Source organism: Gossypium raimondii, chromosome 5, assembly GCF_025698545.1.
Source record: "Gossypium raimondii isolate GPD5lz chromosome 5, ASM2569854v1, whole genome shotgun sequence".
Classification (NCBI taxonomy): domain Eukaryota; kingdom Viridiplantae; phylum Streptophyta; class Magnoliopsida; order Malvales; family Malvaceae; genus Gossypium; species Gossypium raimondii.
The window spans coordinates 21,530,091-21,670,830 of record NC_068569.1 but is presented as its reverse complement, the minus strand read 5'-3'; the positions used below and the strand labels follow the sequence as shown (position 1 = coordinate 21,670,830).

The 140,740-nt window shown below is 31.7% G+C and overlaps 17 protein-coding genes, 1 long non-coding RNA gene and 2 pseudogenes across 34 annotated transcripts in view; 10 read left to right on the top strand and 10 right to left on the bottom strand.

The window, feature by feature from the left end:
- The window catches only part of LOC105769902 (laccase-14), a 2,091-nt gene extending 625 nt beyond the window's left edge, over nt 1-1,466 (bottom strand). The window contains exons 1-4 of the mRNA XM_012590859.2: nt 1,223-1,466; nt 976-1,127; nt 665-885; nt 473-583 (exon numbers count right to left, since the gene is read on the bottom strand). Coding sequence (XP_012446313.2) covers nt 473-583; nt 665-885; nt 976-1,127; nt 1,223-1,456 — 718 coding nt within the window. The 5' untranslated portion in view covers nt 1,457-1,466. The remainder of the gene's footprint in view (nt 1-472; nt 584-664; nt 886-975; nt 1,128-1,222) is intronic.
- Nucleotides 1,467-6,660: 5,194 nt separating this feature from the next.
- LOC105769901 (putative laccase-9) lies at nt 6,661-9,294 on the top strand. The gene is made up of 7 exons (XM_012590858.2): nt 6,661-6,824; nt 7,052-7,203; nt 7,286-7,530; nt 7,613-7,738; nt 7,845-8,430; nt 8,507-8,856; nt 8,960-9,294. The coding sequence occupies exons 1-7, from the start codon at nt 6,726-6,728 to the stop codon at nt 9,097-9,099; spliced, it is 1,698 nt and encodes a 565-aa protein (XP_012446312.2). The 5' UTR covers nt 6,661-6,725; the 3' UTR covers nt 9,100-9,294.
- Nucleotides 9,295-11,260: 1,966 nt separating this feature from the next.
- Nucleotides 11,261-16,090, top strand: LOC128041271 (uncharacterized). The gene is made up of 2 exons (XR_008196010.1): nt 11,261-11,391; nt 15,530-16,090. It is a non-coding gene; the product is annotated as an uncharacterized LOC128041271 (long non-coding RNA).
- Nucleotides 16,091-17,150: 1,060 nt separating this feature from the next.
- On the top strand, nt 17,151-19,917 carry LOC105769894 (laccase-15). The gene is made up of 5 exons (XM_052630263.1): nt 17,151-17,207; nt 17,855-18,006; nt 18,115-18,488; nt 18,574-19,530; nt 19,624-19,917. Exons 1-5 carry the CDS (start codon nt 17,151-17,153, stop codon nt 19,752-19,754), a joined length of 1,671 nt encoding a protein of 556 aa, XP_052486223.1. The 3' UTR covers nt 19,755-19,917.
- A 7,146-nt stretch (nt 19,918-27,063) lies between these two features.
- On the bottom strand, nt 27,064-28,623 carry LOC105770821 (uncharacterized oxidoreductase At4g09670). The gene is made up of 2 exons (XM_012592175.2): nt 28,044-28,623; nt 27,064-27,879 (listed from the first exon to the last, which is right to left on the bottom strand). The coding sequence occupies exons 1-2, from the start codon at nt 28,503-28,505 to the stop codon at nt 27,259-27,261; spliced, it is 1,083 nt and encodes a 360-aa protein (XP_012447629.1). The 5' UTR covers nt 28,506-28,623; the 3' UTR covers nt 27,064-27,258.
- A 122-nt stretch (nt 28,624-28,745) lies between these two features.
- LOC128041214 (probable dolichyl-diphosphooligosaccharide--protein glycosyltransferase subunit 3B) lies at nt 28,746-38,360 on the top strand (annotated as a pseudogene).
- A 5,506-nt stretch (nt 38,361-43,866) lies between these two features.
- On the top strand, nt 43,867-45,135 carry LOC105769889 (peroxidase 15-like; annotated as a pseudogene).
- Nucleotides 45,136-46,178: 1,043 nt separating this feature from the next.
- On the bottom strand, nt 46,179-52,787 carry LOC105769886 (cleavage stimulating factor 64). Of its 2 annotated transcripts, none has more exons than XM_052631285.1 (10): nt 52,409-52,787; nt 52,142-52,220; nt 51,750-51,924; nt 50,705-50,738; nt 50,389-50,621; nt 50,229-50,306; nt 49,651-49,686; nt 49,064-49,552; nt 48,333-48,476; nt 46,179-46,767 (listed from the first exon to the last, which is right to left on the bottom strand). In XM_052631285.1, exons 1-10 carry the CDS (start codon nt 52,437-52,439, stop codon nt 46,615-46,617), a joined length of 1,452 nt encoding a protein of 483 aa, XP_052487245.1. In that variant the 5' UTR covers nt 52,440-52,787; the 3' UTR covers nt 46,179-46,614. The 2 variants fall into 2 exon arrangements, with proteins under 2 accessions (XP_052487245.1, XP_012446289.1); XM_012590835.2 differs by having other exon boundaries at nt 48,228-48,476; nt 52,409-52,784.
- Nucleotides 52,788-53,812: 1,025 nt separating this feature from the next.
- On the bottom strand, nt 53,813-56,309 carry LOC105769887 (GDSL esterase/lipase At3g27950). Of its 2 annotated transcripts, XM_012590839.2 has the most exons (5): nt 55,438-56,309; nt 55,057-55,260; nt 54,691-54,866; nt 54,312-54,582; nt 53,813-54,222 (listed from the first exon to the last, which is right to left on the bottom strand). In XM_012590839.2, exons 1-5 carry the CDS (start codon nt 55,628-55,630, stop codon nt 53,975-53,977), a joined length of 1,092 nt encoding a protein of 363 aa, XP_012446293.1. In that variant the 5' UTR covers nt 55,631-56,309; the 3' UTR covers nt 53,813-53,974. The 2 variants fall into 2 exon arrangements, with proteins under 2 accessions (XP_012446293.1, XP_012446291.1); XM_012590837.2 differs by having other exon boundaries at nt 54,312-54,866.
- Nucleotides 56,310-56,454: 145 nt separating this feature from the next.
- LOC105769884 (NAC domain-containing protein 16) lies at nt 56,455-60,201 on the bottom strand. 4 transcript variants are annotated; one of them, XM_052631283.1, is made up of 6 exons: nt 59,747-60,201; nt 58,866-59,143; nt 57,641-58,772; nt 56,932-57,287; nt 56,795-56,826; nt 56,455-56,695 (listed from the first exon to the last, which is right to left on the bottom strand). In XM_052631283.1, the coding sequence occupies exons 1-4, from the start codon at nt 59,943-59,945 to the stop codon at nt 56,941-56,943; spliced, it is 1,956 nt and encodes a 651-aa protein (XP_052487243.1). In that variant the 5' UTR covers nt 59,946-60,201; the 3' UTR covers nt 56,455-56,695; nt 56,795-56,826; nt 56,932-56,940. The 4 variants fall into 4 exon arrangements, with proteins under 4 accessions (XP_052487243.1, XP_052487242.1, XP_012446287.1 ...); XM_052631282.1 differs by lacking the exon at nt 56,455-56,695 and having other exon boundaries at nt 56,716-56,826; XM_012590833.2 differs by lacking the exon at nt 56,455-56,695 and having other exon boundaries at nt 56,716-57,287; nt 57,641-57,983; nt 58,086-58,772.
- A 5,668-nt stretch (nt 60,202-65,869) lies between these two features.
- Nucleotides 65,870-68,348, top strand: LOC105769882 (co-chaperone protein p23-1). The gene is made up of 6 exons (XM_012590828.2): nt 65,870-66,038; nt 67,197-67,383; nt 67,477-67,642; nt 67,751-67,788; nt 67,880-67,931; nt 68,047-68,348. The coding sequence occupies exons 1-6, from the start codon at nt 66,034-66,036 to the stop codon at nt 68,145-68,147; spliced, it is 549 nt and encodes a 182-aa protein (XP_012446282.1). The 5' UTR covers nt 65,870-66,033; the 3' UTR covers nt 68,148-68,348.
- A 94-nt stretch (nt 68,349-68,442) lies between these two features.
- On the bottom strand, nt 68,443-73,595 carry LOC105769881 (probable F-actin-capping protein subunit beta). The gene is made up of 8 exons (XM_012590827.2): nt 73,260-73,595; nt 71,604-71,674; nt 70,694-70,807; nt 70,398-70,480; nt 70,244-70,317; nt 69,940-70,056; nt 68,834-68,929; nt 68,443-68,739 (listed from the first exon to the last, which is right to left on the bottom strand). Exons 1-8 carry the CDS (start codon nt 73,386-73,388, stop codon nt 68,656-68,658), a joined length of 768 nt encoding a protein of 255 aa, XP_012446281.1. The 5' UTR covers nt 73,389-73,595; the 3' UTR covers nt 68,443-68,655.
- A 2,167-nt stretch (nt 73,596-75,762) lies between these two features.
- LOC105770285 (uncharacterized) lies at nt 75,763-78,731 on the top strand. Its single transcript, XM_012591411.2, has 2 exons — nt 75,763-76,161; nt 78,172-78,731. The coding sequence occupies exons 1-2, from the start codon at nt 75,799-75,801 to the stop codon at nt 78,382-78,384; spliced, it is 576 nt and encodes a 191-aa protein (XP_012446865.1). The 5' UTR covers nt 75,763-75,798; the 3' UTR covers nt 78,385-78,731.
- Nucleotides 78,732-86,587: 7,856 nt separating this feature from the next.
- Nucleotides 86,588-88,075, bottom strand: LOC105767744 (WRKY transcription factor 8). The gene is made up of 3 exons (XM_012587321.2): nt 87,755-88,075; nt 87,467-87,622; nt 86,588-86,877 (listed from the first exon to the last, which is right to left on the bottom strand). The coding sequence occupies exons 1-3, from the start codon at nt 87,943-87,945 to the stop codon at nt 86,709-86,711; spliced, it is 516 nt and encodes a 171-aa protein (XP_012442775.1). The 5' UTR covers nt 87,946-88,075; the 3' UTR covers nt 86,588-86,708.
- Nucleotides 88,076-97,647: 9,572 nt separating this feature from the next.
- On the top strand, nt 97,648-103,390 carry LOC105770469 (ras-related protein Rab7). The gene is made up of 7 exons (XM_012591682.2): nt 97,648-97,879; nt 97,968-97,994; nt 98,208-98,307; nt 98,422-98,568; nt 101,604-101,684; nt 101,768-101,913; nt 103,032-103,390. Exons 1-7 carry the CDS (start codon nt 97,827-97,829, stop codon nt 103,093-103,095), a joined length of 618 nt encoding a protein of 205 aa, XP_012447136.1. The 5' UTR covers nt 97,648-97,826; the 3' UTR covers nt 103,096-103,390.
- A 1,162-nt stretch (nt 103,391-104,552) lies between these two features.
- Nucleotides 104,553-107,141, bottom strand: LOC105770445 (uncharacterized). Its single transcript, XM_012591650.2, has 5 exons — nt 106,905-107,141; nt 106,170-106,241; nt 105,701-105,867; nt 105,290-105,401; nt 104,553-105,100 (listed from the first exon to the last, which is right to left on the bottom strand). The coding sequence occupies exons 1-5, from the start codon at nt 106,947-106,949 to the stop codon at nt 104,882-104,884; spliced, it is 615 nt and encodes a 204-aa protein (XP_012447104.1). The 5' UTR covers nt 106,950-107,141; the 3' UTR covers nt 104,553-104,881.
- Nucleotides 107,142-107,681: 540 nt separating this feature from the next.
- Nucleotides 107,682-114,184, bottom strand: LOC105770428 (sister chromatid cohesion 1 protein 2). Of its 7 annotated transcripts, none has more exons than XM_012591624.2 (13): nt 113,908-114,184; nt 112,895-113,159; nt 112,775-112,812; nt 112,650-112,696; nt 112,005-112,054; nt 110,710-111,875; nt 110,349-110,460; nt 109,605-109,738; nt 109,045-109,529; nt 108,669-108,705; nt 108,531-108,555; nt 108,288-108,417; nt 107,682-108,052 (listed from the first exon to the last, which is right to left on the bottom strand). In XM_012591624.2, the coding sequence occupies exons 1-13, from the start codon at nt 114,029-114,031 to the stop codon at nt 107,933-107,935; spliced, it is 2,733 nt and encodes a 910-aa protein (XP_012447078.1). In that variant the 5' UTR covers nt 114,032-114,184; the 3' UTR covers nt 107,682-107,932. The 7 variants fall into 7 exon arrangements, with proteins under 7 accessions (XP_012447078.1, XP_012447080.1, XP_012447079.1 ...); XM_012591626.2 differs by having other exon boundaries at nt 110,710-111,872; XM_012591625.2 differs by having other exon boundaries at nt 108,531-108,552; nt 113,908-114,183.
- A 3,383-nt stretch (nt 114,185-117,567) lies between these two features.
- LOC105770435 (probable choline kinase 1) lies at nt 117,568-120,720 on the bottom strand. Of its 6 annotated transcripts, none has more exons than XM_012591639.2 (8): nt 120,530-120,717; nt 119,694-120,078; nt 119,479-119,600; nt 119,191-119,386; nt 118,295-118,412; nt 118,142-118,189; nt 117,957-118,057; nt 117,568-117,867 (listed from the first exon to the last, which is right to left on the bottom strand). In XM_012591639.2, exons 1-8 carry the CDS (start codon nt 120,679-120,681, stop codon nt 117,763-117,765), a joined length of 1,227 nt encoding a protein of 408 aa, XP_012447093.1. In that variant the 5' UTR covers nt 120,682-120,717; the 3' UTR covers nt 117,568-117,762. The 6 variants fall into 6 exon arrangements, 2 of the variants coding, with proteins under 2 accessions (XP_012447093.1, XP_052487475.1); XM_052631515.1 differs by lacking the exon at nt 120,530-120,717 and adding an exon at nt 120,289-120,310; XR_008196196.1 differs by lacking the exons at nt 117,568-117,867; nt 117,957-118,057 and adding an exon at nt 118,758-118,884 and having other exon boundaries at nt 118,172-118,189; nt 120,530-120,720.
- Nucleotides 120,721-128,913: 8,193 nt separating this feature from the next.
- LOC105766877 (F-box protein At1g49360) lies at nt 128,914-130,408 on the top strand. Its single transcript, XM_012586429.1, has 2 exons — nt 128,914-128,972; nt 129,394-130,408. Exons 1-2 carry the CDS (start codon nt 128,914-128,916, stop codon nt 130,406-130,408), a joined length of 1,074 nt encoding a protein of 357 aa, XP_012441883.1.
- Nucleotides 130,409-131,568: 1,160 nt separating this feature from the next.
- On the top strand, nt 131,569-137,186 carry LOC105770635 (probable S-adenosylmethionine carrier 2, chloroplastic). Its single transcript, XM_052631673.1, has 12 exons — nt 131,569-131,752; nt 132,075-132,182; nt 133,339-133,422; nt 133,719-133,794; nt 133,914-134,004; nt 134,573-134,626; nt 134,692-134,787; nt 135,093-135,182; nt 136,003-136,054; nt 136,445-136,506; nt 136,597-136,677; nt 136,872-137,186. Exons 1-12 carry the CDS (start codon nt 131,698-131,700, stop codon nt 137,001-137,003), a joined length of 981 nt encoding a protein of 326 aa, XP_052487633.1. The 5' UTR covers nt 131,569-131,697; the 3' UTR covers nt 137,004-137,186.
- Nucleotides 137,187-140,740: the final 3,554 nt, after the last annotated feature.

The window sequence follows — 140,740 nt, the reverse complement described above, 5'->3', positions numbered from 1 at the left end:
ATGATTTTGTCTTAATAAATCGATTAGTTGTTACCTTTAAAGTGATGACATGATTCTTTTTACTGTTTTTCAGTCATTCAGTCAAAGCCAAGTGAAAATCTAGTAAATTTTGTCGACTAATAATTAATTTGCATATCAATTGAATTCTTAAAGCAATTTTAAAATTAGCCCAATGTCATCATTTTAGCAGAAATGACCCAAGGTAGTATCAATTGGGGACTTGCTAATAACATTATAAAAGCAAAAAGATTAAATTATGTTCAATTAATGTAGAAGTATTAAATTTCAAATTTTAGCATAGTAGAAGGATTAAAACAAAATAAGACAAAAATATATAAGTTAAAATCTAAATACGGAAAAAGACTTGTAATTTTTCTATAATACGTAGTTATTTCTTTAAAAAAAGTAAATATCCCTATCATTTTGTCATAAGTTGAGAATGTTGAGGATATAAAGAATAGTGCATACATACCGTTGCTGCATCCGTAAGTTTCTCCGGGATGACCATTGATAGTGTAAGCATCTGCTGAGCCAGGAGCTATGGTTTGATTAGCTTCCGTTAACTCTTCCCTGAACCATTCCCCTGAAGGAATAATAATCCAAAAGATTCATATAAGCACTTCATTTGCAAAATATATGAATCAAACATGTTAATCAGATGTACCAAGTATAATTGTTTGGTCAGAAGTAGGTGCAGGGAAAGGATAGTCTTCATTGGCTGCCGGTAAAATGACAAAGGCGCCGTGTACGGTTGCCGCAGCCCAAGCACTAGTAGCGTGCCACCAGAGAGTTCCTATTTCATCCTCTAACTCTATCTCGTAAGTGAAGTTTCTCCCTGGCTGAATCAACTCATTCGAACCATCAATTGAATCCTTAACGCCCTCCCTAAAAACCCTCAAACATATATCTATATATATGATTAATTGTTTCATCATAAACAAGGTGTGTAAGCATATACATGTATGTATATATTACCACTTGAGGGATACAGCATGGTTTCCTTGATTGTGGACGTTGACAAAAACTGTGTCCCCTCTCCGAACCCGAATCTCAGGCCCTGGAAAGCTGCCATTGACGGTCAAGATGCTCTTCGTGCTACACAGCTTAGTGAACTGGGATTCTTGCAACTAATTTAAACAGAGCAAAGAATCAAAACTCGGTACTGCTCTCTCTTAGTAACACAAACACAAACAGAGGGGGGAAAAGAAAGCAAGGAACTTACAAAAAACTCGTAATAAAGGACTTCAGCTGTGGATAAGGCAAGGATATTTAGAAACAAAAGCCCTGATAACCATATAAACCCTTGCTTTTCAGAACCCATGTTTTTCCGTTTCTTGGTTCTATGTATCTGTGTTCTTCCGGTCTCCCCTTTCGTTCTTTCTAATGTTTTTGGTTTTTGTCCATTTCTTAATAATTTATAAAAGAGGATGAAAAAGCAGCCATTGGTCCAATTCATTTGATTAGGGGCGAGTTTAAGTTTCTGAAATCACTATACCCACCCACCCTAGCGAAACTTCAAAGTCAAAGTGTGTGCTATAGAAGATTTGAAAATAGAACTTATCTAGGCACATTATCTGAAAGACAAATCATAGTCAAAGTCAGACAAAAAGATTTGACGTGATCCTCTACCCAACCTAATTTGTCATTGTAAATGGACTTTTTCATGAAGGCTAATTATGAAGGTAAGACAAGTTACATGCAAATGGACTCTTCCATTTCCCACATGGACGAAAGCTCATCGCTCACCGATGATCGCATTAAGGTTTTAAGGGGTGTAACTAAAATTTTTAAAAGTTTTGATAAGTCTAATTAAAAATTTTAGAGATTTTTTTTTTTAATTTGAAAGTTTAATAGTAATTTTTTTAAAAAAAAATTGAAGGACTTCAAAAATTGAGCTAAAATCCTTATACCCTAATGAGGATCTGCCTCATATGGTTATAATTTTTATTATTTAACCACCATAATTATTTAAAATACAATGAACAACTTGACAGCTTGAGGACATATTGTAGCCACCTTTTAATGAACAAAAAAAAATTGTACCAACCTTTTTTTCCATTTCTTGGATTCCAAGTTTATTATGTCGGTAACTATATTTAAAAGTTATTAAATTATTAATAAATTTATATTTAGTTATTTAACTTCAAAATTTTACAAAATGGTCATTGAATTATCCAAAAGTTTTCACTTAAGTCACTAAGTTATTAAAATTGTTGTTGTATGATTTTCTCTGTTCGCATCACTTAGATCAATCAAAAGTTCTCCTTCCCCCGTTCTCTTCTATAGTTCGATTTTTTCATGAAACTGTTTTGAACGTCTCAAATTTGTGAACTAAAATCTAAATAGTTTTTTTCTCTATCCCCAACACTGATCGTCAGATCAACTTGAATCTAATATATGTTCTTTTACTTGTCAATGAGTCTTGATTCATAGTTGTGATCATTGAATTGTCATTTTGATCTCACTAGTCAACTTAAAAAAATTTTAACAACCCAGCTACTTCTACTGGTGAGCCCCACCTGAGGACCACTAACCACCTTAGAAATTCGGCCCATAGATTTCTTTCCTTCCTTGACACTCCCAACATACCTATAATCATTAGCAAATAAGCTGCGACCCATACCTCCATTTGAATCTACCAAGCCCCCAACATCTTTCTTAAATCCTGAAGATTTTTTCCCTAAATTCCTCAATTTGGAATTAGAACAACCCTTCAATTTTGTAGTAATTACTTCACCCGAAACTCCCATATCCATAGACAGCCCACATTCATCCAGATTTTCAGAATCATTCAATACCATACATCTCGACCCCAAGCTTGAATTTCCTGAACCCCCTCCCTATGGTTTCACAAATCTTTTTAACCCACCAACATTTACGCTCAACCATCATCCATGGTCTGTACGTTGACCCCTCTCCACCGTTAGCTAATTCTATTTACCCCAATTCCCCATTTTCTTGAACCTTCTCACTATTCGTCGTCATCGTTGGTGATGAGCACATCTCCTTCGTGTGGCCATGTTTTCCATAGGAAAAACATATTGTAGGCAAAGCTTCATACTCCACCCGTTGCAACTCTTCGTTCACTGGCCTATCGAGATCCACAAAGACAGTCATTCTAGCAAAACCTCCCCTGGTCTTGCTATCTGTATTAAAGTCTAACTTTGCCACTTTACCCACTAAACCTCCAACTGCTTCCAAGATGCTCCTTTTGCACATAACTCTTGAGAGACCCGGAGTCTAATCCATGCGAGAACCACACTCGGGTAAGGTTTCTTTGGATTAAAATATTTAGTCCATGGTTGAACAGTAAGGTATTGACCATAAATAATTCATGGACCTTGTGAAATAATAACATTGTTGAAATCCTCACTACAATGGAACTTAGCTAGGAAATACCCATTCTTGATATCCATTAAATGAAACGGTTTTGACAGTCTCCACAAGCTACTGATTCGATTGTGAAGGGCGGCGTATCCAATGTTTTGCCCCGGTAACTTCAAGACTACCGTTGTCTTCATTTCCTTAAATAGGATCTGCTGAATATGATCAGAAAACTCTATAGTTAGGATTCCATTGCTTATCGATTTTTTGACATCTCTTTCCATAAGCTCTATCTCATCACCACTGCCACTCCCAGCACCTCTATTCGCCTCCCTCCGATCAGTATTCCCTTCCCCAATCAACATATGTTTACATCACCAACATCACCCTCACCCCCTTTGAACCAGACTTTTTTCGTATCCTGAATCATCAGGCAAACGGGACTCGAAAACCTTTTCGCCACTCAGAAAATTTGCCATCTTCAATTTTTTAATTTAATTGGCATTTTTTAAAACTATATTTTTATGTCAATAAATTTTTATCTAATACATAGTAGAAACAAAGTAAAATTGAATTACTTGTAAATCGGTTTCAACTTATGTTTTACAAGGTAAGTGAATAAATGGTAAAAAGTTGTCAAAGCCACAAAGACTGCGCGGTTCAAAGATGAGGGCTTGAAAATAAAGCTATAGTGGAGGCTTTCGAAATTGAAGATAATCTTTGGAGGAATATTTACCAATGTTTCTTGTTTGGCTATTTAATTGTGTATGACTTGAGAGTAGTAAATTGTGAGAGCCATATTTTGATATACAAAAATAAGAGTGTTTAAGGTTGTGTTAAATTATTATTTTGTGTATTGAAGTTATCCAATCTGTGTTAACAACTTTTGTGTTAGTAGTTTTTTTATTATTGTTGTGACCACTACTATTATAATAACATAACCATGACCCCAATTCAATATTTATATACCTATATGTTAACACATGCCACACACCCACTTGCTTTATATATATATATATATATAAACCAATTTTATCATTGATCTGCGAATTGATATGGACTGGTTCAATAAAGAATCGATTGAATTAATTTTTTATTTTTAAATATTTTATCTTTTTAATGATTTATTTAATCTAATTCTACGAACTAGTGGCTTGATCAATTCGACCGTTGATCTAGTTCGAAAACTTTGCTTAAGGTATATTTTAATTTTCAAATTTTTATTTTATAATTTAACACAAATAAATAATCGACTCATTTATATTAAAAAGTATACCAATAAAATAATTTAAAAAATCGAAACATGCAAAAGTCAGAGATGAAGATAAAAGTCATTGACAAAGTATATGTGGACAGGTTTATCAGCAAAATGTAGTCAGAAATGGAGGGCCGTTCTTCTCCTATACTACACGAGACGAATTTTCTTTTTATTTTGCCATTTAGAGGGAAAATATGTTTACAAAGTGTATTACATTTTTATTTTATATTTTTTATATAAAATAAGGAATATATATATATATATATGCAAATAAAAATTGAATTTAAACTTTCATTTATATTTTATGTTATTTATATCATTTTTATAAATGTATTTATTATATAATTCTATTTTCACGTTTATTGTGTGTATCATAATCTAGTATAGATAATATTGGTTATTAAATTAAAGCTACAAGTTAACCCAATATTGAATATTTTATAATACTATTTTTAATATTGAATTTTCCTTTCACCATGATGACATTTTGAAAACATGTTAAGAAGATAACATTTTGACGTACTATAATATGAGTTGAAATGCAATTGGAATGTGTTTAATATTCTTATTATGATTTATTTATTTATTTATTTATTCATTTAAATTTTTCTTTACTCACATTTTAAACTAATATTTTTCATTTTAACTTTGTACATATTAGATTACGTTTTATTATTTACAAAAACATGTAAGAAAAATATCAATAATGTTTAATATTATGATAGTGGCAGACATCTAAAACATAAAATTTGGACATGCATGTTTATATAAAACCAACAATAATAAGTAAGTAATGCATAAAAAATGTTGTCCTAAGTTAATCAAGGCGGCAATGGTGGTATAATGGCATACAAACACAAAAGGAGAAAATTGTCATAGCATGAAATAAGTGAACAAGAATAAATATATCACGTGTCCGTTATTTTCAGACATGGACGGCTAACTAAGTAAAATATTTCAAACTGTGGATCATGTCCCTGGAGTTGTAAGAAGCCAATGAAAAGTTTGCATATGGTTTATTAACGGTATCCAATATATTATGTTGATGCCCTTAAACCTCAAACTAATTATTTCAAAGTTAGCAATTGAGGAAGTCGTGAATGGCAGGCTAGCTAGTTGGATAATCTCCAAGTTATGAATTTGAAAGACGTAACCATACACGATTGAATTCAGCTTTGTTTATTTCTACGATCATTAATGAACCTACCAAATTGGATCCAGGCGACTAGTCATACAACTGCTTTTTTTTGGTTTATGGGTATCTTTGTTTGTTAATAGAGGTCAAAGTATTCTATATCAACTATAAAGATGCTTACTTAATCCTTATTCATTTTTTTAAATGTTAAAACTTATTAATATATCTCAAATGTTTAAGTCACTATTAAATTATGATCGATGTTCAATGAATTATGGATAATTATGTGATTTATTGATTGTGGAAAGTTTTATTATTTTATCATGTATCTTTTAAAAATAAATAAAGCATTCCAGTTGTACATATATTATTAGTAGAATTTTAAATTCCTTTGACAAGGTTTTCAAAGGCATTCTAATACTATGTTTAATAGTTTTACTTCTTGCTTAAGTTTCAAATATTTAATTTTATCTGTAATACTAAAATATTTTATATTTTTAAAATTGAGAAAATTCATTTTCATACAGAAAAACATGTAAACAAATAATTTTAATTTCCTTGTAAAATGATCAAAATTATATAAAACAATAACTTCATCGATATTAAATAACACGAATCATAAAAATATTGCGGATTATAAAACAACATAAAAACTTCCCATCCAAAGTAAATAAAAAAGTCAAAAATCTACAACAACTCAACTACAAGCTTATAGAAATGATTCAACAGTAGCTTAAAATATTATTAAATGAAACAAGGACAGCAATGAACAAGCTGAATGAAAAGAACGTTAACTAAATATCATAAAGAGTTGACAATTGGAACATAAAAATCCATATTATGTATAAAAAAACCCGACTTGCTTAACTAGATAACATGTCATGTTCCGTGTAATCTTTGTTCCAAGTGAATCAATAACTAGCTTCCTTTCCTATAAATGGTTGAATTTTATAGCCCAAATAGGAGAAAATTCAGGGGAGACCTAAGAACACTTTAGAGAGAAAAAAAATGGGTTTACAGCAAGATACAGTGACATGGTTCGTAGGGGTTCTATTTCTAAGCACTTTGTTCCTGTGCAGTGCTGAAGTACATCACTATGAATTCTTTGTGAGTATCCTTTTTCCTTTCCATGTCACAGTTGTTTCTTATAGATTTTTTTGAATCTTACGTTGATTAATCTTAAACCTACTTAATTTACTGACTAATCATGTCGGTTGGCTTGGTTTTTTTCCAGACAGCAAAATGATTACTATCGTTTTTTTTCTTTACTTTTCGTTGATTAATAACAGTAATGAGATATCATTTGGTTGTTTTTTTTTTATTTTTTATTGCAGGTGCGAGAGTCGAACTTTTCGAAGCTGTGCAACACGACGACATTGCTGGTCGTAAACGACAGTTATCCAGGGCCTGAGATTCGGGTTCGAAGAGGTGACACTGTCTTCGTTAATGTCCACAATCAAGGAAACTATGGCTTCACCATTCACTGGTAACTATAATTCATTCCTCCAATGATAATTTTCGTAAGAATTGAATTCATCAGTGATTAAAATAAATTAAACATGTTGCAGGCACGGCGTGAAACAACCAAGGAATCCATGGTTCGACGGTCCCGAGTTCATAACGCAGTGCCCTATCCAACCAGGAACCAACTTTACGTACGAAGTCATTTTATCGGACGAAATAGGAACCCTTTGGTGGCATGCACACAGTGACTGGACTCGCGGTTCCGTCCAGGGAGCCTTCATCATTTTACCGGCCGAGAACGAAACTTATCCGTTCCCCACGCCAGACGCGGATCAAACAATCATACTTCGTAAGCTTATGTTTAGATTTTTTGGTTGTGTTACTCATATGTCCATATGAATAATAATTTGATTTCTTGTACGTATATACAGAATCATGGTACAATGGGGACTACAAGCAAATCATCGATCAAGCACTTGCAACCGGTATCCCTCCTCGCCAACCAGATGCTTATGCTATCAATGGAAATTTAGGAGACACATATGGATGCACTAATGGTACGTTCTAGAGTTACCAAGTCCTGATCGAGTTAATCGGCTTTCGAATCATTTTTTTTTTCTTCACTGTAAACTGACCTAACATTTTGTAAATTGGGTGTTGCAGATACAATATTCCGTATGCAAGTTGATTATGAGAAGATGTACCTTCTCCGCATAATCAATGCAGCAATGAACGAACAGCAATTCTTCGCCATCACGAACCACACCCTCACAGTCGTCGCCCAAGATGCCTCCTACGTTCAAAGGTTCACAAGCGACTACATATTGATAAGCCCTGGCCAAACCATGGATGTGTTGGTCTCCGCCAACCAAAACGTGGGCCAATATTACATGGCTACCAGGCCTTTCTCTGATGCCTCTGCTATGCCTCCTGACAACATCACAACCGGCATTTTCCAATATACGAACAGCGACGGCGGATTGAATGCTTCCTTGATAACACTGCCCGCGAGAGACGATACAAATGCTACCAATAGCTTCATCAGCCGAATTAGAAACACCAACGTCACCCAGAATCCCCCATTGAATGTGCCAACGGGTATCGATAGACGAGTGTTCATTACAATCGCCACCAACACCGTGCCTTGCAACACCTCGCAATGTCTTCTACCTAATAGATTTGTTGCAAGTTTGAACAACGTCAGCTTTGTTTTCCCACGTATTGACATTCTCCAGGCATACTACAACAGGTATAGCAATTTTAACATCGCTAGGGGAAAAAATTGTTTCATTGTTGTATTCTTTTAACTTTTTCTATTATTGTAGTACCGGTGGTGTTTTCACGGAAGATTTTCCCCTTAATCCACCAGTATTCTACGATTTTACTGGAAACTTGACTGGTTTCAACACGAGAGCTGAGTTAGGGACGAGGGCTGTTGTGCTAAACTATGGGGAAGCAGTTGAGATTGTGCTGCAAGCAACCCAATTGGGTGGTGGTGGAAGTCACCCAATCCATTTGCACGGTTTCAGCTTCTATCGGGTGGGAAGTGGTTCCGGAAATTTCAACAATGAGACAGATCCAAGCACCTACAACCTGGTTGATCCACCCCTCATTAACACTATCCACGTTCCTGGTAAAGGATGGGCTGCACTCAGATTTTTTGCAAACAATCCTGGTAAGTTTTCAATTAGAGAGAAGAAAGAAAAAAAATCTCATCCTCTTCCATCCTCCTTTAAAATAAAGTTAGAATTAACAAATTTGATACATCATATTTTCAGGGGTATGGTTTATGCATTGCCATTTCGAAAGGCATAGTAGCTGGGGAATGGACACTGTTTTCATTGTGAGGAATGGTACCACCACGGAAACCAGCATCCGCCCACCGCCGTCTACCATGCCTCGTTGTCCTGGAACCTAGAACCAGTAGAAGGATATAGTTGTGGATTTACATTATTTTTAATAAACTAATGGATCAAATTTTATTCGAATTTCTGTTAATAAGATTCCCGTATGGAAATGTAATTTATAATGGAATTGTGATCGTTGTAAGGATGATTTTGTATTGGATTTTTATTTCATCAAGGCTATTAAACTCTGTTTTATTTGTTAGAAATGATCTTTAAATAGTTTACAGGGTTTGCCCCCGAAGTCAAGGCTTTGAAATGGAGTGGAGCCATGAAACCTTTTTAGTTGGAACCCCCACAAGACATACATGCGAACGTGACTGAAAATCTGCAATTTCTGGACCAACACACTAATAATAATGTGGAAACCAATGACCTTTCTTCTCGTGTTGAATAAGGAGAATGATAAAGATAGGATTATAGTTCAAAGGCCATTTTAGTCATTTGAAAGATAAGTTTATAGTTATGAATACAATGGAAAAAAATATTATCCTTCTTGGTTTGGTTGGTGGGTCCAATCTTCATTCATTATCTTAATAAATTTAAGATTAATTTTTACATTCGTAAAGTTGAGTTTATCGTCAGACCAACAAGTATAACAGTCAAGACATCTTCAACGGAAACACCTTTTATCCCCCTTGCCATTTCCATATAAATGACACGATGAGTATCAATACGGATTTACTAGATATATAAACTTTAACTTCACACATTTGATCGGTACCGATCCACTTGCTATAATTCATTTAACCCAACTTGTATCTCAATTCCAACTTTTGTCTCGACCATAATTATTTTACCTATGTCAGGACGCAAATATAGATTCCACCCTCCTCTGACTTGACTTCCAAGAGTATGTTGGAAACCAGACCACTTATTTACCTTATTTTAACTTTGACTCATTCTATTTGAAACGCAAGGAGAGAAAGATTTCATTCAGAACATAGGAAAGTATCACTTTATAAGATAAGATAAACTTCTTTTCATAATCAAATTCAATTTGTGTTGATATGTTCCCTTATTTAAAACTTTACCTTGGCATGACATAATTTAAGTTTCAATTTTCACATGTTGTTCTCACTCCTTACAATTTCTGTTGGAGGTAAAACTTGATGTTTTCTAATTAGCTACAAACATATTTTCAAACATAAATACCCAAAAACTAAAAACTGACGAAAAGTCAAAAAAAGACAGAAAGAAAAAGCTTGTTTTATTTCAACTTTGGCGGAGTTTCTAATATTTCAAACGTGGATGAAGCTTCTTTATTCAAGAACGCTGCCATTAAATTCCCAAGGAAATTGAAAGTGTCCAGCATTCTTATATTATTTTTTTAATTTTAATACAAGTTAATAAAATCCATATTATAATTCATATCGTTAAGATTTTCTTTTTAAAATTATAGCATCAAGAATTTGAAACAATAAAATCAAATAACTTAAGTTAATTACCGTTATATCTTTTATATATAATTACAAAATGGTCATTGAACTATTTCAAAATTCTTATTTTATTGGACTGATAAAATCATTGTTATATGACTTTCTTTATTCGTATCACTTGCATCAATCAAAAGCTCTCTTTTCTCTTCAATAGATTTTTTTGTTCATGAAATAGTTTTTAACGTTTTGAATCAATGAACCAAAATTTAAATAACTTTATTCTTTAGTCTACTATACCGATTTTTAGATCCACAGTTACGATCGTCGAATCATTGTTTGAAACTCGCTAGTTGGACTTAAAAAAAAACTTAACAACTCAGTAACTTAAATAAGCTCATTAGTTCGAATCCGATGATCTGAGTTAGATGTGGGTGTCACAATAATATCTTATAAGTATATTATATCATTTTTTATAACACACAAATGATTTTTTATAATATATTTTTTGGTATAATTTTAAAAATAAATTTAAGATTTAAATAATATAATTTTTAGTTATAATTTTATAAAATCCACATAAATTATTTCTTATAATATGTAATTTTTAAATTTTTATCATAATCTTGAATAAAAAATAAATTTTTAAAGTTAATTAATTTATGAAGTGATTTGAGTATAATTACTCTTATGTTTTAACAAAAAATGAGACATTCCCTCTCAAACCAATGGCGCTTTAGTCATTCTGCATTGTCTTGCCTTTAAACCCTAACCTGTCTCCTCTCATTTATCACTCCTCCTTTCCCTGTCTTACGTCTTCATTACTGTTTTTTTCCTCTTTTGTGCCGCCGCCACCAGCTACGGTAATATTGGAGATGGACTAGGACTTGTATCTTGATCATGTTATTTTCGGTTGAATGCATTCTTTGGGTAACGTATCATCATGCTATTTATGTTTTCTGTATATCATTTGCATCTCGATCATACACTTGCATGCCCATACTTGAATGCATGATAATCTAGTAGTTTTCTATAATGGGTTTTTTTAGGCTGTTCTTTTTTTCCTTTCTCGAGTACAATATGAACATCTAATGCTACTGATTAGTAGTATGGTCTCACTGGGATGGTTTGTACGAGTCTTTAGCTTCATTGATCTTCTGGATTTTGTCAATCTCGCTGGATATATCTTATTTGCAATCATAGTTTGCAATGCAAGGTCTTTTGTTGCTAGATGAAATCATTCAAAGCCTCTCTAAGAGTTGTGCTAAAACTGAAATATTAGCTGTCTTTAATGTTATTATTAGTTTAAATGCTTAATATATTTGCTTTGGGGCAGTTTTTGAACTTCAATCATCTCATTTTTTTGATGAACTTCATATGCCATCAATTATAGTATCTCCCTCATCTGTACTCGATGCCTTTTGTTCCACCATTTTCTTGTTTGTTGTCTGGTGATACTTAAGAAAGTACGTCTAGTGAATCTTTCAATGCCTTCGATTGCGTCTGTGTAAAATTTGCTTGATGAATTTCAAAGGTTTTGATCTGTGGCCAATGATGAGAAGCTGTCATGTAGGGTAGTTCTTTTGTTTGTTGCTTCTGTTTACTTTTATGTCTGAACTCCGAAGCTGTAGATTGGATCGAGAGAAATGGGTTCCTCTACCGTTTAATTATAAAAACAATGAAATCTGGGCGAATTTTACTTTCTTTGAATTACATCCTCCTTTTATATTGATTAGAGCCATTGTGGCCTTGTTGCCTTTTGCTTTCTCAATGTGTACTCTTTCAAGGAGATCATAGTTTTTTTCTCTCTGCGATGTTATGTAGGGTTTTAAACACTTATGTCTTAGTTTTCATTGTGGTTCTACTGTTGCTGTTATTTTGCCAATGATGGAAAACTCATCTTTGATTGGATGGTTCTGTTTTTTGATTCATCTCTGGCTTTTGCACTCCACCTCCTTTCATTCTCTCTCTGTCTCTCCCTACTTCCTCCTCCACCTCCTCCTCTTCTGTCTACGTACACACGTTTGTGTGTATGTATATATATATACTAGGTATTTCTTTAGTGGTAAGGTGGTGTGTGAAAAGCTATTGATGAATTAATTTACCGTGAACTGTACATAATCTTGACAAAGCTATGAGAGATCTGAGGGCTCTATTTAGTTGCACTTTTTCGAAAGAGGGCAATTTAGTCCAAAGAAAACCTTGTATGGTGTTTATCCTTTGACTTCTGGCATTAATAAATGCTATATACAGTGCCAAACCATAAATATGTGTGTCTATTTTTCACGATTCTTCTTCCTCTGATTTTACTTTAAGTACATGTGTATCTTTTTTTTGCCGCCACCACCAGCTACTGTAATATTCGAGATGGACCAGGATTTGTATCTTGATCATACTATTTTCGTTTGAATCCTTTTGTTGGGTAATGTAACATGTAACATGCTATTTATATTTTCTGCATAGAATTTGTATCTCGATCATTCTCTTGCATACCCATAGTTGTATGCATGGTAATTTAGTAGTTTTCTATAATGGGGTTATTTTAGGCTGTCCATTTTGTCCTTTGTTGAGGATAATATGGAAATGTAATGCTACTGATTCGTAGTAGGGTCTCTCTGGGATGGATTGTATGAGCCTTTAGCTTCATTAGTCTTAAGGATTTTGTCAATCTCACTGAATATATCTTATTTTTAATCACAGTTCACAATGCATGGTCTTTTGTTGTTAGATGAAATTATCAAAAGCCTCTCTAAGAATTGTGCAAAAGTTGAGATACAGCTCTGCCTTTTTTAAAAACTTATTTATTATTAATTTAAATGCTTGGGACAGTTTTGAACTTTTATCATCTCTCTTATTGATTCACTTCATAGGCCATCAATCATGTTATCTCCCTCATTTTCAGTTGCTGCTTTGGAAGTGTTAAACATTTAGTTGTTGAAAAACTCTTGTCAACCTTTTTCCTGTTCAACACCTCAATGTGTAATTTTCATGTTTGTTAACTTGTGATACTTTAGTAAACCTTTCAGTGCTTTTTTTCCCATCTGCCTAACATATGCTCTATGAATTTCAAAGGCTTTGATATGTGGCCAATGATGAGTTGTTTTATGGCGTATTCTTTGTTTGTTGTTTCTGCTTACTTTTACCCCTGAACTCTGAAGCTGTAGATTGGAATGAATATAGTGAGTTGTTTGATTATGACAATGATGACATTACATCGTCCTTTTATATTGTTGTTATAGGCTTTTATGGTATCTGAATCTGATTAGAGCCTTTGTGACCATTGTGCCTTTTGCTTTCTCCGTATATACCCTTCTAAGGAGATCATAGTTTTCCTATGTACTGTGTTATGTAGGGTTGGAGACACTTATGTCTCGGATTTCATTGTGATTCTACCGTTGCTGTTATCTGCCCAATGATGGAAAACTCATTTTTGATTGGATTGTTCTGGTTCTCTATTCATCTCTGGCTTTTGCACTCCACCTACTTTCACTCTCTCTCTCTCTCTCTCTCTCTCTCTCTATGTACACATGTTTTGTGTGTATGTATATATATATTAGATATTTCTTGGTGGTAAGGTGGTGTGTGAAAAGCTATTGATGAATGCGATTACTTTGAACTTTACATGATCTTGACAAAGCTATGAGATCTGAGGGTTCTTTTTAGTTGCACTTTTCCAAAAGAGTCCAATTTATTCCCCAAAAAGTTGTATATGGTGGTTATACTTTTGACTTCTGGCATTATTAAATGCCATAGAGAGTGCCAAACTATAAGTATATATGTGTATTTTATTCACTTTTCTTTTTCCTTTGAGCATACTTTTCTGGGAAGTCTTAGAAATATATCTTACTTGTGTTAAAGTATCTCTGTTATTTGCAATTTTAATTGGATTATTATTTGATACATTGGCGGTGGAGATTTTTAACTCCACAAGAGGGCTTAAGAAACTGCCACATGTCTTGTTTATTTAGTTTTTTTTTTAAATATCAATTAAGGACACTTAGCAGTTTCTTAAGTCCGCTTGCAGAGTTAAAATATTGATAACTCTCGGATCGGGTATTAGGACAGAAGAATCCTTTGGATAATGAACTATTGGTTCTAAGCCATATCAGGCGATGAATCAATAATTCGAAGTGCTTTTCTTGCGTATTTTTGATAAACCAACATTTATATATAGATATAGGAGGCTCTGTTTGGGAAGTAAGAAGCCCCTTTGACATCTCTTCATCTGCAAATAATTCTCAGTGTGAAAACACAGAGACAAAGGGCTGATCTTTGTATGGGAAAAAGAGTGGATCCGCAAGATCCCAAATGAATTGGCTTATTCGAAAAAAGCCTTGTTCTTTGGAAGATCTATCTCGTGTCTGGTAATGCATGGTTCCACTCTGCAAGAACGCTAAATCATTCTCTTGAAGCTCATCCTTTTCATCATAAATGATCTGCATGCCTTGAAATGACCCGGCCCAATAGGGAAATCCCAATTCATTGCGCCTTTCAATACAATCAAATAGAAAGCCCCAAGGGCACCATATCCTAGGAGTTAAAAAACTCCACAAGTGTATCAAATAATAACCCTTTGTAATTAATGCATCAAAGAAATGCAGACTTAGTATTTTTGGTTGATTAAATATGCATTTATACATCTATTTGATCTTTACCATTGTGTGAGGCTGAATTTTCCAGTTTTATATGATGACGTGTTTGTGTAGTTGTCACATGTTTTTCTTATATGAGAGTTCATTTTCAGGCAACCTTAGAGATATGTTTTTCTTGTTAAAGTTTGGTCTCGAGATTACTTTTACTTAGCAGTCTTTGATAATATTTTGCGTATCCACGAGCTCTGCCTGGTGATTGATACCTTAGCCTACGTGCATAGAGTTTGCTATGATATTGTTGTTGGCCTCCATCCTTTGTACTAATTTTGATCACTAATTTCTGTTCTTTTTCTTGATTATTACTATTTGTTAGTCTTGTTTACACTATTGATGGCAGTGGTAGTAGAGGATGTATGAATGACATTCTTGATGAAATGCTTAGGACAATTGAGTCCTGACCCTTGAGGGCACTGCAGGTTGGCCCTGATATGGTGATCATATGACGAGAGTTGGATGGTATCCCAACTAGGTTGAAAAGCTCTTTTAATTACTAGTCATTTTGGTTTTCTTTGAAATTTTCTTCATTGATACTAGCCCAAGCCGTGTTTGAAGATGCTTGTAAAGCTAAAAAAATGCCATGTCTTTAGGGTGTTTTTAGGAAAAGAAAAAGAAAAAGACAGATTTTCATTAATGACTGGTAAAAGCATGTAATTACATATTTTTCAAAGCTATTAGCTTGGTTTAAACATATGTTTAAGGAATTTTCAATTTTAGTACTACATATTTTTATTAATAGATAAATGTAGTGTGATTAAAAGCAAGGTTTGGCTTTAGCTTTAAATGGAAAATAGCGGAATACAGAGAATGACTTAGTTTGAATGAAATTTCTTTTCCTGGAGAGTTACTTGTATTTGAAATCAATATAAATAGAGGGAAGTCCTATCCTAGTTGTTTCTAAATTCTAACCTAATTATAGCCTGAATATCGTAATCTTCTAGATCTGCTTTCTCACTAATTATTGAAAGAAAAGTATGTTTTAGCCAAATCAGTCCCTTCATTTCTTGTTCTTTTTCTCGGCAATGCATCCACCTTCCATCACCTCATTTATGCCTAATTCCATGCCTAATTTATCTCAACTACCAAATTTATTTAGTTAATTCATTATTCAATTGAGTGCTAGTAACTATTGATTTTTATTGAGATTGTTGATATAATTGTAATTTTAAAATATTTAATTGTAACGAAAGTGCTTTTTGGCTTATTTTCTTGTTCATTTAAGTTTTTAGCTTTGCTCCGGTTATTCATATCCAGTTTAAGTTCCAAGTATTGAGATATGATGATACAAAATCCATCAAATACTTGTATCTAACATTTACTCTTTAAATTGAGATGCAAATTTAGGGTTTATATCTCTTCTGTAAATAAAAGTAAGGGAGCTTTAAACAAATATTTCCGTTAGTAGTATATTTTTTTACGTGGTTAAATCCACAATCAAGTTGGGTTTTTGGAGATTGACGCAGAGGCAGAAAAAAAAACACATTAATTACCCCAAAATTTCAAACGAAATATTATTCTCTAGTTGAGCAATGTGTCATCTTTATCAAAAGATGATTGGAGATCTATGTTTTAGGGTTTCCCAATAGGCCGAAACGATGTTGATTACAGTGCCATTTATTTGTGGCACGTTCCTTCCAGTTTGGGCTAAAAACAACTTTTCGAGCAATAACAGTGTTTGCCTCAAATGGTTGAAGCACATAGAAATCTCAAAGCTCCACTTATGGTGATCATCTTTCGGTGTGTTAACCTTGTTGGTATAATCTCATCCATCAAGTAGTTCAATATTCCACTTATTCCAAACATCATAAATTTCAACAAACTCCTTTCTAATTAGATATCTCCTTCACGTTTTAGTGAATAAACAAATAATTCGAGACTTAATTTATTGTGGCAATATTATTTATTTAAGAGAAAACGTCTCATAATTATGAATGTAAATTTTTACATATATTTCGTAACGGATTCTCAAAGTTTTTCAAAGTGAAATTGAAGTTGCAGATCTTGGCAATGTAATAAAGTAGTTAATATTAAGATTATGTGATGGCACAAATGGTTGAACTAATCCCTCACCACAGCATTCCCTTCATGACTCTTGAAGTAAATTTAAAAGGTAATGGTTTATGAAAGTAAAATGAGAAGTGATTAGATGGTGGGTCATTTTGAGTTTCTCTAACCCTAATTAATTCTAAGCAGGAACATAAAAGGTTAAATGCTGAAGGAAAGTAGTCTAAATCAAGTTCTTAAAAAATATACGATATTTGGATGCCTTTCTTCCTTTTTATCCTTCTTGGAGCAATCTAGCTTACCAACTTCTTGGACAGACATTAAAGTCTATCTGTTTCACCTATTTGATGCTCTTACTCTCTAACTTCATTATAAAATCCTTGGGAAATGCCTTTTTGCATTTATGGTGAAAAGGGTTCATGCCAAAGTTCTGCCACAAAAATGATTTTGCCTAAGAAAAGCTTAATCCTTATTCAAATACTTTGCTTCCTAGCACTCTACTTTCATCACCAACCTTGCTCCCTAGCAATAGATGAATATGAATTTGTAGTAAGTGCTAATTATAAAAGAGATTGTAATTTGGAGATAACTCTTAACATGTTGGGTCTTAATTATTAAGAGAAGATACATAAACTAATTAACCCCACTAAACATAAGATATATACATCTTTTGTTAGGTTAATTGCTTTAGTAAACTGCCTTAGTTTCTAACATATATATATATTCATGTATCTCTGCAGGTGAAAGAAGCTACATACACAAGATTGTGCAGTACAAAGAAGATTTTAACTGTAAATGGACAATTTCCAGGGCCGACTATAGAAGCTCAGCATGGAGATACAATTTATGTCAACGTTTATAACCAAGGCAAACAAAACATCACCATTCACTGGTATGTCTCCACTTGATCACCAATTCAATGAATACATATGTGTATATATATCCTTGTTGCTAGAGAATGTTGGAGCAAATCATTGTGTTTATGTAAATCCTGGGACAGGCATGGAGTTCTACAGCCGAGGTATCCATGGGCAGATGGACCGGAATACATCACACAATGCCCTATCAAACCTGGAGGAAGATTCAGGCAAAAGATTATATTTTCAACAGAGGAAGGGACCCTATGGTGGCATGCTCACAGTGACTGGTCAAGGGCTACTGTTTATGGAGCTATTATCATCCACCCAAAGGTCGGAACTAGGTATCCTTTCCCTAAACCCGATGCAGAAGTGCCCATAATATTAGGTGAATGGTGGAAAGAAGATATAACAAAGGTTCTCCAGCAAATGCATGACACTGGAGGGGACCCTAATATCTCTGATGCCTTTACTATCAATGGTCAGCCTGGTGATCTTTACCCTTGCTCTAAACAAGGTACCTTTTTTTCCTTTTCGGGTTTGTATTTAATGCATTTGTTAGAAGAGTATAAATCACAATGTCACCTCGCTTATTGCTGCAGGTACATTCAAGCTAACGGTGGATCGAGGCAAAACTTATCTACTTCGCTTGATAAATGCTGCAATGAACATCATTTTGTTCTTTGCCATAAAAAAACATAATCTCACAGTTGTGGGCGTAGATGCAGGCTACACCAAGCCACTCAGCAGTGAATATGTTACCATTTCTCCTGGACAGACCATAGATGCCTTGTTATCTGCCAACCAAAAACCCGACCTATATTACATGGTTGCTAGGGCTTATTCTACTGGTTCCAATCATCATTTCGATAACACTACGACCACTGCCATCGTTCAATACAAAGGAAAATACAGCAATCCAACTTCTTCTTCTTCTTCTTCGTTGCCATCTCTTCCTTTCTACAATGATACAAATGCGGCCTTTTCTTTTCTTGGTGGTCTCAAGAGCTTAGCCGATAAAAAACATCCAATTGATGTCCCATTACACATCAGAAATCGAATTTTCACCACGATTTCCGTTAACTCTTTCCCTTGCCAAGACAATAACAATTGTGCTGGTCCTAATGGAACTAGGTTTGCTGCTAGCATGAACAACATAAGCTTTGTTAATCCATCGACTGCTTTGCTCCAAGCTTACTATCAGCACACCAATGGGGTGTATGGGGATAATTTTCCCGACATGCCACCATTTTTATTCAATTTCACTGACATATTTCTTCCCTTGAACTTAGAAACTCCGAAACGAGGGACCGAGGTGATGGTGCTGGACTATAACACCACGGTGGAGATTGTTCTTCAAGGGACGGCATTGATGGGCGGGATTGATCATCCTATTCACCTGCATGGTTACAACTTTTACATTGTTGGATTTGGGTTAGGGAATTTCGACATATACAAGGATCCTTTGAAGTACAACCTCAAAGATCCCCCGCTTCGAAACACGGTGAGTGTACCCATCAATGGCTGGGTCACCGTGAGATTCAAGGCAGACAACCCTGGTAAATTATTGCTCTAGCCTTTCTCCATTATCATAACTATAATAACTACATGTGATTGGTGTTACTAATTTGAGTAAAGGGCGGATATTGTAGGAGTTTGGTTACTGCATTGCCATATAGACCGGCATATGACTTGGGGGATGAAGACTGTTTTCATAGTAAAAGACGGAGACCAGCCCGAAGAGAGGTTACTGCCTCCGCCACCGGATATGCCACGGTGCTGATAAATCTCTGCTGAAATTTCATCTTTATAATTGTTATAATTATTTTTTTTTTAATTGTAATGCTTTTTGGGCTAGGTCATGGTTTAAATTCAAAATTGTTGTTCGAACTATGGTCATATACGCCGTTAAATAACTCTTGGTTGACTGGCACAGTTAAACTTAAATGAGCATTAATTCAATGGACGAAGGTAAAAAAATTTGATAATATAATTGTGTGTGTGTGTGTGTGAAATCAGTAAATTTAGATTTAAATTTTGAGATTATGTCACATCATTATTTAAAAATTAAAAAATTATATAAATTTTCAAGTAATGACATGGTACAATCTTAAAATGTCGCATACAGTTTTTTAATAATTGAATTAGTAGTTGAATCGATCAAAACACTGGTTCTCATTTCAATCGATTTGATTGGTTCAAATGCTAGACCAACAATAATTAAATAAATAATTTAAAACTATTAAGATTAAAAAAAAAGAATTTGATTAAACTAGTCCAACCTTTTCAACTACTTATTTTTGTCCTAGTCTTTGATGTTTATCAATTTCATGCAGTTTCTAATTCAATTGGTTCAACCCATTTGTTTAGACCAGTATACCAATTGATTCTTAGTTCAACCGGTCCGATCAATCAATCTAGTCATGCTTCAAGAACACTGGTCACATTATCAAATCTTGACGAAATCAAAGTTAAAGGACCAAAATGAATTTAGTTATTAAGTTTAGGTACCAAAGTGGATCTCTAGTTCCAAGTCCAAGGGCCAAAAATTATATTATCCCTAAAAATTACTAGATTATGATGGGAAGATATATAAAAATATATTTATAAAAACTTATATTAAAATTAAATGAGATTTTGGTTGAAATTGGTAAAGTTGATTTTATAATAGTAATATTTTTATTAAAAATATAGAAAGATAAAATTACCCTTATACTAATATTGATTACTTTGTAAAAGTAAGGTGTTTTTAAGAATTTTCTAACTAATTAACGTCTAGTTAATTCGTGACATAAATTTAGTCAAAAACTTAAATAATAGTATAAAAAATCATAAAATGAAAATATAAAATAGAGATGATTAGGCTTGGTTTGATTTTAGAAAATAAAGATTAATTTTGTTTTCTTGAAAATGGAAGACACTGAATAATGTATTTGATTCAAAATTAAAAAATAAAAATATGTGAAAATAGAAAACAACATTAAACAATTGTTTTCATTCACTAAAAATATTTTGTAAAATTCAATAAAAACAAAATCCATTGTTTTCATTTTGAAATGAATTGACTTTAAATCAAAGTAATATAAATACAAAAATATTCTTTCTTTCCAACAATTTTAACTACCCAATAAGTTATATATAAATGTAGGAATTTTATTTTATTTCTCATGTTTCTTACAAACATTTTTTAAATAAAAATAAAAATATTTTTAAATTTTATATAATACTTTTAATAAAAATTAATTACTTTTAAGATATTAGTACATTTATCTAACAAAACTATTCACTTGTCATAAAACTAATGGAAATTATAATAAAATGAGAAAGAAAAGGAAGACTAATAATTCTTTCTTTTTAAAGCATAGATACCATAAGTTTATGGATGCCATTTATAACCCCTAAATTCTTTAGGGATTATAAGAAAATAAGTTTTAGGGTTATAAGAATTGAAAGAATATTTATTTATGAAAATATGTATAATACTCAACTTTAGATGTCTGTAAATGAAAATGTGCATTGTTAAAATCTTGTTAGAAGTCTTTATTTGTATGGAGCGGTGGTTAGTTCTTGCCAAACACCCATTTGGCACAGGTTCAAACCACTTCCACCCCTATATTATATAAACAAAAACCTTATTTAAAAAAAAAACCATATGGAATAAAAAATATTATGAAGGAAAAAAAGTATAAAACATCTCATTATAAGTTGTCTCATTAAAAATCTTTATCTAAAACACTAGTAGGACAAAATCTTGGTTAAAAGAAAAGACGTAACATATTTCAAACTTCCTCTAATGGGCATCACATTACATCTTTGAGTTGATATATTTTAATATTCCAATTATTTTAATTATGTCAAACTAATTAATTTGTTTTGTTGAATGCCTTGATATGGTAGTTACTTCACATGTAAATAAATATCTTATTTGAGATTGACATTTATGTAGATTCGACAATATCTAGCATTAGCATAGCTAACTAATAGAGATGAATCACTTGAATAAAATAACCACATATCAATAGTTTCTTTGAGATATTTAAATATATGTCTAATTCCATTCTAATATCTATATATTAGAGGAGCTAAATTTTACTAATAAGTTTACAATAAATACCATATCGATCGAATATTGTTTGCAAGATACACCAATGTTCATATAACACTAAGATATGGTACTTCATAACTAAGAAACTTTTCATCATTATCATAAAGTGAAATGGATCTTTATTCCCATCTAATGATCTTACAACCATCAGGATACTATGCTATTGATAATGAACAATGAAATTTATGAGATGCAGTTTCATATGTTCCTGTAGTAGTAGTGATATCGATTGTCAAAATTGATAAAAATGAGTAATGAAAGGTCACAATTTTGTCATCTTCCCACTCTAGTGAAGCTCCACAGTTGTTAAGTATGACTCCTATTTTCAGTCAAATTTGAGAAATAATCTTCTAGTTAAACTTTATTTATTTGTTTCAATCAAATATTGATTAGTTTAGATTATTTTATTATTATTTGACATATGAATTTAGCCTATAAATAGGCTCTTTTACAACCTTAGATAATACACCCATTAGATATTAGAACTCATAACACATTTAGAGAATTTTGTGTTTACGTTTTGAGGGTTCTTTGTTTTCGGGTTTTTGGGGTTTAGTTTTATCTCCATCTTTTATACTCTTCGTTCTTTTGCCATTATAATAAAATTACATTTGCCCGTGATTTTTTGATCCTCTTTGGAGGAGTTTTTCCACGTTAAATTTGTGTGTTCAATTTCTCAATTTATTCCGCTATTTTTTGTTACTTGTTGCTTAATCGGGACGATCCTAACAACACTCTATATTTATCTTTGTTTTGTGATCAACAAAACTTCTCTAAATAAGGTTTAAATTGTAACACCCTTTAACCTCATACCGTCACCGGAACAGGGTTACAAAGCATTATTGAACATATTGGATAATTTACGATTAAATTCACAAATAAATAACATACATATTATAATTTAATGATTTAGTCCCTTTCATGGACCTTCGAGGCCCAGAATACGTATTAGAAGTGAATCGGGACTTGTTCGAGTGCTTCAGAAATTTTTAAAAAAAAAAACTTAATATAACCCCTTTATAATTATCTAACATTTCCTACAATTTCAAACCACAACCAATTTACAACCAATATAACAACCTATACATTTCCATAATCAAACATGCCTAATTATGCCTACAACATTAATTTAACAATTTATCTACTTGATCATTCATAAATATATTTTTTTTAATTGAACTAATAATTTCATTTATTTCCATTTTAGTTTCATGCCACATTTACCAAATATGTCATATTATTTCATTTCATACTTATAATTCCATATTAGACATCATTTTTCAACCAAAGTTACAAGACTTAAGTACATAATCTATATAATACCTAAGTACATGCCACTTTTACCCAAAGAAATGTTACATCACCAAATTGTCTCTGAAGTCGGGATTGATCTGGATGCTGAACCGGAACCTTTGATTTCTATTGACCTACGCATGAAACAACCGTACGCTCAGTGATATTACCATAATTCAAACTTTATAACTTTAATGAATTATAAATATTAATCATATAACATTAAACATGTAAAATTTATAACTCATAAGAACTAATTTACATTCAATTTCATATTTCATATAATAATTCATCAACAATATCATATATTAATAATTTGAATTTGATCAATTCATGAACCTTAGGTTTATGCTTTCAAATCTCACAATTCGACTAACAATTTCTTTCTTATACTTTCAGTCGTACGATCAATCAAATTTATTCAATTCTCACATTTCGATTATTCACCCTATTAACAAACCCGGACCTTGGCAGATACACGGATTCCAACCAAACACACCAGTACGACACATTGTGCCTAAAATGGTACTCAGTACCTGATCAATATATCAGAAGCAATATACGACACATAAAGTGCCTGAAACGACACACTTGGTGCCTAATACGACACATATAGGCGCTTGATCGGCAAAGTCGATAAATTCTCGTACTCTTTCAATCCTATAGCATGCCAATTATATTCGACTAAGCCCGATTAGTTAATAGGGTATTCAAATCACTATCTCAATTTCAATTTCACTTTCAATATACAATTCAATTCGATACAATTTTCCACTTTCCAACAATATACTATCAAATATTCATACATAATCATACTTCATCTCAATTTCATTTATTTCAATATTGATACTTACCTTAAAATTTTACTTACCATACACATAAATTTAAATATAACATTTAATAAATAGTAGTTTGAATTATAGTAATATAAACCGTAAATCTCTTGTTTTAGTCCTCGATAGCTTTCTCCTTTCCTTTGTGTGTCGATACATCGGGTTCTTTGTTAGCTACTGAAAATAATAATAATTTTTCATTATTAATACAGCACCAATTTATATTAAATAATTGAATTTTTATTCAATTTCTATCTTAATTTCAATTTAATCTTAACTAAATTCACTTACTTTTCTATCTCAACTCACACTTCATTTCTACTTAATATCTTGCCATATTCAACTTAACTATTCAATGTTCATATTAAAACCCTAATTTTAAACTTCTTTCAATTTAATCCTCTAACACAAAACTTATAGCTTCTTTTACAATTTAATCCCTTAATCAATTCTAACTAGAAATTCTATCAATTAAACCCTAATTCTTCATTTTGTTCAACATAAACTATATTCAAAAACCTAAGAACTTTCAAAACTTTAACTTAAATTCAACAAAACCTTATTCTAAAGCTTTTAAAACATCAAAATTAAGAGAAAAGAACTTAAACTTACCTTTTAAAGCTTTAAACCTTCAAACTCTAGTTTTTCTTTTCTTTTCTTCTTCTCTTCCCCTGCTTTGTTTCGAATGTTTCTGTTCTTTCTTACTTTGTTTCTCTTTTATTTCATTTCATTTCATTTCATTTTCTTTTATTTGTTTATTTAATTAATTAATTTAATATAATAATAATTAAAATAAATATCTATTTAATATCAAATATATATATTACAATTGTACACATACATATTATTACACATGTGTTTTATCATCACCCTACATTTGTCATAATTCAATTTATTTGATAATATTAATAATGATAATGATAATAATAATAATAATAATAATAATAATAATAATAATAATAATTACAACAATAATTTAATATAATAGTTTAATAAATATCTATTTAATAATTAAATATAAATATTACAAATATATGTACTTTTATTAATACACTTTAATAATTAAATCATTGTCTTTATTTAATTTATTTCTTAATATAATATTTATAATATAATTAATTTAATAATATACTTTATAATTAATTTATATATTTATAAAATTAAATCATGTAAAAATCTTATGCCGCCTCAATTAGGACAATGGCATAATTACCATTTTGGTCCTTTATATTTTCTTTTAATTTATAATTCAACTTTTTCCTTTTATTCAATTCAGTTATTTTTCCTAATTACCCTTAATTAAGCTAAATTTACTTAATTAAAACTTAATTAAGCTCACTACTAGACTCATAAATATTTCTAATAATTATTTACGAACCCATTTCATTAAGACAGAGGCTCGATAATGTACTTTTTCGATGCCCATGAATTTTGGGTCATTACATAAATATTACTATTAGAGTTGTTCATAGATTAGGTGAATCATTTAGTCCAACTAACTCGATTAGATCCCATTTGAATTTAAATAAAATGATTTTTTTTAAATTTTATTTAATTTTAATTATAAAATTATATTTATATTAATACAAAAATATATATTATAATATCATTATTTTTTAAAATAATAATGTAAGCTTTTTGGACGGGTTAAGCTAAGGCTCAAGCCCTGGAATTTTCTTAAAATCAAGTCTTATTTGGTCCAACCAAACCCATAAACAACTTTAACGGTCACACATCTTTTTTTTAAAAAGAAATTTTTTTTTTTGTTATTTTACTATACTCAGAAAGGGTATTTGCCACCCATTTGCTTTATTTTTAAAACTCCACTAATTGTGTATGAAACAAATTTTCTAAATTATAAAATATTTTTAATCATAAAATTACAAACAATTAATCAAAAATGACATGAAGCAATATGATGTGATTGGTTTGGCTCCACTCTTTTACTTTTTCATTTATTATTATTTAATGTATGTTTAATCACCATTCATACATTGATTTTCATATTTAATAGATGCGTTCTACATAGATCTTACAGACTTGAATGATGATGATCATTGTATTTTATATTTATTTTCAACAAAAATTCAAGTTCAAACAATCCCACCGACTCACGCATTTTACAATTTAAATATCAACAAATTATTAAATATATATTTTATATTAATAATTATATACTTTTATAATTAAATTTTAAATTAAAAATATATTTATTATAAATTGAATTTATAGTAGTTGGAAATATGAAAATTTTTATCTAAGGTTGGACAAGACTAATTGATAGAGGTGAATGTTAGTAAGCCGAGGAGAAGACAATTCCTACTCTACTAGCTTCATCATCAAATCTTCTTAAATTTCGAGCGAGCATTCAGGTTTGAACAGATAACCCGACCTATGAACAGATTTGTTAATATTTTTATTTTGCACATTTTAGAGTTCAAGGAAATGAGATTAATTTTTAAAAGAATAAAAACAAGTAACAATTAAATTAGTTTCTACAACAATGAAATTAGGTATTGTAGTGTTGAAATTAAAATCATTCATGGATTATAAATATAATAAAATAACAAGGGATTATAAAGTGATTAATTTAAATTATTTTTTATATTACATGAATAAGTAATTTAAATATATTTTATATAAATTAACCAGAGTTAAAATGTAAATGATTTGAAAGTTTTTAAGCTTAGGTTTGAGAAAATGGATTTGAAAACTGAGATTTGAATTTCATTCTTATATAAATGGTAAAAATAAAATGTATAAATTAATTGTAAAATCAATATAATGCATATATAAAAATATGAATTTATCGAATTTAAAAGTACTTGAAGAATTTTAATTTGGAAGCATGAACAAAGTCATAAAATTAAGCTACATTTCTAAATAGTTTATTATCAAAATCCATAATTCCAACCTGACAGTCTGAGGTTGTCCTCTGGTTTATTATTGCACAAACCAAAGTAGTTTGGAGTTACCCACTGAATGAAGTTCACGTTTGATGCAAAACTCTCAGTCTCATGATACAAGAAAATTGAAAAATGATAGATTATAGCACATTAATTGACAATTTCAACAGGTTCAAAACCTTTCTCAATGGATGCCTTGACAGCATCCAAAACCAATTGTGTCTTCCTGCTGATCGTAGGCCACTTCATATCCGGCTTCGCGCCCTTCTTTTTAATATTTTGAACCAAGGTAGCAAACTCCCTCACCATGCATACTTCCTGGGGCAGATCGACGGTAACCGTATGCTCGCTCGGAAGCGGCTCCCATCCTGTTACGAGTTCGTTGAATCCGGGCTTCGCGGATGCAGTATAAGAGGCCTCCTGCTCTTGGTAAGGAATGACGAAATCCGTGAGGTGCAAGGTTCCGTGTGTTCCTATAGCAGTGATATTCATTGTCAAACTAGTTAAGAAAGAGCAATGGAAGGTTGCTTTTTTGCCATCCTCCCACTGCAGTGAAGCCCCACAATCTAGTATCACCCCTGCTTCGTTAAGAACAGCTCCTTGCAAGGCTGTTACGGTCTTGGGCAGCTCGTAGTCGGCTGCCCACAGGATCGACCTGATCCCGTACCACCCCGCATCACCGAGAGCACCAAGTGCGTCGAGATCTGGCTTCACACGGATGTCGTTCTTGAGAAAATCGGGGTCGGTAAAGAATGTGAAGCAGCTGTTCACCTGAGGAAGGCCAAGGTTATTAAAATAACATTGTCATTCCATCATCATAAGATAAGTCATACATTGCAGCAAAACGGAATTAGATGTCAATCTGAGTAAACTTAAGTTATGAACAGAAATGGTAAATGCATAACAAAAAAGAAGGTTATGAAAGAGAAGTTTACAGTTTTAAGCTGACCAAAGCGCTGCTTATCTTGTAAAAACTCCTTCATTTTGTGGGTCCTTGGATGATGCATCCACATGGTCCCATCCATAATCTGAACTCCGTTTTCCTCACAAGCCCTTACTATCTCATCAAACTCTGCCACATTGAGAGCCACGGGCTTCTCCGTTAGCAAATGCTTCTTCTTCTGAGCTATCAGTACAGCCCACTTGAGGTGAAGGGTTGTGGGTAAGGGCATATAGACGGCGTCGATGTCAGGATCGTCCAAAAGGGATTCGTAAGAGCCGTAGATCTTGGCTTCAGGGGGGAAGCCATTGGGCTTGGCGAAATCGGCGGCTTTGTGGAGGGAGCGGCTGGCGACGGCAGAGAGAGTGGCGTTGGGTGCAAGTAGGATGGCTCGGGAGACTTTGCGGGCTATGTCGGCGCAGCCAATGATTCCAAACCTGATTGAAGTGTGAGTCATTGTCGGGGGAGGAAGAGAGTAACAAGAGGAGATAAGTGATATAATTGATGAACGGACACTATTGCTTTGCTTTGTTTGATGAAGTCAGACAGAAGAGTCACGTAAATGAATCAGATAAGACACCATCTTTTACTTACGTTTTACAGATAATTTTACACTTTGCTATGGATATATTTTGGGTAAACTCCCCACATAGCCTCTCTAAAATTACTTCCTTTCTATTTTGGTCACTTTAAAACTATTTTTTTTTTTCAATTTAAGCACTGCGGTTAGAAACTTAGAGTATTTTGTTCACTCCCCCATTAAACACCAAACAAAATGTTGACTGTACCTCTATGGAATGCTGACCGTGCTACCACGTGTGAATTTATATTTACACGCCATTGAATTAATTTCCCAAAAAATGGCAATTTCTTATATTCAGCTCGTCATACTATCGTTCATTTCCATTTCTCTCTTGTAATTTCAAAAGCTGAACTGGAATTGGAGCTAGTACTTGATCTTTTAACCCTTCAATCGCAATAAGAATCGGGTGTTATCCACTTAAACAATCAAACCATCTCAAAATTCATCAAGTCCTCCCAAACCTCTCACGTTTTATAATAACCTGATTTTTAGTGGTGTTAGAAAAGTCAGTTTCGGAACCTCATTTTCATAAACTGAATCCCATAAATATTTTTATTGAGTTGGTATAAAATTTTGTTAATGTTTGATCCTTCAATTTTGCCTATTAATTATTTAACTAGTATATAAGGACTAAATTATAAAAGTCTTATCGCTATAGCTTTTAATTGGTCAAAGATTTAGGATTTAAATTGCAATTAGTCAAAAGTCCAGAATAACAATTAAACCAAATTATAATGTGTTAGAGGGAAATGATGGAAGATTCCACTTATTTTAATTAATGATGATGAAATTTAGTTAATTAACTTTAATTAAGATAATTAAGTAATTAATTAAGTTATAAACTAAGTATAAGAGCCAAAAATTAATTAAAGTTTTTCATCTTCTTCCTTTCATCTTTGCTTGCCGGAAAACCAAAGAAAGAAAAACCCTTTTGAAGCTTTAGTATTCTGTCCTTAATTGTAAGGTAACTCCTCCTATAATTATTATGTTTTTGAGGTCATGGGAGCTTGATTTACCTAGCTCATGTACTAATCTATAAATCTGTTAAAATTTTTGAAAGTTTTCATTGATGATTTCTTGAAGAAATTGATATTAAATTGATAGATTTTAAGCTTAGATGTGAAAAAGGACTAGATTGTAAAGTTTAATAATTAGTTTTATTTAAAAGGACCATAGTGAATAAAATGTGAAATTTACATGAAATTTCAATAATAATATATAGTAGAGGGTCCCTAAAGGATGTAATTGAGATCGGTTTTAAAATCGAGGCTCAAATTGAAAGACATTGTTATTTCGATTTCAGAAGCTAAATTAAATAAAATGTAAAACCTAAGGAACATTCAAAAACTAGAATTAAATAGGTTCATGCATATCATAGAATGATATAAAAATATTTGGTATTGACGAAATGTCTAAAATAATTGTTTAGATCCAGAATTGGATAAAATCGGGGATAATCAGGGGAAAGTAAAAAATTGTCAAATAGTCCTTGAAGATTCGACTTGTTTGCTATTTTTTCAGGTAAGTTCATATGGTATAATTGTGCTTAAATTATTATGTATTTTATTTGTGTATTTATGCTTGATTGTGAATTGATTGTGGTAAATTGACATAAAAGGTGAGAGTTGGACTAAATTGTAAATAAATGTATTAAAAGGTGCCCAGGTGAACTTAGTAAATGTTAGGATATGATTGGAATGCCAATAGGGCCTTGTCCACACTTGTACAGATTGATTTCAGATGATTACTGAGATCCATTATTTGTTGTGGACTCAAAGATATATGTGACACAGGTTTAGCCTGAATTGGTAACCTAATTCGTTTTAAAGGTTTAGCCCGAATGAGTAAATTGACAAGTATATTTTCAGCTTGGGCAACAAACGGATGTGTCGTTATAAAGGTTTAGCCTGGACTAGTAACCTGACACGAGTATACTTAGTTTAAACGAGCAACTGGTGTATCGGAGATATCTGTGTATCCGAGTCCGTTTGCTAGGGTTCATCGGACGAAACGTGCTAAATGAAACAAGAAATTGAAATGAGATGAATTAAGCTCGATGTTCAAATGAAATATTATTGAATGATTTAAGTGCAAATCCTTAATATATATGTGTGTGTATGATTACACTACTTTTGGATTGAATGAGAATTGAGTTTGTTACTTGTTATGACACGAAATGACATTTTAAATACTTGTGATATTACATGGTTTGATTATATTTTTAAACTCACCTTGTTGATGTTATAAATTGTCATCTCTAACCAAATTATGTCAAGCTTAGTAGCTTATTGTGTTTAATTGGAAGTTAAGGTAAGTTGTTGCTTAATACCTATGAATTTACTAAGCATCGTATATGCTTACCCCTTTTATTTTCCATTTTCCTTGTAGATTGTCACCTTGCGGAATGCATCAAGCTAGATCGTTCGAAGCTCATGCTGTCCTATCATTGAATCGATAGATGTTTGATCGTTTTAGAACCTAGGGTTGTGGCATGTATATAGGTGTCTTGATGTATATAAGTCTTTATGATGTGAGTAACATATTAAACTTGGTATATAGATGTGATCTAGTTGTTGGTTTTGCAAATAGTTTAAAAATGCATAATTTGACATTTGTGATGTATATTAAACTGAATGGATATACTTTTACTATTATGTTTAAGGTATGTATGGCATATAAATTGGCATGTTTTAGAATGGTTTGGTATAGGTAAATGTTAGGTATTTGGATAATTGATAGAGATGTATGCCATGGAAATGAAATGCTTAAGCTTAATTGGTGAAATTGAATTGAATATCTTGTAAGGAAGTTAAGTTGAATGTTTAAACTTCTTTGGTATGGTTTTTGGGTATGTTTTGGACCAATTGGATTTGGTATTTGATGTATAAAATGTTAGGTATGGTTGGAAGCATTAAAATTGGTACCAAATGGTTCATTTTTACAAAAAATAGAGTCCTCATCCTGACGATCACTCTTCGTCGTCGTAACGCTGAATGATAGTAACTAACATCATGACGTCAAGTAGCCTGAAATTGTGACATGACATACTATTTTGGTAATATCCCGACGTGGAATTGATGGTGTCACAACATCGACTCTAAATTTTTAAAACTTCATAATTTGGTCCTATTTCGTGCTCAAGTCAACAAAAGAGCTTTTGTAATCTCGATTAAGACCTAGAAATGATTGATTATCATATTTTGGATATGATTAACACTCGATAACATGTATAAATGCATGTATGTTGACTGGCTAACTGTAATTGCTTTGACAATGACTATAGCATCCCGTAGCTCAAATCTAACAATCAGGTTGGGTGAGAGGTGTTACACCCTTACTCCTACCTCATCTTCTTTGACACCATCCAACTCCATGAAAAAGCCAACCTCAGCCTCCGTGAGCTCAGTCAGGACTTCGCCCTCGTCACCTTTTCTTTCATTGCCAACCACAACGGCTCTAACACCAAGCTGTTGTTCTACGACTTCAAGTTTCGCGAATCCCAATCCTCATTCAAACTCTTCGGCGTCAATTCCCTTCCCAACATCTGCCTCGTCAGCCTCGAAGCAGAATCCCTTAAAGACAACTTGGAACAAATGGACCATGGCAGTTTCACTAGACTGATCGAGTCACTCATTAAGTTCATCAAGGCTAAGACTCAACTCACCGTGGGTGTAACGACCCGAATTTCAATAGTGTCAGAAAATGCAGTTTTAGAACCTTATTTCCATAAATTGATTCTGTAAGGATGAAATATAAAGATTAATGAAGTTATTAAGAAAATATGTTAAAGTTTGGTTAAGTAATTTAATCGAGAAAATAGTTAATTAAAGCTCATGAACTAAATTGTAGAAGTTCAACCGCTATTGAGTTTTAATCTAAAAAATGCTTGAGGACCTAGATAGCAATTATCCAAAGGACCAAAATGATTATTTAACCATTGAGTAACATGAATAATGAGTGGTTTTGGTGGATTCCACTTAGTTTAATTAAGAATTAAATTATGTATAATAATGGTTAAATTAATTAATTAAACAAGGTTAATTAAACATTAATTAATATATATGCTAGTTAGTGGAATGAAAGACGAAAACATTCTCATCTTTTTCATTCCATCGTCTAGCTTTGAAGAAAAGAAAGAAAAATCTTAAGTTTAGTCCAAGCATTCAACCAACCAATTGAACAAGGTAACTAAGCTATTTTCTTGAAATTTTTATATATTTATGATCATGGGAACTTGAATTAGCTAGCCCATGTATCAACTCGTTCAATTTTCAAGTTTTAAGCAAGTTTTCATTAGAGAGAAATTCATGAATTAAGCTTAAACTTGAAGAATTTGATAGTTAGTAAGCTTAGATTATGATAAGGACTAAATTAAAAAGTAAATTGAACTTGTTAGTTAACTTTGATTAGGGTTTAAATTTAATAAATTGAAAATTATCATGAAATTATGCTATAGATAGAAAGCATAAGGTTCCTAATTAAAGAATATGAAATCAAATTTTGATTCGATGTTAGACATTGAAAAATACGAGTATCCCAGATATAGGGGCTAAATTGAATAAAATGTGAAATATGACTGGCTATGTATTTGAATATGAATTGGATGTAACCTGATTTTTTATTATTGAATTATCGAATATAGCTAAAGACGACGTCGGGCCATCACGAGAGAAGGGAAAGGCGAGAGTTTTAAATGAGTAGCAGAACATTTGGTTTATACTTTTATGATTCGAGTTCAATACATAAATATATATATATCTGTAATACCCCGAAAATTACTACAGTAAGAAAGTAAAATAGTATTCTTGATATAGTAAAATAAGGAAATAAAGTGACAAAAATGGAAATTTTGAGTTATGTCAACATTGGGAAGTATATTATGACATATTAATTCAAGAAAGGATTAAATCGCAAAAGTGAGAAAAGTTTTGTTGCCCAAGAGTAAATACTCAAAAATTAAGGGTTAAAGTGTAAGTATAAAAAAGTTGAAAGACCAATAGTGCAAATATTTTAAGGGTAGAATGATCTAGAAACTAAGGAAAATGGATGAATTAGGACCAAATTGAATAGGTGAAGAATTATGAGGGACTAAATTGCAATTTTACCAAATTAAGTGATGACTCAAGGATAGAATTTTAAAAGATCATAAAGGGAAAAATGGTCAATTAGAAAGAGAGAGAACTCTAGAAGGGAATGATGATATTAAAGATATTTTGATGACATTTTATAATTATTTAATTAGATAAATATGATTTTATTAATATTTTAATGAGATATTTTATTATCATTTTATTATTTTATTTAGTATAAAAGGAAAGAAAGATGATGAATTTTCATCATATTTCCATGCACCCATGTGAGAAAGAAATTTTTCTTTTTCTACAATTTGGTCATTTTATGAAAAATTCACCATTTTCACTTAGAAATCAAAAGAATTTTCATAGCTACCAAAAGAGAAAAATAATAAGGAGACAATGGGGAGCTAGAATATCAAGTTAGATTCAAGAAATAGAAGCTGGAGGAGAGAGAAAATCAAGTTAAAGATTGAAATCAATAGGTCAAGGTAAGAACATCAAGATTTCAATATATTGAAAAAGTATGAAAATGGTGTTAAAGTAGAGTTTTATTATATAAGGTTCTATGTTCTTGATATGTTAGTGAAGGGAAAAAAGAGGAAGTGATGGGAAATATTGTAGAGAAAGGAAAGGAGGGTGTTATAAATTTGGTTATCAATATTTTACACTAAAACAGTTTTTGACAGCAGCAGTAGTCTGAATTTGAAAATCCACCAAAAATTGTATAACTTGAATTAGAGGTTAATTAAAGTAATAAATTAAATTCTATTGAGTCTTGTTTTACATAGAAGAAACGGTGTAAGCAAAAGAATTTCATATTATGAGATATATGAATTTTTGTGAGACAGGGTCAGATTGATTTCGAGTTCCCCTGTTCTGACTTTGGAAAATCATCAAAAATTGTAAAAAAAATAATTATGGGTTTAAATTTATATTTTTAAATTATTTATGAGTCTATTTTCGAGAGAAACAAACGGAAACATCATCCAAACCCCGTACTAAGAGATAATTAATTTTTAGTAAGCAAAGGTCAAAGCTGTCAAACAGCAGAATAGGGATAAATTTGAAGATTTTACTGTACTTATTGGCTAAACTATAAATGATGAAAATTTTATGGTAGAAACATATTTGAGTCTAGTTTGAAAAAAATCAAGCGAATCTTAATTTATAATTCTGTAGCTCAAGATATAAATAATTTATTGACTATGACTCAAGTGGATAGCTTTGATATGAACATAAGTAAATAGTAGAATTATAGATAATATTACATATAAGCATGTTATATACATTAAGGATGTAGAATTGAGAAGAGGAGGAGGAAAATATATGAATATTCAACTAGCATGGGTATTCATTAAAATGGCTAATTTGCATGTTTTAGGCTCGAGACTAAATTGAATAAAAGTATAATTTTAAGGGTAATTTTGTAAAACGTCAAAAATGACCAAATTGCATGAAATGAATTGTTTTATTGTCTAAATTAATACATTGAAAGAAATTATTAATATCAAGTGGGTTTAGAGCTTTAATTTTGTTGTATGATGATATTATAACGTGATTTTATTAAATATTGATGTTAGGATCAAATTATGAAAATGGTTAAAATATTAGGGTTTGGTATTAAATTTCTATTTTATTAAGGGTTGTTTGATAGCCTAGAATATTTAGACAAATTATTAATTGAGGAAAATTAGTTGATTTGATAAATTAATTTGTTAATGGACTAAACTGTAAAATTTGTAAAAGTTGGGGTAATTATGTAAATTCAAAAAATTGAAGGGTATAAATAGTGAAATGAATTGGAACTGAAATATATGCTAATGAATGAGTAATTTTATATTTTAGATCAAGATTTCATAGATACTCGTGAAAAAGGAAAAATAGTGGAATAGTCTCTAAACTCTTGCAATTATTACAATTCAATTCGTAAGTTTGTATGGTTAAAATTTAATGTTTATTTATTAAATTGATGAATGGTATTATGTATTTATTCATATCTATTACTAAAAACAAAATTATTGTTAAATTATGAAATTGAATTAAATGTTCAAAACAAGTGGAACACGGGATTGAGTACAATCGTTTTGTGGCAAAGGATGAATTGACGGATAATACCATAATTGGGTTATGGCACTATGAACGTAAGACCATGGTTGGACCATCGCAGTATTTATATATAAGACCATAGCTAGGCTATGACATTCTAATGATAAGACCATAACTGAGTTATGGCACTACGAATGTAAATGATGAACTGACAGAAAATGTAAAGGATGAATTGACGGCAAATTACCCAAGTAAACCAAGGTTTAGCATTTGTTGCGAACTTTCGTGTTTACTTTGTGTTTAGCTCTCATGAGCTTCTGTTCAGCCTTCGGGCTTCTGAAAATGATGTACTCATATCCGTAAGTCGTTCTTCGAATTGTAAAATAATAGGAGTTGTTTTTGGATGATATATGCATATGAAGAAACAATAAAAGAATGATATGTGTCATGATATGTATATACATCAATATCTTGATATGCTGATACATGGAAATTATGTAAGTTGTGATGAGTTATAAACTCAAGTGTGATATGTTGATAAAATAAGTTTATCAATATTGAATTTATATGAAATACGTCCAAGTATGCTAACAAGTGTTGTTGTTGACGCTTAGACAAGTGCCAAGTTACTGATTAAATGGTAATATGTTTATTATATGATGTGTTGAAAGGATAAGTGCACAAATGAAAATATACTTGTGCTCATGAAAGAGTAGTAAGTTTTAAGTTATGCAATTTCTTATAAAATGAGTTATCGTGTGATTAATTTGAAGAAGGTCTATGTTTAAATGCATTAGCTTGTATATATGGTTGAATGATATGCTTATGACTGGTGTGTTATGCATATGGAATGAGTGTGGAAAGTAAAGAAACACAAATGAAAATAAAGAAATTTTGGAAGAGTTAAAGTTGTTTAAAATCCTACTATTGTAGGAATATTATGTATAAGTGATACTATAGATTTATTCACTTAGTGAGTTGTTAAATATAACTTCATGAGTATTGTGGTAGCAATATTAGATTATTCTTGATAAGTATAAATTTCATAGTTGAAAAGGAAGTATTATGATTAAAGTTTATATGAGCTTACTAAGCATTCATTGTTTATGTATTTGTTTTCTTCTACTTTTCAAATTATCTGAAGCTTGATTGGGTTGGAAGCTTGTCGGAGATATATCACACTATCCATCGGTTCTATCGGTATTTTCGAATGCTTTGATTTTGGTTATAATGGCATGTATAGGTATTTTGTTTAATGATGGCTTATATGTAGCGTGTTGAGTTTAGCCACTTATTTTGGCTTGTTTTGAATGTCTAATTATGCCTTATTGATATGTGTAATGTTGATTGTAGATAGACACTAAATTGGGTGAGAAATATGGCTTGTAAAATGACTTATTTTCATCCACACGGGCGTGTGTCTTAACCGTGTGTGACACACGGCCAGATGACACGGCCATGTGTCCCCTGTATCTTAAATTTGCACAAAACAGAATGCTCACATGGCCTAGCACACAGGCGTGTGACTTGACCGTGTGACCCAAGTCAGTATACTCACACGGCCACGGGCACGAGCTGAAACACAGCCGTGTGACTCCTGTAATGTTGGAAACTTTAAATATTTTCGAAAAAAAATTCTGAGCTTTCGACTTAGTCCCTATGTGTTTCTAATGCGTATATTTGGGCCTCGAGGGCTCGTTTAAGGGACAATATGTATGATTTTGATTGGTTTCAAATATGAATGCTAGATGCAATGAAATGTTTGATAATTAATTTGTACACTCCGGTAATGCTCCGTAACCCTGTTCCAGCGACGGATTCGGGTTAGGGGCGTTACAATATCCATAAGCATATATACATACATGTGATTTTTGCAAATATATCTATTGAGTTAAGTGTAATACTATCGCATGATTTTGTTTATACATGATGATATTGAATGTCGAGAATTAGACTGAATTGAATATAATAGAAACAAGCATGTTATAACTTGTTTAATGATTTGTAATATGAATTGATGATGAAAATGGTATGGAATTATGATCTTGAATATGTAATGATATGTAATTGGATCATTGGTACCTTATTAACTATTTTAGGTGCTGTGAATTAGTACCATATGGACCTTATGAAAATAGTCAGTCACGTCGTGACGTCGGGTCCTTAACTTCATGACGAGGAATGGACAATGAGTGGCATCATGACTTGGAACCCCAAAGTTGCAACGTCAACCCAATAGTTTTAAAATTTTACAAGTTAGTCCTCAACTAACCTCGGCTTATTGAAAGAGTTTTCGTAAGCTCAACTTAACCTTGGAATTGATTATATAGCATGTTGTAATGATGTAATGAACTTAATAGTATGTATAAATTGTCAAATTTAAGTGCAATTGAAATCGTAGTTGCTCCAGCAACAAACATGGCATCTCGTAGCTCGGACCCGACAATCGGGTTAAGTATAAGGTGTTATAGTGGGTCTCATCCATCATCCACCCATCATTTTGAAGAAGCAAATAATTCTAATGGTTTGGTTTTTGTTTATTTGGTCCCCTTTTGCCACCAAAAAGATCTTTGCTTACGTAACCCCGTTTCACAATCCCAGAATTTAGTTTTTTGATGCCATATTCATTATTTCTTCAACATCTCAGGGAAATTAATTTAATTTTTTTGAGAAATTAATTTAATTATGTGTAAAAATAAATACACACGTGGCAGCACAATTAACATTCTGTTTGAAATGGATCTTTTTATCATGTCTTTCATGTTTCCACCAAGATTTTTTTAAATATAATGTCCATTTTGTTAAAAAATTTATAATGTGTTTTGTTAATAATCAAGTAACATAACTTTTAGTAATAAGAGACATAACTCGTCACTTTTAAATAGTTACAACTCTTGATTAGTAACCAAGTGCTATAACTTTTAGTTACTTATAACATTTCGTTTGCAACTGTTAGAGCACTATATATATTTTGAAAATGTTCTAAGACTTCGATAATCTTAAAAATCAATTGCATAAATGAATGTGTCTTACGATTGAACATTCACATAGTGAAAATATGTTGAAGTTAATCGAAATTGCATGGTAACGATCTCATTTGATTAATCGATCAAACACATCTCATGTAACAATTTCAACGCCAGCCAATGCATAGTATTTAGAGACACTATTATAGTCGTGTCTATAACTTCTTTTCATGAGTGTTATTAGAGCCAAACCCTTAAGCTCCTAAAAACGATCACAATTCATACTCATATAGATAGATCCCATCAAAAGTGTTTTTGTAATTTTAACACTCTAACATATTTATATTATGGTTCTACTAAGAGTATATTACTCATCCGCCCCCTTATCATTATAAGTACCTAACATTTTTTACCCTAAAATGATATATATTATATTATTTTATAATGTTAGCACTTTTTACTCACCCGCCAAACTTGCTTACATAGGAGGGCCTCTTTCAACAAATCAGCTCATCCGATTCTAAGCTTACCCTTCTCCCAGGGAGCAATAACATATCCCAACTACATGTGTAATTTTCTTTTATTACGGTCCTCGCCCCACCAAAAGTTCCGAATAATTTGATCAATTTTATCCAAGACATGTTTTGGAGTCCTGAAGCTAAACAATACATAATTTATGCAAGAACAAACTTTAGTAGTGTTTCTTCCACTCGGTGATAAGCATTTTGAATTCCAAATAGCATGTTTATTTTGTAATTTTTCAATCAATGGTTGGAAGAAACTTTGCTTATCTCGAAAACATCTTGAATGCCTAGATATCTCCTTGAATTGTCTACTTTTATCATTCCCAAAAAACTTGAAATCCAATGTTTTTGTTACTCCGTCCTATAGGGCTTAGTAACAATTCAAATTAGGGTGAAACTAAAAAAAATTAGGGTGAAATTAAGTTATAAATTTTGATAACAGTTAAAATGTAATTTCATAATTTTATTAGCTAATATATTTTTAAATGACTAAATTAAAATCTTATCATTTTTAGGAGGCTAAAATACAATTTCGTCATTACTATGTTATAGTTTTATACATTTTAAAGGGTAAAAAAAAATAAAATTCCCAATTTTTTTAAGGCCGCCTGCTTGTCGCCATTGAATTCATATTTAGGCTTAGTTTGGATGGGCAGTGTGTTTACCTTCGGTGAGGTTAAAAACAGCGGTGGCGGTGAGATTAGTTACTGTAGCCGGTGAGATTGGATACTGTAGCAGTGAAATTAGAAACAATGGTGGAGTGTGTGTTTGGATTCAAATGCAGTTGTAGCGGTGAGGTGAGAATAAAAAATGACTATTAAGGACATCAAATTAGAATTGATATATAATAGAAGTTTTTAAATTATTTTACTTTTATAAAATTATTAAAATATGTGAATTTATAAATTAATTTAATAAAATATTAAATGTATCTTCCAGTATTTTATTATAAGTATTTTAATAAATTATATAATCAATTTAAATTATTTAATAGATAAAATGATAGTTATTTTTAATTTTTATAGTTAAATATTCTGGAAAAAATTAAATTAATTTTTTAATTTTTCAGCAGAATTCTACCGCCAAATCTGAAAAAAATAAGATTGGGAAAGAAATTAGTTTAACTTTCAAGGATAAAATGGTAAAATAATAAATAAAAGTATGGGTATTTTGTCTCATTAAAAATACCAACCGCCTCTTGATGAATTTTAATTCTTTGTTGAAATCTTCAATGATTTTCAAGATATCGTCATGGTGGAAATGCATTTTCACTAAACTGTCATGCTAAACTAAACAGCATAGCAGTGAGGTTGGTAGCAGTTATTTACTCCAACTGCACCTCACTGACATTAAAAGCCAAATCAGAGGAGGCCTTATTGATGTTGATCAAAAGGCCACACAACACACAATACCTCTTTATAATCTTCTTGATAGCTCTAGCTGAGTGTACATTGGCATTAAAAAATAGAAAACTATCATCTATGAATAAGAGATGGGAGATTGTTGGACAAATCTTTCCGATCCTTATGCCTTGAATTTCCTAAACTGCCTCTACTTTTAAAAGCTGTTTTGACATAGCACGGTGATAATAAATGTCTTTGACGAAGCCCACATGGTTGGGTAGCAATATGAATAGTATATCATGTTGCGATATGTGGAAGTAGACTAATATTTTTATTTTTAAATACGACTATTTAGATTATAACTGTTATCTTATTTGGAATCCACAAAGCATCAAAATTTCTTTTGAATTCATTCAAGATATAATAATATAATGTTTAGAATAAATTGATTTGAGAGAGAATATTTTAGGTTGATTACCATATAGTTATCGAGAATTTTGTAATATATTTACTGATGATTCTTTTCTTAAATTCATCAATTTCTTAAATGGTGAACATATCTAAAGTCAGGTGCGTACTTCACACTGGTTCCAAGTCTTGATGTTTATGATCTATCTTTGCGGAAGAAATAGATTTGAAATATCTTTAAAAAGATATCATTATAAACACAGTCGTTACTATTTGATGGGAAGAATGAGGTTCAAGGTTTGAAGATCATGTTTTCCACTTTTAAATATATCAATGCTTAATTTCAAATGTGTAGCAATTAATGTATTAAGGTCCTTATATGTCTCCCTTCTTCTTTTTCTATTTTCATCATTTAAATAGCAAAGAAATTTCATTAGCAATCTTAGTAATAAAAACTCAAGGATTATCATTTAATATATTTAACATTTTCAAATATAAAATATAATTTTTTTTATTTCTTAAGGTATTTACTGAAACGAGCTAAATAACTAATCAACCATATTCTATAAAATTAATATACATGCCAAATTTTCAGATTTAATAAGAAGAATTTGTAAAAGTGAGAAATGTTCAAGTCTATTGCTCTTAGAAAGTAAGGTGTAGGGCAATCAGCATTAATTGAGAAGTGTCGAATATTAGATCCTCTTGAGCAATATTGTGAAGAAAATTTCTGCTTAAAGAAAAGTAAGCATAGAAAGTTCATGTGTTTAGCACATCAGCCCTCCAGCTATGATACAGTCACCTGCCAAGTTGCATCAAACAAAAGTCTAACTATTACCTCTAATTTTATTAGTGGTACTTTTACTCTTAGCACCTTAAAATTCAATTCGATTAAAAAAATCGAATTTTGAGTTAATTGAATTGAGTTATTCGAGTCAACTCGAATAATTTATTAGTGTAAATATTCATTTGATCCCTGTCAATTTTGAAAATGAGCAAATTGGTCTCTCTCTCAACAAAAATTACAAAACAAAAGTTCAAAATAATTTTAAAATTCAAATTTTTATAAAATTCTAAAATTTATATTTTTAAAAATATTATAAAAATTAAAGAATATATAAAGAATTTTTTAAAATTAATAATTTTGGGCCTATATAAGTTAATTAATTATTCAAGTTTTTTTTATTTTGCTTTGAAAAATTTTTCAAATATATATGGTTTCAAATTTATGTGCTATAACATGGAATTAATTATACTATACCAAAATTTTAATTTGACATGTTTAATTTTTTAATTTAACTCGAACAGTTTCACTCGATTCGATTCGACTCGACTCAAATTTCATTTCACTCGACTCGATTCAAAAAAAATTCAAATCGAGTTAAGATAATAAAATAGGACTCGTCAACTTGATTAACTCAAAATTTTTTCATTCGATTCGATCAAACCCTCACCCCTAATTGCATGTTTAGACTTTATATTTTAGTTTGATCATATTTTTAATCTATGTAGTTTTTAAATTTTGAAATTTTAGTCTTAATCCAAAAGCAGCCATTAAATTATATTATTTGCAAAATATCATGCAACAAACATATTATTACATGTTTAATGTCATATTAACTTACTATTTCAAAGTCGTATTATTTTAGTTAATAGATTTAAAGTTACGGTTTACGTCAAGATTCAAAATTTCAAAATTTGATATAAGTATAAGACTAAAAATTAGAAAATTAGAAAATAAAGATTAGATCCACAACTTAAACGTAGTGTGAGACTAATAACAACATTTGACCTATCAAATTTAATTATTACCATTTAGTTCAAAACTAAAATTTTAAAATTCAAAAAGTGCAGAAACTAAAATTGATCAAATTAGGGCACGAGAACTAAACCTATAACTTACTCATGGTATAAGGACTAAATTTGACAGAATTAATATCTCTATAAAAAGGGACCCGGTCCGGAGAAAAAATATAGGGCCCGAGCCCGGCCTGGCTCGGCCCATTTTTAATTAAAATTAAAATTATTTTTTTTAATAAAATTAAAACTAATTGTTATTAAAATTAATTGTTAGTAAAATTATCAAATTATTACTTGTTAATTGTATTAATTGTTGTAACAAAATCTAACATTTGATTAGTAAAATTATCAAATTATTAATTGTATTAGTTGTTAATTGTATTAATTGTTGTAACAAAATATAACATTTGATTAGTAAAATAAACTTGATGTTTTATTATTATTTTGTATTAATTGTTGTAACAAAATCTAACATTTGATTAGTAAAACAAACTTGATGTTTTTTTTGTAACAAACTTGATTGTATTAATTGTTAGTAAGTTGAGTGGGTCTCTTTCTTTTAACTGGAGTTATGTATTATTAAACTCATATAATACATGGATTTATTTATTCCATTTCTATTTCTATTTTGATATTTCCTGGCCAATAAGCAAATCTGTTCTATTTCTTATTTATACATAAATTAGTTGGACAAATAAAAAAACTTAAAATAAAAAACTATTATAATTTAAAAATAAGGAAATGAAAGTAAATGAAACTTAAAATAAAAACTATTAGTTGGATAAATTAGTTGGCCAATAAGGAAATGAAAGTAAATGAAACTTAAATAAAAAACTATTATATTTAAAATATATATATTTAATATATTTTCGGGCCGGGCCCAAGCCAAAAAAAATTTGCCCGAGGCCCGGCCCGTTTTCTAAACGGGCCTTAATTTTTGTCCAAGCCCATATTTCGGGCCTATATTTTTACCCGAACCTTCCCATACCCGTGGACAGGTCTACAACGTAACATGGTATCTCTCACTCACAAATAATACAATATAGAATTTCAGCTTTATCAGCAGTCGAATGATGCCTTCATTCCGAATGACCACCACTTTTGTCGTCCTAGCTGGGATGATCCTTGGTGGATCCAAGGCTCAGCAGCTTATCCCCACATTTTATGGTAACACATGCCCTAACTTGACCACCATTGTTGGTGGGGTGCTTCAGCAGGCTGTCCAAAGTGACATCCGAATCGGTGCCACACTTATTCGAGCTCACTTTCACGACTGCATGGTCGATGTAAATGTTTTTCATGCATCCACTTTTTGACCCTTTCTTTTTCTTTTTCTTTTTTCAGACTCACTTATTTTTATCAATTGGTAACAATTTTTGTTTGAGCAGGGTTGTGATGGATCACTTTTGCTGGATAATGATGCTGCAAAAGGCATAGTGAAAAGGATGCAACCCCCAACCAGATGATTGATGTTGACATTGTTGATGACATCAAAACGGCTTTAGAGAATGCCTGCCCTGGTCTTGTATCCTGTGCTGATATTTTGGCACTCGGATCCCAAATTGGAGTTTCATTGGTACAATATATATGTATACATTCTTGTTAATTAATTAGTTATTATATTAATCATTTAATTTAATACTTGTAATGATTAATTCCAATTTCGAACTTGAAAGGCTGGTGGTCCAACATGGCAAGTGCCCCTTGGAAGACGAGACAGTAGGACGGCTAACCAAGATGGAACATCAGCAATCCCATCTCCTTTTGACGATTAATTTCAGCGTGTTGCAAAGAAAATTTAGAGATGTTGGACTAGATGATTCTACCGATCTGGTTGCATTATCAGGTAATTTAAGGATTTGCTTTTGTCACCAACATTATTTGTACGTATGCAACTAGATCACACCATTTTGTTTATAGTTATAATAAACATGCTTGCTAATTATTCTCAGGCACATTCATTTGGCCGTGCTCAATGCCAAACTTTCAGCCGTCGTATCGGCACGGATCCGACTTTGGACCCTATGTTTTCCGACGTACTTGCACAAATATGTCCCCAAGGAGGGAACGGTAATGCCTTGGCAAATCTTGATTCATCAACTGCTGATGACTTTGACAACAACTACTACACAAACCTACAGAACAACCGCGGCCTTCTCCAAACTGATCAGTCATTGTTCTCGACCACCAACACAAGCACGGTGGCCATTGTCAACAGGTTTGCCGGTAGCCAACGCGACTTCTTCGACGCCTTTGTTCAATCCATGATCACTATGGGAAACATAAGCCCATTGACAGGAAGCAATGGAGAGATCAGGACGAACTGCAGAAGGATCAACTAGAAGGATTCGGTTGAAGTATACAAGTTATATATTAAGGGTATAATGACTTAATATTTCCCAAATATTTCGTCAATTGTTTTGTGTAATAAGGGCAATGGAAAGTTTTGCTGCCCCTTTTCTATCATCAAAGTTGAAGTCTTGCCAAGAAGTACTTATTTTATTTTTTTAATTTTAAGAGTGATTAAATTCTGTTTAAATATACTTGCGGAAGAAATGATCAAGATATATACACTTTTCATTTAAGAAATGCCGGCTTGAATGCTTATGTGAAACTTTTATCATTTTGACATGTAAGATAACTTTTAAATGATATTATTTAACAAATAATTTTATTTAATATTTTTTATGAAGACTAAGAGTCATTTATAAATTTATAGTATATATTTTTTTAATAAAGGATTGAATGTTAATATAGTGATGTTTCCTCTTTTATATAAAATATATAAATAAAACAATTAAAAGATAGTTTATTCATAAACACTACCATTTTATCTATAATCCAGTTGTTGATTAATTTCTTTATAAGGTTTTCTTTCACCCCTGGATAATAGAATCGATTATATTTTCCGAAGCATTTTTTTAATCATTAGAAATTTCTGAAGTTTAAATTCAATTTAAAAATAGAAGAGTTTGCTATTTAAAACAGACATAAGTAATTTTTAACGAAGATTAGAAACTGTTTTATTTTATTTTGATTCCAAATTTAGGGTAATGCCTATAGTACCTCCTTCAAATTTTACCAATTCACCCGATCAACACCATGAATTTTACGGAAGATATTATTAATTTTATCGGCTTTACCACATGCTTTATTTTTAAATAGGTTATTATTGTTATCATTATTATGAAGGAAAGGAGGTGAAAAAAGAGGGCGAATGCATATTCATGTTACATTCATATTTTTTGTTCATGTCATAATCATATTATATATGTTAATAATCTATTTTGTATATAAATTATTCTGGAAGGGTTAAATTACCAAGACTGCATATCATTGCTAAAATAGCTTAACAAGAGAGACACTCAAACACATACATCCAACATAATCCAACAATGAAAATGAAATTCAGAAAATTTTTAGCAAATCCCAAGTTTATCTTTCCAGGCTATAGAAAGAAGTTAAAAGAGAAGAAATCGCCTGTCCCCATGTAAACCACAGGCCCAGTTAAAGGCAAATAATACATCACTAACACTAACAAGTACTCCAAGGGCATAGAATGAGAAGATAAGACAAAATTTTCATTTCCATTTTTTTTCTTTTCCTTTTTCCTCTCACCGATTCTTTCATGTATTCAAGAAACAAGCTCATAATGTGACATCAATGAGACATGCTCATTTTCTAAACGTATCTAGAATAAATGGTAATTTTACAAGCACCGAGAATTTGAATGAACCCACAGCAGAGCACTTCTTCCAGAAAGTTTAAAAAATGATGGAAGATGACACTGTTGACAATAGTTGGTGTTGGAAGCCTACCTGCTATGATGGCTGCTGCATATGCTCTTGCCGAAGTGCCTGTTGGAGTTGAATGACCTGTTGACGTTGTTCAGGTGGCAATGAACTCAGCTGTTCTGGTGTTAGGTTTAACACCTGCTGCAGTAAGACGGACTCAACATCAGGTGCGAGCTGTGGCTGACATACAAACAATGGTGTGAATCGTGAGTTTCAAAATTATTGTCAAATCAACCACAAATTGCACAAAGTATTCCAAAATTTTAAATAAATAAATAATGCTAAAGATTTCTCCTATAGGTAAGCAAAGAGTTTCACATTGGCCACGGTTGTGGTCAAAAGCCATATTGACAACTGGCAGAGAGATTGCATAAGCTTGTAAAACCATGCACCACGATTATAATAACTTAGTTATAGAAACTTACTGCAGGATTTTTTAAATGTCTACCAAACCAAATCATATCCCAGATGTCCATAACTGCCCCCCAATCAATTTGGTTTGTCAAGCAATTAAGCACGCATTTGGCTATTTATCACCGTACAAATTAGTTTCAAGAAAGTATTATTTGAACCACACTACAAGGATAGGTACCTTCAGATTTTTCAGAATTGATGATCTAGGAATCAATTCAATTGTCCTTTAAACTAAAATTTACATCTAAGCTCTCACGCCACTACTATAGAAAATTTTCAAGTGCCAAAGATCAACTAGAGACTACTAATTTTTACCTTCCAAATAACTTGATCGGTGTTCACCTGACAGTCAACTATAACATGTACCAGTGATCAGCCATTTATGTATCCAATCACTCACAAAGATACACATTACAGTGAAAAACTACTGGAAAACCCTATTGTCTCAATCCAACAGTACTCAAAATATCAGATGTGCACAACTGAACAGTTAAACTTACTCTTGAAGAAGACTGCAAGCATTTACAAAGTCCTCCAGACCTAACTATAACCTTTAAATGTATTTCGGTAAAGATACTGCGACAAATCTTATCTCTGTTATTTGGTCAATAGTGAAAAGAAGAGAAGACAGAAGAAAATACCAACAACGTTTTTCCTTAACATAGAGACTTATGTTTAAAGGAAATTACAGATCAGATTTACATTTGATAACTAGACAAAGCACTAAACTTAATGGTATTAAATGCTAGCAAGTACTTCAAAAACTCTACATTCAATAGCAGGTTGAACTTTAATACGCTTTACTTCCCCATTCATTAGACACAACTAAAGCAGTACACATTCAAGTTTTTGGAACAATGAGACCAAAGAAATAGCTTAACATAGGATGACATCTAAATTACAACCCAGCCATTTTCTAAGTAAATCATTAGCAAGATGATATTCACTTCTCAATCAAGATGTCTGGGATATGTAATTTTTCATCACCGTTTCATACTAATATTTCTGGGAATTGCCAAAATGATTAAATAGATATCAGGAACTAAATCAATAAAAGATCATTTCAGGAACTATATTTCTTTTGCATGAAACCTATCTAATCCCTGCCATTGAAACTCTGAGAATGATCTTTCAGCCGTTAAGGCTGAAGCAATGATGCATGAGAAAATGAGCTCACAGCAAAGTATTATATAATTTAAAATGTGATATCACCATGTATACAGTACCTGAGAAATCTGCTTTTCAGCATATTGCACCTCTTGTGCTCTAGGTACTTGATTAACAGGTGCTGAATCAACACCAAATGTTTGCAATGTTTTAGATCCACTTACATTGGTCACATTCAACCCAACTGAGGAAGAACTGCTCTTTCCCCCATCTAATTTCACCATTTTTGGAGGCTGACTTATTGCTTCTGAATGATTTTGAACAATGTTTGATTTCTCCGCGATGCCAGGTGTTATTGAGGGACCAGGCTGTTTTTTTTTTTTTTTTAAAAAGAAGTTAATATGAAATACTAGGACATTGAAAGAAATAAAAACCAGTGTTCTACTAATTTGAGAAAGATACAGCCTATTGCAACAAACTCAAAAAGATCACAAGAGAGAACTGGAATTTGTTTGCAGAAAGGGAAGGCAAAGAAGGGGGCAAGGATCCATCGATATGTTTTCAACAATAGGAAAGAGAAAATATGTGTTCAATGGAGACCACTCACCATCTTTTCAGTAATTTTTTTTCGCATGAGCATAAGAGAGATTTTCTTAAAACCTAACTTGAACTTAATATCTCTTGGCAGGATTTGACTGATTGAGTTTCAAAACAATGGAACTAACAGTGTTTTATTATTAAATATTCAAAAGGCAACCTAAAAATACATGTGGAACTGTTAAATTATTAAACTTTTAAATTTAATAATTTGATGGTTTCTCCTAAAAAAATTTATATTAAAACAAATCAGAACACAATCTAAAGACGCATGCTTGTAGTTAACATAAACCATTGCTAAAACTTCTCTAGTGGCATGTCCTAGACTAGGTCAAGTTTGTGAAAGAAGCTTTTGCACCTGGAAGCTGGTATCTGATAAGGAAGGATGAGGCAGAGGAGCTGATTGCATGACAACATTTGGCGAGACCATCCGACTGCTGTGACTTAAATTAGCAGTTGCAAGCTGTCCTGAGTGCAGCAATGACGGCTGCAATTGCTGGTTCAAGGATGAAGAATTTGCTACCTGAATTTGTGGTCTAACAGAGGTGTTTAAAGAAGGAATTTTGGGAACTCCAGAATGTGCAGCGGCTGGTGGTAGAACATAATTGCTGGAATGTTGTGGAAGCTGTGTCCGAGGCTGCAAAGTTGATTGTAGGGTAGCGGAAACTTGGTTGCGAGCTAAAGAATTAAGAGGCACAGAAGCTATTTGACTTTGTACTTTAGGAATCAAGCCAGCCTGAACCATCGGAGAAAGAGTTTGTGCTGTTGGCTGCAGACTATGCTGGCCATCCTGTAATGGAATCTGTGCAGGTTGACCAAGAGGCTGTCTTATGTTTGGCATCTGCAACTGCAAAATTCAAAATAAAATTTTCTTTATGCAACAAAACTTCAAAGCACTGAACAAACAGCTAACTTTTTTTCTTTTTTTGAGACAATGAAACAAACCACTTGAGGGGTAACCATTCCAAGCATAATTTGAGCCTGAAAAGCAAAAGCAAAGGCAAAGAAGTAAGACAAATCTATATCTTTATCAAATAAAAGTGTCTTAAAACGTGTAAAACTTCTGTAAGGACAAAGAACACCTTTCTATTTTGATAGATTTTCTAACATCAAGGGTTTCAGTGTTATAAAAATAAAGGACATAATTCAAGACCATGTGCTGAACTATCAACAACAGTTTGTGAAAAAATAAAAACTAAATTGCATAATAGTCATGTGTAAAATGAACATGTCAGAAAACTAGCAGTAATAAATGATAACTTGAATGCTATGAAAAAATACATAACATATCCTCGCAAAACACATTAGATGCATTCAAGAACTCTCTTCATGCAGCTTATAAACATAAAAGGTTTGAATTTATAACAATAAACTCATTTCCTTTTTGGAATTTGGAGTGTTTAAAGGACCATTTTTAATTAAGGGACACTAGATGAAAATATATGAGATATATATTAAATGTCTAAGATAAATATTATCTCTGCATAGTTTCTTTTAAAGAAACACCAAACAATGAAAAATACCTGAAAAATAGCTTTCAGCAACTGAGGTTTTGAAAGCAATAGCTCACGAGCTAGTTCCTTATTTTGTGTAGCCATTTTCTGTTGAGAGAAGACATGAAAGAATACAATTAATTAAAGGAGCAAAGCTCCATGTAACAGTATGTATTGCTCAAAGCTTTACCTTCAGCTCAGACATAATTTCATTCAGCTGGTTCCTTGACATTCTGGCAAGATGGAGTGTTAGTGGGTCACTGGTTGGTACTGGCTGACTAAGCAAAGCATTTTGATTTTGCTGCACACCACCAAGAGCTTCAGCCATGAGAGCAGCAGCAGTTATAGCTGAATGGAGACCAATAGGCTGCAGGTGAAAAGATTCGCCGTGGACTGCTTGGCCTCCTAGTTGTTTTTGAGGGTCTGTGATGTGTCAGTTAAAAAGGAGCAAATCAGCTTTTATTCCTCAAAAAAGAATATATTCTGAAAGAAACATAAATACTAACCAAAGTTTGTTGCCAGTCCAGGTCCACCACGGCCCTGCAATAAAACAAAATTCACTGTTTAAGCTTATAAATAAAATCTAATTTTGAAAAACCAAAAAATCAAACCAAACAGAAGGAAGAAACCATTATATTGAAGAAATATAATCCAAAGCAGTAGGATAGTGCATGTACATGGGCTTTTGTTGCAATGGAATAAGCCTCAGTTACCACCAAGGTTATAGGCCAGAGAGTTAGATTGTCAGTATGAAGCATGATAGTAGATCTATCATCCAATAGAATGGTTCAAGCCAAATAACAAACTTTAAAAGTCTCTAAAATATTTAGCAAACATATCCTTGCAAGCAGATCTCAACTATTGGTTTACATAAGCATAAAAAACTTTATCACAATTTGTATTTTCCTATAATTTCTGCGATGACAGTCTAATATAGAAGGCTGAAGGCTTGTCCTAGATATAATGATTAATCTCTCTTTCTTTCAGCAGGGATATGAATGTGGAGGCATTAGTCCATGACATCAAGTTCATTGCAGCTTTTTTGTCCTTTCTATCACTTTTTTTAAGAACTAGAATATATTACCTGATAAAATAATAAACATACAGGAATTCAAAATTAAAAACCTTATAAGCGTAACCTGAACTGCACCAAGTAATACATACACAAGAGCAAACATCTTTTTATATCATCCAACAGATCAAAGTAAATTTCATGCATGAGAGCCTAGGCATTAGCATAAAAATTGCATAGACCATCCATTAGCACCAATTCAGATGTATAGATATCACATTGGAAACATACTCTGCCAAGGTAACTGAAATTACACTTTAAAATACAGATATAAACAGTTTGGAATGGAGGGAAATTAGGTATTTGTAGGCTTAAATTAAATTAATCAATACTAAATAGCTACCTACACTGCCTGTGTCATCAAAACCAGTGTTCATATAATCACATCTAACCAATGTCACTGTGAGAAGAGAAACTATGACAGTGCTAAATTATCACCCTGATGAAAAAAATAAAAGATGCAGAAAAAAAGAGTACACCTGTTCTCGGTTTCGATCAGAGCCTTTGTCATTTTCAGCAAAATCAACTCGCAACTGCCGGCCATTGATCTCATAACCTTGAAGATTCCTTCGTGCACTTAGAGCTGTCTCCTCATCCTTGTATTCACAGAACCCATAACCTTTTGGTTTACCAGTTTCTCTATCAATAACCAATCTGAAATTAAGAGGGTTAATTAGAAATGAAGAACATTAATATATATATCTTCCAAAAAGCAATTTCATCTCAAATTAAGTTAACAAAGATTCTTAATGAAGATATTTTGTAGTGCATGCACCCAAACTAGTTTGCAAAGGGAGCTAGAATATATAAATGTTTCTATCTGCATGTTTAGTGAATGAGTGTGTAGGTTTTTTTTCCCCATATTCCAAACCTGAAAGAAACAACTGGGCCAACCTCCCTGCAGATTTCTATAAGCTGTTCCTCAGTAGCATCATATGGTATATTCCCAACTGCCAACCAAAAAAATAAATACCAAATTTCACTAAATTCATTAAGAGGGAAAAAAAGCCCTTCGAAATAACATCAATTAAAAAATGAAAACAAAAATAAAATCATGTGATTAGTTGTTAAAAAATTTCTCAGCAATTAAACAGAAAAGCAATCTAAAAAACCAGAAGCAAATCAGAGAGAGATTGACCGAAAACGCAGCGATGCTGAGAAGAGGCCATGAAGAGGGGGCTGGAAATCAATAGGAGAAGAAGGTGAAGCGGCGCTGCGGCTTCATCTTCTTCTTCCTTCACATCGCTCTTTCTCCTCCGCCTCTTTTCGAATTCAATGGGCGGACGCTAAATTGGTTTCTCCAAAGATTTGGCTTTCGTTTTCTCTGTATTTTTCAGTTACGACAAAGTGAAGAAAAATGAAACAAGAACTTGATTTCTTCTTCTCTCTGTGAAATCTGAAGGACAAAACTTCCAGCCAAAAGGAAATGAAGGCAGGATGCTGCTTAATCACCTTTTCAGTAATTTTCGTTTTTTCAATTTTTGGAGGCTTTGCCTACTTTTTATTTGTTTTCTGTTTTTTTCTCCTAAAACAATAATGATTGTTTAATCATAAATAGTATTGGCGTTTAAATGCAAAAAGTAAATGGAATATAATTACGAGGAAGTTTTTTTTTTTTTCAATAACCTCGTTATACATTTTTTTATGATTAAACATTCAGATTACAACATGTTTTAGCTTACTCAAATTTAGATTTTTTTAGATTAAAATAATATTATACCAACCTAGTTAAAATTTAATCGGTAATTACAAAAAATAATTAAATCGAATAATTTTATATTATCGTTATAAAATATAAATATTCTATGGCATGTGTATTAGAATAAAATTAGATATTTAGTATACAAGTTTGTATTTAAAATAAATTATACCGATAGTTATTTAATTATTAAAAAATTTATTTTAAGCATTCAAAATAAAAATTAACAAATTAAGTAATCATCTTACAGTGGCAGTTAAAAAATGATATAATAATAAATTAAACTCTCAAATTTTACATATTATATCAATTTAGTCATAATTTAAAAATGCTAACCCTCAAAATTTATAAATGTTCTCAATTTAATCCTAATTTAAAAATTTAAAGAAATATATAAAATACATAAATATTTTCAAAAAATATAATAATAAATTTAAAAAGTATATAAAATAAAAAACACTGTTTACAAAAATAATATACAAAATTTTAAAATATATAAAAAGATAATAATAAATTTAAATTTTATATTAATATTAATATTAAATAAAATAATCATATTAGTATTCAATAAAATAAAATAATATTTTACTCCCTTTCTCACTATTCAGATTATACTTAGTTTAATCTATATTTCTTTAAATTTATAATATCTATTTTTTGAACTAAACATAATAATACTTTTATAACACTCATTCTATTCCACTTAACCAAACTAACGTTACGCTCATTCTATTTCAGTCGGCTCTATTTCAATCTCATAGAATAATATTTTATTATAGTCTTATTCTATTATAGGGTACAAAACATACCATAAAAGCACGAAAAACTAGAATAGCTTCACAATTTTTGAACAATATTAATCATAAACGAAGGCACTTATTTCTCTAAAAGAAGAACACAAGAGTTTGATAATAACGCATATTAAGAGAAATATTTTTTTTATTTTGATTTTGTAAGACAACTACAGTTAAAATATTTAATTTGAAGCCTATTTTTAGCAACAACCTATAGTTGTGGCCGATGACAAGCCTTGTCGATAGAAACCGGGGGATCGGAGAAAAAGCCATTAAGTGTGCGATTTGCAACCCACAAGTTGGCTGCCTCTGTGAAGTGCATTCCATCCCAACTAATGTGCCTTGATGGGTACCTACATGAACTCCCATAAACTGTTCCATTAACTTTCTTCCCGCAATCAACATGGTGACCATGGTGTCCGTAGCTGCCACAGCAAAACGTTCGAGGATCTACGAATCCTGCAATCACCAAAACAATGGCAGTTAGACCACCATCACATTGCCAACCACTTTGATCGGTGTGAGTGTGACAACTTTCAGACAGTTACCTTGTTGTTTGGCGTCGCTAATTAGAGCATATTTGGCTGAATAGACATCAACGTAAGTGAAAGCCGCTGAAGGAAGTTGTGTCCTCAGCTGGGACACTTTGTCCTTAAGCTGCCTGTTGAACTCTTTAGCCATCTCATTTTGAGGCATCACACACCCGTTTCGGTCCACATTGTGAGCCTTTGGTTGGTACATCATAACACTGAAAGGCAAGCACCCTATTGGATCCATGTTATGTATCCAAAATATCCTAGCCCCTTCACTGTACAATACCTGGAACATAGACAAATGTAAGTAAATACTACTACTACTACTACTACTACTACTACTACAAACCGTGCATTTTTTGCAAGCCTCAAGAAGCATTCCATGTTTTCTTACATGGACTGCTTGGGAAAACAGGGTAAGCATATTGGGAATGGAAACTCGAATTCTTCCTTCGGCTCGATGTTGAAGATAACCATACGCTAGGTCATTATGTCCAATATCCAATGTGTATATAGCTTTTGAGAAGTCATCAGGTCTCGGAAGATCAATACAGTGTACTGCTATCTTTCCTGTATACCAACATTCACAAATTCAAATATTTCATTTCTTAGAGATACCAACCCCTCCATCATCACTCTGCCAGCTACCCCGTCCCCAAGGGTTTCGCGTGAATGGTCCACCCTGCATACCCACCTGTTCTCTACTATCTTTTATATGATAAAGTGCTTTATGTACAAAAATGCAGAGAAGAAAACTCACGGTTGAGGCAGAGTTGGTTGTAGAGAGCAGTTGTGCGAGCTTTGAAGTGTATGAATTGAGAAACTTGCGTTGCAAGGTTGAATGGGCCATATCCACACGCAGGTTGAATGCAAGACCCACCTGTTGCAAAATTAGCACCATGCCTGAAATTTGTCCCAATTGAGTCCAGGTAGGCACTCAGGTATGGTAATCCCAGATTCTCAGCTGCACAAGGTAATATAATAAGGAACTGTCAGTAATATATGAATTTACTAGTTCTACTTCTAATATAAGCTGCAAAGAGCCTAGCACTAGCCAACTGAGTTCGGGCAGATTCTTAGAAAAATTCAGGGATAATATCCATTTGCATCGTAGTGGGAATATAAGCAGCCAACTACTAACCTAAAAAATCAATGATGAGACGACCATCAGAAGCTCGTCCTGAAGGTTGCTTGAAGAAGGTTTGGCCATATGGTGATGGAATCTCAGCCACTGCCGCATTACAAGCCCCAGTGTCTGAATTAGAGTCCCCAAAGTTGTATATTGCTGGAAATCTGCATCTTTGCCAACCCCTCCCAATACTCGCCGGTATCATTAGTGCCACTAGTGTCAAAACAAAAAGACCAGACAGAAAATAACCTCATAGACTCCATACTTGCCTTGCCAATAGCACCTTTACAGTCTTATTATATTATAAAGTAAAAGCGGGATGTATGAGGCGTAGACTACATAAATAGAAAGATGAGGTCTTTATACTTTAAGGAAGTTAAGATCGAAGTTGAGAAGTTTTATCTAGAGATGTATATTATTGAGAGAACTCATTAAAGTAAGCATTGAAATGGGGGTATAGAGGCATCCATCACGGATAAGTCCAAGGTGCCTGCCTCATCTCTTCCCTTCGTAAGCTGTGAAACTGGCTTAAAACTTTTACCTGCATCATGATACGTTAGTCAGACCGAATCAGGTCCTTTGCCCCATGTTGATTTAAATGCTTTCTTTTGTCTGTTTTTTTACTCTGCTAAGACGTGTTTCCTTCTTTCTAAGTTATATTTGGAACAAAATAATATGATATGCCACACAGCTTTGGAGTTATAATTACCGGCGATTACCGCGGATCAAAGGCAAGAACCCAAGGACTACAACTACAAGATTTATTCAAGAACCAAGATATACGTCTCAATAAATTATTTTAAATTAGCCCCCACATCTAGAAATACTTTCATGGAACAGATCAAATAGAAGTGTCATTTTATGCCCAAACCTTAATTACCTTTATTACTATCATTATCATCATTTAAAGTTATTTATATTAATATTTTTATAATTTTAAATCAAATTAAAATAATTTTTATTATTGAATTACAGTTCGAGCTAAATCAGACCCATCCAAATGTTTTACCTCCTGTTCAAGACAAGACCTTTACAGGCCAAACCAACTGGTCCGACCTAAACCAAACATAATATCTCCTATATTTCTCGAGGCAGTACACCAGATCTCTATCAATTACAGACAATTAACATCTCTTCCCCAAGGATGCCATGCCATATCCAAACAATTTAATTACCTATGTTAAAGATAAAGATGCTGTATCATAGTAGTTAGCTGGCCGCACAAGGGAGCAAAATTTGCTTGACTGACTGCTTCAGTTCATACTTTTCCCTTGTCAAAAACAGAGAGGAGATTTCAACATGATAACTAAATATAAATACGGTATTTACGACACACAAGGACGCCTACTACAAAGAAATTTCAAGGTACCTATTATGCTTTCCTTCTGCTAACACTTCTTCCTGAGACATTAAAAACTATTTAATTTAATGACAAATTTGGACTTCACTATGCAACAATTTCACCAACTTTCCAGTAGAACATAACTAACAAAACTTCCCACTTACATTATATCTTCATGAGGAGATCGAACTCCTTACGACCCTAACCATCCCTATCAGAAACCATAATATGGCACACAATGCACCTAAAATAGAAAAGAAAAAGAACCCCTTATTCCTGCTTCTCCTCCGAGCAGTTGTGCCACCATTGACTGTCAACGCATTGGTGTTTCTAACATTCATTCTCAACCTACTGAAGCTAGACATTCGCTCAAAGGCCCGGTTTACCGAAGGACTCTCAGATGCAGAAGCAGGAGTAGTAGGTATTGAATCCACAAATGACCACACTGCAGTAGAAAATCGGCTTGCACCCTCGCCGTTTTTGTCACCTTCATCTTGATTATTACCATTGTACACCAAACCTAAAGACGACCAAAATAACCATATATAAGCAAAATTATACAGTAAAGCAGTAAAGGAGAGACTAGCTTTTCCAATGACAAAAAAGTAGTTGAATATTTGCATTCTAATCACTATAAGTGACTATAAATGAAAATAGTCGTATCAGAAGAGCTCTTGAAGCAGGCTCAAATTTCATTTTTAAGAAAGGCTTTTTGCCATGTGGACTTTTGGCATGTCTACCAAACCAACCATTTCATCAAGAACTTTGCAAGGAGAGGCTAAGACAACAACTTTGTCCAAAACAAAAAAACAGTTCATTGAATGCAAGATAATTTCACAAATGAATGCACATTGATTTCCGCACGTGTTCTACCTGAACTTGAAGAGGCATTCCCAAGATTCGATCCTGATGGAGTAAAGACATCACCACTCTGATCATTTATCCAAATTGAACCATTGATCTGATCCATTTGGAGCTGTCGCTCCATCTCGTTTCCAAAAGACTGGAATGGCAAATGGTAATCCACCTGATCCACAGTTGAATTGGGTACCAATTGCTGATCCATCATGTTATTTGCAGAGGAATGAAATTGATAACCGACCTGATTTAATATACCATCCTCGAAGGCATTCAATTGAGGCTGATTATCACCGATTGTATTCAATTGAGACTGCACCTGTTGATTATTCCCAAAGGCATTCGATTGAAGCTGCAACTGCTCATCAACACCAGTGCCATTCAATTGGAACTGTAGTTCTTGATCCATATGATAGGTATTTGATTGGTGTTGCAATTGCGGTTCCAATGGGTAACTTACCTGATTTATCATATTTTCAGTATATGAGAATGGAACTATTCCTTGTTCAATAGGTCCAATGTCCTGTAGAAACATTGCAGCATCATGGTAGAGATCAAATTCACCCAGTCCATCCCAGTCATTGAACTGCAGCCCATTCTCCGCAGGTTTCTCAACATTGGAGGTGAGATCATCAATTTCCAGGAAGTCCTCTTCACATATTTGTGGAATTTGTTCAAATTGATCAGAAACAGATGCGTCCTCAGGTGCCTCTTGCAACTGCAAACGAGATGTAGGTGACTGGGAGAGTTCAAAGCTTGCATGGTCATGTACAACCTCAACTGGCTTAGGAAGGAGTACATCCCTCGGAGATGTGTCCAGCAAAGTACTTTGTATCTCTTCTTCACCAGCAAGCCGAGGCAATATATTGTCAAAATGAGCTTGTGGCTGGGGAAGTGCAGGCTCAGCAGCGAATTGCCTCATAAACTCTTCAATATCATTCAATGGCGATTGAATTTGATTTTTAGCTTTTTCGACGTCATCAGGAAAGGCCTCATTTGGATGTTTGACAGGGGTGATTACATCTACCGCTTTACTAGCATATTCCTCATCAGCCCATTCTTCCTCTTTAAATGGTGCCCCATACTGCTCTCCGTTTTTAGGGCCAGGTCCACTTTTTTTGTACAACTTATAAAGAGCATAATAGTCCTGAAATGCAAAAGAGAAACAGAGAAATAATAAAAAGAAATATACAGGACTAAAACTAGAAAAGTTTCTTGGCAAACTTCTTCAGCCGCATACCTTTACGTTCTGGCATCTCTTGAGCTCCTCTTCATCAAGGGTATACTCATGCATCACCCAATCAGTTCGCTCACCAATAGGTGCACGCCCTCTGTAGAAAACCAACGTTTTCTTGACTCCAACTGTCCGAGAATTACAGGTAACAGTACGATCCTTTCCTGTTGCCTTCCAATACCCGTGTCCAGTTGCCCTGTTTGACCTTGCTGCATTAGGATATTTCCTGTCTCTTGGACTGAAGAAGAACCATTGTCTATCTCCAGACTTCAGTATTGATTGTGCTGTATAACATATTTTTCGCTCATTAGACAGCCGCTAATACAACAAATAAAGCAAAATCGGAAAGTAGAAACCAACAAACGTTAGCTACTGCTTAAAGTTTTTCAAACAAGCAATCCATCTAAAAGACAAATAGAATCAAGAGCCTCGAATCGGAACAAAAACAAACCACTGTTTTAACGAATCATTGAGACATCTGAAAACCCCATTGGTTAATCTGATTTAAGGACTATGGAGCCTGAATAAATCATATAGGCCAATAGTTCCATCATAAAAATTCATACAAACAAACAGTAGAATTATTGCACAAACCAAAGTCAACGTAATCCAAGGATGTTCTAAAATGAATAAGGAAAAAAATGAAGAGATAAAAACAGCAATTTCAACATACAAAAACGAATAGCCACATATTCTTCACAATACAAACCCATACGATAAACAAAACAATAACAGATAAAATCAAAACAAACCCACAAAAAAGAAAAAGCAATTTAATAAAAGGGAAAAAAGTCAACGGATATATTTGCTCAATTATCAGTTAAACTTAACATGTAGCCAATAATCAGATAATAATTTGAGGGTCAGAAAAAGAAAGAAAACTTTACCAGGCAACTCCTCAGGATCCCACTTGTAAACATCAGTTTCCCTTATGATATCAAGCTTGAGCTTTCTTCTACAGATCTTTCTCTTTAAATAATAAAGAACCAGCTCTTCGTCAGTTGGGTGAAACCTAAACCCCGGTGGCCACACTTGATCCTCGCCAAAACATGAACCAGTCGTCGCAGCTTTCGCCGCCACTGTCATCTCTCTTGATGATAAAAAAATTCTCTTTTTTTTCTTTATGATAAAAAAAAAAAGCTTTCTCAACAAGAAAGCAAAAATTGATTTCAAAACAAACTTTATTTCACATGATTTAGAATTAGAGAAAAATATATATTATATTAAAAAAAGAACTGGAGCAAATTTGGGGGTTGGGTAGAAAAAATAAAAAAGAGAGCTGCAGTCAAAGAAGAAAATTCGGAAGGAGACTTAATGGAGCAAGGTGTTTTCCACAAGAAAAAGAAGAGATTAGGTTATAAAAGAACCGAACTAATACTAATTCGATCAAGTCTCCGTTACGTGGAAACTTCCTTCCATTGAAAATATAATATGTAACGTAATGGTGCGTGAATTAAGTTATATGTTAAAAAAATTTATTACTAGTAAATTACGATTAAGTTCATCCAACTATCGTTGAAAATTGTAATTTTTTAGAATTAAGTAATAAAAAAAAGTCATAATTTAGTAAATTCTTAAATAAGAGGATAAATACGTTTAAATTTATTTAAAATTATATTTTCTTAGACCGATAACAATATCAATACTAATTGAGTTATTCAAATATTAAAATTAAATTAACTAATTCTCATAACAAAACAATCATCAAAAAAACTTAACTAAAATGGTAAATTACACAGCAGGTTCCCCAAATACTTAAATTTCTTTTTGATCACCAACTTTTAAAACTTTCAAATAGTTACTTGATTAATTGAGTTTGGTTTCCGTTAAGTGCAGTTAAGTTTTTTACGAAAGAGTGAGGTGGTAGTTTAAAATCGATATAATAATAGACTTAGCTATCAACTTTTACATGTGTCAATTTAGTCATAAATTTTAAAAGTAACACTTAACATTTACATATTATCTCAATTTGATCCTAATTCTATAAAATTCAATATATAATACATAAATATTTTCAAAAAGTTATATTAAAATTTAAAACATTTTATTTTTTCAATTATATTATAATTCTATAAAAATATTTATTTTATATATAATTTTAGAATTAGGACAAAATTGAGACAATATGTAAACATTAATGATTAAATTTTTAAAATTTATGACTAAATTGACACATCGTGTTAAATTTGATGGGAAAATATGTTATTATACCAATTTTTGAACTATCACATCAGGCCCATCTAATGCTTAATAGCACTTAACAAAACAAACAAACCAAATTAGTTCAGTACCCATTTTGAAAGTTTTAAAAATTGGGTTATCAAACAAAAAACTTAAGCATAGTTGGGTTACTTGCTTGTATAGTTTACCCAAAAAAATCACGAAAGAAAAAAAATTAAAAATTAAAATACTCCACTCCTAAGCCATTAAAGTATGCAAGAAAAAGCTCATTCCACTATTAAAAATAATAAAATATTAAATAATATATTCTTAATTAATATTTTATAATTAAATTTAAATTTAAAATACTTTTTAATATTTAAATTGAAACTGGATCATAAAATTTTTATCCAAGTCAAGCTTTTGACAAAAAAATATAATTATATAAATTTTCTCCTTTATATTTTCATTTATATGCATTTTTTCTTTGTTAATTTTCCTAAAATAATGTAATAAGAAATGTTTTAAAAAAACATGCTATAATTTTGAATAATAATAATAAATAAAATAACGAAACAAAATTAAAACAGAAAACATAAATGTTTAAGTTAAAACTTTCACTCACCTCTAATATCTCTACGGCAAATATAACATGAAAGGGAAGAAAGGATATTTTATTTTATTCTACTTTTCAATTAGAAAGAGAACAAACGTACTTTGATTGAACTTGTAGGAGAAATTAATATTTAGAAATTATGATTTTCCCCATAGTGAAGTCTACTTGACACTTATTTATATTATGAATCTATCGTTTAAGATAAAAATATAGTTCAATGTCGATTTCCTCGAATCTTGACGCATTTAGAAGTGAAAATCAATATATCTGATAGAAGTAAGATCTCCTCCGAAATACACAAGCATATTATCTCTCGTTCTCCATAAATACTTGAGTATATGCTTAACTATTTGTCAGTGTCTTAGTTCTGGATTCGGCTAATATCGACTTATCAACCCCACTACAAGACAGATATCTACATGTGTGCACATACATGAGACTTCCTACAGCCGAAGCATAAGAAACCATTCTCATGTTCTCTCTTTCTTCCGCTGCCCCAGATTAGTCCTTTAAAAAAAAGATGAAATCCCGATACAAAGAGTTGATTTCCCTTCTTCAAATCGGTCATTGCATAATGCTCCAATATCTTATATATGTATGAAGCCTAAGACAGTGATATCACTTTATTCTTTCGATTCCTTACGATTCGAATGCCTAGAATAAAATTAGTTTCTCTAAGTCCTTCATGTTAAACTATTGGGTTTACCGCAATTTAATTGATAACAATGTCCCTACATCATTCCCGATGAGTAGAATGTCATCGACATATAGGATGAGAAATACCACATTCATCCCCTAAACGTTTATAAACACAAGGTTCATCTACGCTTTGCTCAAACCCAAAAGTCTTGATCACTTGATCAAATCATTGATTCCATGAGTGAGATGTTTGCTTAAGCTCATATATAGATTTAAGCAATTTATGCTTGTTTCCTTTAGCTATATATTCGGTGGGTTACATCATATAGATGCTCTCTTCAAAATAGTTATTCAAAAACGTTGTCTTGACATCAATTTGTCAGATCTCATAATCGAGAGTCGCCACAACATGGATAACAATATGTGGATTGACTTAAGCATAGCAACCAGAAAGATGGACTCCTGAGTATAACCTTGTACTACAAGTCTAACATTTATACTTGAAGCCTAAAGATACCTTAAAACAAAAAAGATAAATAATATCACTATAAAATTCTATCTTAGGTAAATCAAAATAATAAGATAAACAAAATCAAAGTTAAAGTGATAGATAAACTGTTTAAAAGTTTAGGTATTAATTTATGGGTTAAGTTTTTTTTAAAGAACTTAAAAAATTCAACAGTTTACTACTACTTTGACTAACGGAGATACCAACTTGAGAAAAAAATAGTTTAGATACTACTTGTGATTAAAAAATTTTGAAGTAGAAAAGGGATAATTTAAATGTTGATTTGTGGGTTAAGTTTTTTTCTTAAAGGATTCTAATTTTTAGAAAATATAATTTCAATATCATTCAAGTACAATTTACATACCCACACTACTAAATTATCACATTGGATATACCTACAGCTCCATCCCAGGATTGGTCAATAAATCTAATTCTGGGATTCTACTGTATGTTTTCTTATATCACTCTTTTGTACAATAGCAAACCTAAATAGTTTTTATTAAAAATTTAAGAGTTTATGATACTCCACTTATTGAGGTCTTAAAAATGGTTTTCATGAGATGGGAAGTTTGTTGTGATTCCTTTGAAAATAAAGCAGGTTTTAAATGGTGATTCAACTTTCTTCCAATAATTTGGTTGGTCACCTAAAAAGAATTTAATATTTAAAGTGAATTTGGATGAGCGGTGAATTTACTTATGTTTAGCGTAAAAATAGCGGTGGCGGTGAGATTAGATACTGTAGCGATACTGTAGTATAAAATAAAAAGGAAGCTAAATGTACTGCACCAAAATTAATCATCCATCCAAAGGGGTAGATTAAGGTAGCACAATTTGAATTCATACTACACAGGTGTTTGATAATAATTTTAAGCCCTGCTTCGTACATGTCAAGAGATATTATTTTTTATACTTTGTGAATCTCTAACATCTCCTCATTAGTTTTTAAAAATTTGAATTATAAAATTTTAGATTAATTATTTAAGTATAGAAAGATAATTTTAAATAAAATACAATTATTTTATATATTTTATACTCTCTTTTTCTTTTTCTTTTTTATGTTAATTTGTGTGTAGATGTCTTACTGAATTGGATAGCAACTCCTCATCCACCCATTAAGTTTAAATTTTAAATCTTGCATCTATTTTTGGGTGTTCGGTAATAAATTTAATTGTAATTTTAAAATGGTATAATGATTGTTTTGACTCTTGATTTTATAAAAATGTTATTTAACTCTCTATTTAATTTTTCGTCTCTTTTAACCTTTGAATTTGTATTTTTGTCAAATTAAATTAAAATATATTTTATATTTTAAATAATTTCAATGATTTTTAATTTTTTAATTTTTAAAATTTTAAAAATTAAGTAAATCTTGATATGTCATCCATAAGACAATCCACGATATGCCACATTAACAAAGTTAACAAACATTAGTTTTTCCATCTATTCTAGGATGATTTGATAGAAAACATAAGTTTAATGGCTAAAATAATTGAAAATTTAATGAATGGCTAAAATAAATTTTTTTTTAATTTGGAGGGCTAAATAAATTATGTCCTTTGATTTTTTTTCAATTAAAATATTAGTACTCACGCACCCACAGTAGAGCTATACACGCTACATCCGCAAAGAGCTGCCCAAATAAAGTTCTACCATTGCTCTCAAACCCTAGGTGGCTTTTGTAGATGACTTTTGAAATTTGAACTTTAATAAATTGATAAAATACAATTTTATTTATACATATCTAAAATAAACGTCCCACATTTACTTGACCCTATTATATTTTATTTATATAAAATTTTTTAAAAAAATTTATTGGGATGAGCGTTCGATCAAATTGAGTTTAATCGAGTAAAAAAATTTCGAGTTAATTGAGTTAACGAGTCCTATTTTATCATACTAACTTGATTTGAATTTTTTTTTCAAATCGAATCGAGTGACATGAAATTCGAGTCGAGTCTAATCAAGTGAAATCGTTCGAATTAAATTAAAAAAGTTAAACATGTCAAATTAAAATCTTATTACAATATAATTAATTACACCGTAGAATGAGTAGAGCACATAAATTTGAAACCATATATATTTAAAAACTTTTCAAAGCAAAATAATAATAATAAACAAGATATTTTAGTGTAATAAACTTGAATTAGCAATTAACTTATTTAGATCTCAAAATTATTATTTTATAAAATTTTAACTTTCTTTATATATTCTTTAGAATTTTTTAAAATTTATAATTTTTTAAAAATATAAATTTTGGAATTTTTATAAATATTTTGAATTTTAAAAATTATTTTGTATTTTTCTTAGAGAGAGACCAATGTACTCATTTTCAAAATTAATAGGGACCGAAGGGTATTTATACCAATCAGTTATTCGAATTGTAAAGCTCAACTTGACTCGAACTCGAAACTCGAATAACTCAAATAATTTAAATAATTTAATTCAATTAACACAAAATTTTAAAAAATAGATTTTTTCGAATTGACTTTTACTTAATTAGTAAAGAATATTAAGATGAAATAACAATTTACATTTTATTTATAAAATATTTAAATAAATTTTAATTACTTTAATTCTTTATTAAAATCGAATTTTAGAAATACAACTCAAATTTAATCTTCCTGGATTCAGACGTTTTCATGGTTGGAATTTTGAGTTCAGATATTTTATCAACATCATTTCAACCTAGTAAAATCGCCATAAAAGATAAAAGAAAACCCAATAATAATATATTAACAAGTAGCATTTGGTAAAAGTATTGTAAAGCTCCTTGTACTAAATGTTGGATTACATTTTACCCCATCAACTAAAAAGAAAGTAAATTAGTTTCTCTCGTTAGATTAAAATCAAACTAATCATTCATTAAAAATTTAATCTATTTCTATTATTAAATACATGTTCTCGCATCGCCAGCATGAAATATATATAACACATCACTTGTCACTTTCCCATTATTTCATCATCCAAACCTATTTGTGACAATACAAATGGATAAACAAATTTTATTTTTCATATAGGGACTGATTTACCTATTTTTTAGTAGATTAGCTGAAATACAACCTAACTACTAGTATAAGGTCCTCAATGATAATTTTACCGTAACATCCTTTTTCATTTTTTACCCAAAGAGCCTATAAATATATTCCAAACCTCGTTCTATACTTTACCAGCCTGCTGCATCATCATCGCTCATCACTCTTTGAGGAACCAAACAAGCTATTTATTGAAAGTACGCTGTGAATCGCCCAAACATGAGGTATTTTTCTCTTCACCTTCTTTTTTTTTTATTTTTTTTTCCTATTTTCCGTTACACGCTTTTGCTTTTAGTTGTTTGGTCGCTTAGATTGTTGAGGAAACGAAAGAAAAAGAAAATTGAACATCGACTTCCATTGCAACTATTGTTTGTTTATCCTTGTTTTTGGGCTTTTCAGGCTATAACTGTTCTGGGATTTTTTTTAATATTAAAAAAATATTTTGGGGTCTTCTCTGGGTTTCTGTTATTTTCATTCTGCTGCAAAGAGAAGTCTTGAAGGGATTAAGCCTTTTTTTTTAATTAATATTAGTTTTGTGGGAGGTGTTGATATGAAGATGATACTAGGAAGCTATTTAATGCTTGAACTTTCAATTAAAGACAAGAACTTTATGATAATAGGAAATCAAATTGTTAGATATGGTTTGAAATAGTAAATCAAATTCTCTGATTCTCATATCCATTGTTTGTGGTGTTAGGTTAGTGGAGGTTGATGATGGATGTTGCTTGTTTTTTTTAGTCTCTAGGGTTTTGGAACAATGGAGCGTTGGATATCTATGTTCTTTCTACTGCAAAAGTGGGGATATTTGGGATTGCTTTGGTTGTTTATTGAAAATTTATTCCACTTTTAGTGTATTTTTATTTTAGGAAATGACTCATGGCATTTGTGTTCAGTCACCTGTGTCCAACCTGTTCTGATTCTTGTAAGGGTGCCTTATTTAACTTTTGAAACTTTTTAAAATCTGATGATGCTATCATTTCAATGAAGGAACTTGCTCATAGATATTGATATAGGGCGCATAATCTTCTATGTTATGAGGTTTGAGTCTGTTTGATTGTTTAAGCTTGAGTATAGACCTGCCAGATTTCCGGGATTTTGGATGTTGCCATGACGGATGGATTCTTTGCTGTTAGATCATGACCTGATCTTAGCGTCTACCCATTGTTTTGTTTGCATATCTTTTATTTCAGATGTGACGTCTTGTGCCACTTGTCTCTTGAATCGTCAATTTTTATTAAACATATGTAATGTAGATTTTCTTGTTTGTGCCAGACCAATGTGGGCATTGTTTTTCTACATGATAGTGGTGTAAATATTCGAGTTGGAAGTAAGTTATCTATTGTAGTAGTCTTTATTTAATTTGGACATACTTTATGTTGCAGCCGACATCCCATGGTGAAATGGGCACAGAGATTGGATGACGTCTTCATAACTATTGAGCTTCCTGATGCTCAGGATGTGAAGCTTAAACTAGAGCCCGAAGGAAAATTCTTCTTCTCTGCCAAAAGTGGAGCGGACAAAATCCCCTATGAAGTTGATTTGGATCTGCATGACAAAGTTGACGTTGATGTATGTTGGCAGCTAAAGTCTCAATTCTTAGGATTGACCTTTAATACATATTGCCTATATAGTTTAATATCTGTCATTCTGATATGCTTGCAGGGAAGCAAGGCTAGTGTTGGAAATAGAAATATCTGTTACCTTGTGAAAAAGGCCGAGAGCAAGTGGTGGAGCAGATTACTGAAGCAGGAAGGGAGACCTCCTGTGTTCTTGAAAGTTGATTGGGATCGATGGGTTGATGAAGATGAGGACGATGTGGACACTAAGCGTAAGACTTATTCCCTCAATTCTCATATCGTTTTTTTCACTGCTTTGTTTTCATGGTGAAAGGGGCTCATTCTTTTAGTTTGACTCACTGGGGACTTTTTGTTGCCAGCCGCACCTGATATGGACTTTGGGGACTTCGACTTTTCCGTGAGTGCCAATGTTATCACTTGATATTTAATGATCAAAGTATGTCTAAACTGGACTAACACCATTTGCTTCTATTTCCCTTTTGTTACAGAAGATGAACATGGGTGGTGGTGAAGGCTTTGGTGCGGTTGAAGGTGAAGACGGTAAGTTTTGTAATCTGTCCAGTATTTGATTAGAGTGTGCGAATTTGCTGTCAGGATCTTGACTTGGTAGCTTGTTCCGATATCTCTATATTAATTCGATGCTTTATCCTTGCAGATGATGACAGTGACACTGAAGATGAAAATGTGGAAGAAATACCAGCTCCGAAGAAAGATGCCTCATCATCCGGTGCTGAGCATGAAGTCAAAAATGTTTAAGGCCGCATGTTGGTTTGTTGTCGTATTTTAGTTGAGTTGCATGCTTTTAGATACATAACATTATTTATTAATGTTTCCTTCACTTGTTGAGCCTCCCTTTCGAGTGGAAAACTCTGGTCATTATGAGATTGTGAGAGTTACCATGGCCTTTTATCGGATATGAATTAGTGAAATTGAAATCTTGCTCGTATTGCAGTCCCATATGAATGGTCTCTTTATATCATCTCCTAGATGAATTTGTACTTCAACTACAATTAGCGCACATGCACTCACACCATCTGAGCAAATACCCAAATTGAAGGAAAACGATGGATATTTGCAGATTGAAATGTTATTAAGCAAAAATCTCATCAAGAATATCATGTATTGTTGTAAAAGCAGACTGGAAATAAGTCAGTCATACAGTCATTTGTATTTTTTTCAACACATACCATACAAAGCATACTCGGGTCAATCTAGTAATGCAAATATGACACAAGCTTCAATTTCTTATGGCATAGAATCCATATTAGCTATCAGGCAATCTCATTGGCAGCACCTCGGAAGGTGGCCGTAAAGTGCAAACCATCTCTCTCGTCTTTCCAAAGTAGACCTGCAAAATATGTAAACATAATGAATGATGGCACTGAACACAATTATCAAGTAACGTGCAAAGGCAATTCAAACCAAGAAAGTAGTGGACAAACCTGATCCAATGAGTTCCGGAGCTTACCCTCCATTTCTTCTATCATCTTTCCCATATTACAAAGATGACCATCAGCAACTGGGAGGTTCATGTTCATCTACGGACAAAAAGGTTATAGGTGAAAAGGGAGTTTAGACCCTGACCAGAACTTCACATATGAGTGCACAAACATACACAGATGATAAACATTAAGCATTAAGGTAACAGTCAAGTAAACAACAACTAATGCTCAGTTCATAGCACATCAGTGTCAAACAGTAAAAACCGAACCAGACACCATATTGTAAGACTCAATCTGATTTTTTAGGGGCAAGTGAAAACAAAAATTGAAGTCCACTTATCATGGATAGCAAGAGGCACTTAATGTTCTGCCTGCAATTTATACAGAAAAGCATTATAATATCAGAGACAAATAAATTGCACCAAGTGTATTTGACTTTACAAATGCAATGCTCAAACAACCTATTATCTAAGTTTCTTGCTCTAGAACTATTTTGATCCGACTCTGTGGTAACATAGTTTCAGAGATCTTGTTCAGTTCTAGGGTTTTTCAGGTAAAGGTTACAGTTTGTGGAGCTGGTGATAAAAATCTTGCCTTACCCCATCCAAAAAGTCTGCATACATCAAGATAGCAAATAGAGAAGGAAAACATGTGAAAATCAACAATTTCAAAAAAAAAAAATCTGCATTAATAAGGCAAGTTAACCTTTTCAAACATAATTCTGATTGTCCCATCTTACTAGTCTATGATTTGGAATGCAACGTCTCGTTCATATAAATAGGACAAGGAAAGAAAACCCATGAAGGACTTACACAGGATTTCAGATTATCAATACTAGTTATGCACCTTTTTTCCTATTAGATCTAAACAATCATCGCCCCTAATGTCCAAGGTCATTAATTCTGGGATGAAGAAATTCCAAAACCTGTTTCAACTTCCCAATGTTTCCAAAATAGAAAGGATACTAATGGATTGTAAAAAAGAGTAGTTAAATATCTATGAACCACTCTCAACCAACATAAAGCTGCATTCTCCAACAATTTATTTGCTTTTCACTAGGTTGAAAGCTTCACCTCTTCATGTTATAAAAAAGTCCCACCAATTACCTGTCGTCTGATAGATCCAGACAAACTGAAAGTGCCTGATGACACATCATCTGTGGTCAAAGACAGCATGACTGTACTAGTCAAGCAATATCGAGTTGTTTCTTCTTCTGGCCCAACCTAAATAAAAGGTTAGAGTGCAACATGAGCAAGAGAATGCAGAATAAAGTAACAAACCTACTGTCCATAGAGGAATAAGTGGTAAAATAGATACACAAAATAAACCCCCAAAAAGAAAGAGGAGGATAGAAAGGCCTGAGATAAGAATAGATGTTCTACCCTAATTGTATCGACCCATTGATTTTACCTCTATAACATGAATAGCATCCCAAGTTCCCTCCTCCAAATAACCTCTCCGCCCTTGTCCAGTCTTTGAACCATCTTTCTCCAATAGCCAATGACAGCAAATTAGAACTGGCAACGGTGACTAGTTTTATTTAGGTTAAAAATAAGCTGCTTACCTTTCTTTACCAAAAAGCAGGCTACAAAGCCTTCATTGTCATCTTCCCACATATAGACAGATGAGATGCCACCTTCGTAATACCTATTCTTTTATTGGTTAAACATAAATAAATGAATGGTAATAAAGCAAATACTGCATAAAGTAAATACATTAAAAGTTGATTGAGTTATGCCTTAAAACCCCATATCCAACCACAATAAAAAGAAAATCATAATGCAGATAGAAATCAATTGCAACCAAACCCACACTAATAGCATATTAATGAACAAAGCACAATGTAAGTAAGAACCTTACTGGTCACAATAGACTGTAAAGATATCGTTAGCTTCAATTTCCAGTTGCCTTAATTTTGAAGATGGATAAGGCGCATCTTCCAATCGTGGGTGGTATTTATTTGACCAAGGTGACCTACAAACAGTACAAAATCATAAATTATGATTGAAAATTGCCATTCTGCAAGTGAAAAAGAACTCAATGTAACTCACAAGATGGCCCTAAAGCATCATACAAGACATGAAACGGAAGAAGCAGCATTTGATGTAAGACTGATTTGCTGCTGACATGATTCATAACATCTAAAAAAGAGTACTGACTTTGGAAAACTCTGATTCTGGTGCTAGTGTTTGTATTTAGGTTTGAGTTTATCATATATAGATAATGAACAGGCAAATACATGTAAACAGACACAGAGGAGAGAATACACTGTGGCATAATTCCAATATTCTATAATGTTTATTCAACATCATGCTAACATGTGCAGTGCTCTGGATTATAGGTGCAAGCTTCTTCCACCATTAAAACTTTACAACTGTTTCACCATAAACATTTTCGAGAGAAAATGCCCCCGAAGAAGCCAACATCTTTAAAAACATAAAGTGCTATGGATTAGAGGTGCAAGATTCTATAAACAATTAGGGGGAGACCTGGGAGTGGCCACATCTATAATCCTTCACCCAATTTCAATATGGGAATTAAGAGAAATAAATAAATAAAACCTACAAAAGATTGTTAATATAGTCATTATTGTTTAGGCAAGATAAATGAGGAGGAGACCTTCGTTTTCATTGATGTCAAATCAGAACAAAAATACAAATAGGCAAGAACATAAAAATAGCTTAAGGGGGCTTAGGCTACAATAGGGAGGGCAAAATAAGTTCAGGATATAACCTATATATACATATATTAATCAGAAGTGTAAAGCTACCTATATGAATCAGCATCTCTGTTGTATTCGCACAAAATGAACCTCTTCCCACTGTCATCATCACTTAAAACCTGTAGTCAAATAAAAAAATCCAATCAACTTATTCATCCAAATCAATGGAACAAAACTCATTTGTTGTTACATGTGTCATATCAGAAGTTTTCCGTGGCAATAAAACCAATAGGTCAGTGAATAAGATTGCATGTAACAAATTGGCAAGAGGATACCACAAAATCAACAGCTAGAAAACGGGAATTGAAAATTTTTAGCAAAGGGATGATTATATATGATATAAAAACTAATAAAGCAACTAATTTATTTGATTGGGGAACAGTACAAATAGAAAGCTACTAGCTTTGAAGACAAAATGAAGAGCTCAAAGTGAGAAAAAAATATTGCTAATACAGTTGAACTCAAGACACAAATAGCCAATCATTATAGTGTGTTTTACTCTTATAGCTCACATCACATCATGACAACCAATTGCAAGGAGATCAAACCAATTACTGTTCCAGATGCAGACAGAACCAGACACACACACACATCACAAATTGAACAAAATAATGGATCAAGAGGGGGAAAATGGAGCTAGGGATCTATAACATGGAAATTTTTAAGAATGATGATATATACACACACATAAGTACAAAGAAACTCGAACAAATTGCAAAATAATGGATTAAGAGAAAGAAAAATTGAAGTACAGTTAAGGATCTATTACATGGCAATTTTTATGAATGATGAATAAACATTCAACATGAGAATAATTTTTTTCTTTAATATTCACAAGACCAATGCAATGAGCTTAAAATATGAAATTATCAAGCAGGAGTATCTCTTGGAGAACAATTTAAGTTCATGCAGCTGGTGACAAAAATGAGAAAGACAAAGATACTCTATCCCGTATCTGAATGTAGGATGAGATCAAGGTCCAAAAGAACTTAAATCCCTATTCAATTGTATCTTCATCCAATTATTTGGTCAAATTGCTCAGTTCCTCCCAGTAGATGGGACAAGAGTATCATTTGACAACAATGGCTAAATACATTTGTTCCACAGCTTTAAGAAATTAAGTAACCAAAAGCAAAACGGTGAAATGCATTGCTTAAAAGTTCAAAGCGACTACCATGACTTCAAACTAGCATAGATGGAAGAATGCGTATAGAACATTCAATAATTCCATTTAAAAAAACACAATTTGTCTAAAAACTTGTCAAAAATTTTTTTTTTTCAGTGTTTGTTCACTTTAAACTTCAAATAGCTGAATCTTCAACAAAACTCATACTCACGTAAGCACTCACGCAAGATCATTAAATTTTTATTTTCTAATACAGATCATTGCTATGGTTTTCAGACACTTTCTTTTGGTTAAAAAAAAAAAAGCAACACCAAAAACATTTTCGCTTAAAATCTTATACTCCACTATCGATCTTTCACGGTACATTTTCCATAATGATCTCAACACAGATTTATCCGGAAAAAATGAACCCTAAAACGATTCATATCTTAAACTTTACTCCATTCTTTTACCAGAAAAATTATTAAGCCATTTAAAAAAGGAAATAATCGATTCAAGCAAGACTAAAGAGCGAAATCTACAAAAATGGAGAAACAGGGAGAAATTAAAAATGAAAAAACACACACAAAGGAAATGACCTGGAGAGGGAGATCAACTTGAGAGAGGAGATCGGAGGAGTTGTGAGGCAAAAGGCTTAAAAGAGCGGAAAGCGCTGTCTCTGAGTGACGAGGCGGCATTCTTCGCATCAGTCCCATGGCTGCCTCCATGTTTTTTTCCTCGCCCGCCCAACTCAACTTATTACGGTATAATCCAAACAGGGGAAGTAAAAGAAAAGCAGATAATGTAATGGATATTAGCAGCAATATTTGAATTTTGAGAAATGAGGAAAAACTTTAAAGAGGAAAAGGAAAACAAAGGAGTGGCTTGTTTGTTTGATCCGAGTCTCTCTCAGGGTAAGGGGGTACCACCACCACCACCTCTGTTTACATCAAAAAAGTTTTATGATAATTTAATTAGAGCGCTCTTGGATTGGATTAGAGAGCTGATTATTATCATTACCTTTAAAAAGTATTTTTTATATTAATGTTTATATTTTATAATTATTTTTAAAAAATTAATAAAATTTGGTCGGAGCCTATCCATGTAACATTCCATAGATCCGATGAGATACAAGGTGAAAGGACTTGTAGAGATTTTATTAATTTAATTTTATATTATTAAAAAGGTAATTACATATTTGGTCACTTTAAGATAAGGTATGTTCTATTTTGGTCATTTTAAAAAAATTTCAATTTAGTCATTCTAAATAAGATAATTGTGCGAATTAGTTATAATCGTCAGAATTTTCGCTTTCTTTTAACGGATTTCTTATGTGGCACCATTAACCCGTTGAGTGACTAACATATAATATTTTTTTGTTATTTTTTATTAGAATTAAGGAATCTCTCTATAATTAATCCAAAATTTTTACCATCTTCTTCTCATCTATTCATTGCCACTATCATACCAAAACCCTCCAAAACAACCGGCTCATTAATGATCATATATCATGTCATCACCATCTACATGCCTCAACTCGGTGCTTAAATAAAAAAAATGAGAATTATGTTAAAAAAAGTAAAAATTAAATCAACAAAATTAAAATATATAATAAGTGTATGTATTATTACTTTTATACACATTTTATTTCACATGATTAATTATAAAAATTTATAAATCTAACAAGTTTAATTAATCAATATAAGTTATCAAATTAAATTAATTAATTTATCACGAGTTACTAAATTCAAGTAATCAATTTATAAGTTTACGATGTTCCAAATCCATAGTAAAATATTTAATTAGAAAACTTAATAGTTTATTGAATTGATGTCTTTAATTTCACTCATTGAAGATTTTATTTTATTTAATGAAATATGATTGATAGATTTCTCCACAAGATATTTAATCATTTTATTGAAATATTCATTTAATTATATGATAATCAATATGTTTGCTTATATTTTTTTTTGCATTCATGTTTGGGTTCTTAGCTTCTTTCTTAACAATATTGTTTTCGAAATTCGAATTTATTAGGAGTGCAATGTATGTTACCATTGCATCCGACCATCTATATGAAATAATAAAAGTATTATAGGAATATTTGATTGTATTTTAATGAGTAAATTAATTATTGTATGCTGATTTTTAATAATAAAATGATGAAATGTTTAATAAAATATTAATTTTACTTTTAATGTTTAAAAATTAATTTAATGAATCACTAAATTTTTTTTTATAAAATTAAAGAGTGAAAAAGAACATTATAAAAATAAAACGAAATCTAATTCCTGTTTTACGATAAAAAAGGGTAAACTATTAAAATAGTCACTTTTGTTTTGCTCAAATTACATTTTAGTCACTTATGTTTGAAATGTTACGTTTTAGTCACTTATGTTATCACGTTGTAACATTTTAGTCACTGAGCCATTAATTTCTGTTAACGGTGTAACAGTAAACTGATGTGGCACGTTAAATTATCATTTCAAACAAAAATTTTAAGTTAATTTATGCAATCGGTCCCCATATTTTTTCGTTTGGAGCAATTTAATTTTTTTTCTTTTATGTTTTTTTAACTTTCTTTCTTTTCCATTCTCTTATGCTTCTCCCTTTGTTTTCCTCCCTTCTCCATTTCTTTCAACGTAGTTTTTCTATGTTTTATTTTTTTGAACAATTAAATTTTTTTCGAGTGAGACGAGCTTGTGGACTAGTTACAAATGGAAAGTATAGAAAAACTATGTTAAAAGAAATGAAGAAGGGAGGAAAATAGAGGGAGAAGCATAAGAGAATGAAAAAAAAAGTTAGAAGAACATAAAAGAAAATTTTTAAATTGTTAAAAATGAAAAAATATGGGGACCCATTGTAGAATTTAACCTAAAATTTCCGTTTGAAATGATGATTTAATGTGCCACATCAACTTACCGTTACACTATTGTCGATAATTAACGACTCAGTGACTAAAATGTTACAACACAATAACGTAAGTGACTAAAACGTAGCATTTCAAACATAAGTGACTAAAATGTAACCTAAGGCAAACAAAAGTGACTATTTTGATAGTTTACCCATAAAAAACAACTTAAAAGAACAACAATAATTGCAACCGCGAGTAAAGTGAGCGGCCTGCTTTTGACAAAAATGGAAACAGAAAATTCTAAAGAAACCGGTGAAATCGAACCACTCTTACGGGACCCAAGGGATGAGCCTAAATCCGAAGCCAACCCGAATCCGACCACCGTGAAGACGAGAGTCCCCGAAGTAGAGATCCGATTGTATCGACAAGGCAAGGGTCCGATTGACGTGTTCAAGTCGAGCTTGGGTGGATGGGACCAGAACCAGCTTGAGGTTCGAGACATACTCGACAAATACGGCTTGAAATCGATTTACGCTTTCAGTCCTCAGTCGGGTCGTGGCGTCCCAATCCGCTTTCATCCCAGAAATGGGAGGTCTATTCTTGGATACAAGGATGGATCGGTGGTTCACATTGACGGCGAGCCACAGGTAATTTCGACTTTCTCACTTTTAACTATTTTAGGTTTTATACTTGCATCTGATTTTTTATATCATAATATTGTTGATCTTGACTTGAACAAAGAAGTTACTTCGAGTATAAAGTAGCACATGCTTCTGAATAATTAAGGATCAAAATTTATGTTTCTAAGTAATCCTTGTTTTTTCACATGAAACTATTTGCTTATTTATAACCAAATCTATACCGTATAAGATGTCACAAATATTCATGTTTTCCTAAGGTTATTTTTTCTTGTTCAAATTAATTTCTTGGATACAAAATATTATCAAATTGTACAAATTTTTAAACTTTGATAATTGGTTTGATGATTTTGATGCATTCGTTATTTGTATTGTGTTTATGTTATTTTCTTGTCATTTTGTGTTTTGATAAATTTTCTCTTGTTATGTTTGAGTATCCTATATTTTGCATATTTTGTCATAATTGTTATATTTAGAAAGTAATATATATATATGTATGTGTTTATTAGCAATGGTGTTGCTTGTATTCTGATCATATGGTCGTTTAAGCCATTATGATTCTATGCTATTCTGTATTTGCTTTATAGCGACTTGTTAAAAAAGTGAACTATTGAAAAGCTGGGTCATTAGGATGATAAACCATTTGAGATCCGCACCCAAGCCTCATCCAAATAGATTTTCTTTTATTATTATGTACATGTAATTATGCTTGTCTGTGTAACTATTATTAGCATAATCAAGTCATGGCAGATACCTAGAAGCAGTTGTCATGGCTTTCAAATCCTTGGATTAAACCTTTGGGTGATAAGGCTTAAAAGTCATTTAACTTGTCTAGCAAATTGTGAATCTAGTATTTGATTACATCCCTAAATTTGGAGGTTTAATCAAGTCTAATCTAGTTCAAGCATTAAGAAGTTCGAGCTGGAGTTAGATTCAAACTTCAAGGTTCAAAGTTCATCTCAAGCTTGAGCTCGATAGCTTGATTGAGTTTTATTTTCAAAACTAGGAGTATGAGATAATGATCAAACTAAGTTCACTTGATTAGGTTTGTTTATCTAGTAAAAAGGAGCTCGATTATTTGTGCTTGAGGTTGTGTTTGAATCTAAAATTTTCAATACTAATTAGAAATAAAAAAAATTGTACTTGAATTGGATTCACTCAAAGGTTGAGCTTAACTCTACAATGATCTAGTCAGATTAAACTTTTTTTTAAGACTCAACTTGAGTAACTTGCAAGTGCAAGTGTCTCGTTGACACCTCTTTCTAAACCTACTTAAACATTGACTGAGGTACCAGTATCAGATACTTTTATGTGTCAGCTTGTCTTTGTTTAAATCTTTTGACTCATAGCGGCAGCTAAATGGATCCGAAATTAGGTATAAGTGCGTGGATGCCTGTTATAATAATGTCTTATAACAACGTCTTAAAAATATATAAATACAAATAATACATTACTATTTGTAAGTAAATATATTTATTTACTTGTACTTTTATTGACATGATTTTATATAAATGATTAATATTTGAATATCTTTTGTTTGTTCTAATTAATTTCATTGGAAATGTTTTTATATCAGTGTATTCATATCTAAATACAATGATCTTTTCATGTGAAGCCAACTACTTAGGAGAAAGATATTAAAAGAAGAAAGTCAAAAGAGATAAGAAAGTGAATATTTGGATGAAAAGGCTTTCCTATACAATCAAGTAAAAAAATTGTGTCATTTCCTTTACGTATGTGCCCCTAGACTGTGTAAACCTTCCCATGCACATGATTTTGATCCATTTTGCTGCTTCTAACTAGCTTTCAGCATCTCCAATGTTCCAATATTTAATTTATGTAATAGAGGGTCAATCAGTTGTTCATCTAAAGCAATTAAATAGATCTTCAAAGTGCAGATAGACATTGAGTTTCCTGCATATTTGTGTATCCATGGAGCCTGGACTGCTTCAAATGTATTGATCTTGGCTGATGGTAGGAAATTGTGACACGTGCCTCTTTTCATTCTCTTGATTTCAGGATTCATTAATCAAACCTGTAACCAAGATCTTGGTAGGAGTAGCAGCTATTACACTTCTGATAACTCTGGTAGCCAAGGATACTCCGGAATGGATGAAGAAACTAAAGATTTCGGGCGGAGATTTCCCTCCTTGGCTCCTCGCTTGTGTAGTTATCGTGTTTACACGCATGAGGAAGAGAACGAAGGATTTCTTTAAGAAGTTTGGTTGGTGAATGGAGATACCCTTGAAGCCATTTCATAGCCCACAGATAAGATACTCATCGTTGTTAAATCTTTGTGCTTACCAAAAGTTTTTTCACCTATATAATAGGTTGATGTTGTGGAACGCTTCCACGCATATGTAATAATAGTGCCAGAAAGATGTGGTAATTCCCTAAAATTCCATCAAACTCATTTTCCTAATCTTCTGAGATTTTGAAGTAAAGGAGGATTCAGTTACTTCCATCATGATATATTACCTCCTTTCTTTCAAGTCTTCTTTTAAATACAGTGTACCACTTGATGAGCTGAATGCTGGAAAAATATGTGTTAAATGTAGTTCGTATGGTCTTTCACATGACACGAGGATTACTTTGGAGTCAAATTTTATTTATTTGTATGAAATACAATTCGTCAAAACTAATTACAACTTGGAATTCTATGAATTTTTTTCAATTGTATTTGGACCCAAACAGAAGAAAGGGAATTTCAATAATGCTTCTATCTGTACCACCTTGGGACTTGGCTAACTTATGCCTTAATGAAATCCTACAGTTGAGTTTGATTTAATTTTGTATTGGATTCATTTAACTTATTTGCAGCCCAGCATTGTACCGAGACAGATGCATACACAACATTAATGATGCTTATATGAACAATTTGACCTTCATATTAGAAAAGATTTTCAACATTTTCAGCTTCAAAATTTACTATTTTTGGTTGCTTAGGAAATTGAATTAAAGAATGTCGGCAACTTAACATTCCGTACTCAACTTTAAACTCTAAACTCCCATGCTTCGGGTATTGATTATTTTATCAAATTATAGATTTGAAATTTAGTCAACTATTTTTATTTTTATGAATTTAGTCTCCCTACTTTCTGAATTTAAAAATTCAAGTGTAGCAGTCATCACTGTTAAAAATTCTTCTACTAAATTTACTTGCGTGACATTTTGAAATAAAAAAAATTTTCACTTGTAGTCGTGTAACAATAAAAATAAGGGTAAATTAAACCAACAGTCACTCAACTTTAGTTCCAATAACATAACAGTCACTCAACTTTCAACTCAGTCACTCAACTTTAAAAAAATAACAAATCAATCACCCACTAACATTTTGGCCTAATGGGACATGTGACGTGGCTCATTATCTAGCTAACATGGCAAGTTAACTGGACACAGTGAAAACCAATTAACCCAAATAGCTGACATGGCTAGTTAACCTTCTTTTGTCTCCTTCTCTACCTTCCAATCTCTCCCCATCTAGATTCTCCCATGCAAAAAACGCAAACCACAACTTCCAATCGATGCCCTCATGGTCGTCATTATTGTTTTACTTCAATTCTCGAAACCTTGTGTCGCCAAAATCATAAACAAATATTACAACCCAACTATTTGTGAAAATGTCACAATGAGCTACCCTGACAGATTTTATGTCCAAAGCATATGATACAAATACTCTATGATCTGAACTATTGACCGTGGCTAATTAACAATAAAAGAAGAAGAAGAAGAGATGTCAAACAAAAGCTATGGCATTTTTAAGGTCACTGACCCCTGCCACTGCCATAGATGATGCCTCTACTCTGCTTGCCGCCTTTGTTTTCTCTTATTCTTCTTCTTCCTCCTCTTCTCGCAGTTCTTCTCATTTCCCCCAACACAAAAAGAATAAGCCAACACTATACGAGTTTTCAAGCAGAGATGAGATGGTGCATTTGGCCGGATATAGCGAAGAAAAACTCTCGACCATTCTCGTCACCGGAACTGTTCTTTATGAAGCTTGCCCCACTGCTGTCGTCGCGATCTACAACTTCATGTTATTGTTGAACCACTCTAAAGATTTTCTCTTCTTTTTCTTCTTCTTTTTCTTTTACTACCTAGCCAGCTAAGGTTCTTAAATTGGGGTCGTTTACACAGAGGGATGACAAGTCAACTTTCCATTACGTCTGTAACAAAAAATGGTTATGGTGATTGATTTGTTATTTTTCTAAAGTTTAATGATTGAGTTGAAAGTTGAGTGTCTGTTTGATCATTAGAACCAAAATTGAGTGATTTTTGATGTAATTTACCCAAAAAATAATGAACCGAATTATAAAAGTAAAGAAATCAAATTTTAAAACAGTAAAGCATATAGATTTTTTTAACATATATATAAAGTTCAAATTAAAATGTGACCATTATTTTATAATGTTGAAAGAAGGGCAAACAAAAAACTGATTAATTAATAACATTAGAAATTATAGGAATTAAATTGCATTAAAAACTAAAGTATATAGATTAAATATTAAATTTAAAGATTTTAGAATGACCAAAGCTGAAATTTAGCCCTTTTTTAGGACATGAAAGAAAAAGACATGTGAGTGTGTACCACATGTTTAGAACTGCTTCCTTCTATTTATAGGTATATAGATTTTAACCACGTGTAAGCTGAAGGTTTAAATTATTTATTTATTTTTATGTATGTCTTTAATCTAATATAAATATATATATACATTATAGAAAAATGAAGTTACAGATTAAGATATAATCCAATGTGGCATAATTTATATATAGCCATTTGGCACTCTAATAATTTGCCATGTGTATTTATATTCTAATTTTGAAAATCAATATTAAATAATTTTAATTATTTATTAATACATATCTAAAATTTAAGAAACTTTATACATGCATTTTATAGGTAATTTAAATTTGCATAAAATAGATGTTAACATACTTAATCTTAAAGATTTGATTAAAAATCTTACCATAAACAATTCTTTTCATAATACATTATAATAAATCTTTAATACTTTATTATATAAAAATAGTTAAACTAATAATATAAAATTATATGTCGATTGAGTTTGATTGACATGAACATTATTGTCAATATAGGAAAATATTGACATGTACATTGTTGTCAATATAGGAGAATGTGGATTTGAGTGCTTTGAAGCGCATTGTCTTCTTATTTATGGGTTGGGGAAGAACTATGGATAGTTCTAAACATTGTGTAAAAAAAACAATTATGATCAAAACCTATAATGAAATTATTCAAAAAATAATAATATAAAATAATATAAATATTTACTTGTTAACAATAATACTTTTTAAAAGAATTATTTAGGTTAAAATAATTAAAATTAACAAATTATATTATTTATGTTATTCATATTTATAGCTTCACTTTTCATTTTATGGTGTCATAATTATCTAGCAAACTATATAATTTATATATGGCATAATGGTTTATTTGGCCCTTCAATTTAAAAAAAATCATTTTAGTCTTCTATTTAATTTTTCACATTTTTAAATCTTAAAGCGAGTAATTTTATTTTCCAATTCACCCCAAAATGAATGGAAAAAGTAATTTTTTTTAACTTTGTGAGGTGGCATATGTGTGGATTGTCAACATATAATTAATTTATTTTAAAATTTTAAAAATTATTAAAAGGGCAATTTACCAATAAAAGCCTTTTTTTTAAAAATTACCGAAATGGACTTATTTTTTAATTATTTACCGGAATGATCCTTTTTCGAAATCGCGTCCCACGTCGTAGCGATGTCAAAGTGCGTGTCAGAAATCGCCCACGCCAAGATCTCGCTGGCGACGTGGACGCGATTTCGCCCGCCGCTGAACAAGTATCCAACGGTCAAAAAATAAAATACGGACCCATTTCGATAAATTTTAAAATATAGGGCTTTTTGGTATTTTGAAAAATAAATTTTGAATCTTTTGTACTTGTATTTATTTTTTAATCAATTAACTCTTCAATATTACATCAATAGCAACAAGTACAAAAAGATTCAAAATTGTTACCAAAAGATTTGAACCAAGGTACTAAGGAAAAGAGCAAGCATCTTAACTAACTAAGCCAAACTAATTAATTGACATTTTATAAAAATACTGTTATTATCTTAATTATATTACTTACGTTCTAACGATTTATCGGACCTATTCCATACGCGTGTCAAATCAGAAAAAACAATACGATAATTCTGTAAAAAAAATATGGTGTTTACTTCAAATAAATAAGGAAAATAATGATTTGAATGTTTCAAAATTCAATTTTAAACCGAAAAATCAAAATTTAGGGCAAAAAATGATATTTTTCGACGAAAACTGCGGCAAACCGCCTTCGGCCATTTGTCAGCGCGTAGATCTCGAAAAGTTATTCGAAATAAAAAAAATCGTCTCAATCGGACAACCGAGCCAAAAGTTATGGCCTTTCAAAGTTTTCCAAGCTAAAAAACATAAATTGTTCATCCACGTCAGCAAATCGCGTCCTCGTAGGCGCGATTTGTGTCAACGTAAGCAAAGCGCACTGACGTGGACGGGATGTTCTGACACGTCCCTGACATCGCGCTGACATGGACGCGATTTTGGGGAAAATGACCCATTCCGGTAAATAATAAAATACCGGGCCCATTTCGGTAAATTTTAAAAAAATAGGGCTTTTTTTGGTAATTTACCCTTATTAAAAATGTTTTTTAATAATTATTATACTTAAATAAATTTAATGATTTTTAATTTTTAAAAATATTTTTATATATTTTTAAAATTTCTAAAATTAAAAAATAATTAAATGCTAACATGTCATCCACATAGCAATCCACGTGTATGTCACGTCAACAAAGTTAAAAAAACCCTTAACTTTTTCATATATTTTTGGGTGATTTGACAAAAACATATATTTAAGGGCAAAAAAGACAAAAATATAAATGGATGACTAAAATAAATTTTTTTATAAAATTGAATGGCCAAATAAATCATTATATCTTTATATATTAATAAATTGTAATTTACATTTACATAAAGAAAAAAGACATGTTAAAATGACTAATAATAAACATACAATGTAATTTCACAAAATAAAACTTAATTTTAAATTAATTTTAAGAAATAATTTATTAAAAAGAAGTTTCCCATAAACCTTTTTTTTCCAAAATGGATAACAAATTTAAAGTTATAAAATAAATAGACAGTGAATAAAGAACAAAGAGAATAGGAGAGCAATGAGATAGCGTATTTTATTGATTAATCAAAATATTTATAAATGTTCCCAAAGTCTCTATTTATAGGCATAAGAAGTATAAATGAAGTAGAGATCTGCTTCCAATGATTATTAGAATTTAAAGTACATCAAAACTTATTTTGATATTGATGGACATCCACTTAATAAGATATTCATAACAAAATTGATATATTGAAGACTTTAATATATTTGAATTTATAAAGAATTTAATGTATTTGGATTAAAAGTGTATGAAAAATAATTATGAGATTTTAAATATATTGAAAATGTATTAAAGATTAATATTAAAAGTTTTTATTAAATCTTAATATTTTAAAATATAATTGTTTAAAATAAATATATCATTGTACATTCAATTAATTTCGACAACTTTAGACCTTATATGCATTAAAATATTATAAAATGAATATTTTTCCTAAAAATATGTATACACATTTGTCCCATTTATTTCCCAATTATAAATGAATAATATTGTCCATAATTTTTAAATTTTCTATAGAGTGTAATATTTAATTATTTTAGTAAATATGCATAATTTTCACAATTAACTTTATATTACATAATGTTATTAATGATAAAAACCTTTTATTTTTATATCAAAATAATATTTATTTTATTTTTATATGAAAATAATAAATATAAATTTGTAAACTATAATATAATAATATCATACGTTAAATAATTTTATATTATAATTAATTTAAAATTTAAATTATGTACGCTATCAATATATATGAGCATACACCAATTTTATTCCAAGGCTTACTAATATTTTTCATGTATTATAATATAATTTTAAAATTACATATCTGTGTTCACAACTAAATTATTCATATTTGAGAAGATTTAAAACAAAAGGAAAAAGGACAGCCACACGAGGTCCATTAAAAAAAGTCTATGAACTTTGACTCCAATGTTTAAAGTTGAGTCTAGGGGTGAGTAAAATTAATTTTGATTAGAAAATTTTGATAAAAAATTTAAATTTTGAATTAAATAGTTCGAGTTACTTGAGTTAATCAAGTTATTCGAATCAACTTAAATAAAAAATTATGTTTTTCGATTTAACTCGAATATGAATTACACAATTCGGGTTATCCGAAAATTCGAATAAAAAAGGCAAAACTACGTCGTTTTGATTAATGTTTACATTTTCTAAAGTTAAAAGTCAAAACCATTAAGTTAAAAGGCAAAACTACGTCTTTTTGATAAATTTTCACTCATTAAGTTAAAACACAAAACCATTATATTATTTATGCAGTTAAATAATCTTGTACTTCGTCTATTAGTTAAATCATCGGTCCATGTAAATGCAACATTGAGTATAAATAATATGATTCGTTAACTCGACTCGACTTGACTTGACTTGATTCAATTCGATTTGAAAAAAATTCAAATTGAGTTCGATTGCTAAAATAGGATTTGTCAACTCGAGTAACTCGAAATTTTTTTACTCGACTCGATCAAATACTCACCCCTAGTTTAGCCTAAATCAATTTTTGATTATATCAATGTATTATCAATATTACATATATAATGTAACTTTATATATATAAGAGTAAATATATAGTATTATTATTTGGGTATAATATTTTTTTAGTCCTCCAATTTTATAAAAAAGTCATTTTAGTTCTTCATTTAATTTTTCATTTCTTTTAACTCTTAAATTCGTGTTATTTGTCAAATCACCAAAATAGATAGAAAAGTTAATGCCTATTAACTTTGTTGAATGTCACGTCAGTAATTATTTTGGAGTTTTAACAAATAATACAAGTTCAAGACCTAAAAGAGGCGATAAATTGAATGGAAAACTAAGATGACTTTTCTCTAAAATTGAAAAGATCAAATAAATTATTATGCCTATTATTTAATTCTTTGGTGTTGGAGTTTTTTAACTCCAACAAATATGGTTTAGAAATTGTTACATGTCTCGTTTATTTAATTTTTAATTTTCTAAAAATTAATTAAATACATATGTTATCAAATAGTTATTCAAATGTATATAATAATATCATGTAAATGAAAATCATGTTTCTTTTATAGTTATGTTAAATATATAGTAGTGTAATATAGAACAAATCAGTGCAGACCCTTTAAAATTTTTAAAATTTTAAATTAATAAAGGTAAAATTTCCTAAAAATATAAAAATTTAATTTAATCTTTTAAAATTATAAAGATATAGTCTATTAAAATGGTGAAATTGCATTTTTATAGTAAAATTACAATTTAATTTCGCCCCCTAAAAAAAAATTTTTGTTTCGCCTTGAACAAATATAAGATTAAAATTTAAATTCAAGTTTGCTATACAAATTTTACTTGAACAATTTTTTTTCATTTACATTCATATTATCATTGATAATATTTTCTTATTTTTCATCACCTTATTTCTATGAAATCAATATTTATTTTCTTATAAAATTAAAGTTATATATATGCAATTAAAATTCAATTTTAAAGTGTTATATATAATTAAACTAATCTGCAAAATTGATTTGATAATTTGAGATCATAGTTATAGTATAAATTAAACAAATAATAATTGATGCATCATCGGTGTGTATGTTTCATGTATCATTAGTGAATAATAATATAACACCTCAATATCAAATAAAACAAAAAAATGAAAAGTTTATAAATAAATACTAATAAATAATTTCATTTAAACATAAATAAATATTAATTATAACTATTATAAATAAATATTAATAACTTTATAATTTAGGATATCTAATATTAAGGTTTAATGTTTAAAATTTAAAATTTAAAATTTTAAAATTTATTTATTTTAATTATGTTTAAAGAAATTATCGATATTTATTTATAAATCTTCTAACTGTTTTTATTTTATTCAATAATAGTAAAACTTATACATAAAATATTATCTCTAAATCAAAGTTCAACAATATGATACTAAAACCAACCTTAATCCCCAAAACTCAATCTGACTTGATCCATTGACAGATCAATTTGCTATATTCAGTAGGAATACATATGTATGTGTGTATATAGAGAGAGAGAGAGGGAGAGAGAGGAGGTATGTAATATATATATATATATACACCAAAGGTTATTCGACAAGCATACATATCTAATTAATGTTCTCCATGCCAGAGTCCTCCATTGCCACTTTCACCAACTTAATTGAGCATCATCAGACGATATTAATCAGGAAGATAAGAGTAATATATATGAGAGAGAGTGATGGATTAAACAAGTGCATGTACGGATTAGCAATATTAATTCTAGTCATATATAGTTTATTAGGGTTGATGAAGAATACTGGAAGGGTGTGTGAAGTGCAGAAGAATAAAGGTTTGAAGGCATTAATGGTAGCGTAGGGGATTCTGATGCGGAGGTAGAGAGGTTGCAGCAGCTGGGTTTTCATGGTTATGCTTCCCCTCGTAGGTTGTTATCACAAACTGCTCATCTTCTCTTTCCCTTTCCACCCTTTTCTTCACCTTGCATCCTTCCCTTGAGCACCGGTAATAGTGCCTGCGTTTCGACATATACATCGTCAGCCCCTCTATCAATATATATATATATATAAACTACTCTTCTATTATGATTGCATGCATGTGGATATGATATTTATATCAGTCGACTAAAATCTGAGACCGGATAAGCCATACAATATATTAATATTTCCTCTTAATTAGAGCCACGAAATTCATTAGAATATCAAGTAAACCGCCAATAAACAGCTCCCCCCCCCCTGGATCATCAATGTTTACTCGCTTGCCTGATTTCATCGGTTGCTTAAATCACTTATATATGCATCTTATATATTGCGATCTCTTTTTTTTCTTTTCTTTTTGAGTAACAATATGTTGTGTTTCCAAAAGAGTTGGAAGGTGAGATATCTATGAAATATGATCATTCTGGGAAATTAAGCATATATATATATATATTGGATGTTGGATGATAATGAGATGAGAGGACTAATATTTTCTAACTCCATGGTTATAAAGGATTGTAGCTAGATCATGAATTAATAGATTCATATACATGCTTAAACTTGAAGGTTTGCAACTCTGAGATAAGTACCATATAGCTAGCTAGCTACTTGTACATAATTAAATACCTTGGGTTAGGGTTATTCTTAATCTTCTTCTTCCCATATTTTCTCCATCTGTACCCATCATCCATTATCTCAAGACAAGACCTGGTTCTGAATGCAACTTTAAACTTCCCCGCATCCTCCCCCTCCATTCTCTCCACAACATAACCCTCATAATTTCTACGCACCAAAAAGAAATTAAAAGAATCAGTAAAAGAAAGAATTACATAGATATAAATAATTAACATTAAATTATACTTCCCAATACTATCTACACATCTTAACATAAATATATGAAGGAAAACTCGTTACTGTTGCAACATATAATCTACACATAAGGTATTGCTTGGAAGGTCCCGGCAGCTGCCATTGACTGGAGAAAGAGTGACGGAGGGTTTAGCTTTAAGAGAAGAACAAGTAGCGGCAGGTTCCTTGTGAGTTTCAAGGTGAGGTAGAACTAGAAAATCTTCAACGTCTAGGTGATCATCCCTGTTAAGCTCCATGGTGTGAGTGCAAAGTGGGGTTGAGTTGGGTGCTGCTGATAGGAATGTTGGAGCTTGACGTATTACAGGGTGTGAGTGGAAAAAAGAAAATATCTTTGAAAATTGAAAAACAACATGAAAGGAGCTGGAAATTTCTTCCTTTCTCGATTCACTTAATAATGACAGTCCTTAATTTGGGCTCATTTAAGATGCTTGTCAACCAAAAAAAAACATACATAAGATTAAGAAGGGGTTTCATGGGAACTTCCTTGCGGAAGAAGTTCGTCCCCCTTTTCATACTTCCACGTGTTTTAGACTTTTTGCTTTCGCATTAATTCTTTTTGGGAATAATAAATGAACATAAATTTATAATTTTTTATTCATTTGGCTTCAATATTTTATTTGGTATCTCAATTAAATGATATCATGTGGCACAATAAACATTTGACATGTGTCTTTTACAAAAAAAATATAGTTACTTAGTTGGAGGAAAAAAAACTCACGTATCAAATTGAATATTGAAATCAAACTCAAATACTTAATTGGGACAAAATAATTGTATCAAATTGAAAAACAAAACTCAAGATATCAAATTGAACTTTGAAGCTAAATTTAGATACCAGATTAAGATAAACAAACTCAAGTATTAAATTATGTAACAACCCCTAACCCCGAACCGTCGCCAGAACAGGGTTACGAGGCATTACCGAACATATCAGACAACTTACATTTGTCTTAATCTAACTAATTTATCAAATAAATAAAATCTTTTAATATAATAATTTAATCAATAAATTTCTTATACTTAAAATTTAAGAAAATATACAATTATATTACAAACGCACAAATACATATATTACACATGTATTTTATCATATCCATACAATTAACATATTTTGATTTATTTAATAATATAATATCATTATAATTTAATTATCATTAATTATATAATTAAAACAAATAAAATCTTTGATTTTATTCCTTTATACCGCCTCAACTATGCTAAATGGCTTAATTGTCATTTTAGTCCTTTTACTTTCTTTTAATCTATAAATAGACTTTCACTCTTTATTCAATTTGATCATTTTTCCTAATTAATTTAAATTAAACTAACTTCACTAAAAAAATCTGATTAAACACACTATCAGACTCATAATTTTAATTACTCCTAATAATTATTTACTAACTCAGTTTACTAAGAGGAGGCCCGAAAACACACTTTTCCGGTGCCCACGAATTTTTGGTCGTTACATTTCTCCCCCCTTAAAAAAAATTTCGTCCAAAAAATTTTACTTGAAAATAAGTGAGGATACTGTGATCTCATAGTTTCTTCCGGTTCCCATGTTGTTTCTTCCACACTATGGTTTCTCCACAGTAATTTTACCAGAGGTACCCGTTTGTTTCTTAATTCTTCCACTTCTCGAGCTAGTATTTGAACTTGTTCTACTTCATATGACAAATCTGGTCTAATCTCAATGTTTTCAGTAGAAATAATATGAGATGGATCCGATCGATACTTTCGTAACATGGAAACATGAAAAACATCATGAATTTTCTATAATTCCGGAGGTAAAGCCAATGGGTAAGCAACTGGTCCAACTCTCTCCACAATTTCATATGGCCCAATAAAACGTGGACTTAATTTACCCTTTCGGCCAAATCTTAAAACATTCTTCCAATGTGATACTTTAAGGAATACTTTATCACCAACAGAATATTCAATATCTCACCGTTTCAAGTCTGTATATGATTTTTACCTATCAAAGGCTGCTTTCAATCTGTCTTTAATCTTCTTAACTATTTCTTCTGTTTCTTGAATCAGTTCTGGCCCAATCATTTTACTTTCTTTTAATTCTGTCCAACATACCGGTGATCGACACCTTCGACCGTATAGTGCTTCATACGGGGCCATTTGAATACTAGATTAAAAACTATTATTATAAACAAATTCTGCTAGTGGTAAATATCGTTTCCAACCTGACTCAAAGTCAATGATATAAGCTCTCAACATTCTTCCAAAATCTGAATTACCCGCTTGGATTGTCCATCAATTTGTGGATGAAATACAGTACTAAAATTGAGTCGAGTTCCCAGAGATTCATGTAACTGCCTCCAAAATCTTGAAGTAAATCGTGGATCCCGATCTGAGATTATCGATATAGGAATACCATGTAGTCTTACAATTTCCCAAATATAAACCTCGGCAAGCTTCTGTAGTGACCAATAGGTTCTAACTGCTATAAAATGAGCCGAATTCGTAAGCTGATCAATAATTACCCAAATAGCATTCTTTTTGCTTGTTGACAACGATAATCCCGTAACAAAGTCCATAGTAATGCAATCTCATTTCCACTCAGGGATGCTAATAGGCTGAAGTAAACCTGTCGGTACCTAATGTTCTGCTTTTACTCGCTGACAAGTTACACATTTACCGACATATTCAACTATATTTTTATTTATTCCTGGCCACCAATACAGTTCTCGTAGATCACGATACATCTTCATTCCACCAGGGTGCAAAGCAAAAGTACTATCATATGCTTCTCGGAGAATCAGGTATTTAATCTCAGAAGTAGCTGGGATACAAATTCGATTCCGAAACCTTAAACAATCATGCTTGTCAATACTAAAATTTTCTACCACACCTTTCTGTACCATCTCTTTTATCCTTATCAACTTTTCATCTTCCATTTGAGCTGCACTAATTTGATCAAACATTACCGGCTTAATTCTTAACTCAGCTAACAAACTTCCATCATCATTAATACTAAAATGAGCGAGCATTACTTGTAATTCAACCGCTGTTTTTCTGCTCAATGCATTTGCTACCACATTTGTCTTTCCTAGATGATAATCTATAATACAATCATAATCTTTCAAAAGCTCTATCCATCATTTCTGTCTCAGATTCAACTCCTTTTGTGACAGAAGATATTTGAGACTTTTATGATCTGTGTAAATATAACATTTCTCACCATACAAGTAATGCCTCCAAATTTTTAATGCAAAAATTACAGCAGCTAATTCCAAATCGTGTGTCGGGTAGTTGCGTTCATATGGCTTCAACTGTCGATATGCATAAGCTATTACTTTTCCATCATGCATCAATACACAAACCAAACCATTCAGAGAAGCATCACTATACATAATAAAATCCTTCCCCGACTCTGGTAATGTTAAAATAGGTACCTCGGTCAACATCTGTTTCAATGTCTCAAAACTCCTCTGGCACTGATTATCCCATATAAAAGGAACATTCTTTTTTAGTAGTTTTGTCATCGGTAATGCTATCTTCGAAAATCCCTTAATGAACCTTTTGTAGTACCCAGCTAAACCCAGAAAACTGCAAACCTCAGATACATTCTTTGGTGCCTTCCATTGAATAATTGCCTCGACCTTCTTTGGATCAACTCTAATCCCATCAGCAGATACGACATGTCCTAAGAATACTACCTCTGATAACCAGAATTCACATTTACTCAACTTCTTATACAACTGTTTTTCTCGCAGAATCTGTAACACTGTTCTGAGATGCTGATCATGTTCTACCTCAGTCTTCGAATAAACCAATATATCATTAATGAAAACCACCACAAACTGATCTAAACACGGTTGAAAAATACGGTTCATCAAATCCATGAAAGCAGCTGGAGCATTAGTTAACCCGAATGGCATCACCAAAAATTCATAATTACCATACCTCGTACGGAAAGCTATCTTCGGCACATCACTTTCTTTTACTTTCAGCTGATAATATCCAGATCTCAAATCAATTTTTGAAAATACTGATGCTCATTTCAACTAATCAAATGAATCATCAATCCGAGGTAATGGATATTTATTTTTAATTGTTACATTGTTCAACTGTCGATAATCAATACATAACCTCATAGCTCCATCTTTCTTCTTAACAAATAACACTGGAGCTCCCCAAGGTGAAATGGTCAGTCTAATGAATCCACGATCTAGTAAGTCCTGTAATTGCACTTTCAACTCTTTTAATTCAATAGACGACATTCAGTACGGAGGTATAGAGATTGGTGTTGTACCTGGATACACTTCTATAGCAAATTCAACCTCTCTATCAGGAGGTAAGCCTAACAGTTCTTCAGAAAATACATCTGGAAACTCACATACGGTCCTAATCTGACTACACTGACTTCCGACTGAATCAGAATTAATAACATATGCCAAATATATTGTACAACCCTGATAAAGTAACTTATTAACTTTAATTGCTGATATGATTCGAGCTAACCCACTAGTACGGATTCCATTTACCTTAACATTATCACCATATTTAGTCTGAACACTAATTTCTTTTTATAACAATCCAAAATTACCCCATGTTTAGCTAACCAGTCCATACCCAGTATAACATCAAAATCCCCAAAAGGCATTATTAATAAATCCACCGAAAAATTTTTATCATAAATTATTAGCGGACATTTCGGGCACACCTGATTAACTAATATTGTTTGCCCCAATGGACTTGACACTTCTATTGAGACTTTAGACATTTCTGTTTTTAATTTCCCCGACTCTACTAATTTTGAATTAATATATGAGTGTGAAGATCCAAGATCAATCAAAGTATAAACATGCTCAGAATACAGTAAAAATGTACTTGTCACTACATCGTGAGCATTACCTTCTTCTCGGGTTCTGACTAAATAAGCTCTAGCTGAAGCTCTGGCTTCAGATTGCTATGTAGCTATATCACTGCCTCTACCAGCTCCTCCTCTCCTCAAAACAGAACCTCCTTTAGATATTCCTCTACCCCTGGCAGTCGATACCGATCTCTGAGATGTGACAGGTGTACTACTCTGAGTTTTTGAACAATCTTTTAACAAGGTGTTCAGTAGAGCCACAGCGGAAACATCATCCGGTTTTCTTCCAGCATTCACCAAAATGTCTTTTCCCACAATAATCGCATTCAGAATTTTCACTTTCTCGAGGCGGAGCTTTTACACTACTGGTGGAAACAGTAATCTGTTTTCCTCTATTTCTATCACCCCTATCAAACCAAAAGCTTGATCTCCAACCACTTATTGCTTCTCTAGATCTCTTCGGTAATGGATTAGAAATGGTAATTCCCATACATTTCCCAGCTGATTTACCCATTTCTGACCTTTTATCCAGACCCAATACTTGTTTTATCATTTTTGCTCGCTCAACCAGATCAACACGTTCAGTAATTCTGAGACTTACCAATTGAATCTTGACTTCATCTCGCAGTCCCCGTAGAAATCGTTTACAACTATCAGCCTCGGTTGGAACATATTCTGAAGCATACATGCTCAGTCTAGAGAACTATCGCTCATAATCCAGTACTGACATATTACCCTATTTCAGTACTAAAAACTCTTGCTTTTTCTCTTCAATGTACATTTCCTCAATATGCTTCTTCTGAAATTCTTTTTGAAACCAGTCTCAGGTTACCTGATCATCCGGCAAATGCCTAACCACAGATTCCCACCAGAGATACGTTTCTCCTTGTAATAGTGATACAACACATATTAGATTCTCTCGGGGAGTGCAATCTAATTGTTGCAAAACTCATATTCCCACCAGAGATACGCTTCTCCTTATAGTAGTGATACAACACATATTAGATTCTCTCGGGGAGTGCAATCTAATTGTTGCAAAACTCTTTTTGTTGGTTGCATCCAATTTTTAGCAGCGGACAGATCAGTTCCTCTTAATCCCAAAAACTCCGTGGCACCATATTTCTGTAGCTCTTTAATCGGGGCCCGTCTGACAGTTGCTACTGATGTAGTAGAAGGTACAGTTCTCGCTACACGCTGTAATGCATCGACTATAGTTCTTAACAGTTGTGAGTCATCTCTTTCTCTTCCTACGTTAGGAGGTTAATTATCTAATGGATTCACACTAGGTGTAGCAGATTCAATTTCTTCAAATTCTCGACTTCTAGTATACATTTCCTGTTCAACTTCATACATTCTTTCATCTGACATTTTATCTATAAAACAAAATCAAATAAATATATTAGCATCCAAAAACCCGACTCAGTTTCGACTTAAATGTGGCATGTACTTCTAAACTCATTTACGAGCTTGATTTAGTCTGAGAATCAGCTAAACCTTGGCTCTAATACCAATAATTGTAACACCCTTTAACCCCGAAACGTCGCCAAAACAGGGTTATGAGACATTACCGAACATATCTGACAACTTACATTTGTCTTAATCTAACTAATTTATCAAATAAATAAAATCTTTTAATATAATAATTTAATCAATAAATTTCTTTTACTTAAAATTTAAGAAAATATACAATTATATTACAAATGTACAAATACATATATTACACATGTATTTTATCATATCCATACAATTGGCATATTTTGATTTATTTAATAATATAATATTATTATAATTTAATTATCATTAATTATATAATTAAAACAAATAAAATCTTAGATTTTATTCCTTTATACCACCTCAACTATGCTAAATGGCTTAATTGCCATTTTAGTCATTTTACTTTCTTTTAATCTATAATTAGACTTTCACTCTTTATTCAATTTGATCATTTTTCTTAATTACTTTAAATTAAACTAACTTCACTAAAAAAATCTAATTAAACACACTATCAGACTCATAATTTTAATTACTGTTAATAATGATTTACTAACTTTGTTTACTAAGACGGAGGCCAGATAACACACTTTTCCGATGCCCACAGATTTTGGGTCGTTACAAATTAAATATTGAAGCCAAACTAAGATACCGAATATTGTATTAACCAATAATTAACAAACATAGATTTTATAGGTTAAAATATACCATCAGTCCCTATATTCTTTCCAAATCTAAAATTTAGTCCATGTATTTTTGTTTCTAGGAATCCAGTCTCTGTGCGCTTCTGATTTTAAAATTCAAGTCTAATTGTTAACATTGTTAAAATTATTTTTAAATTCAAGTTCATTACAACGCTATTTTTAGTTACATAGCTATTAAATGAGTATTTTTTTTCAAAATATCACACCAACAAGTTTAACAAAAAATTTATCGGTGCTAATAATTTGACCTAAATTTTTAAATATAAAAATTGAAGGATTAAATTAAAAGTACATAAAATAAAATTTAAATTTAGAAAGTGTACATGAAAATTTTTAACCAATTTTATTATCCTAATAAATAAAATTAAATAAATTTGTATTTTAGTAATCAAGGAAAAAAATTGTAATTAGTGTTTCTCTACACAAATGGTCTCCAGATTTCAATTTGAAAGCCCAAACTTTTGCTCCTTCAATTTCTTGTGGGTTTGTGAAGGAACCTTTTCAACATGTCATTGGTTTTTCATTTCTTCTCTTATAACTTTTTTTAGATCTACAGTATTTATTTATGGTTAATGTAAAAATAATAATGATAACAAAATTAAATATTAAAGTGATACTGTAATGTAAGATAAAAAAACTTAAACACACTACATTAAAATGAACATTCATCCCAAAAGACCCTTATTAAAATTGTGGTATTTTTATTTTAGTTACAAAATTTTTAACATTGTTTGTTATTATTTTAAATTTATTATTGATAAATTTTTTAAATATATATTTAAAAAATCGAATTAGCCTCTAAATATATATTAATAAGTTTTAATTTATTAAGATATTTGAAATAATTGAACTCGCAATTTTAAGGTTTAACCATAAGAAAAAGTCAATGGTGATATTTTAAGAGGGGCAGAGAACATGTTAAACGTGTAAATGGTTGGTTAGATGTTTTCCCCTTGTTTTTCTTTCCTAAGAAAAAGAGTTGCACAAACAGACAAACTCAACCCTACTCTACATTTTAGGCACACTCTAACAAATCTATTATATTAAAAAGAGATAAAATAGTATTAGTCTTTTAAAGTGGGTTTGGATGGACGATTGGATGCGGTACGGTGCATTTAGTTAACTTTTTGTCTCACGCTACAATATTGCTACAGTGTCTAATCTCACCGCCACCGCTGTTTTTACACTAACTACAAGTAAACGCACCTCCCATCTAAATTCACCGTAAGAGTTAGAGATGACAATGTAATACTATCTTAAAGGTGACATCATCATCTAAATTTTTAAAAGAATTAAAAATATATAAATACAAACTTATAAAAGATTATATAAAAATATATATTTTATATATTTTTCAATGAGGTCTTAGTAGTGTTGGTAATGGTTAAGTTCTAAGACCTTACGCGATCAACTTTGAGTCCTTTTATATATAAATATCATGTGTGAGTTATCTTTTGAATTATTTTAAGTTTAGTTCATCATATGTGGGTATTATTTATGTATATCCTGATTTTCAGTTCGTTATATTTTGTGTTGAGTTATTTCTAATTTTGCTTGATCAAACATATATAAAAATTATATTAAGTCATTTTAATTTTGATTGATTGAACATATATTATTTGATGGCAATTTAATAAGAATTCTTAAAATGAGGACTCTAGAGCCATATTATTTTAAACCCTTAAATTAAATTAGATAAATTTAAGTCATAAATTTAAGATTTAATCTACTTCGCTCTTATCTGGATAATCTTTTGCTTTCAGATTTTATTTTCTTTTGTGAAAAGAAAAGAAAGGAAAAGTTGAATGTTATGCTGTTTATTTTAGCGAAAAATTAAATATTAAACTCAAGACTCAAATTTATTCATTTAATTTAAAAATTAAAACATTTTAATTCTCATAGTAGTTATTACCTGTAAGTATTTATTATTGAATTCTCGTAATTTCTTTTTAAATATTTAAATGGTTATATGAGAGATATATTTAAAAAATATTATAATAAAATCTTTTGTTAAAAAATATTGCAGTGGTCCAATAGCATGGATATACAGTTGTAACAATACGTAGATTGATTAAAATCTTAAAATATTGCGATAGTCCAATCCCAACGGGTATCAATCTGACACCCATTTTCTTAAAATAAAAATACTGATACCGTCAATAAGAACCACGATAACTATTAAAATATTTTCTTTTCAGAATATGAGTATTTTAATGGAGATACGCTTATATTTATTGGTTTTTGTCAGTGATTATATAAAATTATAATTTCATGTCATTTTATCTCTTTTAATAAGATAATAATAAATATAATTTTTCCTTCTAATTTTAATATTTTTAGTTAAATTTAAATTTTTAAGATAAAAGGTAAATATCAAAAGAAAAAATCTAATTTGCCATTTTCAAATAATAGAAATAGCGTGAAATTATAATTTCATATAACTATTTCTCTCGACAATAATGACACCCAAAAATTATTATTTTTAAATCGATTAATGATTGGACAATTATTAAGAATGATGTCATCAATAGTAACAGAAACACTGAGGTTCTGTAACAAATGAGTTATTTTCATACATAATTTTGTAAGTGGATTATTTTTATAATTAATAAAAAATTTGGGGTCATTTTCGAAAAAAACCCTTAAAATTAAGAAAAATAAATAAATAAGCAGCCACTTATGAGTTGAAAGTTGAAACTAGTACATTCGGAAAGGGTAAAGACCAACATGCGCAGTCACTTCCTTCACGCAATCGGCAACCGTCCGGCACCGCAATTCCCAATTTTTAGTTTCCTTGTTTATTTATTACTATTTAACCAAAATTTTAATTAATTAATTAATTAAATAAGCGCTCGGAAAAGTTCGGTGTCCTTTTCAATTTTAAAAAATACAATTTTATATTTACAATAGAAAAGAGAGACAGTACAGAAAAGAATTTCTTTGCATCTACAGTACTATAAAGCACCCAAAAGGGCAAAACAATTTTTTTTAAACAAAAGTGTAAAAATTAAGTTTTCTGAAAAAAGATTTATAAAAAACGTAAATCAAATTCAAATCAATCAACCACAACTGGAAATTTTCCCTTAATTTTACCGCCATGTCAATGAGAAGACGAACGTTGCTCAAGGTCATTGTTCTCGGCGACAGCGGGTATGTTAGTTTTCAATTTTTATAGTTTCTTCTTTTAAATAAGTATTTTGTATTATTTCTGTAATTGATGGATTATTGTCAATGTCAGGGTGGGCAAGACGTCTTTGATGAATCAGTATCCTTTCAACAGTAATTGTATTTGAATCTTCTTATTTTTGTGTAAATTCTCTCTTATTTTTCTGAGGGTTAATTTTTGGATCTTAAATTTTGTATTATGGGTCAGGTTGATTTTAATGTTAATTTTTATCTGAATAATCTCAGTTCATTTATAGGTTGTTTATTTACTGTAAAAGGAGCATTCTTGTTAGAACTAACTGCTTGAATTTAGATATGTTCATAAGAAGTTCAGTCAGCAATATAAAGCAACCATTGGTGCTGATTTTGTCACTAAGGAACTCCAGATTGACGATCGCCTTGTCACTCTGCAAGTAGAGATTTTATTTTATTTTTATTTATTTCTGGATATTTTTATGTTCTTATGGCTTGATTTTGAAGTTTTCATCGAAGGCATGTTTATGGTTTATTTGGATTGCATTGGATAGATATGGGATACCGCAGGACAGGAGCGGTTTCAGAGTCTTGGTGTCGCTTTCTATAGGGGTGCAGATTGCTGTGTGCTAGTTTACGATGTTAATGTTATGAAATCATTCGATACCCTTGATAATTGGCATGACGAGTTTCTTAAACAGGTTTCTTTCCCCCTTTCTCTGTTCTTTCCTTTTTCTTATTGGTTTTAGTTGTTTAGTGAATTATGCTTTGCATGCCCTATTGAACGATATGCTTTACTTTAAATTGTTTTTGTGCCTCTATAACATCAACTTACTTAGTTGTAACACGTCAGGAGAATGTGTAATGCATGTTGAAATGCTTTTATTACCCCTGCCATGATAAATATATTCCTTTTTGTCAAGGGATGTCAGCTAGCAATGCATTATATATTAACTTATTCTACAACTACTGGTTAAACCTTTCCAACCTTGCTGAATATGGAATTTATCCTGCTTCACTGCAAGTTAAAAATAAGCTATAAAAAGCGTATTTATTTCTATATTTTTAATATCTTTTAAGGCGTCTCTCCTCTCCGTCTCCCTGGTATGCACGTGCCTTGTTCACATTGATACCACATATCCTTGTCTACTAGATTTTTGTTTATTAGACTCAAGTCATGTTTGAGTTTAAATTGGTTCATTTACTTTTTAGGCGTAAGTTCTTCAACTTATGTGCTAACTTTAACAGTAGCCTACTTAAAGGATTTAAAATAGACCAGTGGAAGGCTGAAGTGTGAGATAACAGCTGGTTTTTAGTCATATATATCTTGAGAGTCTAGAAAAAAGTCTAACCCAAGAAATTCATTCTTATCACTTGTGTTGTCAAGGGCACAATGCACATTTGATGTGCTAGAACCTGTATATTGCACGGGATGCAAGGTACAAAAATGAGTGTTCCCTAAGTGAGGTAATGCGCAAGATATGTTTGTTTGTGTGTGTGCGCATATAGAATACAAAAAAGCTTAAGATATATATGTAATTCTATTAATAAAATCTAAGGAGTCGTCCACCTTTTTCCTACAAAACATGCACAACTTCCTCTTATGGCTAATATGCATGATTTGTCTAGGATCCAAAGTTAGCTGTTAAATTTACGCCAGGAACTACTATTATTGTGCAATTTCACTATTAGGTTATTTTGTTATTTTAGTTCTTTTTTATTAGTTACTACTAGACATACAGACAGACGGTTAGGATTATAAGTTGATCTTTAAGGTTTAAATATGGGGCTAGAATTGAAGCTTTATTCGTAGCCCTATATAAATAAGCTGTATCCTTTGAATTAATGGATGGAACAACTAGAGGTTTTATAACCTTATGTTTTTCTCGAGTTCCAACTTCAATCTTATTTGTTTTTCAGCCTTAGTTCTCTCATCTCTGGATTTATTGCTATTTTCTCCCTAAACCTCACCAATTTTATATCAAATGCCAACTAGATCCTAGAGTTTATAGTAGGATTTGCTTTTAAGCCACTGTTTGATGTGGTAGACATTGAGGAAGAGGAAATCAGGGTCAAGAAACAAAATTGGCTGTAATACGATGTGTATTTGAAGAATTATCATGTGCCGTTTATGCTGAACCGCTATAGGAGCTAGTCAGAACCCAGATGGAAATTACAAAAGGTGCGAACAACTAGTTTGATGTACCAAAAGGTAGTCTTGCTGATGAACCTGATTATGAAAAGGAAGGAAACCGCCTTCATGGTGCCTTGTCCCACAAATTGTGCAGAATGAGGTGGATTGGAGGAGCTGATTTACATGGAAATATGTATGTGGAGGATTACTAAGGTTGGGAAGATAGCTTGGAGAATTATATTGAGTGGAAGTCTATGCTGGAGGCTGGAAAAGATTGGGAAGCTAGCTTGGAGAATTGTATTGAGTGAAAACCTATGGTGGAGGCTAGTAAGATCTTGTATGTGAAACTAAAATTGAAAGGCACTATGCTGCAAGGGTGGAAGAGAGTTGAAGAGCAAAGTGAACATAAAGCTAAGCCTAATATCAACATGGGAACCCATGGAAGCAAAATTGCTGAGCAATTCCTACGAGCTGATTATGCAACGGAGTTGTATAAATAGCTCTTGTTAAGGCAAAAAGGATTCTTATTAGAGGAGTATACTTCTGAATTTACTCTTTATTTCAGTTGGGTTGTATAAATAGCTCTTGTTAAGGCCATCTTGCGCCAGAAGATACAAGATGTGTGCACAGCAATAGGCATGGAATAATTATTCCGTTCAAAGGGAGCCTTTTATGAAAAGAAATGCTATCTTTCAATATCCTTAGAACTGAATCATTGAGTGACCTTGACCAAAGGCTTGTTTCTTTTATTTTCCAAATGGAAGAAGAAATGCATGGGTTTACTTCTTGTTACGAGTGTCTGCTTTCAAATACTTATGATATTGGAATTACCAATGGTTTCATAAGTTCAAATACATTATTCAGCCTAGCTTTGGCACATTATGGTTGCGCTCATAAATTCTTTTGGATTGCTTGCTTTTATCTATCGTTTTTGTTGTAAATACAGTAAGCAAATATTTTCTTTGCCTAATTATAGGGCTGACATTAGATGACTTGATTTTAGGACATAGGTTGATTTAATTTTATCCTCCACTTTAAGGTAAAAATGGGTCTCATAACTGGTTTTTTGTTATCCTTGTCAATTTGTCTTCATCTTTTTTTATTTCACGGTTATTCATTTTTGCACCTGGAAAGAATATGTATGAAACATACAATTTTATTTAGAGAAGTGTTGGATAATTGCCTCTAGCCACTAGAGCGAGTGATATAACCTCAAATGTGCATTCTGATTTTCTGACTTGAGCTAATTTTTTGCCCTTCTGCTGTTCTTTTGGTCATCAATGGGCGTATTTTCCCAACACTTCTTTGCTTAGTCATCTGGTCAAAGAGGATCTTAGTAATTATGGGCAAGGGAACAGCACCTTTAAGGATTGGTGACTCTCATGCTAATATTTGTCTAGTTAGGAATTGATTATGAGACATGTGACCTGTTGACCTTTCAATGTGCATGATCTTTCCTAGCAGCCAATTTAATTTCTGAGGTTGCTTACTCTTTTGTGTTTATGTTTTCATTCCTCTAAACTGTATCTTAGTTTCTTTGAACAAGTGGTTTCCATCTGTTTTGAGTGCTGAATATGGTTTCTGTTTTCATTTTCATTCCAGGCAAATCCAGCTGATCCCAGGACATTTCCTTTTATATTGCTTGGGAACAAAATAGATATAGATGGTGGTAATAGCCGAGTGGTAAGGAAATATAGTATCTACACTTAAAAATTTTGTTTTACCTTCACACAGCTGCCTAAAAGGTGATGTCTTGAGTCATGTAGGTCTCAGAGAAGAAAGCAAAAGACTGGTGTGCATCAAAAGGAAACATGCCTTACTTTGAAACATCAGCAAAAGAAGATATCAATGTTGACGCTGCATTCCTTTGTATTGCCAAAACTGCTCTAGCTAATGAGCGCGAGCAGGACATGTAAGTCTATTCCCTGGTTGGACTGAATTTTGCCAGTTACATTAGTATTGTTCCAACATGGTGTTATTGACAAAAAAGATGCTTTGTTTCATCAACCACTGTTGATTCAGAGATAATTATGCTCGTCTTGCATTTTTACTGCACACTGTGATCATTAGCTTTTGGGACATTATAATTGTTAGGTAAAGAGGATGATGTTGCCAAGGAATAATGGAATATGTCATTAACATTTCAACATGTTTTTTAGAGTATAATTTGGGTTACGTTAGGAGTGTAAAAGGTACAGTTGCTTGTTAACCTGATTAGGATATTACTGGATTTGCCTCGTCTTATCTGATTGGTAGTGTGAAAATCTCAAACTTAACATATATATCTTTTGTTCATAGTGTGAAAGTCATAAATTTAACATATATATTTAGTGAAAAGAATAGGGTATGCAGTATTAGGTAGACCCATATTCCTTAACAGGGTTGTCCATTTGGACATTGGTTCATTTATAAATAGTGGAAATGTGCTACTATAATCCTATTTGTGTGCTTGATGAGGAAAGATGATATGTAATTAAAGAGTAAGCTGCTTCTAGACAGTTCAATGTGGTATGCTGACCTAAGCCCTTTAAGTGAGCAGTGGAAATCACAAGAATTAGAACTCCACAGGAAATGGTTTTCGTGAGAATCATGATAACTTCTGCTGTCTTTAGTCAAGGTTAAAACCTATGACAGCGATGCAATGAAGCATGTTGCTTTTATCATATGCCTACTTATTACCAGCATACTTATTGTAATTGATATAGATGAAAATTTACTTGTATACTGTTTAGTAGGATATAAATCTTCATGTTTCTTCTTGTGATGTAGTTATATTCTAAATTTGATAATGCGATTCCTTTTTATCACTCTTTCGCATTAGCACTTTTGTTTCCATACTATTTGTTCAATGGTGCCAAAATACATATTAACTTCCAAAATTACCGTAATAAACTGTTTCTTCTTCCACTTATTCACCTTTAAAAATATTGGGTCTTGTGTAGATGGTTTTAACATTTTAAGATTGACTACAAGGCTATGCAGTTTATGATTTATTTTTTTGACTGATATCTTATGTGCATATGATTGCAGATATTTCCAGGGCATACCAGAGGCTGTGACCGAAACCGAGCAAAGAGGCGGTTGTGCATGTTGATTACAAGCCAAACTCTTTTTATTTCTTGGTTGTTTGATGCGTCTATTTATTTTGGTGCCAGTGATTCTTATCCAATTTTTTTGAATACAATGTATTCTAAATTCCCTTGATTGAAAGCAGAATTTGCCACTAGCCTTTTATTTTGGTAGGAAGGAACTTTAAGAATTGAAATCTGTAGAATTGCAGTTGCAGGTGAGTTTGATTTTAGTTTTACATTTTAAGGATTGATTGAACTTAAAAGAATTGCAATGTTGGTGGGAGATGCTTTGAATATAAAATTTGTGGATTGTCTTAATTCCTCTTAGTTTATGTCATTGGTTATATGGACCTTTCTGTGCTTTGAAGAAGCAGCACTATTACTGTTTTCTGCCTTAGTGCCGGTGCCCCCCGCCATTGAATCTGTAAAAGAAACGCCATTTTGAGTCTCTTCGCCCGTAGTTTAAGCTCTATTCGGTTTCATTTTATGGCTTTTTGTTTGATTCAAGGTAGAAAAGTTATTCAAATCTATTCAGGTTTTGTTTACCATTGAGATTTCAAATTAAAAAACAACTTTTTAAGTCAAGAGTTTAACCCAAGCTAAATAGCTTTCAATTTTTTGAAAAAGTGCCTTCGGATAAAATTACCTTTTTACCTTTAATTTATCATATTTTATTTTACAACAAACTTTTTAAAATTATTTTTGCATTTCGTTTTTCCAAAACCAATATAGATTGGTTATCAATACGTTGTTTTTCATATTTAGTTACAATATTTATATTTGAGCTTTTGAGTTTTCCAAGTTTATCCATAAGGTGAAAAAAGGAGAAAATGATCTAGCTTTGATTGCTAGAGGGGTACAAGAATATGTACATGTTAACGTTATTTAACCTCTCTGAAGTTACATTATCAATGTCTCAAATATCATTCACGAGTTCCAATTCTAGTTGTTCCATTTAATACTTTGGCATCTGAGAATCAAAAAATTCGAATTACTACACATTTGTGTACCTCAACATCTTTGTTTATTATGAAATCATTCCATCATAATAACCAAGTTATAAGCATTAAAAGATCTGGAAGACGGAAGCTTGCAACTTCATTTCAGTTTCTGTAATCACTTTGCAGGGACCTTGGGTTATACATCAGTTAAATCCGAGGGTGCATTTTCAAAAATTTTCAGTTCATGACGCCATGGTTGATTTTTCCAAGCAACCTGACGCCTGTTGGGTGAGCGGTTAAGAGCTCAATACCCATTAAACAAGGTCTCGTTCTCAAGTTGTGAGAATGAAGAAAGTAGGCACCGGAGTTCCTCCCGTTTGGAGCTCAACTTCTGAATCGTCAGGACTTAATGTGGCTACCGGATATAGGGGGTCTTAAACCTAAAAAAAGACCTAGGATATAATTGATAGCTCAAAGACCATGGAATTTTTCAACCAAAAAACTATGAAAACAACAAGTTCCTACATCACACGATGCCATTGGAGTGGATTTCAAATCAAATAGAAACTGAAGTGTGATATTGTCTTCAAATTATAGGCTAGGCGAATAGTACTAAACAAAGAACTAGTTTAATTTATGTTTAAAGGAGTTCAGACTTTCGGGAACCAGAGGGCTGCAGCCAACAAATGCAGGCAAAAGCCACGTCTTTTGCTGCACCTAACTATTAGTACCTCAAAAAGCAGAACAGTAAATGCTATGTTTGAGCTACAAAGAAACTTTGCTAAACTGTGAGAAAGACACTATTATTCTAATGAAAGTGATCTACACCCACACTTGCGGTTCTTCCATACTGGACACAAATCACTTTTCATGCTGCCACTTCTGTTTTGGCTTCCCTCTTTCTGCCTTTTCTTTGGCTACCACCTTGTTCTTGCTCCTCTGCCTTCTTTTGAGCTCGAATCAAAGCTCTTCTTACACGAGGCCTCATTTCTCGCACTTTTCGGGGAGGCATCATGTATGGTTCAAGGGGCCTATCACCAAAGGGGTGTTCACTATCAGCAAATATCCTCAATTTTCGATCTCTATCCTGCATTCATAAGATGCAATAATCTATAAGAAAACAGAAATCTGAACTATACTGAGCCACAAAAAAATAATACTAAAAAAAGGCGGGCTAACAGAAGTAAACGAGAATTTGAATATCACAAAGCAAATAACAGAACATGATGTTTACAGAAAAGGACAGGTCATAGTTTAATCAGGTCTAAGTACTTACATCACGCAGTTTGTTTCTAGGAAGCATACGCAGAACAGCTTTACGTATGACTTCTGTAGGATCCTTTGCCATCTGGTCCTTTAAACTTCTTTCTTTGAGGTGGCCGACATAGCTGAAGGATAAATACGATTCATAAATAGAAGGAAATGTAGTAGAACATCACTAACTGATGCATCCAATCTCAAGAACCATATATTTAGAGACTAATAAAGGAGGAGGATCTCAGAGAACTACATTAAGAATGTCAAATTTTCCTGTTGTATTTACAGAAACTCAAAAAGTAAGTATGTTTTGATATTTGTAGTTCATAATACCATCTTAAACTCAAAAACATCATTAATTTCCATGTAGTCACACTACGCAATCAACTTCAATTCTTTAAAAGAAACAGCAGAAAACAGTAATACTTGCCCTGTATGCCAGTAATAAACCTTGTCTGTAAGTTTTCTCCCTGTAACACATACATCCTTGGCATTGATCACAATGCACATATCCCCATCATCACGATTAGGAGCGTAAGTAGGCTTGTCCTTTCCTTGGATAACAGTAGAAATTTGAGATGCTAATCTTCCGAGAACCTGTCAAAATAAAGTATGCAACTTCATTCTAGTTGCTTTCAACCTCAGGCAGGATAAACATGTTAAAATAAATGGTTCAACATACTATTAAATGGGTTTGCATTGAGAAACCACAATGAGTAAAACCATAAAATCACCCGTGTTTTAATCATTATCACTTCTCAAAGAGAGGTACGGGGATGGAGGGTTCCGAGCCCCCACATCTCTGGCTTCCAGAAAACAAGTTTCACAAATTTAAGTCCTCTTTGCAATACCAAAAGGATTAATTATCTTTGAAAGAACTCGGAAAAGGATAAAGATACCTGGCCTTTAGCATCGAAAACTCTCCATCTTAGACCTTCCAGATTAATTCGCCTCAGACCAGCAAGTGCTTTCTGCACGAGTTAAAAGCAAAACTTAGAAAAATAAAATAAAAAAGGAGCCAGTGTTTATCATTGAGCAGTATTTACAATTTGCATTGCACTATAATCAGAAATCCTTATCTAGAATAATTTTTAGTTCAGAAATTTCTAAGGTCCCTGCCACATATTTTATCGCATAAATCTTTAGAACTACTGGATTAGACTAAATCACGCTCCATAAATGAAGGTTAAAAGCTGAAGAACCTGAAATACGAAATTGCCCAGGATTACAAACCACTCATTCATCTAGAACTTTTTGGATAGTTGACAATTTAACTCAATGAGATCACAGCAAAATCACATAAAATCCATAGAAAATGTTTTTTCATGTTTTCTCTTCGCAGCATATTCACTCAACTAAGTACACTCTATTTCAGTTGAAAACATTACAGCAAAGTTTCTATCTTCCAACTATCACCTCCCTACTCCGCTTGTATGTAAACAATCAAAATGAAGTCGGAACTTCTGCAAACTACGCATCATATTGCCAAAATAAGTGATAATTAAGTCGGTAAATATTACTAACAGTTAGCGTGCATTGTAAGGTGATTTTTGCAGCAAAAGTTGAGCTAAATTATGGATTATTTGATTAAAAATGAAAGATTAAGCAATATAATGATGAAGATAAAAACTAGCCTTTAAGTTCCCATTGAAAGTGGTTGCTGCTGCTTGGGCTGCCATTTTTCCGTAATTTTAAGCCACAATCAAAAGATAATAATCGAAGAAGATCAAGAGGGGAATTTTAGTTGAAATTTTTTTTGAAAAAAAAAAGGAAAAAATTCTTTAAACCCTGATCTAGGGTTTGAGATGACAAAGACGAGAGAGGGAGCAGAGTTGTTGGATATGCACTCAATAATTAAATTGGGCTAAGGGGCTTGACTTGGACTATCATTATATACAATGACCCATATTTAAATATGAATTGATTTTTTTTACACAATACACTACCACACAAACAAACTTTATGGATCGATTCACACCAGTTAATCAGCCGGTTGCTTGAGTTCGGCAAACCTAGATAAACTCACACCAATTACTGAATCATCCTGTTACTTGAAAAGAGTCAAAATAAAATTACAAAATATTGAAAATGAATCAATAAAGCAAAACCTTTTTCACCCTACCTATAATTTATTTAATGAGCAACTTCTTTTTTTTGCAAAAACAGATTTACACATAATTTAATAAACCCACTCATAACTTGGTGAAAAACAAAAAACAAAATTTTATAATAAATGTATTTATAGAGAAACTGTAAAATACAAATGTAAAAATTTACAAACTTAAGCCCAAATTTCACTATATATATATATATTTCTATTTCTATTTTTCCGAATGACAAAAAACACTTTTAAAGTAATATAATTTATTCTGTAAAATAAATGCATTTTCACCTTTACTCGAGACCCAAGCTGAATAAAAAATTTAATATTAACAGAGATAATTTTCTCAGTAAACTAGGACCAAGTCCAAAATTTTCTAACAGCTTTGCAGCTGAAGGGGAATGGCACAGTAATTCGGGGTTAAGTCTATACAATAATTAAAAAGGGCTGTTAAAGAAAACAAAGATCCTAACAAAATAAGTAACAAAGTAGTTGCATCCTATATTTTCCAATTCACATATCAGCTAAAATAACTACAACACACATTTACAGAGTGAATCCTCATTTAACATGCCTTCCCAAGCAAAAACCCATTCCCTCCCACTTCGGACCTTTCACAACAACAATGTCACTAAAAGCCTCTTCTTGCTGCACATCCACAAGCCCTGTACTTTTCAACACCTGCAAATTTTGCACCAACAAATCTAACCTACTTAGTTTTCAGTTTGAACATTTCCATCACTCACATACTTGGGTGCCAAATATGAATATACTTTAAGCAAAGCAACATACGCAAGCTTAAGCATTCCTTTAATGGCAATTTAACCAGTCAAGTCAGTGCAACCAGACTGAACAAATGAGTAAAAATGACCATTGCTAGAGAATTTGATTTTCGTTATTGGACACTACAACGTACCAGTATCTCATAAAAGAGTCTCACACTTGCTTTCTTTGTTTTTCCTTCCAGAAGCTGTGATAAGTTCACCTTTTCCTCCTTTTTTTCCCTTTGATCTAGAAAACTCATCTGCAATCTCTCTGCCACCATTCTGTGCATCAAAGATTCAACTTTGTAATAAGCAAAGTTTTGCAAGAAATTGTACGGGGTTCGCACTAACTGCTCAAGTTGAACAAGACATTGCAAAGGCTGTATATATCTTACCTGGTTCTTGAAGACCATCCATCTGCTAGTCATGAAAAAGTTCAGGTAAGAATACCGCATGTGAACAAAAAACATTCAATCTAAAATGAAGCCAAAGAAATCAAAGTTTAAATTAAGAACATTACGAATAGCTCTTACCCTGTCCCTGGTTATCATCTTCATTTGAATGCATGTCCTGCCCAAAATCTTAATGAAGTAAATAACCAATAGAGGATGTTCCAAATAGGGAAGACAACAAACAACAAAATGTAATGTGATTGATACAATTATATGGAACACCCCAAATATGATTTGTGTTCCAAAGTCCAACCTTATCGTGCATTAGATGATTTAAGATCTACTTTGACAGATGTTACGTGTTAAACATAACAGAACAAGTTGATGCAATGCATGATTAATGGTTAAGTGTAAACCAATGCCTGTGTGCATCAATATAATTGCCCAGTCAGATGGTTATTCTAAATCCATATCACAGTAAGGCAGCTACTTGTAATCATAAATTCACCATGCTCACCAGATTGAGATCAAGGTCTTCATTTTTGTTCAGGGAAGACTCCTTCTCTACAATTTCATTCAGAGAAGGCTCTTTCTCCATGCTTTGAATAGGATCCACATTCTCTGGTCCTACATCTAAGTTATAAAATTTCAGGTCCTTAGGGCTCCCAAAAGGCCTCAATGATTTAGAGTACAGAACAGGTGTTTGTGGAGCAATTTCTGTCTGTTCTCCAACAACAAGGGAAGTTGACTGCCGAATAGGTGTTTGTGGAGCAATTCCAGCCTGCTCTGAGGATCCATCAAATAGAGGAGATTTTGAGAGGTTCAACAAAACTGGAGGATCCCTCATTTCAACAGTTGCTGGAGTAAGTTCTGCTTGCTCAAAAGATCCATCAACTGCTGGAGGTTCAGAAGTGTCCATCTGTTCTGGAGGTTTTATGATATTTACAGATTTGAGAATTCGCAATCTCTTTCCAGAGTAAATAGATTTAAGCTCCGAGGTGCCTGTCAAGAGGATGATTAACAAAGAAGCATAACTAGAGAAATAACATGTAGAAATATATCTGATAGAGCAATTACAGGGAACTGAAGGCTCTAAGAAACCCTGGGGAAGGCTGGAAATCCAAGGCCTCCTTGCACCCAAAGCAGTATGACCATCCTTTCCCCCCTTAGAGACCAAATCACTTGCATCTTTTATCCATTGCCGCATTATGCTGCAAAAAATTGAACATGAAATCAAATGATAGAAACTGTGTGATTTGTTTTTTCTATCCCTTAACTTTTTAACTAATAACCAATGTCTAAATTACAAAGTGATACTGTATAACCCATAGAAAGGTGACACGGCTATTAAATCAATTGAAAAAAGACAGCACAAATTGGGACGTTGAAATACAAATATATATGTATAGTGTGTGTATTCTACACAATAGCAGAATCAACTACCAGACCGAGGCGTGAAAAAGTATGCTAAGATTTACCATAAATTTCCTTTTTGTCTTGCTCATACTGCAGCAGTAAGATGTGCACCTCATACGAAGAAACATCATCATGTTACAATATCTAGGGCTTAAAGATCAAACCAAATATCACCCAATTTTAATAATCAGCACCATTCATCACAACACATGTTATTTCCAATTACATCATAAATTCCAATCCACACTACTCCAGAATGCAACAAATACATACGGCTATCATATGCAACAATGATGCTCGGCACAATATATGATGTTACCCAACAATGTCTAGCCTATAAAGTAGATTAACAACATAAAACTACTTGAACTGATTACATATAGTTTTGAGGTAACCATAGCTTACTCATTAGGGAAAACTATCACTTCATCAAACAAACATTTTCTCTTCCGAGAAAACCGAGCACGTTCCCTTTTAGCAGGAGTTGGGATAAGCATAAAATGAGGGGTAGTAGCTCCTGCGTTAAAGGAGAGAAATTGTATATTAGACAAATGTTTTAACACAATTTATGACCCAAATGAAGTTTCAACTCGGGGCCAAGTATTGTAAAGGGAACGTTATATTTTTTTATGATGTTCCCTTATATATGACGGTTAGACCTCCATACAACGTCCTTTGGATATGTGTTAGACATGGGGTAGATCATTGAAAATGAAAAGTAAAGAGTTTGAGCAACAAAGAAAAAAATTGTAATATTTCCTTCTACCTGAAGCATCTCGCAACATGGACAGAGGATTTGTGTCCAATGTAACAGACAAAGGATGGTCTTTAGCAGCGACCTGACATTTTCCATCCTTGGAAGTTCTCATTGCTGGAAACTTCCCATTCTCTGCATCAGTTTGATTCTCTTCAGCAAGTGGTCTAACAAGTGTGGAAGGTTCCTGAAGGTCCATGTCAGAGAAACCTTCAGCCTGGAGCTTCTTCACACCGGCTCCCGAGTTGCAACCTTCCTCCATAAAATGGTGTACTTCATTTTCTGGTTGCACCCTATCTGAACCCTTCTTCTTCTCTCTGCTAGTTTGTTCTTCATCAAAAGATTTCATGAAAGCTGGAGATTTCTCCTCAACCTCAACAATAAGATTCAAACATTCTTCTTGACAGAATTCATCATTATGATTCTCCCTGCTTGCTTCTCTTCCTATATGGTTTTCTGAGCTTGCAATGCCTGGAACCTCCTTACTTGCTTTCATGCTCACATGATCTTCCTCCAATAGCTGGTGCACTTCATTTTTGGATTGTGGCAGATGCAAACCCATCTTTTCTCTATTAACTAGATCTTCAACAAGTGATTCAACAGGGATTAGAGGTTCCTCCTCAGCCTCAGGATGTAGGTTCATCCCTTCTTCTGAAGAGAACCTATCATTGCTTTTCTCTCTGCTTGATGAGCCAGCAAGGTCCGGAACCCATGCACTTGCTTCCAGGACACATGCATGATCTTCCTCCATAGCCTGGTTCAATTCATTTTCTGATTCTAATAGATCTGGACCCTCAATCATTCCACTAGTAGTTTGATCTTTAGCAAATGGGTTAAGTTTAAAAGGACCCAAGGAATCCTCCGCAGCCTCAAAACGAAGGCTCAGACATTCTTCTGGCAAGAATCTATCATTGTTTTTCTCTCTATTTGCTTCTTGGACTGTACGGTTCTCCAAACCAGACATGTCAGGAACCTCCAAATGCTCTCTCTCATTTTTATCAAAAACTTTAACAATGTTAAGAGGTTCTTCCTCCACCCTACAAACAATTTTAAGATGTGAAACCTCCTCGTGAATGGAGGTATCACACCGAAGCTTTTCCATGCTTGCTTCTGATTCACATACATCATGCAATGTTCTTGCTTCTGTCTCGAAGGTCATCAGGTGGCATGAAAGACTGCTGAAAACATAATATGATTAGAAAAAGTTTTTAACAACTTTGAGGCTTTTAGCTTCTTCAGAAAGACATGATAGAACATATCTAAACATATAGAACTGAGAACCTAACAACTGAAATCGTTATGCATACTCTTCAGGTGGAATGCAATCTATCAAGAAAGCATCATCCAATGCCGCAATCTGCACAGAATGGAAGAGTCAACTTGAGCAAATCAGGTATTTATGCCGCAATCTATAAAAAATCAACATTGAAATATTAGCAGGAAAGCCACTGTTAATAATCTGACAATTTGTAAGAACCATTCGAGTATTTATGTTGCGTGTATAGGTCACACATGTTCCATAACAACAATCTTTCATAGTGAAAGCTTACCCCTTACAGCCTAAAAGCAGAAAAGAATGACATGAAAACCAATAAATCCAACTTTTCATCTATGCTCAGTATATTGCAATTACTACTATAAGCCCCTTCAGGCTTCAATGCAACAATAGCTGAGTGAACTTCTATCTTGCCACTAGGCCAAGAGGTTGTTGGCAACTGAATGAACTTTTAACAAAGTAATAGAAAAGCGATAAACTTTTAGTGAAAATAGAAAGGATTCAACATAAACAATTCCAAGTAGTTGAGATCATCTAACAAATTGGACTCGAGTCTTTTAAAAAAAAATTGAAAGCAAACCACAAGCATGAACAGTAAGAAAGACTTATATAAACCAGTTAAGCTCAATAGACTTCGATCAAATTACGATGAATGCAATATGATCAAATTACTTACCCTATCTAGGGAATATTGCATTGTTCCAGCATTTGTCCAAGCTACATCTGTTTCATCAAAGTTTAGTTAACAAACAAAGAGCAAACAAAACGAGGTAGAAAACTATTTCAAAGCAAAACCAATACCTTTCAGAGTTATTTCTTCACGAGGCACCTCATTATCTCTGGAAGAAGAACTACAATCTTGAGCACGAATAAAAGAAACAGAAATGACATGAAGCTTGTAATTAAACTAGATTAGTTTACCTACTAGTATCTTCAAGTACCTCCAGATCAAATGCATCCAACTCAAAGCACACAGGTCGAGTAATCGAGAAAGAAGCCGATCGCAGGGCCTCCTTCTTTGCTCTATTTTTTTCTCTAACCACAAATTCATTTATCTTAATCAGCACCTCTTGGCAATCATCAAAAAGATATTCAACCTTTTTGGAGTATATTCTGACAACACCAAGGAGGAGGTAGGCTAATACTCTATATGCCAGAATCTCAAGCTGGTTTTGCAAAATATCATCTGCAACACCATAAAAACATGAACACAACAATATTCCATTCATAAGTTTTTGTCTCAACAAAGATGAGAACAAAGGCCTTATTTGGCTTATTCTTGTATACACCAAAAGAAATAAAATCCTGATAGAATGTCTAACCGAGAAAAAGAAATTCAATTAAATTGTTAAAACATGCATAATAGATGATAGGAATCCAGAAAATTGAAATGCCTAAATTACCTGATTTCTACTGAGCACGAGATAGTTTGATATCCTTTTAACTTGAATCACATTTCCTTTAACTAATAAATAGGTTTTAATTGTTTTTTTTTTTTAATAGCTAGGATTGAGAATGTGAAATCAAGCACCCAGAAACAAGGTCACAGTGACAATTACTTTCAAATTTAAAAAGAAAAATGAAAAGAAAAACCCTTTGCGGCAATTTATCATACAATTCCCATTAACCACCTAATATTTAACTTACCTTTATACATTTCTCATCTCATGTAAACAACACAAAAAAACCAACCAAAAAGAAGACAACAACAATAATCTTTCATTCACTTCATATGTAACCAAAAAAACGAAAAGACTGAAACAAGCAAACAACAAATAAATGAGACCGGAAAAATAACTCTGTTAAAGTCTCAGCTTTCTCTTTTCTTTTTTTACAAACCAAGGAAAAATGTTACATTTTTCACTCAAAAGAAGCAAAGATAAAAGCAAATGAGTAATGGGCATTTGAAAAGGAAAAGAAAAAAAGAGACTAACCAACAGAAGAGGAGATATTAGTCCCAGATATTTGAGATTTCTTGAGTTTCTTGAAGAAATAAGCAGCTACCCATATGGCACCTAATGGCCCTTTCTTTGAGACTAGGCACTTTGAAATAAACATTGTTTTATTTCGTTCACTTTTATCTCTGCTGGTCTTCACTATTTTGGGTTTTAATTTACATAAGCATAGCACTTGGAAGTTAGACAACTCATTGTCCAGCAGAAGAGTAGAATAAAGCGAAGGCTATTTAAGAAGAAAACGGTCGGGTTGTGTACCTTGCAAGCCTCTTAATTATAAGTTTATAACCCTCTTTTTCTATTTATCGGTTATTTTTTATGAGTTTTATAGAGGTGAAATAACATAGTTCTTTTTTGGGTCTTGTGTTTTTAATTTTGTTTTCAATATCTTGGGGTTTTCATTCTTCAGTTTTTAAAATTATTTTGTTGGATTATTGGTAAAAGCAGTTCTCAAACCTTTTTTTTAGGAAATCAATTAAACCCTTTTAATTTTTTTACCAAACTGAGCTTTGAACTAACAAATTGATCAAATAAATCTTTTTTCAATAAAAACATTGACATAATCGTTAATAAACGTCACTGTCATTATCGATTGTCAATGTGATTGTCACATCATCACTGATTAAAGGCGATAACATAATCATGAATAAAATAATTATCTCAAAATTTTCAATTATATGTATTAATCACTAATATATCATTGGTTTTACTAAATCCTTATATGTTTCTATTATTAAATTGTTTTCAAATGAAATAATTTAATCCACAACTTAAATCACCTTCTATAATTTATATAACATATACATAATATTTCCTAAACAAAATCAATTTACTATCTCATTGCTACACATATTACCACACTGCATAAAACTTTGACATTTTTGGGTGCTACTTGCTAAAATGGATATGAAAGAATGAGGATATTAGTTTTAACTATGTTGGCGTTATAATTTAGGTGATAATTTATATATATTTCAAGTTAACGTGATATTATTTTTCTTATATGTTAAATCAATAAAACATGAATTACACATATATTATCAAATGGGTTGTCAAGTTTACAAATTTAACATTTTAGTTACTTTTTCGTTTAAAAATTCAATTGGACTTTGTTTAAAAGGTAATGGTTGAATTTGACAGTTTTAAAAGATTGAAGGTCAAATTTAACTAAAAAATCAAATTGACAAAAGATATAGATGTTAAGAATTAAAATTGTCATTATGCCTTTGATGTATTCTACTCTAATATATGGTAAATAGAATATGACATAATGACTTATTTGACCCTTTAACTTTATAAATAAATAAAAAGAGTCAATTTGGCCTCGATTTAAATTTCCATGCATTTGAATTTGCATTTATTGACAAATCACCTCCAAATAGACATGGTAGTCTATACTCTATACGTATGCCACGTTAGCAATTGATTTATCTAAAATTAAAAAATTAACATTTTATATATTTTTAAACTTAAAAATTTTAATTAATTATTTGCGTGTCATTCACGTGTATGTCACATCAACAAAGTTAATAGGTTAACTTTTTCATTATTTTAGGATGATCTAACAAATTTTAAAATTTTTAAAATAAAATTAATTAAACGGTTAAAATCACCTATTTTATAAGTTAGAGAGGACAAATAAATGTTTATGCTATAGAACAAAGTAGTACAATAACAAAAGAGAAATAATTTGAAATTCAATTTAGAAAACTAACCCACTGTACAAAGAGGAACAGCTTGCTTTGCTAAGCACGACTGTGAAACTTATATATAAAATTTTGAACTAAATCAAAAGTAACTAAAAAAATTAAGATATATCAAACGTAAAATCATATGTAACCAAATCATAGTGTTAAATATTAGTATTTAATTATAATACTAAATACCAATAAAAATTAAATAATTTGATATATTGAAAAATCAAATTCCAAAAATAATATGTGCTTAGTTTAAGTTTTAATATTATTTACTAAAATTAATGCGTTTAATGTAAATATATTTTCATATTATGAAAACTAAAAGAATTGTAATAAAACAAGAGAGAATGGTAAAGAAAAATGAAAAGATAATTCAACTTTTATTTATACATGTAATTTGGTGTCAATCAATATAGGTTATAATAATGTAAATAAAAGAATTAACATACTTTATAAATTCTTTACGGGTTATAAGAGAATAAATTCTTTGAGGTTTTGGGCGTTACGTGTGCATCTATTTATCAATGGATTTATAACAATTCAATAATACTAAATGTTGAATATTTATATTTTTACCCTTATTTTTTAAGGTAAACTACACCATTAGTTACTAAACGATGGGTAAGTTTTCACTTTGGTCACTTAACTAAAAAATGTTACAATTTGATCATTGAACTATTCGAAAATTTTCATTTAAATCAACGGGCTATTGAAATTGATGTTATATGACTTCCTTTTCTCGCACTATCTTCACAAATTGAAAGCTCTCTTTCCCCTTCTCTTCTACAATTCGAATATTTTTTTTCAGGAAACAACTTTAAACATCACTGCTCTAAACCAATCGTCTGGAACAACTTCTATTTTAAACCATTGTGTTTTTCTCGAAGTGTCATTATTTAAAATAAGCTCTTCCAAGAGAAGCATCACCACATAACAAATTTTGTGCGGAACAACTTTTACATTTGGAACAGTCAGAATAACTTTTATTCAGGAACAACACTTATTAAGAACATCTCTCACATTGCATTTCAAGAGATGTTTCACGATAAATGTTTCACATGGTATGGGGTACCAATTCACCAAAATAGAAGAAGTATGGCAGGGTTAACTTATGTTGTCTTCACTTTTGTGATGTTCCGAAGAGCATAGCTGAATGGATTAGATATGAAGGAAGTTAAGAAGTTTCCTATTAACCTTAAGTGTTTTTCCTCCTTTCAAAAACTTAAGTGAATTCTTTCTCACTATTTATCATCACTAACAAAACTTTTCACCACCATTTCTTAATTATTAATGCAATTGTAGCTGAAAAATAATTCCTTTGATATTAATTATCTAACATTGTAACTCCTATTTTCTAAAATCTATAAATAAGAGTCGTGAAGCAACTTTTGGCACGCTAGCATTAGGACTTTCAAAGTTCACTCTAAAATTCTCTCAACTTTTTTTTTCTCGTTAACCTTATCATCATCAATCATATTTCCCCTTTTCCACCTTACTGACCACCACTTGTCGATGCGCTCAGTGTTATAGAATTTGCTCCGAACTTCCTTTCCACCTTCTTCCAAAATATCTTATTTATCACGTCTCCTTTCTCCATAAAGAAAACATTATACTTCATCAATCACTAGCTCTTCCTTTTTTTGCATTTTTTTCATTTTTTTATTTATAAAAAGCATTAAAAATTTATATTTTGCCTTTTTAAAATTTCTTTACTGTTTTACTGTTTCAGTTAAAGGTACATCTAATCCAAGGACATAATAAAACCGGTAATTGCAGATCAATTGGTAAAGATTAACCTTACATGGCAAGCAACCTTATAGATTTTTGAAGTACCTCTTGATACTTTATCTATGGCTCTTTAACAGGACAAAGTTTTTAGCGTCTCTTAATAGTTGATTTGATGTAATTCTGTTTTATTTTTCACAAAAAAAATACAAGAACGTAGAAGAATTTGAATCATTAAATGGACATTACTTCAAAAGTGATTATACACCCATGGCAGAAGTAACCTTACAACAGTTATTTACAAATTCTTTTTCACCAACCCCTATCAACAGGCTAGGTTTATTCTAAGTAATACTATGTAAACCTATAGCTGTTCCTTGTTAACCCTGCGGCGATCCATGCTTAGGCTGCCTTAAAGAGTGAGGGACTCAAGCGCAAGGGTTTTCTTAAACCAGTACTGCTGAAACCTCTGCCTTGCATACTCCAGATAGTCAAACTCTATCTTGTTTACATGACCCTGCATATACACCCCACCCCTTAATTAGTCCACACAACCCGGACAAAGCTAACCGATATGAAATGAAAGATAGTGCTGAAAACAGTTACCGAGATTATTCCCCATAAGCCCCAAAACAGATGATTAGCAAGAGTGTATTTCTCTGCATCAACAAGTAGCTGCTCCACTTCAGCATCACTGGGTTCATTACCTGCATTCAAGTATGTTAAAACCAATTACATGTAAATGGTGGCAAATACTCTTCTTTATGGTACACACAGATTGACATGATTACCGGAAGATGCTATATATGCACGGATGAATCTTCGTCGCTCCTCCATATCTGTTGTCAAAATACCGAAGGAAGAGAGGTACAATTAGACCCGAAAATGCCAGATAGTTTTTGATGTCAACGGACAGTTACTTCTAAATTAAATCAGGTACTCACCAGGGCATATGCTAAAGTCCAAAATATGGGGTGTCTCAGAATGATAATTTGCTGCCATCTCACAAAAGTGATTTGCAAGATCATAAGCAATAGGGTTGTAACTTGCATACTCGTAGTCCTGGAAAAAAAAGGGGAACAAATAACTCCTTATAACTATGCATAGTCGGAATATGGAAGTGGAAGAAATATATATGCTAAAATGCTGTGAAATATGGGTTAACAAAGAACATGTCCTAAGCAAAGCAAGTAAAAGGAGAGACCCAGAAAGTTCAACAGTACTATAAAAAAAGCACACGAATTTCAGGAAGCATGGAAATTAAAGGTCAACAAATAATAATTTTCCTACTGCATACACAGTTAAGGGGTTCTTTAGATATTGAACCATATTGCCCATAAAATATTAGAATTTTTTAAATCATTATGTAACAGATAGTCTTATTTAAGAGATAAATAGGAACCTCACAAAAGAGGCTGACCAAAGTCCCTTGGCTTCTCATCTTTTGCTTTTCTTTTTGTTTCATATGCTCAGTGGACTTGAAGCTTCACCCCACATACAGACCCCTTATCTGCAATTTCAGTTTACAAAAAATCTAGAAAATAAACAAGGTCTTAAGACGCATATTATTAACAGGGCATTTGAATACTATTTTTTTAAAACATGTATAAACAGCTCAATTGACTATTTCCAACTTTGCCAACCATTAGCATACAGATGAAACAGCATTACCATTAAATCAAGCAGAAATGTTGCAATAAAATGCATAGATATGAACATAGTGGCTATATATATTCAATTAATATGCAAATTTAGCAGCCTACCCTTTTACAACGCTAACAGGGAAGTGCTGTATAGAAGATTGTATTAGCAAATGATAAAAACCGAATCAGAAACTTACGATTAAGGTAATTACTCTTGTTTCTTCATCCATCATTATGTTACCGTATTGCAAATCATTGTGACAAAACCCGATTTCTTGATAGCCCTGTGATAACTCTTTCTCTAGGATGCTGATTTCGTCTCCGAGAATATCCAAGCCGAACTCTTTTGCGGCTTCCGGGGAACAGAATTTCTTTGATAGACTAAGCCATGTCCTGGTAAGGAACAAAAAGGGTTTTACATCTTTCAACTCAAAAGTACAAAAGCAGTAAACCATACATATGCATATTGATATTAGTAATAGTACCTCAATCGCTTCCAGAGAAGTACATCCTTGGGACCAGGCATGTCAAGATTGTGGAACTCTCTTAATTTGGCTGCTACAAGGGAAGATATTTCAGGGTCACGGAGGTCGGCCGCAGAGAGTGTCTGGTAAGATTAAACATCATAGAGATCATTAAGTAAAACAACAGTTGCAAAAGTGAGACATGATAAAGACAAAAAGACAAAGATTTGACATACCCTGGCATGAATGAACTCCTCAATTCTTCCATCTGGAAAGCGACCGAGAAGCCTTGGCCCTTGACCATGCTTGGACATGCACTCAAAGGTCCTAATCTCATCATCCCTATTGAAAAACACCTCCACACCTTCACCATAAACCCGGACCAACACTTTCTGATGAAGTTCGCCATGTTTTGTCGGCCAGTTTATCTGGAAAACCTCGTTGGTTAGTGCTCCTTTCAACGGAACCACGTGAAATTCTTCCATATCTTTTATCATATCTCCCCACTCGGATGCCACTGCTTTCAGAACTTTCTTCAGTTCCTCTGGGGCACAGCTTGGAATGAACCCGTTCTTCTTTATGGCCATTTGTGTGTGTATCAATAGATAGAATTCAAGAGACCTGTAATCCAAATTACACAATTATGAACTGAAAGAGAGCTTTATAAATGCAAATTAACAATTATATTCATGGAAAAGAAAACAGAATTTTATCCAGAAAGATCAAAACAAAACTCGGCAGAAATAGTAAATATAAGCTATAAGGATCCAAGCTAAGATTATACTTTAATCAATTTCAAATCTTCATCAAGAGGAGTTCTTGCAAATTAACCTTAGAGAATCAAAGAATCCATTTGAGTAAAGCCTTCAAAGTTCTGATATAACAAACAATTCAACCTTCAACCAATACAGAATTCCCACAAAATATTTCAAATCTTTAAGCATATTCATAAAAAATGGGAAATTTATGTGAATGATCCCCATGCATGCAATAGAACTTAATAAAAAAACATCAAGAAAACAAGCAAACAACATGGAATTTACAAGAAAGAAACAAAAAGAAGAAAACCCACCAAAGAGACTGATAAAATCCAAGAAAGTTGCAAACAGACACTCCAAAACTTTTCTTTTCCTTAATGAGAGGTCTAAAAGTCTTGGAAGAAAACAAAGCTTGATGAAAACTGGGGGTTGATTGTATGCTTTTATTTATAGAGGCGAAAACCATAAAGTCGTTTACTTTTTTCACTTTTTTGTGCTGTGATGCTGAAAATAATCATAATAATAACAATAACCTCTCCCGCGGAATCTCTATAGGGAGGAGCAACTTCTAAACGCACTGTCTATCACACCTCGAAATGCGTGAAATTTACACGGACCAATCACCAAAAGACACGTGGACTGACCAGCTGGAGTTTGCTTAGTCTGGTCTTCTCCCTGTTAATTTCGTGTGTTTGAAAAATTGGTATCAATGACGAGTGTTGCGGCGGTTGGTTTTGTCCTTTTGCTTCTTAATTGGAATTTGGTCGGTTCAAATCTCCCAAGTCTTCCACCCTATCAAAAAATGACATCTGTGTTTCATTTGGATAAGTTTTCCCTGAAAAAACAAATAAATGAGTTGTTGACTGCAAAGTCAAATGGCTCTTTCATTCAAAAAGACCTCGAGAAATATGTATATAATTGTTGCAAATACTGATGTCGTTATTTCTAAACAAATAATAATCTTTCACATCTAAACGCTTTTTATTATAAATAATTAAACATAAATATTAAATATATAAATAATCATTTTATTTTCTCCATATTCATTAACATATATTATCATTAATTTCAATCTCATCATCAGTATTTTCAGCCATCATAATCTTTTTTTTTGGGTAATTCATTTAAGGCGAAATACATGCACTTCCAAAATCGAGTTAATATCTAAATATGTTATGTTTTACCTTATATAAAATGTTTTAGGTAATATATAGAATTATCTGGCCAATGGTGGGTCCGAAAAATGGGAGGATTTGAGTAAAAATATAAGCTTTAAAAATTGGTCAAGTCTCGGATAAGGTTTTTTTTTCCAGGTCAGGCCTGACCCGAATTAGCAACAAGACAAAAAAAATGTTATTTTCTTATTGTTTTCTCACTATTTTGCTACCATTTCACTATTATATTGCTACTATTTTGTTGTTATTATTTAGATATTACATAACTATTGTTTTATTGTTAATTTTATTACTATTTTAGACGCATTTGTTTATTAAGTTACACTTATTTTAGTGTTATTTAAGTATAATTTTTTTAATTTATTTTCAATTTGTTGAAAAATATTTATTTTAATATTTTTAGTATTTTTGTTGTATTATATTTTAAAATATATATAAAAATTAATTCGGTCAGGCCAAGTCAGGCCTATGTTTTAGCATTTTTATCTGAGCCGAGCTTGGACAAAATATTAGGCCCATTTTCGAGCCAGGCTAAGCCCAAACTTGGCAAACGAGCAAAATTTTTTTACAAGGCCTGGCCCATAAATAGGTCTAGTAATATATATACAATAATGGATTTATTTACACTTATCAAGTAAAGTTTTGATATAAATATTGAATTGATTTGAAGTTTTACATGTATAATAAATATGAATATAATTATCTTATTTAATTCAATAATCAATTTGTTAAAATATTAGTATTTATAAAAATGTGACAGTTTAATTTATTTATAATTAAATTTTTAATATTCAAATAAGTTCACGATTTATGGTTTTTTGTCTAAATTCATTTTTTTGAGTAAGTAAGTCCCAATTAATTTCAATTAATTAATATTGACTATTATTAAAATAATTTTATTATTTAATGTTAATATACGTTAATTTAAATACATATTTTGTAACTATTAAATTTAATGAAATTAAAATTTAAAAGAAATCACACGTTGATAATCTTGAACATTTATAGTAATAAAAAAATAGTTGTTGACATAATTCGTAAAGATTTTCAGTGTTCACATTTCATTATGTGTTGAAAACGTGCGTGCAATATTAGACAGGACATCGTCAGCATTAACTATCTAAGCAAGAAAACCAGCACCGCCAAAATTGTCGGCACTGCAACCATATTTGTCATATTATTTAAGGTTACTACACTATTTAATATTTGAGTTTAATTTTAATATTCAGTTTGATACTTAATTTTTTTATTTTTCTATTTTAATTTAATACCTAGATTTAGGTGTAGTGCTCAATTTAGTATCTAAACCAAATAACTCTAGCTTAATATGTGTACATAATTGAAAAAAAACATTTGAATATCAAATTTAAAAAGACTTAAAGTATGAAAATCAACTTTAAGATCCAACTCGAGAAAATTTTAAATAATAGAGATTGTAAGACTTTTCAAAAATATTTATAAAAAAGTGCCACAAATCTCATTATTTACCCCCCACTTGATGAATAATTAAATTAGTTTAATGCGCCAACAACCATCCCACTCTGAAACAGTAGGATTTTGATTTGGAATTGTTTACCTCTTCACTTTTCCCTTCTTTTTTTTAATTTAAGAATATATTCTTTTTCACGTTTTGGTCTTGGCTCCTCCTTAGACCTTACCAGCAAAAATATGCTTTTCTTTTTCCTTCTTTTTCCCCTATTATTTTTTCTTGTTAAATTGATAAATAATATTATAAATATCTCTTGTTAGTTAAGACCCAACCTAACGAATGGAACATTTTCTTCTCCTTTTCTTTTCTATAATAATAATATTCACCGCTAGTAATAATTTTTTATTCTAACTGTTTTTTTAAAATAAATCACTGATCACAATATATATTTTATTTTCGAAGTAAGAATTAAACTCTAGATCACATAATTAAGAAATAAAGTAAGTAACTATCATGTCGTATCTCATAGTTAACGGTTTATTTTGATTTTATAAAATTTATTCACATCGAGTAAGATAAAAAATAAAATATCCATATTTATATTTTAATAAAAAGTTTTTAAAGTTTGAGGGTATTTGGGGTTGTTTTTTAACTAAAGACTTTTTCTTGTACAACTTCTCAATGCCTAAAATTTTCTCACGTTTGTCTAAAATTGTAACAAATAATCTCTCTCTCTGTCTCTTCTTTTTTCAAATAAAATGACATTTGAGATTTAATTAAATATATTTTAAAACTAATTATATGAAAAAAAACTATAAAACACCATTATTTATTTGTTGAGAGAAAACAATAGTATTTATAATTCTTCTCATATGGTTTAAAATTTATCATGTCATTATGCTAATAGCTAGACAATTTGGGAATTTTAAGAAATTATTAAATATATAAAAATACAAATAAAAGTATTGATGAACGATGTTAAATGAAGGACAAACACGAAGAATGGAATATGGGCAATGGGTCATAATCATAAACCAAAAATATTAGTCATATTATATATATATATACTTATTCTATATAAATGATTTAATTAGTTAGTTTAATATCAATTTAATTAAAATAACTATTTAAATACCTTTTTTAGTAAAAGAATGAATAAAATAATAATGATATTTTCGTCTTTTATTATTTTTATATAAAATATTAAAAATGTTTAAATATTAAATTGAAGCCTAAAGGGACTTATTTGGTATCACGAGGTCAAGGAAGATTAGTATTGTAATGAGGAAGTTGAGTCAACTTACAGACGTCATAATCACAATCAATGACTGCATCTGCATCCATTGCTTTTCTGTGGAAAGTTATAATTTCCACCCCCACAATATTTCGGTATTTTCTTTTCATCTTTGAGTATAAATATAGTGGTACCTTTTGGCAATTATATGCTCTATTTGCGGCTTACAATATATTCAAAGTAGATTTGTTCAAAGATTTATTTGTCTTCATCTTTTTCAAGTTCCTATTTCTTGTTGGGTCCACTTGAACCTTCTCTTCTACCACACTTCATATTGCTCCAAATAAAATACAGGACCAATTTGAATAAAGATGTAAAGTTTAAAGAATAAATTTGGGATTAAATTATTATTTGGAGTCAGCGGCGAATTAAAAGGGACAAGCAAGACCTTCCCCCAAATGAAAAAATTGCTATGCAAAGCTCCTTAAGATAGTATTAAATTATAAATTAATATATGATCAAATTTTAGTTTGACCCCTAAAAATGATTTTTTTATTAAATCTCCTAAAAAATAGTAAAATCATAAATTAATACATAATAAAAATTATATTTTGATCTCTCAAAAATTTATAATTCAATTCCATCCTCCTTAAAAAAATTTTAGATTTGCCCCTATTTAGGGTCTAAACTTGACAAATATTCTCATGTTGAGGCTTGAACTTTTTTTAGCCCAATGTAAGCCCTGAACTTGACAATTATCCCTAGGTTGAGGCTTAAAGTAGGCAGGGCCTAAACTTTTTTTTGTCCAAGTTAGTCCCTGAGCTTAACAATTATTCCCATATCGAGGCTTGAACTTTAGGGTTTTAAAAGAAATATTATGAACTAACTTGGAAAAAAATTCAAGCCCCAATGTAAAAACAATTATCAAGTTCAGGACCTAACTTTGACAAAAAAAGTACAAGCTCCAATGTTAGAATAATTGTCAAGCCTAAGGCCTAATATAGAAAAAAAAAAAAAAGAGTATAAACCGTAATGTGACAACAATTGTCACATTTAAAGTCTAACTTAGACAACAACAAAAAAAGTACAAGCCCCAATGTTAGAATAATTGTCAAGCCTAGGGCCTAATTTAGACAAAAAATTATAAACCCTAATGTGAGAACAATTGTCAAATTTAAAGTCTAACTTAAACAAAAAAACACAAATTCTAATATAAAAATAATTATCAATTCGACTAAGAAATATTTAACCCACTAAATTTATTATTATACTTGAAAATTAAAAACTAGAATGAATATTCAATGACACAATCTAATAAAAGAAATATTTTACTTTTTTTTAATCTACAAAGAATCATTTATTAAAATTTCAAATAAAAAACTAAAATATAAGTTGAGTATAATATAAAAACTTATAAGTTGAAAGGCGTAAAAATCCTCAAACTTAAAAAAAAAAAAGTATTTAAGTCCTCCTTTTTCTCACTCAATTGAATACTTGAACTTTCAAAATGCATCAAAAGACCTCAAATTTTTTCAAAGGAGCAATTAAGCCCCTACTCTTATTAAAAATTAGAAAAAATTATCATAAATAATAAATTTTAGAAAATTACTAAATTTTAATAAAATTATAAAAACATAAATTTTATTAAAATTAGAAAATTTTATAAAAATCATAAAAAATTAACAACCCTAGTTTTTTCCAATTAAAGTTATCATATGTTGCAACACAAGTGACATGTGGTGAAAATGATAAAAATAAAAATCACTAAAAGTTATAGAAAAATATAAAATGCTTTTTTAGTACGATAATTTTTATAAAAAGTTTACAAAATTTATATTTCTTTACATTTTGTATAATTTTCTTACGATTTTATAAAATTTTATAATTTTTTATTATTTATATATGCTTCATAATTTTTATGATTTTTATAAAATGTACAATTTTTATATAATTATTATGATTTTTATATATTTTTAATTTTTAATATTTTAATTTTTTTATAATTTTTAATAAATGCATGGGCTTAATTGTTTTTATGAAAAGTTTGAGGATCTTTTGATACTTTTGAAAGTTTAATACCCAATTGAGTGCAAAAAAGTAAGGGGCTTGATTGCTTTTTTGAAAAGATTTGAGGGTCTTTTGATATATTTTAAAAACTCAAGTACCCAAATTGAGTGTAAAAAAAAAGGAACTTAATTATTATTATTTTTTAATTTTGAGGGCTTTTTATACGTTAAGCCAAACTAATATAATACTTTTATCTGGAAAATGGAATGAAAAATGCAATATACTATTTGAAACTTGATACAAAAATTATAACGCTCTTATGTAAATCCCTTATACGTGTCTTTTGTTGGTCAATGAAATTTAATCAAAATTAAAACTTATTCTCAATAAAAAATATAATAATAAATTTACGTTTTAAAGTTTAATTTTCTTTTATCAATTTGGTCTTTGTTTTTCTTTAGTTAAATTTGACACTATTTAAAAAATTAATTTAATCATTAATATTTTAAAAGACTCATACTAATTTTTTCTAATAAAAATATTGACTGATTATGCTTGAACTTTTATTTTTATTTTTGAATTCTGATTTTTTATATTTTGAATAATATATACTTTTATCTTTCATAATATGAATAATATATTTACATTAAACGTATTACTTTTTAGTAAATAATATTAAAACTTAACCACCTATTAACTGCGGCACTAAATTCAATAATTATTTTTAATAATTATTTTTCAATTATCAAATTATTTAATTTTATTGGTATTTAGTATTATAATTAAATATTAATATTTAATACGGTTACATATGATTATAGGTTTGATATATCTTATTTTTTCAGTTACTTTTTATTTAATTTGAGTTTTATAATTAAGTTGTACCCATCTTCGTAGAATGGGCTAGTTTTTTAAGTTGAGTTTGAAATTATTTTTCGTTTTGTTGTTTAACTGGTTTCTTTTATTTGTCCTTTCAATTTTATAAAAAAAATATTTTAGCCCTTCAATTAATTTTTCATATTTTTTTAATTTTAAGCAATTTGTGTTATTTATGAAATTATTCTAAAATGATGAAAAGTTAACAACTGTTAACTTTGCTGACGTGGCTTACACTTGAATGCCACTTGACAATTAATTATTTTTTAATTTAAAAAATTAAAAATAATTAAATTTATTTAAAAAGTATAAAAATGTAAAAAAATATTTTTTTTAAAATTTTTTAAATAAATTAATATGTCAATGTAGTATACAAGTGGACTGCCATGTGAATGTCACCTTAGCAGAGTTAATAAACATTAAATTTTTCATCAATTTTAGAGTGATTTGACAAACAATACAAGTTTAAAAGCAAAATTTAAATGGAAGGCTAATTTGACTTTTTTTTTTTTTTTTTTGTAAAGTTGGAGGGCTAAATAAGTAATGTTGTATTCAATTTACCATCTATAACATATATTAAAGTAGAATACATCAATGTCATAATGACAAATTTAATTCTTAACGTTCACATTTTTTGTCAATTTGGTCATTATTCTTTTGTTTTGAGCTAAATTTGACTCTTAATCTTTTAAAAGAGTTAAATTCAACCATCAACCTTTTAAACAGAACCTTTTAAAAGAGTTAAATTCAACCATCAACCTTTTAAACAGAGTCCGATTGAATTATTTAAATGAAAATACTAACTAAAATGTTACAATTTTAAACATGACAACTCACGTGACAAACTATGTATAATTAATGTTTTATTAATGTGACATATAAGAGAAATAGTGTCATGTCAATATAAAATACACATAGACTACTACACGAGTTATCATGCCAGGTTGGTAACATGTATAAAACATGAATGGCTAGACCTAATATCCCTCATTCTTTCATCTCCATTGCAGCAACTAACACCCAAATATGTCAAACTTTTATGCAGTGCAGTAATAAGATAGTACACAGGTTTATATAAGTCTTTCTTATTATGCTTGTGGTTTGCTTTCAATTGTTTATGAAAGACTCCAGTCCAATTTGTTTGATTATCTCAACAACTTGGAATTGTTTAATTACGTTGAATCCTTTCTATTTTTACTAAAAGTTTATTGCTTTTCTGTTAATTTGTTAAATGTTCGTTCAGTTGCCGACATCCTCTTAATCTATTGGTAATATAAAAGTTCACCCAGTTATAATTGCATTGAAGCCTAAAGGGCTTATAGTAGTAATTGCAATATACCGAGCATAGATGAAAAGTTAGATTTATTGGTTTTCATGTCATTCTTTTCTGCTTTTAGGCTGTAAGGGGTAAGCTTTCACTATGAAAGATTGTTATTATGGAACATGTGTGACCTATACATGCAACATAAATACTTGAATGGTTCTTACAAATTGTCAGATTATTAACAGTGGCTTCCCTGCTAATATTTCAATTTTGATTTTTGATAGATTGCGGCATAAATACCTGATTTGCTCAAGTTGACTCTTCCATTCTGTGCAGATTGCGGCATTGGATGATACTTTCTTGATAGATTACACTCCAGCTGAAGAGCATGCATAACGATTTCAGTTGTTAGATTCTCACTTCTATATGTTTTGATATGTTCTCTCCTGTCTTTCTGAAAGAAGCTAAAAGCCTCAAAGTAAAAACATTTTGTAATCATATTATTTTTTCAGTAGTCTTTCATGCCACCTGATGGACTTCGAGACAGAAGCAAGAACATTGCTTGATGTATGTGAATCGGAAGCAAGCATGGAAAAGCTTCGGTGTGATAACTCCTTTCACATCTTAAAGTGGTTTGTAGGGTGGAGGAAGAGCCTCTATACATTGTTAAAGTTTTTGATAAAAATAAGAGAGAGCATTTAGAGGTTCCTGACATGTCTGGTTTGGAGAACCTTACAGTCCAAGAAACAAAAGGGGAAGGGGAAGGGGAGGGGTGGGGTGGGGTGGGAGATCAACACTGAAAAAAAATAGCCTAGAATTTGAAAATCTTTGTGCAACACCTATATCTGACAATTGGATCTTGTATAAAGAACCACAACCCCCAACATTAGCAATAATCAGTAAAAAGAAAGAAGTCCCGAGATCAGTGGAGGTACGTTGTTTCTTGTGGAACCCCAAGTCCGAACAAAAAATTGATCTCCCTAAGCTCATTATCCCTCTGCATCTCGATTTTGAGTCCTTCAATTTTAAATGTATCCTTACAGCCCCACCTACCACTCCCGAATGTTTAATTTGTTTCTTCATTCAAGAGGCACCAACTCTTATGTTCTGTCGTCCTTACCGTCCTTAGATTTGTAACATATTCTATTGTATTATTATAGGTTTTAACTATTTTTCTTGCTTGTTGCCTGCAGGTTGTCTAATAATAAATCACAATCACAATCATGTGGTTGGAAAATTATCCAAGGACGTGAAAAGATCCATCCAAATAATGGGAGTGGGAGTGAATGCATATGGTTTCAGTTACCGGCACACTTACAAATATTAATCTTTCAATATCTTCCCACATTAGCCGATCAAATCAATTTTCTAACAGCAACCAAAATTTGGAGAAGTTTGATCCATCCCCTGGAGTGGAGGGTGAATAAAGAAGGTGTTCCATACAAATATCCATGGCTTTTGTTTCCGCAAGGAGGAGAAAAGGGAACAAGGTATAATTTATATGATCCCCTTACCAACTTGACGCATAGCATTAGTATTCCGGAATCTGAAGAATGTGAAGTTAGGTTCTCTAATAAAGGTTGGCTTCTCTTTACGAAGCCTCCAACTTCAATCTTCTTCTTCGAACCTTTCACGAGAACAAGGATTCAAGTTCCTGATTTGTGGCAAATGGAAGCGGTTGATGGGTTTTGCTTTTCGGGTACTCCCACTTCCCCCAACTGGAAAATATTTGGTATCCGACATTTACAGCAAAGGGTAATAAATGTATGGTATTTGGGTCAAGGTGACAGCAACTGGATTAAGATCACAGTTCATTCTGCCACATTCCCACATCCTTCTTTTACCAACCCAGTATCTGACGGTAACTCCTTATATTATTTGAGAGAAAATGGATCCGTCATACGTTTCGAACTTTTCACAGACGATGAAGGCGATGCACACATTGGTTGGCATATTGAATGTTCAGCATCTCGCTACTTCGGGAAATCGCGACAAAGGTTCTTGATTTGGTATGAAGAGGAGCTGATATGGGTGTTTGTGGATCAGGGAAGGGGCACACATGTGGTAAAGCTTGATAAAAGGGTTGGACAATGGGTTCCACTCAACAGATTGGAGAAAGAGATTACGTATTTGAGCCAAACCACGTCTGGTAGTACAAGGGAAGGAACAGAACATAAAAAACACAGTTCAAATGTCCATGTTTCTTGACAATGAGGATAGTAGTAATATTTCTTATATGCTGGAGAAAGAGAAATACCAAGTGTATAAGAGGGAAGAAGGAGGGTATTCACAGATTTCACATCTATATCATGCAAGGGAGTTCCTCTCTGCAACTTGGATTCAACCATTGCTGCTGCCTCACATGTTCCCCACTTTTTGATTGGGTTTCACTAGATTTTCATCTGTTTTTTTCATTAGTGTTTTTGCTCATTTGGTAACTTCTTTTATTAACAAACAGCAAATTGGTGGTCGATAAATTTTGATTCATTGAGAGTTTTTTTTCTTTGAGTTATATGTGTTAGCTTAATTTATAGAACTATCGAGCAATTCTACTTCCTGTGCTCGCTTGACTAGCTATTTGATAGTTAATGCTACGTTAAAAAAAAATTGTTCGCGAAAATAAATAAGACGAATATAAGCAAATTATTTGAGGAAAAAAAGTTTATCAAAATATGTTAGAATTGCATGTTGCATATTTGACTGATTGATGACAGTGGATGCAATTATGAAAATTAATTTCATTATTTTATGGTCAATAATAACAAAAATAAACTAAATAATTTGATAGATATAGATTAATGTTTTAGATGTTGCATAACTAGTATAAATATACTTTGATTTGGTTCATCAGTTTCATTGTCTCAATTATGTAGATTACTTGACATTTCTATCATTTATATCCCACTTGAAAAATCAATTGAATTGAGTATTCAAATTTTCTTTGTATATCAGTGAATGAAAATTTCGACTAAATTGTCAATAAACTACGAACACTTACCTTGATGAATGGTGATTCACCTGATGCTGTATTCCGATAAAAAGTTATAGTCATGGGGCATTTGAGAGGAGAAAGATGAACAGCTTGTTTTAGTAGGAGAGTTGAGGCTATTGTCAGAGGTGGAGTAGAATTTTATTATATATAAGATAAAATTGATAAAATGTATAAATATTAGTGGGTGAAATTTATTATTAGATCAATAAAAAAATCAATATTAAAAAAATTAATTTTAAATAATTTAATAATTAAATTGAAAATATTAAAAGTTGAAGTAGTACAATTTCGTGACCATTTCTTTGACCTTAAAAAAATATACATACAACCAGAGAAAACAGGGGTGGTTGCGTAAATTCACTCCTTTTGAAAGCCCCAGCCAAAACCCTGTAATAAGTAGCTTCTTTTCTCCCTCGTGTGGTTTGCCCACTCCGAAGTACACAAATAAACCAATCCATTCTTGTCTCTGCCACTGAAAGTTGTAGAATTCAAGCATTTGGAGCTAATGGATCCTCAAGCGCTGTCGTCCAGTGTGTCAACTTCTCACACAATCTCACCTGGTTGCTTTTTCCTTTTAACTATCTTCTTGTTTTGAAATCATTTAGTTTTTCTTTTCTTTTCCTTCATTTTGATCCTTATTGATCAATGATAAATTTGAGCCCTTTAAGAGGACCCAAACCAGTAAACTTCGTGCTCTTTTGAATATTTGTTTTATTTTTCACTCTGGGCATGTCCCGGTATAATCAATGACTAATTTGAATCCTTTAAAGAACCCAAATAATAAAAAAACCTTTGTTCTCTTTTTAAATTTGGTTTAATTTTTCATTCCGGCAATGTCCCATTATTCATTTGGTTATTTTGAAGCTATTTGTTGTTTTGCAGATGGATTGAACCATAAGAAATGTAATCTGCTGAAAGAAGAAAATAGGTTGCTGGATTCAGTTCTTCTAAAAGAGGAAAACCCATTTGATTTTTTTCGTGTTTTTTGTGGTAATCCCAAACTATAATAACCCTTATTTTCTTTGATTGTTGTTCCTAATCTCTTTTAATACTTGAGAGTTGAGATTCATCAATGTCGGTGCTTACTATTTGAACCATGTCTTCAAGCAAGCCGTAATTGGTGCTCTTACAGGCATGGGTTATAATTTATAATCAGGAATATAAGGAAAAGTTGTTCATGTGGTTCAAACAGTCAAAACATGAAATGAATTCAAAATTAATTTCATTCGAGGTTTTAAGCTAATTTAATCTAAGGAACTTTATGAAAATTTCTTCTCACCGTCATAAGATATACCAACTTGCATTCAGTGCAGATATACCTTAAAAAGTTATGAGATTGAAATTTAAGTGCAAATAGACTTTTGATTAGTAAATTTTTTAGTCCTATTGAGATGTTCAGTATATTCTTTAATGGGACAGAAAAAGCATGGTTTCATTTCATCTAGGGCGTAATGTTTTCAGGACGACGCGAACCAGTGAAAATGTTTATCTGAGCCATAAATATTGTCCTAGGTAGTGGCAAGTCTACCGGACTACTGGTTTAAAACTTCGGATCCATCAGGTTACGTTTCTACCAAGGAAATGGAATTTACTAGATTGATACAATACTGTATATTGAAATTAATATTATCAGCTGGTTATTATGCTCTTGGGAAGTCTAAATGGAACTGTAATCAAACAACAGGTATTTGTTGTGCTAATAATTTAGAATGGTTTGCTCATTTTAGCTCAAAGTTCTCTTTTGGAAAATCTAGTGTAAAATAAGTAATTAAACAAATGATTGGCTGACTTTTGTTATGCTAATAAGTTAAAATAGTTTGCTTATTTACACGATAATGCAGCTTCTTTATAGCTAGTTGTTGCTAAGTGGTTGAACTGTTTCAACGAAAAGTAGGCATACATTTGTCCAGTGGTAATATTTTTCTTGAAAATTTGGGCACTATTTTACTGCTTGCTTATTCCACTTCTTGACCAAGTGTCCTGAATTCCTTCCATCGCATTTAATCTGGTTTGCATCGCCGGATTTTCCCTATGTTACCAGTCATTTGTGGGAATGCCCTTATTTGTTTTTTGAGAAATGTCTCTTTCTTGAACTTTAGCATGGTTGGAAGCAGATCTTACTAAAGATCTTTTGTGTATTTTGCAGAAAGTATCATAGCTGGAGCTACGGCTGGTGTTTTTGTCGAAGCAGCTCTGTACCCAATTGATACAGTAAAAACTCGACTCCAGGTAAGTTGACTTAATGGTTCTGTATTTAATCATTTCCAGAAAGGAATTTTATCTTGACACTTTTTTTTAGGTTTTTAATTATGAAATTACGGGATGGTATTTCTGAAATACATCCACCATCTGTGCCTGCATTATCCTACTAACCATTTTTTTAACAAATTGGTTTCTTGTCTGCCTTCCTCTAGTATTCTCTTTAACTTTTGGCTGTTTACTCTTTGAATACCTGTGATGAAGCGCCCATAATCAATTGTTACCTCTTTGAATACCTGTGATCAAGTACCCTGTTCTCATGGTACGCAGCCCGTGGCGGAGGGAAAGTTGTTTTAAAGGGTCTTTATTCTGGATTGGGTGGAAACCTTGCTGGTGTTTTGCCGTGAGTAATCTAGTTGCAAACTTTTGTAATCCTTGTTATTTCATGCATGGAATTTTGCACCTTCGACTTTATATTTTTGGTTGATTGGCATTTTGACCAGTGGATTTTCTTATCCACAGGGCTTCAGCTATATTTCTTGGTGTATATGAACCTGCAAAGCAGAAATTGTTAAAAGCCTTACCTGAAAACTTGAGTGCTTTTGCTCATTTGGTAAGTTCTATTATTAACAAACAGCAAATTGGTGGATGAGTATCAGTAAAATTTGATTCATTGACTTAACAGTTTTAAACTATTTTTGGTTCCTTTGAGTCTTTTAGCTTCTTTCTAGTTTTTGGAAGAAAAAAATAATTTATAGAACTATTCTTCTTTTTCAAAATCTTCCCCTCTAAATCTTCTTCATCATGTTACATATATACTCACTCAAAATGTATACACCTGCATGGGGTCGATTATTCTTCTCATGCAAAAAATGAGAGTTGTAGATATCAGAAAGGAAGAGCTTCCAAGGTTGGACTTCATGAGCTACTTTGTTAGTCTAATATAGAACTCATCTGCTGGCAACATCTTTGCAAACCTTTTTAACTAACCTTCATGAATGGGTCTAGCCTGGTTCCAATATATTCTGTCAATCTGTCTAGTTGCTTAATGGTGGTATGGAATGTGATAACCCCACATTTCCCAATATTAGACCCTTTCTATTTAAGATATTGAGGGTTATCATGTTTTGATCTACTGATGATGCCTTTCTTTGTATATAATTTGTTAAGAGTTTATTCAGACTGCAGGTGCTCTAGGAGGTGCTGCTTCTTCCCTTGTTCGAGTTCCAACAGAGGTAGTTAGTGTCACTTATTTCTCTTCATTCAATTCTCTCTCTCCAGCTCATTGGATGTTTTCCAGGTTGTTAAGCAAAGGATGCAAACTGGGCAATTTGCTTCTGCCCCTGCTGCTGTACGCCTTATTGTTGCTAAAGAGGGATTTAGAGGTCTATATGCGGTATGGAAGCTTGTTTTCTCATATTAAGCATCATTCTTGAGATTCAACCTGAAATTTCATTCTTATGGTTTGAGCTATGCAATCTTGGCTTAGTAAAAAAGAGAAGGCTGTTATGAAGAGTGTTTTCTCAGAGTTGTCTGATATTGTGTTTTGAAGCGATACAGTCATTGGTTTCCAAAGTTATTTGTATATTTTATGCATCTGATTGCTACTTGCCGAAATCTAGCTGTTAATCTGCATGTGAATGCAATATTCTGTGTGTTGAGCTTTGTGCATATGTCCTGACCTCACTTTCTGAAATTTAGGGATATGGATCCTTCTTATTGAGAGATTTGCCATTTGATGCCATCCAGTTTTGCATCTACGAACAACTCCGAATAGGGTATAAGTTGGCAGTAAGCACTATCTTTCTCTTGGAAATTCTAATAGAAAGTGCATACTTCTAAATCTCACTCAAAGTAAATACAATAAATTAAAAAAGTTTACAACTGCATCCCATATTAATTGAATTCCATTAATGTGTAACTGAGGACACCGTCTCTCTGCAAAAGCAACGGTAAAGGTGATCAGATCTGACCATACACTGAAGCCTTCCTCGAGAATTTTAACCGGGGAAACCTCAACGCTGCTTTGTGTCAGAAAACACTGAAATATTACTCTTCAGCAATTTCTTTTTACTCATTTATGTACTTTGTTTTCTATCATTCTTTGTGTTGTTAAAGGTGATGTGACTTAGTGTTAGACAACAAATGCACCTTATACCATTTCAAGCAAGGCACATTTGATCACGTACGCATATAGTATGCCTAGGTGCCCTTTTCTATTAAGTGATATGTGAAAATAAAAACACCATTTAATTGAAGTTCTCTTCAAATTTCTTTCTCTTTTCATTGTTTTCATTAATTGTACTTTAATAATGAAAAAAGGAAGAAAATTAAACTCACTACCTCTCAGTAATTACATATTTTTTTATTGTCATAATTATATATTTTGAGCTTTTTTTATATGCACACTTATACATATCACGCCTTTACTTAGGCAATGATTCTAGCGCCTAGAGTACGCCTCGTGGCCGTCAACTTTGATTGTTTTGTTTCTGATCAACATTGACTTTTATTTCATATACAAAGTACCCAAATGAAGCATCCTCTGCCATTTTTCATTTGTGGTACACTGGGAAACTAATTTGACATAAATTCTATTTACCTTTTACAGGCACAACGAGACCTGAATGATCCTGAGAATGCCATAATTGGTGCTGTTGCTGGTAAATTGTTTTCAGCAGTTTAAGATTTCTATTATATGTATATTTTAATTATTGTCTCACGTTTGAGTCAGTGATAGGCAATTACTACTGCCATCTTGGTGTAAATTTTGATCATAATTCCAGAAAACATACACTTTTATCATCTTACCACTAGAATCATGATGCTGAAGGGATCAAAATCCTCTTAAGGATTTGAATTGCATCTAATCCTTTTGCATCGTAATTCCAATTTGTGGGGCTGCTGTTCCTCATAAGAATCCTAGGAGTTATGCGTACTTTCAGAATTGTTCTCATAAATCCATTATAACCGATAACTTCTGGTACAACACGTACTGTCTATACATAAGCACAACGGTTTGCTGTCTGCAAGTCTAACGTATCCATATTCAGGGGCAATAACTGGAACTGTAACAAACCCTCTTGATGTGATAAAAACTCGATTGATGGTCCAGGTCAATTACCTTTTCCTTTTTATTTGGTGAAAGGCATTTGAGTTTCTTCCTACTGCTTCAAATCCATAACTTTCTTTTTTATTCTTTCAGGGATCATCAAAGCAGTACAAAGGGATTCTTGATTGTGTAAGGACTATAATGCGTGAAGAAGGAACCCACGCTTTCTTGAAGGTTTGAACATCTATTTTTACTTTCCTCGTCCCTGCTGTGCCTAATGAAATTAATGTCCTTTTTGTTAACAAAAACTGAAAGGTCATCTTAGAGTTGGAAATGAATGTCTTGGCGACTGAAATTGTGAAAGTTGCAGCAGATTCACCTGATTTTTCTTTTTTTTGTGTGTGTGTGTTCTGCCATCGTTCGTGCAGGGTATTGGGCCAAGGGTACTGTGGATAGGCATTGGTGGTTCAATTTTCTTCGGTGTTCTTGAAAAGACAAAGCAAATGCTGGCCAAAAAGCCTCCGGAAAATCACAAGTCATTTTATCTCAAGCAAGAGTAACTTTTATTAATAGACATGTTATCATTTTTGTTCTGCTTAGGTGACTGATATGTGTTACTTGAATTTTAGAATTTGGATTTGGATTTTAGAATAGAGTAAAATTGAGTAGTAGAATAGTTGGAAATGCAACATTCATTATAATTTCTCAATTCATGAATTTATTATTAGATGTTTATTTATTCATGATTTTGAAATTCTTGAATATTTTTAAATTTGATAAATCCATATATCTATATTTTTCAATTAATGTAAAGTGTTTGTCTGTTAATTCATAGCATGTTTTAGTTAATTCTTTTGAAGTGCTATTCAATGAGCCTTTTTCTTTCTGTGTTCCCTAATTTGTCTATCGCTTTTTAATGATAGTGAGCCTTTTGCATTAGTTCCTCGTAAGATGTTCCTTTTGGTGATAGTTTTCAAATATGGTATAATATCTTGTAAAATATATAGGATTTACTTCAACTGTTCAACATTTATATTTTAAAAATGTCATAAAAGAATAATAATAATAGTTATTTAATAAAATGATGTATTACTTATGTTCGATCAAGTTAATATTTAGTTAACTCGTAATATTAATTCAATGAGCAGTTCTATTAATAGTATATAGATACAAAAATTTGGTGAAAGAACATTTTATGTTAAAAGTTTTTTTTTAGTTTATTAAAAATATTATTGGCATTGTGATAAAAAATTATTTATAAACTAGTTAAATATGGATTCAATATTTAGATATATTAATTTTAATTCTTTTATTTAAAAACTATATAAAAGTATGAAAAAATAAAAAAATCATCAAAATAATAACAATAGTCATTTAATATAAGGGTATATTAGTTATTTCCTAATTGAATTACTATCTGATTAATCCTTGATAGACACCAACTTAATTAGGGTTTTTATTAATATACACAATGAGAGAAAACATTTTATGTTAAAAGTTAGTTTGTTTTTTTTAAGTTTACTTAAGAATTATTATTAGTATAGTAGTAAAATTTTGTTTATAATTTTACTGAACATGAGTTCAATTAATAGACATGTTAATTTTAGTTCTTTTATTTAAAATTCATATAAAAGTATGAAATTACAAAAAAAAAGTCATTAAAATAATAATAGTAGTCATTTAATAAAAATCTATATTAGTCAATTCCTAACTAAGTTGTATTTAATTAACCCGTGACACCAACTAGGTAAACAATTTAAATAATAATTACTTCACCATTAAATAAATGCAACACTACGAGAAACAAATAATTGAAGTATACGAATAGACTAAAATAAAAGTTTTCGAATCTGAATGCAGGGACGGATCTAGGATTTTACTCTAAAGGGGAGAAAATTCTAAATTCGAACGACTTTTTTTTCACATAAAAATTATCAATTCTTCTCGAATATTTTTTCTTATCAAACAAATCAATTTAATATTTTTAAAAAGTTCAAACGATTTAACTGTAATTTTAAAAAAAACACACTATATAAAATTAAATATTTTTTCCAATATGCAAAAAGAATAACTAACACTGTACTAAAAATTTCATAAATATTATTATAATTCCAAATTTTAAATTAAAAAAAACTTGGCATTAGTCCTATTTCTCAATACTAGGCATTCTTTTTCGATGTATCTGTTAAAATTTCTCGAACTATCTCTTTTTCGACGTATGCCACTAAGTAAATTGAAGGAATATCATCTTTCATTCTATTGCGAAGCATTGTCTTCATAATTTTCATAGTTGAAAATGCTCGTTTGGTTATTGCAATAGACACTGAAAGAGTTAGCATAAGACGAATAATTCTATCAAGAAAAGGATAAATACTTGACTTATTTGTCTTAGCTAGCACTTTACACAACGTGACAACTATGAAAGCTTTCTATAGCTCCGTACTTTGATGAGCATCAAGTTGAAAATGCTTCAATTGAATTTTCATGCGTTGCTTTTCTTGCTCCGTAAAATCGTCCAGATAAAAATCATTTATAAGTTTATAGATATCTTCTATTCGAAAAGCTTTGTAATTATGTATGGGCATAGGCCAAATTAATTAATTCTAAAAATTAGCTTTAAAGTCAATATTGGGCTTCTAAATTTAATCTTTTAAGGCCTATTATATATTAATATTTAATTATTATCTAACTAAATGGGTGAATATTATACCATATGAATATTAAATTTAAAATACATAATAATTTATATACAAAATTAAAAAATCTGAAAATTTCAAAGGAGATGATCGCCCTGGCACCCCTGAATCTATCCCTAGTTGAATGAGATATTACGATAATTTATGGAATTTAAAGTTTCGTCCTAAAATTGTGCATACTTATATACGTACCATTTATTTTAAAACTAAAAAGAGAAGAAAGAAAAAGTAAAACCCACCAATTACAGATCGACACCTTTCGAGCAATCTAAACATACCCTCAGCTGACCGTCGCTCCGTTAGTCACATGGGATGCATGTATGGGATGGGTGGACAATGCAAAATGCCATCCATAACATGTGTGGGAGTGGGACCCACCGGATAAAAAAGAAGCAAGGCAAGAAAGAACGAGAATAAGAGCACGTCATTCTGCCACGTGTATATATCTATTCCTTCTCCCTCATTGGCTGTTTTTGGTTTAGGTAAGGAAGCCAAAATATCTAAAACCGGTGTGCCTGGCAACCAGATATTTCTGGAGCTGCCCGTTCAAACTGCCCCTAAATTCTCCGCCACTGAGCGTTACACGTGGTCTTTTTATAATGGTTCGATGATTCGGGCAGGATCAACCCCCAGAGGTTTTTGATTTGCTGGGGCCCACCTAAATGGAATCTCAAGCATCTGATCTGATCTGATGCTTGCTTCGCTTGATGTCTGTGTATTTGTATCTAACTCGGTAACTCCGCTCATTACTCCAACTCAACTCGGTAGCTTTTTTATTTTTTTTTATTTTTTATTTTAATTTTCTAATCGCTTGTGATGTAATGCTAAAAAAAAAAATTTCGCATCAATCAAAAATTATTTTTTTAAATCCTAATTAATCTGAAACCCTCAACCCATTTTTATGTTTCCTCAGAAAATTATGTTTATTTAAGCCAAGCATAATGAAATAGTGTAACCATGCAAATATTGAAGAAAAGTACAATTTTATTCTAAAAATATGGGGATAATATATATTTTTAAGTTATAGCTATACCGATAATTCAAATAAGACTCAATAATAAAATAATTAGTTGAACAATTAATTAAATTCAAACAAATTCACTCATTATATAATAATAAATTTTAAAAAATTTGCACATTTACATAAGATTAGACTCTAACATAAAATCTTAAAATTCCTAGTAGCTCAATCTTGCCATTTAATCAAGACTTAATGACAAATTTGATGATAATATTAAAGTTCACGAATTAATTAATTAAAATTTTAACATTTGAGTCAATTTTTTATTCAAAACAAGGTAAATTTACTAAAATTTAAATGTTAAAGACTAAAATTTAGGACTAAATTGACAAAATAGATAAACGTTAAATTTTATATTTATGTTTTTTTTCAATTTTCATCTTGACTTTCTCATTGAAAAATATCTCTAATCCTCTAAAAAATTGGAGTAATTTAATTTCTATAAATATTGAAAGCGAGTAATTAAGGACAATGAATTGCATCATTAACGTCTTTTGTCAATTGTGCATAATTTTAAGTGGTGTAATAAAAATTTAGCCCTCAATGTTTAATTGTTTTGTTAATTTTATCTTGGTTTTAA

Bases quoted from the DNA above. Each gene is read 5' to 3' on its own strand.
- LOC105769901 (XM_012590858.2), top strand. From the start codon at position 6,726: ATGGGTTTACAGCAAGATACAGTGACATGGTTCGTAGGGGTTCTATTT. The intron at 7,531-7,612 runs GTAAGCTTATGT...ACGTATATACAG, and splicing joins GGATCAAACAATCATACTTC to AATCATGGTACAATGGGGAC. The intron at 8,857-8,959 runs GTAAGTTTTCAA...TCATATTTTCAG, and splicing joins ATTTTTTGCAAACAATCCTG to GGGTATGGTTTATGCATTGC.
- LOC105769894 (XM_052630263.1), top strand. From the start codon at position 17,151: ATGGCACAAATGGTTGAACTAATCCCTCACCACAGCATTCCCTTCATG. The intron at 18,007-18,114 runs GTATGTCTCCAC...ATCCTGGGACAG, and splicing joins CAAAACATCACCATTCACTG to GCATGGAGTTCTACAGCCGA. The intron at 19,531-19,623 runs GTAAATTATTGC...CGGATATTGTAG, and splicing joins ATTCAAGGCAGACAACCCTG to GAGTTTGGTTACTGCATTGC.
- LOC105770821 (XM_012592175.2), bottom strand. From the start codon at position 28,505: ATGACTCACACTTCAATCAGGTTTGGAATCATTGGCTGCGCCGACATA. The intron at 27,880-28,043 runs GTAAACTTCTCT...GGCCTTCCTCAG, and splicing joins GCTTTGGTCAGCTTAAAACT to GTGAACAGCTGCTTCACATT.
- LOC105769886 (XM_012590835.2), bottom strand. From the start codon at position 52,439: ATGGCCTCTTCTCAGCATCGCTGCGTTTTCG. The intron at 51,925-52,141 runs GTTTGGAATATG...TCTTAATTTCAG, and splicing joins GGCCCAGTTGTTTCTTTCAG to ATTGGTTATTGATAGAGAAA. The intron at 50,622-50,704 runs GTTAGTATTTAT...GACACATCACAG, and splicing joins TGGACTGGCAACAAACTTTG to ACCCTCAAAAACAACTAGGA.
- LOC105769887 (XM_012590837.2), bottom strand. From the start codon at position 55,630: ATGATACCGGCGAGTATTGGGAGGGGTTGGCAAAGATGCAGATTTCCA. The intron at 54,867-55,056 runs GTGAGTTTTCTT...GTTGGTATACAG, and splicing joins CAACCAACTCTGCCTCAACC to GAAAGATAGCAGTACACTGT. The intron at 54,223-54,311 runs GTAACTGTCTGA...TGGTGATTGCAG, and splicing joins TAGCGACGCCAAACAACAAG to GATTCGTAGATCCTCGAACG.
- LOC105769884 (XM_052631283.1), bottom strand. From the start codon at position 59,945: ATGACAGTGGCGGCGAAAGCTGCGACGACTGGTTCATGTTTTGGCGAG. The intron at 59,144-59,746 runs GTAAAGTTTTCT...TATGTTATACAG, and splicing joins GGATCCTGAGGAGTTGCCTG to CACAATCAATACTGAAGTCT. The intron at 57,288-57,640 runs GTAGAACACGTG...GGTCGTCTTTAG, and splicing joins GAATGCCTCTTCAAGTTCAG to GTTTGGTGTACAATGGTAAT.
- LOC105769882 (XM_012590828.2), top strand. The intron at 67,643-67,750 runs GTAAGACTTATT...TTTTGTTGCCAG, and splicing joins GGACGATGTGGACACTAAGC to CCGCACCTGATATGGACTTT. The intron at 67,932-68,046 runs GTAAGTTTTGTA...TTATCCTTGCAG, and splicing joins TGCGGTTGAAGGTGAAGACG to ATGATGACAGTGACACTGAA.
- LOC105769881 (XM_012590827.2), bottom strand. From the start codon at position 73,388: ATGGAGGCAGCCATGGGACTGATGCGAAGAATGCCGCCTCGTCACTCA. The intron at 71,675-73,259 runs GTCATTTCCTTT...ATTTGACTACAG, and splicing joins AAGTTGATCTCCCTCTCCAG to GTTTTAAGTGATGATGACAG. The intron at 68,930-69,939 runs GTAATTGGTGGG...TTTTGTCCGTAG, and splicing joins CTGGATCTATCAGACGACAG to ATGAACATGAACCTCCCAGT.
- LOC105770285 (XM_012591411.2), top strand. From the start codon at position 75,799: ATGGAAACAGAAAATTCTAAAGAAACCGGTGAAATCGAACCACTCTTA. The intron at 76,162-78,171 runs GTAATTTCGACT...TCTTGATTTCAG, and splicing joins ACATTGACGGCGAGCCACAG to GATTCATTAATCAAACCTGT.
- LOC105767744 (XM_012587321.2), bottom strand. From the start codon at position 87,945: ATGGAGCTTAACAGGGATGATCACCTAGACGTTGAAGATTTTCTAGTT. The intron at 87,623-87,754 runs GTAACGAGTTTT...TTTGGTGCGTAG, and splicing joins GTAGATTATATGTTGCAACA to AAATTATGAGGGTTATGTTG. The intron at 86,878-87,466 runs GTATTTAATTAT...GTCGAAACGCAG, and splicing joins AAGAATAACCCTAACCCAAG to GCACTATTACCGGTGCTCAA.
- LOC105770469 (XM_012591682.2), top strand. From the start codon at position 97,827: ATGTCAATGAGAAGACGAACGTTGCTCAAGGTCATTGTTCTCGGCGAC. The intron at 98,308-98,421 runs GTAGAGATTTTA...TGCATTGGATAG, and splicing joins ATCGCCTTGTCACTCTGCAA to ATATGGGATACCGCAGGACA. The intron at 98,569-101,603 runs GTTTCTTTCCCC...TTTTCATTCCAG, and splicing joins ATGACGAGTTTCTTAAACAG to GCAAATCCAGCTGATCCCAG.
- LOC105770445 (XM_012591650.2), bottom strand. From the start codon at position 106,949: ATGGCAGCCCAAGCAGCAGCAACCACTTTCAATGGGAACTTAAAG. The intron at 106,242-106,904 runs GCTAGTTTTTAT...TAACTCGTGCAG, and splicing joins CTTTCAATGGGAACTTAAAG to AAAGCACTTGCTGGTCTGAG. The intron at 105,101-105,289 runs GTAAGTACTTAG...TTATGAATGCAG, and splicing joins CTAGAAACAAACTGCGTGAT to GATAGAGATCGAAAATTGAG.
- LOC105770428 (XM_012591624.2), bottom strand. From the start codon at position 114,031: ATGTTTATTTCAAAGTGCCTAGTCTCAAAGAAAGGGCCATTAGGTGCC. The intron at 112,813-112,894 runs GTAAACTAATCT...TTCTTCTTCCAG, and splicing joins GTACTTGAAGATACTAGTAG to AGATAATGAGGTGCCTCGTG. The intron at 111,876-112,004 runs GTATGCATAACG...TTATGTTTTCAG, and splicing joins GATTGCATTCCACCTGAAGA to CAGTCTTTCATGCCACCTGA.
- LOC105770435 (XM_012591639.2), bottom strand. From the start codon at position 120,681: ATGGTTTTCGCCTCTATAAATAAAAGCATACAATCAACCCCCAGTTTT. The intron at 119,387-119,478 runs GTACTATTACTA...GTTCCTTACCAG, and splicing joins CTTCTCTGGAAGCGATTGAG to GACATGGCTTAGTCTATCAA. The intron at 117,868-117,956 runs GTAACTGTTTTC...GTGTATATGCAG, and splicing joins GCTTATGGGGAATAATCTCG to GGTCATGTAAACAAGATAGA.
- LOC105766877 (XM_012586429.1), top strand. From the start codon at position 128,914: ATGTCTGGTTTGGAGAACCTTACAGTCCAAGAAACAAAAGGGGAAGGG. The intron at 128,973-129,393 runs GTGGGGTGGGGT...TGTTGCCTGCAG, and splicing joins GGGGAAGGGGAAGGGGAGGG to GTTGTCTAATAATAAATCAC.
- LOC105770635 (XM_052631673.1), top strand. From the start codon at position 131,698: ATGGATCCTCAAGCGCTGTCGTCCAGTGTGTCAACTTCTCACACAATC. The intron at 133,423-133,718 runs TAAGTTGACTTA...TCTCATGGTACG, and splicing joins AGTAAAAACTCGACTCCAGG to CAGCCCGTGGCGGAGGGAAA. The intron at 134,627-134,691 runs GTAGTTAGTGTC...GATGTTTTCCAG, and splicing joins TTGTTCGAGTTCCAACAGAG to GTTGTTAAGCAAAGGATGCA.